The sequence below is a fragment of the Balaenoptera acutorostrata genome, chromosome 9, assembly GCF_949987535.1.
Source record: "Balaenoptera acutorostrata chromosome 9, mBalAcu1.1, whole genome shotgun sequence".
Taxonomy (NCBI): Eukaryota; Metazoa; Chordata; class Mammalia; order Artiodactyla; family Balaenopteridae; genus Balaenoptera; species Balaenoptera acutorostrata.
The window spans coordinates 22,847,913-22,992,091 of NC_080072.1; the positions used below are offsets into that span (position 1 = coordinate 22,847,913).

Below are 144,179 nucleotides of genomic sequence, written 5' to 3' on the forward strand. Positions count from 1 at the left end.
GAAAATAAAAAGTAATAATCAAAGCTTAGAGAAACTCTTTTTTTGGAAGAAAGTCAAAATGCAACAGGCTTCATTTACTTAAAAAAAAAAGGCACAGGGGTCTTGGGAACCACTTCCCAAGGAGCAAAAACCAGGTCTAATCAAGAAACAAAAACTTACCCCTCTACCAAACCTGGGGAAGTGGGAATTTGTAATATTGTTCCATCTTGATCCCACTATCTTTAGGAAGCAGTGACTGCTATGTGTCTCCCATCCTTCCACTTTCTAAGTGAAATGACCTATTGCAGTTATCTTGTCCTTATTTCATCATGTTACGAGCATGCAGGGAATCAAGAGGGTAGATAACTTGTCTTTTTAGTTCACAGATCTCTGCATCATGAGAAACTAAACTATATCTGGATTCATGTAAATCATGAGTTCCTGGACTCTTGAGTCCAATATAATGATCAATGATTGCATGGATCACTGAAGGGGAATGGATATGCATAAAAGGTATGTGTATGTAGAAAAAACATAATTAACTGGTCAGAGGAAGACTATGAGAAAGTAATTTTGTCTACGGCTCCAGGTCTTCATGTCTTTCTCTACTCTGCTCTTTTTGGTACCCTCCTACATAGACTCTGGGTTTGGCCACATGCGTTGCTTTGGCCATCAGGCCATTAGCAAACCTGTCATAAACAGAGGCTTTAAAAGTACTTTATATTTCTGCTCTTCTCCCCTTGATTTTCTATTAGTATATGTTCAGACTTGCCAGATAGAGGTTGAGATATAAGTATCAGAGGCATTAAACCAAGGGTAGAATTTCTTTAATTAGACCAAAAATTTCTGAACATCAGGTTAAGTGTCCCTAAGTAATATCATCATTCCTTGTCGCTAAAAAATGCCTAGCCAAAGGATAGTCAATCAGTAAACTTCTGAGCACTGACAAATGGGTGTTTTAAGCCATTGAGTTGCCTACTGATTGTTATGCAGCATTATTTTAATAGCTAACAGATATGTTCTCTCAAACTGGGTTTCCCTCCTGCCTCCACATTATCATCACCTATGAATTATCTAGCTAGTAATCCACTAAACATCTTCATGATTATACTCTTTCTCCTCCTCACCAACACACACACACACACACACACACACACACACACACACACACACACACACACACACACCCCAATCAGCCACAATAGTGTCAATTCCACTTTCAGAGTATTTTTTAACTATTTTACTCTATTCCTACTGTGACTATTCTAAGTTATGATTTCATAATATTAAAATTGTTTCTTTGTCCCATATCTACTCCCTGCCCCCTACCTTGTATCATTCTTTCATATGCCAAGAACATTATCCTAAAAGAGATTTCATCATGTAACACTGTCAGGCTTCAACATCTCTGGCCAAACTTAAAACTTGGCTTGCTATTGGAAAGTCTATTATCCAGCCTCATCTTCAGACCCATTACAGCCTTCATCTATGCTCTAGAATTTATAAATTACTATCTGATTTCCAAATACGTGACTCTTTTCCTCTGTGCCTACTGTCCACACTACCTAGAACTGCACTGCCCAATAGGGTAGCCATTAACCACATGTGGCTGCTTAAATGTAAATAAACTGAAATGAAATATAATTTAAAATTCAGTTCTTCATTCACACCAGCCACATTTCAGGTGCTCAACAGCTACATGTGGCCAGCGGTTACCATACTGGGTAATGTAGATTATAGAACATTTCCATTATTACAGAACATTTTACAGTTATCTAAAATGTTTTCTCTCTTATAATAAATGCCTGATTACCTGATATTCATGCCATTATTCCCATTGACAAAATATAGAGGAAAAAGGGAAAATTCAAGGATAATCAGGCTTGGATTTATCCCTTTACCAGGTTTCAAAAGGACTAATGAAGGAACTAGTTACACAGAATTACACAGAAGATAACTAATGAGTTTTATAATATGTGACAAATTTTAGAATTGGGATTCAGAGCAATTCAATGGAATCCTAGTACTACTGATTTGATCTCTTATCTGATTAGCTTTCAGGGAATCCCCAGTAAACTCTGGCTCCTGTTGTGATCATTTTTCAAGGCCCAAATTCAAATTTCACCTTCTCTCTTTAATATTCCATGTCATTTCTTCCTTCCGAAATTGCCATATCCCACCCCATCTGGAATTAATTCTCATTTTACAGCCGTGGTTCTATTTTGCTTTATATATCACATTATATTGAGATCACGTATTGGTTGAAGTCAATAGAATTTAATGGAATTGAAAAATTATTTACTAATCATTATGAGATTCTACAGAATAAAAGTAGATTAAGAGGGTGACAGGAATCATGCTGTATATTATACATGTAATTATTATCATAATTATGTAATAAATTGTTATATATTATATCGATAATGCATTATCTATATATTATTTGATGACATATATGATCTATATTTTCTCTATCTCTTCCTGCCTCACAGTGTTCACTAGAATATTAAAGAGATTGGTGAATCTGAATCAGATGAATCTCAGTTTAGAGGCTTCTCAGAAAATCCCACATTTTAAAAGAGGTTATATTCAAAGGCAATGCTTATTAATTCATGTGGGTGAATGTTGTTGAAGGATTTCAGCAACTGTAAGAGCCTGGGGATATTATGGGGTAGAAATGTCTTCTAGTAACCTTCCAATCACACTGTATGGAGGGAGTCCAGTTCCAGCTATAGGAAGAAAACTGGACGCCAACTTTGATGTGACCTTACTCTTTCAGTCAACTAACACAGGTCACTAAACATGCAAATCAAGAATTCCACTTAAGAGAATTCTAAAACTACATTTCAGTTCACGGGGAACCATTCCTGATAGAGTTTGTTTACCCATACAATGAACATTTCTATTGTGGCTTCATTTCGAGAAGAAATCAAAGCAAAGCAATGGGATTTATTGCATCTCATTAGGTGCTATAGAAGCATTCATCCATCACTTGCTAACGGAAAGACATCCATAGTCGGCTTCCCTTTAACACATGTAATCAATACAATTGGTAATGAGAGTAGCAATCAGGTGGCAATACCCTGGGAGGAAAACCAAGTGTTTTGTTTAACAGTAACAACAAAATGTCAGAAAAATTTCATCAATGAAAGACACTTACATTACTAAAAAACAAAAGCAAAAAAATCCAAGCCCAGGTGCTTTACACTACACACTGCTTCTGGATTTTCCTTTTTTATTACAGCTTTTACATGGACTTATGACTAAGAGTACTGGCTCTCACTTCTGAAATCTCACTGTGCTTTTGCTGTATCTTACACTTGGCATTCAGGACTGTAGTTATAGTTGGACTTGTGTTATCTCTTGTCTGTGCTCTTTAAAGGATAGGCAATTCTTTAAACCATTGTACTCTTTGTTGTACCTATGCCTGGCACAACTGAGATACTGAATGAATGTCAGTTGCATTAAACAACTATTTATGTATATATAATGTTAGCTTTTTCGTATTATTTTAGCTAGTTAGACTCTTTAGAAAAGGCAGGATAGTGTAATGATTAAGAACAAACACTAGTCTCAGTGTTTAAATATCCACTCTTTCAGTTTTTAAGTTGGGCAAGGCATTCAACTTCCCTAAACTTCAATTTCATTTTTAAAGTGAAATTAATAATCATTTTAGGGTTGTGAAGAATAAATGAAATAATACTAAAGGATTATTTAAACTAAGGAATTTTAAACTATTATTATCATTGATTTGGTCAAACTCACACTTACCTTGAACAACTTCCCTAATGCTAAAATAATATTGTAGGGACTAAAATGATTAAGGATACTAATCGTAATTGGCAATTTGGGGGTTCATTTGTTAAAAATTTGGGGATATGAAAGAAGGTGATGTCGTCTACATCTTGTATTAAAACACACTGAAAGGAGTAAAAAATGCCCAATATGTGACAATAATAACTTGTTAACTTAAAGACAGTGCTTTGGATTTCAAAGCAGTTCCTCTTCACAGCAACCAGTTAAATAACCCAACACTTGGCTAAGATGAGTTATTAATTCCATTTCAATTATGAGAGATTATCTATAACTGGCAAAAAGTATCTTCTGTAGTTGCAGAGTCAGCTTCACCAGCCTGATGCTCATGCCAGAAAAGCCAAATGAGTAACAGATTTGCTGTGAGCAACTTTCCAAATTTCTTGCAATAAGCCCTGTAATTTGCTTAAAGGTGTAATGTGCCACCAGTAATCGGACTGGTTTGAATTCTGTTAGCGCAATGCAGCATCTGCTGATACCATCCCTTCCTCCTAATTACAATTAATAGAGCCCCTTTGACTTTTTCAATTTCCAATTCCAGTGCATTCGTTGTTCAAAGCTGTTTGAGTCATTATGATTGTTGCTCTCCAATCACGGATTAATTCTCTCAAGAATGAACTGGGAGATAACTGGGTGAGGTGACAGCTTCGCCATAAAAACTGATATTTAAGACAGAAAGTTAAGTGTGGATATGTGTGTATGTGTATACATACCCACACACCTATAACACAGATTTAATTTTTAAAAGTATATGGATAGGGGACTTACCTGGTGGTCCAGTGGTTAAGACTCCATGCTTCCAATGCAGGGGATATGGATTCAATCCGTGGTTGGGGAACTAAGATTTCACATGCCACACGGTACGGCCTAAAAATAAAACAAAATAAAATTTTAAAAAGTAGTTAAGATGGTAAATTAAAAAAAATTTTTAAAGTATGTAGGTAGATACACATGCACATACACCCATATAAACATATATTTAACTTCATTGAAAACCCTGATTTATAATGTTTATGTACTGTATCAGCTTTTTCCTATTAAATGGGGACAATATTAACCCAAACACTATATTTAAATTTGTCTCCCAAAACATTCTAGTAATTTAATTTGTTGCTTACACTTAATTCTGACGGTATCTTGTCCCTTTGTTCATGCTGTTATATGTTTGTTTTAGGGGGTGGTTGTCTGTTTTCTGTCGATTTTAAGTTAACTGAGCAGTTATTAAAGCAAAAGACAATTATTTTGGGGTAAGTTCAGTCACTTGCTTGTTGTACAGCCACAATCTGGCTTCACACACACGAGCTAAACTCCTGCAGTGTGCCTTGAAGAACTCATATCAATTATAATGACACTAATTTTTGCTAATGAAAATGTGATAGGAGAGTCAATACGCTGAACTTTAAATAAACTTGCTATGCTTCAAAATGATTTTCTCATAATGATCATATGTGTACCAGTTGTATTAATGAGTGACTACCTGAGCAGAACTGTCTCATTGGAAGACCTCTGGTTTAAAATTTGGTGTAGTTGAATGCAAGGTTTTAAGCCAAAGCCAAATCAATCCAAAGTCCTTTTCTAACTATGCATTACTTTCACAGCTCTGAAACTCAGTTCCCTCATCTGTAATGTGGAGGTTAATAGAACCTCTCTTATAAAGTTGTTATGAGGAAGAGAGCTGGCACGTATTGGGTGCCTAGCAGAGAAGAGATGCTGAAGGAATAATAATGTTCAGATGCTGAGTTGAGACCTAGAAAACAGTACAGAACTTTTACTAACTAAATGTTACATATTGCAGAGAAAAAAGGCCTTTGACAAGATTAGTTACATGAAGACTCAGAAGTTAGGTTCACTGGCTTCATTTATAAAATATCCTAAAAGCTGAATACATAAATAAATTGATTGAATAAAGTATGCTTCACAATATACATTTGCAGTTATCTACCTTTTGGTTTTGTAATCAATTGCATTACAGAAATTTCAGTCTAGCCCTTAGACTCAATTGATTCAGTAGTAAAAAATCACACTTATAAATCATTAATGAATGCTTAATGTGCTAAGTATATTACATGCATCAGTTACCACTTATGACAAATCTATGTGACAGTTATTGTTACTATTGCCATTTTTAAAATAGTTTAGATAGAAGTTCAGACAAGCTAAAATATTAGCATACATTCATAGATTAGCAGAGCTATGATTAGAACCCCCCGAACCAACCCTAACATCCAAAGATAGCAGAGAACCAACAGAGATTACAACAGAGACACCATTTCCCTGATAATGAGATGGACCCAACAGAGGAAGAGTCCCACAAAAGGGCCTGATTTGGACTCTACTTGAGACTAGCCTATAGAAAGGTCCTGGAAATAAATAAATAAATAAATAAATAAATAAATAAATAAATAAATAATAAGGCAGGTGCTGGATGCAGCCAATTCAATTTGTTAAGTCCCGAGGATATGCGTGATAGGTGAATCTGATATGGATGAAAATAGGGTTTTTCTCAGTGTAGACAAAACAATTATCTCAGAATTCTCAAGTTGGTGCTATAACTAATGTACCCATGGATATATATGGATTAAACACAGTCAGATAAAAGATCAGAGAGGCTAGAAACTGTGACCAAGTCAATGCACCAAAGAAGAGAAGCAAGCACACACTAAGCAAAGGGAACAAGTCTGCTAAAGCAAGTAGAAGATAGTGCTGACTGAGCAAATTCAAGGTCATGATACTGCCACCCCTACCCCTTCCATTTCCACGATGGACATCACTTACTAATCATGACACTTATTTTCCCCCATAGAGCTTGAAGAGACTTCAATTCCTCTGAAACCCAGTGAAACAGGCAGCCACTACTAACTGACATGGGTCGATTTGAATGAAATCCAGTGGCTATCTTGAGTATACACTATTAAATAAATGTTTCCTGAGCACTACTGAAGTAATACCAGTCCCTTTAGGGACTCCAACTCACTCAACAAAGTATGATCCTTTCAAAAAGCAAAACAAAATAAAATGTTATTGTTAATAATTCATCATAGGAAAGGACAATGTGAAAACTTAAGATTTTTTTCAAAACCAAATTTTATATTAGATTTATATAGAACATGTAAACCATTCCTGCAGTTAGAGATAATCTTTAAAATCTCTAAGATAAAAAATAGAAGGAAAATTTATAAGCAGAAGTCCAGACACTTAATACTCAATCTCAAACAGTGAAGGGTGTATGAAGATTTTTCCCCAAATTCTGCTCACCCCCTTAGTTTATTGCATTGGTTATACAAACAAGAAATCTCTATAACCTTATGAACACTGGCAAGGTCAGACAACTGGAAATTCTGCAATGTCATAGAATGCTATGGCTGACAGTAAGTAGTAATCTAGGTATCCAGGTTAATTATTGAAATTGGGGATGTCGAGCAAGAGATAACCTGGTGCTGGTGTCCTGGCAATAGAGGACTTACAACTGACCACTGTTAAGAGATCTATGCCAGCAGGAAGGCAGACAGATAGCTCATCTTCTAGTAAGTGCATGAAGAAGGAAAATTCTAGAAGCAAGGGCAGGCATTATAAAATCTGAGTATGTTACTGAGACATGTGTTCAAGCACTTACCTGGTCGGAAATAAGGTGAAATATGGTGACTTTCTCTACCTATGAGGCAGAAACTCAAATTATAGAACTAGGCCCCAAAGTCAGAGCTAGACCTGCAGCCATGCTGCCTTGATTCCAAGTCCTCTGAGTGTTGCCTTTGGGAAGTAAAAGACCTGAAAACCCAAGTCCAAATTCTGGTTCTGCCACTTATTATTTGTGTAACTTTGGGAAAACTGCTTTGCCTTCCTGAACGTCAGTTTTCTCATCTGTAAAATACTGTTAGCACATTTACTCTGTAAGGATATGTTAAAAATTAAATAAAACATATTTGAAATGCCTCATACAGCACCTAGCACATAAATGGACCTTAAAAAGCGCTTGGATCTACTATAGAATTATACCTCCTCATCCGCAAATGCTAACAGGATATTTGGCCTAAAATTTGATGTGGAATGGGGAGAAAACTGAACTTCAAGTGGTTCCTCCACTGTGGACATATTGTGTCAAAGGAAAGTGGCAAACTATGGACAATGGGTTCAGAAGTCATTGAGGGCTTATTACTCAAATCAACATTGGATTGATTTTCGGAGCAGCTCAGTCCAACAAAAGAAAGGATAAAAACAAATAGGATCATTAATAACTTTATCAGAAGGATGGACATACTGACAACTTGGGTTTGTTTTTTCCCTGTGAGGAAATGCCCCAAATAAAAATAAAGGTGACTGTTTTCATTTCTGCAATGACAAATTCAGCTTTAGTGCAACTTCCTGAACTAAGTCCCCCTCAACCGTATGCACGGAATGAAGCCCACTGATCCCTACTTTTGTCTATATTAAGTCTTATCTATATGGTGCGAGGAAAGGCTCCTACATGTGGCTCAGCCTCAGTACAGTCAGAACTTCCTGCAATCATTTCCACAAGATTGGGGCTGGGAAGGTTTGGTGTGGGGAAGATGTAAATAAGGGAGACTGGAGCTCAGCTGTGGAAAAGTAGAGGCAATATGTGAAATTGGCTTGTAGCATGTCATTTCATATGCATTTAATGTTTTGATACACTATTGAGAAGAACTACCAATGAAGTACTTCCTTGCTGCCATAGACAAGAACATACAAAAATTCCTCAATTTGTTGGATTAGGTTATACTGTGTTTGTCTCCCTTTTTGTAAAGCTGTATAGGAAGATTTTAAATACACGGTCTCTTTCTGTAGATACACAGATCTAGATAGATAGATAGCTCATATATACATCATACACACACACACACACACACACACAAACATATCACATATCTATCAGGGACGGTTACGAAACTCAGAGATACATGAGATATGTGATATGTATTATATGTATTATATATTATATGTGTTACATATGTATTATGCAATATATATATGTATATAGCTTTCTAAATATTATATGATATTTGGGGAACTTTTTCTTGTATGAGTATTAGTGAAAGTCACATAAGACTAAGAAATAACTTAGTCTTCAACAACATAGTTCATGATTGCAATAACTGTTAAGTGCCCACAAGATAGTACAGATATCAAACAGTACAAAGCATTGCATTTGAACCTTTGGACACCACTACCCTCATCTTAAATCTACATAATTATTGCAATACATTTATTCCAGGTCATAACTCTTTCTGTTTTCAAAATATATTACATAGAAAGAAGCAGAGAGAAGCAAATGCTGTCTTTTAGATGGATAAGAAACTCAGAAAAAATGATTATTTCTTTTCACTGCAATAACCATTCACATAACTCTTAAGAGTGATAATTTCTCTCCAATTAGGAACTATAAAACTAATAAATATGAGTGAGCTCCTGGATTACTCGTAAACCTCTGTACAATGTATGCTAAATTTTCTATATGTATGTAATGTGTAATGTATATTTTTTTAGGGAGAAGATCCATAGCTTATAAAGGTTCTTGGACATGTGATTCCCACCAAATATAGAAATAAACAGCTACTGCATTTGAGTATGTTTGTCTTTAGTTGTATCTCAAACCTACAATTGCAGCTCTATAAAAAATGAATTATTGGAGGCACAGTGAAATATGGTAAGGGATGCAACCCCTTAATTTTCTACTTCTGATTTCACTAAGGGTGGTGACAAAAAAATTGTCCTCAAATGTACAGATATGTTTGTGGGATTTACTTTGAATAAACTGCCAGGGAATACTAATTTAGGCAAGGGTTTTTAAAGAGTTGTTGCACACATATACTTCATGCTAATTAAGAATGCAAGAGTATTACCTTTTATGGCTCAAAAATCAATACAGCTATCTCAAACATCAGTACCCAATATTATGGATTTTACTTTTAGACAGGGATAGCATACCTTCATTTTAAATTAGGTAATCTCAAACTCATGCTTACTTTTATCTACATTAAGTTCTATACCAAGTCTTATTCATCAATATATGTAAATAGAAAGATTCACCACAGCAAAGAAATTCCCCTGAAAAATTCAGGATATTTCCTCTTATCTCCTATAGTGTGATAGTCTTTAGGCTGAAAAATCTTGGTCTTCTGATTTGCCCTTTTTTCTGACATTTTCTGACGTTTCCTCATTGGAGGAAGAATGGCTAATCCAAAAGGCCCATATTCCCAGTGGACAGAGTCCTATCAGGGTCAGTCTTGATGTGCAACGTTTCTCTGGCCTCCCAGACATGTGTGTACCTGGGCACACAGCGGGTTTTCACAGCCAGTCTCCAGGCCATGTTAAACATGGTCTGTCTCTATAACCCTAAGCCTGTCTATATTCTAGCTCTTCCAGAGCTCCTCCCTGCAACTAAGTCAACAAAGTCACATACCCCAAGGTGTGGGTTTGAGAGGAGTTACAAATCCTTCACATGCTGTCTAATCCAGGACAACAGTAATCAAGTTCATACTTTGCACCATTAGGCTCACTATTTTGTAACATACTCTTGACAGCTAGCACTATGAAGCAGAAAAAGAATGATGAGCACCTAAAGCCAAACTTCCAGCAAAAAGCATGGACTTAGTATTTGTAGAATACTCTGAGAATCTAAAGAAAAAGAGAAAAAATTAAATAAAAGCAGAAACAGGACCTGCTACGCATGATCTTGATAACCTAGGTATTAGATTCCAGGTACAAAGAATGTGGGGATAACTACAAATATCTTTGCCGAGGTCTCTAGAAAATTTAGATTTGGAGCTACCACTGACCAGAATCCAACCGCATCATGAATGTAAGGTCAGGGCATAGGAGCACGCTCAGTACACTGGTGAGACAACAGGCCTACCAACTTTACACAGTTAATTAGTATTTAAAACAGTTAACAAACTCATCTGCAGCCTACAACCTTCATGTTAAAACTGGCCAGGCAGAGCTTTCTCTCAAGGGACCACAGAATCTAGGTTACGCTGTTACAACCCTCAGGGTAAGGATTTGAGCCAAAGGTTACTCAAATTTTACACTACCTATTCTGTGTCAGAGAAAAACGTTTAACTCAGACTTCCCCCTGTTTTACGAGGGGAAAAATAGAAAGAATTTTAGGCTGTTATTTTGTTCTGTTTTCTGAAAAAAATTAATGAGAGACTTTTTTAAATCCTGCAAACCAGGAGAAAGTTCTGCCTCCTGAGTGGCATATAACTATAAAAACCATCTATTTTGGAAAAATTGATTCATTCCCTAGAAGTTTATTAACTAACTGATGCATGCAAATGTTTTAGAGCCTAATCACCAGCATCTATTAGGTGGTACTTAACATGAAACATAAAGGAATATGGCTAACAAGAGCCCCACAAACTAATGTTTTGAAACAGTTGAGTTGATTTCAATAGATGAAACATTTCTACCAGTGTAGGTCACAGTATACCCTCAAAACTCTTTACGACAATTATTTTTGCCCAGATTATGTTCATTTTTGTTTGCCACCAGGAAAAACTAACAAGCTCTAAATTTTACAAAGGAAGAATATTTAAGTATTGCTGAATTAAAATTGACTAGATATTATAGGTGATTCATATGCTTGACGGTTCCTGACGTTGGTTAAAGTGACATGGTGAACCAGAATGAAAAGGAAGCAATTTCTCAAATGGGCTCTTTCTTTGGCGGCTGGGAAACAGGGGTTGTGGAAAGAGGTCCCAAGAATGATCAATCAGTTAATAGGTATCAAATGGTAATGTTGATGACTGTGGCTGGGACCTTGGATGTGGCCTTAGCTGACATCCAAAGACAATCAACTGAATCAAATCCATCAAGAAAATGACGTATTTATTGGGAGTTCAGGGAGCTGAAAAGCAAAAAAAAAAAAATTATTTGAACTGAGGTTATGTGATAGAGATGGCTACCTAAATACTGCCTCAGACCAATGGATAGAGGGGAAGTCTATGTCTGATTCAGCTGCCTCTCAACAGGTCCTGAATTGCAGCCTCTAAAAGATGAATCAGAATGAGTCAGAGCAATTACATGAGAATCTACTCAAGATTGACCTTCCAATTGCTTCTCTTCTGTGGATTCCTGGCTTCCCTGATTTCACCTTGAATTTTATCATGGCTACTTCTATCTCTAGATCTTGATCTGAATAGATATTCTTGTTCAAGCTATGGCTGTTGAGAGACCCCTGCTGTTTGCCTCTTGCTCAATTTTCACATTATCCTCAGGAGGAGTTTAACTCCCTGTGGCTACTATAAACAACGGCATCCACCTGGTATATTACCCATATCCCCGTTCCTCGGACTAGGTTAGAACTGCCTCTTCTACAACAGATCTATTAGCCATGACACACCACTTACTTCCACACTTGTTAATGTAGGTCTTTCTGCTGATCTGCAAGTATTTAAGACTTAATACAAAATAGATTTCATATGAAGGTCCAAAATCAATTTGTAGAGATGTGTGGAAGTCTACACAGAAATGGATTCAAAGGCCATATCAAAGCTCAATAAGATAGATTCCAGGGCCACATCTAGCTTCAGTGAGAAATAGCATATTTACTGATTAATATTAGTCAACCATGATACAGGATGCAGAATCCCCCTTTGTCTCCAAGTTGAACCCATAGTGCACATGCAGCATGTTTTCTTCCCAGCTTCCTTTCACTTAAGAGAACTACCTCTCCCATGTTCATTTGGCCGCAGCTTCAATCTTCATACTACTAAACACACCTATTCTCCTGGCTCCGCCAACCTCATTGATGCGAATGTTTTTCAGGCCTTCCAATCATGTTACCTGTCCTCCCACCTAAGTAATTCTTACAAAGTGTGAGCAAATGTTTGTGACCCCAAAACATATTCCTTTCTAAGGAGAGATGTAAGATATCCAGGAGGAAGAGGCATTCTCTTTCCCTGTGAAGTTGCTATGGGATGATGTATTTCTGAAGCTGCCAATGGCCATCTTTCCCAGCTGCATGGAGGAAGACCACCTATATAGGAGCAAATAAGGCCAACACGTGCACATAAACACATACATACACACACAACCAAGAAGCAGGGATAGGCAGTGTTGAAAAATGGACAAAGAGAGGGTATTCTAGAGGCATTAATAATTTTCCTATTCTTCCCACTGAGGAATTTATTTCTTTGTAATTATTTCTTTGATTAGGTGAACTCCATCCTTTTTAGCTAAACATGTAAGTAATAATTTCCTTTTTGCTCAAGCCATTTATTCTTTTTTCCCCATAATATTTATTCAGTGCTTATGATTTGCAAGGCCACTTTTTAGATAATGGCAATACAATTACAAACAAAAGAGACCAAGCCCTGACTTAGTGGAACTCATACTCTAATGCAGAGAGAAACAGTGAACAAGATATGTAAGTAATTATTTATTTAAATTGTGTTAGGTACTGATATACGCTAAGGAAAAGAAAACAAAGCAGAGTAGCAATATGAGTGCTGTTGAAGGTAAAGAGAAGTTCAAATTTCATATTGTGTAGTTAGGAAAAGTATTGTGAATTAGGCTTCTGTCACATATCACCAAAAACATTTTATTACAAAGCCCAATATAATGTGAGTTCATCATCCTGTTAATTTTATTTATCTTTTTAATTTTAATCTTCCACATTACCATCATATTGCACTGAAAGAGTCTATCCCATAAGATTATATCATTACCTTATTTTCCAGCATTTACTCCACCTTTTAAATGTTTTCATTTTATTTGGTTTTTAATCCTATAGGTACACGTGAATATTTACAGTATTAGGTTGCTTCAAAAACTCAAATTCATATTCTTCATCTGAAGCAACAATAACCAGTTTGTTGTAGTTTTTAACAATGAGCATGGTTGCTTTATTAGCTTTTGCTGCAATATTGCTGCTTAAAAAACAACCCCAAAATCTCAATGGCTCATAACAACATTTTATTTCACACTTATGGTATGGCAGATTTTTTGACCTCATGATGGATCAGAAAAGCTTGAGAGAGGTAAGTGGCAACCTGCTTAAGGACATGGCTCAGAAACGGTACCCTATCATTTCCTTCCAAATCCCATTGGTCAGTTCAAGCCACAGGTCAAGCCCAACATATGGGATGGAGGAGTATATTCCACTCATAGTGAACCACTGCAAGGGCAGAGAGGAAAGGAAGAGTTTTTAATAAAAAATACAATCTACCATAGTCACTAAGTTTAATTCTACAAACTGAGCACTATAATACTAGGGAGTGATCTAAATACGGCTACACAATAGAAATTCTAGGAACCTGGCCCTATTCAGGTTACACAGGAAGATCTGCCAGAAGGGAGGCAGGACTTAAAAAAAAAAAACTATGTAAAGGTGATACACCCATAAAAGGAATATCTCCATGTAGTTGCCTGAACATGCCATGCTACCAGACGCCCCCCTGCCTTCTACCTGAAATTCTCCGTCCTTCACAATTGATACTATCCTTAGCAGAGCCCAGTTCGCCATTCATTCCTAATTTAACTTTGCTACGTATATTGGCCCTTTAAAACAGAATGTGTATATGACTGTAACACATTTATTGTAATTATCAGAAATGTGCTATAATCCAATCATTTATCAGCATTAGGGGTTCTCTGAAGGTAAGCACAGTATATTCACCACTGTACATCAAGGTTAGTTTAGTTCCTGGCTATAGGGATATTCAAATATCAGACAATCCATTTAATCTAAATGATCTTAAAATTTCTCCCTACTCTAATATTAAACACAAAGCACTGTGTTGTCACAAGAGTTTGGAATGTTGTTCTGATAAAGTAGCAATGATTCTCCAGTCTTAGTGCTAAAAATCCTAACAATAATCGAAAAAGTTACTCTGCTTGCTGCATTTAACCAGCATTTGCTCCAACCTTTAGCTCCCTACCTTGGATTTCTTATCCTCAGGGTCCTCTTTTCATTCAGTGTTCAGTTGTGCTCAGTCTTTAGATTGCTGTTCATTCTGCCGATCATTTCACAGCAATGATTTTGGCAGACAAAGCAACTCCTATGCACAGCCAGGTGTTCGCTTTGGCACCCTCACCAGTGGTAGGGGTTGACTCAGATGTTTCCCACACCTGTGAATTGGCCGCCCAATCTCAGCCAGCTCCCATGAACTTAATTATCATGCTCAATTTCAAAATTTAAAAAAAGTTAAGAGAACATGCATAAAATTTCAGATGCTGCTGCTTCTTGCCATCCCCTGCCATGTCCTCCTCAACAGAGCGCTACTGTAAACAGATTAGTGTTTCTTCATCATCATTTTACCTTGATTTGTGGGATGTGGAAATGGAATACAATTCATTATGTCTGAAGAGCTGATTCATTCCAGGGGTGAAAGCATCTCTGTGCTTGCCCATCAGATTGTAACGAAGGTGCTCAACCTATAATCCATGAGTAAGTGAAAGGTCCAGGAATGACTTTGACATTTAACATGTCTTTTTTTGAAGCATGTTACAATTTTAGACATCAAAAGTTGGAATTTTATATTAAAATAAAATTGTAAACAGAATTAGACCTCAAATACTCTCATATCTTTCCCTTTTCTCTCAGCCAATGATGTGCTGTATTTCCTTAATGAAGAATGTTTTTGTAGACTCTGAATTGCCATTCATTTGTTTAATACCTTTCCTGCTGCTCCATTTGTTTTATCTACTGTACCAACCTATTGGTCAAAATCCCATGTTTATTCTCCATAACCAAAACTAGGGTACTCTCAAAAGAATAGGCATACAGATCAATGGAATAGAATTGAGATTCCAGAAATAACCCCATACATTTATAGTTAAATTATTTTTCACAAGGGCACCATGACAAATTAATGGGGAAAGAATAGTCTTTTCAACAAATGATGCTAGGACAACTGGATATCCACTTGCAAATGAATTAAGTTGGACATCTTCCTCCCAACATAGTCAAAATGAATTTGAAATTAATCAAAAAGCTAAATGTGAGAGATAAAACTTTAAAACTCTTGAAAGAAAACAGATATAAATGTTTGTGACCAGGAATTAGGCAATGGTTTCTTAGAAATGGCACCTAAAGCACAAGCAACCAAGGAAAAAAATAAATAAATTGGATTTCATCAAATTTAAAAACTTTTTTGTTTCAAAGGCCACTATCAAAAGTGAAAGTACAAAAGAATGGGAGAAAATATTTTCAAATCATATATATGATTTGTATACAAAATATATAAAGAACTCCAAAATAAAAAATTATAATAACTCAATTAAAAATGGACAAAGGATTTGAATATACATTTTTGCAAAGAATACATAAATGGCCAATAAGCGCATGGAAAAATGCTTAACATCATTAGTCATAAGGGAAATGCAAGTAGAATCAACAAGATACCACTTCACATCCACTAAGATGGCTATAATCAAAAAGACAGACAATAACAAGTTTTGGCAAGGATGTGGAGAAATTCAAACTCTTACGCATCACTGATGGGAATGTGAAATGCTGCAGCCACCTGGAAAATAGCTTGGCAGTTCCTCAAAAGTTAAACACAGAGTTACCTTATGACCCAGCAATTCCACCCCTAGGTATATACCCAGGAAAACTGAAAACATATTTTCACACAAAATGTTCATAGCAGCACTATTCATAAGAGCCCCAAAGTGAAAATAACCCTAGTGCCCATCAAGTGAAGAGTGGATAAACAAAATGTAATATATCCATACAGTGGGATTCAGCCATGAAAAAGAAACACTGATACATGCTACAAGGAGGAAGCTTGAAAACATTATGCTAAGTGAAGGAAGCCACAGAGGACCCCATATTACATGATCTATTTATGTGAAATGTCCAGAATAAGCAAATTCATAGAAACAAAAAGCATATTAGTGGTTCCCGGGATTTGGGGGAAGAGGAAATGGGACTGACTGCTAACGGGTATGGGATTTCTTTTGGGGGAGATGAAATTGTTCTGGAATTAAACAGTTGTGTTGATCTTTTGAATATACTAAAAATCACTGAATTATATACTTTAAAGGGGTGAATTTTATAGTATGTGAATTATATTTCAGTAATAAAAAATAAACAATCTATTGATACATTAGACAACATTGAGGTATCTCAAAATAATTATGTTGAGTGAAAGAAGCTACACCAAAAAAAGAGTAATACTCTAAGAGTCTATTAATATATTCTAGGAAATGCAAACTAATCTGTACTGACAGGAAACAGATCAGTAGTTGCTTGATGGGAGATATGAGAGGAGGAAGAGGTTACAAAGGGGCAGCAGTAAACTTGACGGATGATGAATATATTCATTATCTTGATTGTGGTGATGGTTCCACAGTTGTATACATATGATAAAACTTATCAAACTGTACATTTTCTATACGTGCAATTTATTATATGTCAATTATTTCTTAAAAATTATTAAGGAAAAATACATACTGAACCTATTGGTGGTGAGAAAACCATCAACTGGGAGGAGACACTCAGACTTAGAAAACTGAGATTATGTGGACATATTAGCATGTTCCTGGCAGTGGGCAATTACAAGAATGTTTGGCCCAAAAAGCAGTGACAGCAGAAAACAAGGTCACAGGCGTTTGTAAAGCCACCTAAAAATTATGCCCTAGACAGAGCTCCATGAGAACCAGGTCTTTTCTGTGTTCAACCTCAGTATGTAGAGCAGTACCTAACACAAAGCAGCCTTCAATAAATGACTGAATAAAGTATTCTGAGCTTCCAATGACAAAATGATCTGTTTTCGTTGAAGTCCATCATTATTTAAAAGGACAGGATGTGTGTGTTTTGTGTATGTATATTACAAGTTGACAGAAGAGTCATACATTTAATTAGAGTCTCAAATGGGCTTATGGCCTAAATATGGTGACAAATCAGTTCTTTTGACCTAGGAATTAGGATTTTAAAGCTTCTTATTTGAAACTTAGGAAAGAGAGTACTTTTTGGCTCACAACTGATCCCAGTTTGGAGGAGGGATGTAAGAGTTGAGACTACCTGATATTGTTCCCCAGGTTTAAAATTCTTTCTCTGCTTAAGTTCTTTTTACCTGGAACACTCTTTCTCTGATCCCTTGCATGGCAGGGTCTATCTTCCAACACAGAGGAATTCCTAATCATGCTATCTTAGTGCCTCTCATGAAACAAATTACATTGTATTGTCTCCATGCATTTTCCTCATAACACTAATGCATGCCACTAACATTTTTTTTTATTTGCTTTTTTTTTAATCTGACTCCTCCAACTAGAATTCTAAGCTCCATGAAGGAAGGAATCTTATTTATCTTTTTTTCTGCTAAATATCCAGTACTCAAACACAAAGACTGGCACATTTTAAACATTTAATAAACATCTGTGAATGAATAAATGAATGAATGTATGGGTGTAACTATAATAACTTTAAAGGGAAAGCCACTTGTATTCTTTGAATACTATAAAAGTCGGGTTGGTCTCGCCCGCAAAAATAAGTAAGGCTCACATCCAGTTTCCAGTTCAGGAATAGCAAAGATCCTTTCCTTCCATTCCATTCTAACAGTTCAATATTTTTTGAACATCCACTATGATCCAAATTTTTTATTAGGCCCTGAAGATAGAAAGATGAAATAAGGCTTTCTGTTGTTTCCCCTGTTTGGAGGACAAGGAACATGGAAAGAGATGAAACCTGAATCAAAAGATATCATCTCCAGGTAGCGCTTCTCGTGTGCTTCGTGCAAGAGGAGCAGGATGTAAGTGATTAAACTTAAGTTTGAAGACAGTCTGTGAATTTTAATTATCTCTACTATCCCTGTCTCCCATTGCCATGGATAATTGAAAGTTGGCCATATTGCTAGGTAACGCTTCATTCCCTGCATAACTTGGCACTTAGATAACGTTCTGCAAGAGAAGCAATTATAGCAATTGTCTCATCGGGAGCGGGTAGAGGATGGATATAAACTGACTCTTGATGACATTTTTGCTTTCAACATATTTATTAGATTTATCAACTTAGTTTTGAAAACCTTCAAATACATATGCTCAGTTGTTGTACCTACCAACCTGGTTGGGGGGGGGGGGTGGAGATTGCAAGAAATGGGTATCATTCCAGGTGTAGCTACTTATGTAAGGGCACTGAGCAGTGACCACTATGGTCCCTCATTTCCCCCAACACATGTCTATCCAGGAAGTTATGAGAAAGCTATGATTAAACAAAGATTGAAAATGAAAACAAACAAAGTAAAATGTAGCTTCGGGAACATGTGTGCGAAGGTGCTGGAGTAATTCTCTTTGCCCTGTAGATTTATTGGTGCTTTGGTGGAAAGGACTCCTAGGTTTTTCAAACTGTTGAAGCAGCTCTTTTGTTCATTTCACTACCTTTCCCCAACTGCCTCACTTCCTTAGTCAATGCTTTGTGACTTTGCAACAGTCAGTTCAGACTTTCTAAAGCATGGTGCTTGAGACAATCATCCCAAAGCTTGAATGCTGTGTTTGCTGTGTCCATCTTACAGCCATTGCCCGACAGTCTTCAAGGAAGGTAGCTGCACCACCTCTCAAATACTATTCTGACCCTCTGTAGAATATGCAGAGTGAAGATATTTTTTCCAGCAAGAAGAACCAGCAGGCATTTTAGCACTGGGCTGATCTGAACAGGATCCATTTAGTGTTATCAATACAACTGTCAGTATCTCCTAATGTCAGCTGTTGGGAAGCTGTCTGTAATATTTAAGGCATGGTTATGAAAATATATCAAAGGCAGGTGTCTGAGTCAGAACAATTAAAACTCACTGATACCTGAAAAGCCATCAGGATTTGTATTTGAAAATGCCAGTATCTTTTGCTGTGTGTGGTGGTGTTTGGTTGCTTTGGGATTTTTTTTTTTTTTGGTAATCCTTTTCCTTTGAGTAGTGAACTGCACTTTTCAGGGTATATCTCAGTTTTCTTTCAACTTCCTTTACTTCCTGTTAAAAATTTTGAAAAGAAAGGAGAAAAACACTTTTAAGCTTAAAGTTATCATAAGTTACGATATGGGTAAGACTCCTTGACCTCTCATTACCTAATGAGCTACTCTCAGGCAAGTGATTCCTACAGACTTACATGACATCTCCCGAATTTTTTAAAATAATAACAGAAAACCGATTTCTAATTATTGAAATTATTTTTCCTCACCATCATCAGGATCTCACAGAGGTCTCCTACAACTCTAGATACTCTGTGGAAATGCTGGTGCGGATGGATGATTCAGTGTACGAGAAACATCGCTGATCCCCCTGATAGTCTGGACCTTCTGCCATGTGCTCCCACCTTGTCCAGTACATCTCCTCTGCAGAACTTAGGACAATGGCAATTGATTATTTGTGTGCCTTTTGCTGATTAAACTCTACATGTGTGTCATTATGCTAAGTGCTTTGCAAATGTTTTACAATGTAATCTTTACAACAACTCTGCGAGCTTCATATGTTCATTAAGTCAGTATTTTAGAAATGAAAAATGTGTCTTGAGAGATGCTAGGTAGCTTGCTCAAGGTCACGTACTTTGTAACTGGCAGTGCCCCGACTAATGGTTACGTGACCTCAATGGACATCATCTTAACCACTATGCAGAACTGACTTTCTAGTTGATAAGCCAATGCTAGATTTTTTTTAAAAGGCATTTTCAATTGCTCTTTAGGGGTAGTTAATTAAAGAACACAATGTAAGATAGTTGTCCACATCTTGGGATGAACTACACAAGACCGATGAAGGAATAACTGCAAAACGCAGCTACAACCAGCAGAGTTCAAGAGTATAGCCACACAAGATAGAAGCAGATTGCAAAAAGTGTAGTGGGGTATGTGGGTGATGGATAGGATTTAGTTAGATATGTGTACATACAGAAGTTTATTTAATTTTATTGTCATTTCTAGATTTATAAATAAATGTTCTTAGTTTTAAAAAAATAATAAAGGGATAAAGAAGAAGGTATAAAATCACCCCAAATCCTGCCACTGAGAAATAATAATTATCAACATTCAGTGCACTTCATTCAGGATATTGAGACAATATACATAGCTTGTGATCTTGTCAGTCATTCTATCAGTACAGATAAGATAGGATGAATCACAAGATTGTTATTTATAAAGACATTATTAAACATGGATTCATATTCCTTATATTTTAAAAATAAAATATGGAGATTATTCAATGAAAATTAATATATTTAACAAAAATGTTGGCTTATAGCTAAACTAAAATAGGTACTAAATTTAAAGAATTATTTCTTAACAGTAAAGGTATTGCTAAAATAATTCAATACAAAATTTAATTAAAAACCATGAGAAATATTGAGGTTGAAATAATTCATTTTTAACTACACTGTACAGGTTTAATTAAGCTTAAACTGTATCAAGTGACTCTGCTATGAAAGGTGAGAAAGAACTTCATTCCCCTTCCAATCTTCTTAATTATATTGGAGTTTTAAACTGTCAGTATTCTTAACATATATATTATCTTCTGTAATCATTATTTTAAATTTATTTAAAATTGACTATATACTCACTACTAGTCCTTTGCACATACATTCATTCCTAAGGTTTTTTATCACGAATTCATCCCTCAGTGGGCTAGATTTCATTATCAAGATTTTTTACTCTCCAGGAAAAATGGATGGGTGCTATAATTGCTAAATTCTTGCCTTTTGAGAATATCTGTCTCTTGGCTTTATTTAAATAATATGGACAATTTGACTGGGTTTAAGTTATTTGTGATACTTTGTTTCATTCAAAAGATGATGTATATTGCAACACAGTTTTCTGATACATACTGTTGTGGAAGAAAACTTGGCTTAAATTTTCCTCTTCATTGGTAACTTGCTTTTTCTATCTAGACATTGACTTTTTTCTTTGTCCTTGAAGATCAGCATCCCCAAAATATATCTTGATTTTGATTTTCAGTTTTATTTCCACACCACTCACCAATATACCCTTTTTAAATGGAGAAACAACTTTTATTTCAAGAATATAATTCTGGCATTATTAAACAAATGTTATGGTCACCCTTGCTTTTAAGCAATTGTTTAGGAACTTTTTTAAAAAGCTGAAATAATTTCAATATCTCTAATATTTCTGATGTCTTAAAATGGCACCCCACTTTTAACATTTTTTTTTTAATTTTATTTATTTATTTAGTTATGGCTGTGCTGGGTCTTCGTTTCTGTGCGAGGGCTTTCTCCAGTTGCGGCAAGCGGGGGCCACTCTTCATCGCCATGTGCGGGCCTCTCACTATCGCGGCCTCTCTTGTTGCGGAGCACAGGCTCTAGAGCACAGGCTCAGTAATTATGGCTCACGGGCCTAGTTGCTCCGCGGCATGTGGGATCTTCCCAGACCAGGGCTCGAACCCGTGTCCCCTGCATTGGCAGGCAGACTCTCAACCACTGCGCCACCAGGGAAGCCCCCCACTTTTAACTTTTTTCTAGATTTTCTCTGCAAGATCCCAAGTGATCTGATCAAATCAACGGCACCATCAACTAAAAGACGCACCACCATCTTAAGTACAACTAAGAATGAAAACGTGCTGTCACTTATAAGATGCTATTTGTTGTTATATGTGTTCCAATTTAAAAGAGGATAAAACTGGAAACTGAAAAGTAGGTCTTAGAATTGATGAAATATGAAACTATTCTCATTTTCAGGTAAAGAAACCCAACCGGGTATAGTAAAAAGATTCGACTCAGCTACTTCACTGAACTTGACTAAGCTAGTCAACAGTCAATAAAGAAACCCCTGCTTCCATATCTTCTAACTCCTATCATTTTTCATCCACCAAAACAGCTCCCTCCATTCTTCTTTTTTTTTTTACTTTTAGTTTTATTGATCTTTGCTATTGTTTTCTTTGTTTCTATTTCATTTATTTCTGCTCTGATCTTTATGATTTCTTTCCTTCTGCTAACTTTGGGTTTTGTTTGTTCTTCTTTCTCTAGTTTCTTTAGGTGTAAGGTTAGATTGTTTACTTGAGATTTTTCTTGTTTCTTTAGGTAGGCTTGTATAGCTATAAACTTCCCTCTTAGAACCGCTTTTGCTGCATCCCATAGGTTTTGGGTCGTCGTGTTTTCATTGTCATTTGTCTCTAGGTATTTTTTTTTATTTCCTGTTTGATTTCTTCAGTGATCTCTTGGTTATTTAGTTACGTATTGTTTAGCCTCCATGTGTTTGTCTTTTTTACGTTTTTTCCCCTGTAATTCATTTCTAATCTCATAGCGTTGTGGTCAGAAAAGATGCTTGATATGATTTCAATTTTCTTAAATTTACTGAGGCTTGATTTGTGACCCAAGATGTGATCTATCCTGGAGAATGTTCCGTGCGCACTTGAGAAGAACGTGTAATCTGCTGTTTTTGGATGGAATGTCCTATATATATCAATTAAATCTATCTGGTCTATTGTGTCATTTAAAGCTTCTGTTTCTTTATTTATTTTCATTTTGGATGATCTGTCCATTGGTGTAAGTGAGGTGTTAAAGTCCCCCACTATTATTGTGTTACTGTCGATTTCCTCTTTTATAGCGGTTAGCAGTTGCCTTATGTATTGAGGTGCTCCTATGTTGGGTGCATATATATTTATAATTGTTATATCTTCTTCTTGGATTGATCCCTGGATCATTATGTAGTGTCCTTCCTTGTCTCTTGTAACATTCTTTATTTTAAAGTCTATTTTATCTGATATGAGTATAGCTACTCCAGCTTTCTTTTGATTTCCATTTGCATGGAATATCTTTTTCCATCCCCTCACTTTCAGTCTGTATGTGTCCCTAGGTCTGAAGTGGGTCTCTTGTAGACAGCATATATATGGGTCTTGTTTTTGTATCCATTCAGCCAGTCTATGTCTTTTGGTTGGGGCATTTAATCCATTCACGTTTAAGGTAATTATCGATATGTATGTTCCTATGACCATTTTCTTAATTGTTTTGGGTTTGTTTTTGTAGGTCCTTTTCTTCTCTTGTGTTTCCCACTTAGAGAAGTTCCTTTAGCATTTGTTGTAGAGCTGGTTTGGTGGTGCTGAATTCTCTTAGCTTTTGCTTGTCTGTACAGCTTTTGATTTCTCCATCAAATCTAAATGAGATCCTTGCTGGGTAGAGTAATCTTGGTTGTAGGTTCTTCCCTTTCATCACTTTAAGTATATCATGCCACTCCCTTCTGGCTTGCAGAGTTTCTGCCGAGAAATCAGCTGTTAACCTTATGGGAGTTCCCTTGTATGTTATTTGTCGTTTTTCCCTTGCTGCTTTCAGTAATTTTTCTTTGTCTTTAATTTTTGCCACTTTGATTACTATGTGTCTCGGCGTGTTTCTCCTTGGGTTTATTCTGTATGGGACTCTCTGTGCTTCCTGGACTTGGGTGGCTATTTCCTTTCCCATGTTAGGGACATTTTCGACTATAATCTCTTCAAATATTTTCTCTGGTCCTTTCTCTCTCTCTTCTCCTTCTGGGACCCCTATAATGCGAATGTTGTTGCGTTTAATGTTGTCCCAGAGGTCTCTTAGGCTGTCTTCATTTCTTTTCATTTTTTTTTCTTTAGTCTGTTCCACAGCAGTGAATTCCACCATTCTGTCTTCCAGGTCACTTATCCGTTCTTCTGCCTCAGTTATTCTGCTATTGATTCCTTCTAGTGTAGTTTTCATTTCAGTTATTGTATTGGTCATCTCTGTTTGTTTGTTCTTTAATTCTTCTAGGTCTTTGTTAATCATTTCTTGCATCTTCTCAATCTTTGCCTCCATTCTTATTCCGAGGTCCTGGATCATCTTCACTATCATTATTCTGAATTCTTTTTCTGGAAGGTTGCCTATCTCCACTTCATTTAGTTGTTTTTCTGGGGTTTTTTCTTGTTCCTTCATCTGGTACATAGCCCTCTGCCTTTTCATCTTCTCTGTCTTTCTGTAACTGTGGTTTTTGGTCCACAGGCTGCAGGATTGTAGTTTTTCTTGCTTCTGTTGTCTGCCTTCTGGTGGTTGAGGCTATCTAAGAGGCTTGATGGGAGGCTCTGGTGGTGGGTAGAGCTCCAGCTCCCTCCATTCTAAAGTATGGGGAGGTAGAGGACAGAGCTAGAAACCTAAATCACAATAACAAAAATAATAAAATGGCTAAATTACTTTCAAATAAAAATGTCTGCTTTCATATGGATCCCTGATATTGGATCATTTTAAATGGGCCACATGCAACCTAAAGTCAACATCTTCTCTGCTTCAGAGGTTGACCGGAAGATTATGATCTCTTAATTTTCTTCCTTTCATTTGTGGATAAAACTGAACTAATGGTCTGTTGATTCTATTGCACGCACAGCATTTAGAATGACTTATTATACTGCAGTTGCATCTTCATTGTCTGGTATTTTATCTTATGATTGATGGAAATTCTATTACCATTTGAATAGTGAGTCCTCTTTGACCATTTTTAGTTCATTATTATTACATTATCTAAACATGATTAGGTTTAATCATGTGAATGAATGAATATGAATAAACTCTCTCCACTGAGAGTAGTTTTTATTTTGTTCCTAAAGATTAAAAAAGAAAAAATATTAACGTGAATAATATAACTGGTGGCTGTTAAGAAGAATGAAAGCCACAGGAGAAGGAAACTTTGGCTAATTTTGAGTTAACATATCCCCAAAGTTTAGATTATTTTAGCATCAAAAGTTTTTATTAGAGTTGAATATATGGTTTCATGTCCCAGTTCCACAAGAAACTACTTTGTGACATTTGGCATGTCAATTAACCTCTCTGAGGCTGAGTTTCATGACCACTCCTATATGCAATGTAGATAGGAAAATGTAGCCTATAATTGAGCAGGTATAAACCCAGGTAAAATTGAGGTAATACTATTATTAAAAGGAGGGTGATAAAAATTGATATTGGGGTATAAGTATCAGTTTCTGTCATAGAAAGCTACAAAAATTGACTTTTCTATTTAAATAAAAATGAAACATAAATGCAAATACTTTAAGGATATAATTACTTACTGTAAATATTTTTTCTTTAGTTCTCTTATAAATTTTCAGACAGAAATAACTTGTTTTTTCTTACTGCTTCATAATCATAATACTCTAGTTGAAAGAGGAAGCCTTGCCAAGTTTAGTGAAATACCTGAGTCAACCAGAATTGTAGTAATTGTTTCTTTTAAGCAACTTATGGTACAATTAGTGACTCGGGTGAGGGCATTTAAAATGCATGTTCGTTTTTATCCTGCCCCATTAAAATAAAGAGGCTTTTGTTGAAGCAAGATGATTATCTCTAAGATGTTGTTCCTTCATCAAATTTCCCAATTTAGCCCACTTCTGAGTTCTCACAGGGTTTGAGTAAACTAAAGAGCATGATAATTGAATTGCTTTAGCAAATGATATCCCCTGATGGGGTAGCAGGAAAGCACAGGAAAGTTTTAAACAGCTGAAGGTACGATGCAGCCTAGCATGAACCTCCTTTCTTGCAAGAGATGGAAAGGAAAACAAAACAAAACAAAAAACAGTAAATAACTTTTTGAACTAATGTACTTTAAAGATAAATTTTAAAATCTCCTTAATGGCAAATTTTCTCACAATATATGCCTCCACAGTCTGTGGGGCAAGCTTTGACTTTTTTGATATTTTAAAAAAGCTTTGCATTGTATTTGAACAAAGAATTGAGGGAGAAATCAACTTTTCATCTCAAAGTGTCCTAATTAATAGTCCCTCCGCGGGCTTCCCTGGTGGCGCAGTGGATGAGAATCTGCCTGCCAATGCAGGGGACACGGGTTCGAGCCCTGGTCTGGGAAGATCCCACATACCGCAGAGCAACTGGGCCCGTGAGCCACAATTGCTGAGCCTGCGCATCTGGAGCCTGTGCTCCGCAAAAAGAGAGGCCACGATAATGAGAGGCCCGCGCACCGCGATGAAGAGTGGCCCCCACTTGCCGCAACTAGAGAAAGCCCTCGCACAGAAATGAAGACCAACACAGACATAAATAAATAAATAATAAATAAATTAAAAAAAGAAATAGTCCCTCCGCATCAGAAAGCAGTGTGTCATGCAGTTTGGCGGGAAATTGTTTCAATCTACAGGCCCAAACTCTAACCCAATTCATTCATCAGTCAAAACAAAGTTGTTGTTTAAGAGTGGCAGGAATTATGGCTACAGCTGATTGAAAAGAATGGCAAATCCTCTCCTCAAAAACAACTGAAAAGCCAAACAAATAGACCAAAAACACAACAAAACAGAAACCAAGAAAACAATTTCACTGCTCTAAAAATCACCCAAAGGCAGAATCAATCTGAAAAGTATTTATGGTTCCAAAACTGCTGGACATTGAGTAAGAAAAGTGGAGATCTATGCATTCTGGCCTGGCCTCCAATCTTTTCCCCACCCCCACCCCAGCTCAGCATGGCAGTTCTGCCAGGATGGATCAAGTCACAAGGACTGTAAGATTCTCTGCAGTGGGCGAAATGGGCTAACTTTATTTGGAGTGACAGGTATTGCCCATGCCCAGCAACACAGCAGTACATGCAACTTCTCAGAGGCAGGTCAATGGGGGAGGTCAACATATGTCTACTAGCTTGATATACTGTGGTTAGAAGACAGGCATATTCCTAACTGAGACTGATTACTGTTAACAGGAATAAAAAGAAGGAACTGACAAAATATTTGATAAAATAATAACTAAAAACTTCCAAATTTGATGAAAACAAAAATCTACACAACCAAGAAACTCAACAAACCTAAGTAGGATAACAAAAAGTTCTATACATTGCAAAATAATTATACAAAAATAAACGTTACATAAAAAATGAGAAAATTTATTGCTAGCAGAAGTGCCTAACCAGAGATAGTAATGGAATTTCTCCAGGCTGACAAAAAATGACACTAGATTGAAAATGAAATTCACAGGATCATGGGAAGTTGCAAATATATGAGTTAATACAAACAATATAAATCCAAATCCATTTTCTATAGATTTATATAAATATATTTTCCCTTCTTTCTCAAATTTATATAAAGCAAAAGGCTATATAAAGTGATAATTATAACAATCTATTGTTTGGGTTCCTGATACATATCAATATAACATACATAACCATAACAGCAAAAGGAAAGGGAGAAGGGATAAAAGTATACTAGAACAAAATTTGATACTTTAACCAAAATTGAGTTAGTATTAATATGAAGCATCTTGTGACAAATTAATAAGCATATTATAATTCTTAAAACAACCATTTAGAAAACAACCAAAAACGCAAAAATGCATTTAAAAATCAACAGAGGAGTGAAAATGGTACATTAAAAAATACTAATTCATCACCAAAAACTGCAGTCAGGGAGAAACAGTAAGATACAATACGTGATCAAACATCTAGAAAACAAATTACAAATGACAAAGATAAATCCAACCATACCAATAATTACTTTGAGTGCAAATGGTCTAAATATCCCAATCAACAGGCCAAGACTCTCAGGCTGTATACAAATAAAAAACCAAAACCAACTACAAGCTGTTATATATATCCACCTTAGACTAAGAGACAAAATTAGACTGGATATGAAAAGATTTATCATGCAAACAGTAAGCGTTAAGACAGCTAGAATGCTATATCAGTATAAGACAAAATACACTTTAAGGCAAAAAATATTATTAGAGACAAACAACGAATTTGATAATGATAAAAGGGTCAATGCATCAGGAAGATAATAATTATAAACATATATGTAACTTACAGGCCCAAAATATATGAAACAAAAAATGAACAAAATTGAACAGAGAAATGAGTGAGAAAGTTTGATACACTGCTCTCAATAAGTGGTAGAACTAATCAAAAAAGTCCTGAACTATATACAAGACTTGAACAACAGTATCAACCTAACACAGAGCTATAATAATTTCTACCCAACAGCAGCGGAATCCACATTCTTCACATGCATCATTCTCCAGAATAGATCAGATCATATGCTAGGCAATAAAACAAGTCATAATACATTTAAAAGTAAGGAACTCATACATAGTATGTGATCTGACCACAATGGAAATACATTAGAGATCAACAACAAAAAATATGAAAAATCCCCTGATATTATTAGTTTTTAAAAAACCATTCCAAATAACGCATTGATCAAAAAAGACATCACAGGCAAACTAGAAAATATTCTGAAATGAATGAAAAGGAAAAAACAACATACGATTTATGCAATGTACCTGAAACAGCACTTAGAGGGAAATTTATACCCATATGACCAATATCAGAAAAAGAGATCTCAAAATAATAACCTGAGCTTCCACCTTAAGAAACTAGATACCCATGAGCAAACTAAACAAATAAAACAACCAGAAGCAAGGAAATAAAATATATTAGTAGAGACATCAATGAAATAAAAAGCATATAAACAATTGAGAAAATCAATGAAACTCATAGCTTTTTGTTTGAAAAATTCAAGAAATGCAAATTACCAAAAACAAGAAGGAAAAATTATATATGCATATATATATCACAAAATTATATATATATATACCACAAAAAATTATATTATATACCACAACTGTCTTAGTTGGTTCAGGGTGCTCTAACAAGATATCATAGACTAGGCGGCTTAAAAAATAGAAATTTATTACAGTTCTGTAGGCTGGGAAGTCCAAAATCAAGGTGCTGGTTGATTTGGTTCCTAGTGAGAGCCCTTTTCCAGGTTTGTAGATGGCATCCTTCTCATTGTATTCTGACATGATGGAAAACAGAGAGAAACAAGCTTTCTCATGTTTCTTCTTATAGGGGCACTAATCTCATCATGAGGGCTACACCCTTATGAAATATCCACACCTAACATAACCCTTAATGGTGAAAATGAATGCTTTCCTCCAAAGATGAGGAATGACTCAACTATGTGCATTCTTGCCACATCTGTTCAACCTTGTACTGGATATTCTTTCCATGGCTATATAACAAGATACAGAAAAATTATCTTATTTGCAGATGACATGATTTTCTATATAGAAAATCCTATGGAAGTCACTAAAGTACTGTTAGAATTAATTAAGGAGTTCATCAAGATTGCAAGATACAAGACAACCATTTAAACCAACTGTATTTCCATATACTAGCAGTGAACAATACAAAAATGAAATTAAGAAAACAATTTCATTTACAATAAGATCAAAGAATAAAATACCCAGGAATACACTTAATATTCAAAGAAGTGCATCTTATACTTAAAACTAAGAAGCATTGTTGAAAGAAATTTAGGAAGTTCTAAATAAATGGGAAAATAACCATGTTAATGGATCAAGTAATCTCATAGACCTAAATGCAAGAATTAAACTACAAAACTTATAGAAAATAAGAGAATATCATTATGATCTTGAGTTTGGCAAAATATTCTTAGACTTTAAACGTGATCCATAAAATAATTAATTGATAAACTGAACCTCATCAAAATTATTTTTTGTGTTTCAAAAAATATCATTATGAAAATGAAAAGTCAAGCCACAAACTAGGAGAAAAATATTTGAAAATCATATATCTAATAAAGACTTGTATGCAGAATATATAATCCTTACAACTCAATAAGACAAACAACCCAACTTAAAAATCAGCAAAACATTTGCACATTTAACAAAAAAAGATATATGAACGGCTAATAAGCACTTGAAATATGCTCACATTACTAATCATTAGGAAAATGCTAAATTCATAAAGAGACACAACTACACACCCATTAGAATGGCTCTAATCAAAATGTCAGACAATACTGTCAGAGAGGATACTGAAAAACTAGAACCATGATGCACTGCTAGTGGGAAGATAAAAGTGGTACAGACACTTTGGAAAATGTTTCTTAAAAAATTAAACAGTTATTTACCTCAGCAATTTCACTTGTAGGAATCTATCCAAGAAAAATGAAAAAACAGGTCCACATAAAAACACGTGTATGAATGGTCACACGTCATTAGTCCTAACTGTCCAAAATTGGAAACAACCCAATTGTCCATCAACTGACAAATGAGTAATGTGGTACACCCATATTATGGAATATTATTCGCCATAAAAAGGAATGAACTACCAACTCACACTACAACTTGTATAACTATAACCTCAAAAACAGTAGGCTAAGAGATAGGAGCCAAATGTAAAAAAATTACAATGCATGATTTTATTTATATGAATATTTTAGAAAAGGTAGATTTATAGGGAATGAAAGAAAACTAGTGGCTTCCTAGAGTTGAGTGTGGGAGTGTGGATTAACTCTGAGAAACGGTGGAATGCTCTAAGTCTGCATTATGGTGAAGGTTGTACAACTGTACATTTGTTTAAATTATAAAATATTTTAAAAGTTTGTTGGCAGAAACCATTGTTAAATTTGGTTCATTTACCTTACAAATTGATCATTAATTGACATAATTTACCGAGAAAATAAATTATTCAGCCTAAAAAAGAATAAATAAAACATAATTTGTCCTGTTCTCATGGTGGATTGTCGGGGGCAGGAAGGATGTGACATTCCTTTTCCTCCTCTACCTACAGGCCTACTGTCTGCAATTCCTAGAATCTTTCCTTTTCCAGTTCTGGGATTAAAGGTTTTATTCAAAGGTGGTGCAGGGAATCCATCTCTGACAGCAACAAAGTAAACAATACAACAAATGAGTTCCATTTCACTGCAACTATGCCTGACATTTGAGGCCATTTTTCTATTGTCGTCCTGTCATGGTCTACTTTATGGATTAGGTTTAAAAAAAAAAAAAAAAAAGGCAATGTAATGTTATGGGCAAAATCTCAAGTAATGGAGATAGCCAAATCCAGGTTTAATCATGTTTAATTCTATCATTTACCAATGCAAGGACATTGAGAAAGTTACTTGATATCTTTCACCCACAGACTCCTCTTCTAGAAATGGAGGTGATGACAATATCTGTTTTCCTTATACAGTTATTTTGAAGATTAAATTAGATATTATATATAAGAACTTATCAAAAGTTTTTGACACTTCAGAATATATCTGAAATATGACCACTTTTCACCTCTTCCCAGGCAATGTCCCTAGCCCATGGGAACAACATTCTCTCCCGTACAACTAAAATAGTTATTGAATTCGTCTCTCCACTTCCGCCTTTTTCCTATTAACTATTGTTCATATAGAAGATATTTCTAAAATGTAAATCAGATTATGTCACTCTCCTGCTCTAAAATCCTTCAGTGGTCTCCTACAAATCCCTATATTATCTGGCTCCCCTCTACCTCTCTGGCCTCATTCCTACCAATATTCTCCTTGATCACTGATCAATCTGATCTTACAATTTCTCAAACTCAATGGATATATGGCAACTTAAAGTATGTGCCCCTCCTGTCTTCCTTTTTGAAATATTCTTCACATAGATAGTCAAATAACTTATTCCCTCACTTCACTCAAGACAAATGACACACCCTCAAGGATGCCTTTCCTGAGCCCTCTAACATAGCAAACTCTGTCACTCTATGTCCCTTTAACTAACTTTATTCTTACTACTGAATAATATGCATTCATTTTCTAGCTGCTTGTAGTTTTTGTCCCTTCTAGAATATAAGCATCATGAAGGGAGGTCCTCTGAATATTTACTGTATGGCTGTATTTTTAGGACCTACAACACTGCCAGGCACATAGTAGGCTCTCAATAAATATTTGTCTAATAAATGGGTGAATGAATGATAAACAGTAACTCCTCAATATATTTAAACACTGTAACTGAACAAGACTTTAGGTGATTAGACTCAACATCAGCTAAAACACATAGCATCGCAATCAATTTCCTAATTGTAATTAAGTGACTACATCAAAATCCTCACATCTCTTAATGCTCATTAAAAAAATCAAAACAAAACAAAAAAAGGCACTTTCCATTTCAAATGGATAACATGTTCACAGATCACACAAGTAGTTGCATGAAAATTAAATGGAAAATAAATTCAATACCTTTCTATGTAAATTCATTACTGATTTACTACTATTTTTCTGTTTCACCATTAAACTTAATATAATCTCTCTCCCTTAGGGAGTCTCACAGATATTTTAAGACCTCTACACATAATACTACTCTCTTAAGAGAAAAGGAATTTATCCCTACTAACAGTTAATCATGGCGTCCTAGAAATGTTTTACAGACCCAGTCTTCCCATAGCTATTTATCTCCTTCCCTATAAATTGCCTTATTACACAGTTTAACTGTTTGCAACCTGAGTTTTCTATTATATTTCATATTTACTTTGTAACAACAGTAAAACCCTTCCATAAAATACTACATATGATCCAAAAACTCAATGCCATTAAATGCTATGGGAACAAGAAACAAGCTGCTGTTTGACATAGATCCTCGTTTGGGCTACAAGAGTTAAAACTTTTTCAATCCAGTTGCCTTCAGGAGCCATTTAGTGAGGGTTGATAACTTAAATACCCACAGTGTTATTCCATGGTTAGACAGAATCTCCTAGGAAGTTGTCTTTTTTATTTGGCCCAGGAGAATTTACTGGGAAAAGAGTGGGCCATTAGGACCCAGGATTGACCTCTGTGTGCCTCCAAACGGGTTACACCTGGCCGTGGCGTCCTTTCCACCTTTCTCCTCCCACTGTCCTCCACCCATCCTTAAGAACCTTGTTTAAAGAGGAGAATGGGAGACAACAGCCAACCGAACAATGTCTAAGTGTATAATAAGGTTTTTCTGAAATCATTTTGAAACTAATCAAACTTTTGGAGCCGTGGGATTAGAGTTTGTAGAAAAGTTAACTTTGCCTATATATCTGTCATTTTACCTCCCACTGGAAAGTACATCATCACCAAACTGAGATAAAAAGACACCAATTTAAAAAAAAAAACAACTCACAAAAGTGTAAACATGCTCTTAGTAGCGGTCTTTGGAAGCCTCCAGTCACCACGTAGGCCCCTGCCTCGGTCTGCCCTCAGCTCCTTCACGATTACTTATAGCCTGAGAGCCTGGCGGGCTGTCTGTGCACCTTCGGGACCGGTGTCAGGCTCCTTGCCCACCACCTGACGGGAATACTGGGTTTCACCTTCCCCCTCCTCCTGCTGGCTGGCTCCCTCCGCTTCCAGGGGTTCCCCCGGGGTCCTCAGCATCACAGTCTCCACTAGCCTCTGCCTGTGCCCTCTTCATGCCCCCCAGGATCTTCTTCTAACGGGTCTCTCACTGCTCCTACTTGTTCTGTAAGTTCTGGGCCTGCCTGTCCTCCCTCTGGGCCTTGAGCTGCAGCTTCTCCTTCTTGGCTACGAGGGTGGCCTGCAGTTCCTCCAAAGTCTTGTGCAGGAAACTGTAGGACAGCATGTTCCCCTCCCCAACACCCTCCTGGGTCCTGATGAGCTGCAGGTTATGCGAGGCCCAGTACTGGTAGCGCCGGGCAACCGCCTGGGGCAGCTCTGTAACACTGTGCCACAATCCCGCTCTGCCTCAAAGGCGCGAGCCCACGGCCAGAACTCACCCATGTCCTGCAGGGAGCTCATCTCCTGGAGAAGCTTCATCATTCCACAACATGCCTCCACAACAACTTTCATGCTATAATAGCGGGATTCCAGCTCCTGGGAGTAGGGACCGTAGTTCATGAGAATACGGCGCTTGGTGGCGTTCACGTTCGCCTTGTGCACATTGATGGGAAAACAGGTTCTGGAACACGGTGGCCATGAGCTTCACGTGCACATCATGGGGGCCAAGGCTGCTCAGCACCAGAAGGGAAGGATGGGCAAACTGCCACTCAAGCACACGGGTACCAGCACAGCGAGGAAACCACGGCATGCACCAGCGTGTACGTGTTTGTCTGGAAGATCAAGGCGGGGCCTCCAGGGAGGTGCATCAGCTTAATGTAAATACTGGTCTCCATTTTGCTCAAGACCAGTAAATATGTGACCCGGCAGGACCCAGCCAGTACCACAGAATCCTGCAAAGAGTTTTTCTTTCGTCCCCGCAGGCAGGCGGTGGCTGTGAACGGCTCCACGAGTCCGTGCAGACAGCCGGAGCAGCTGTAGGCTGGCGCCTTCCCGAGGCTCTGCTAAATACGAAGAAGTGCGGCTGCGCAGCGTAGGCCTCGCGAGGCCGAGCTGCGCGCCCCCAGGCGCATGCGCGTGCTCTTCGGGTCCAGCGACCGCCTTGACCGCCGCGTCCCGTGGTCTCTTCCACGACGTTGCCTCTGCCTGCCGCTTCCGGCACGCTCTGCTCACCTCCTGCACCGCTGTGAAGAGTAACCGGTAATCCACTGTGCTATATACACATAGGGCTTTCAAAATACGAGAAAACTGAGGTTTCTGGTTCCCGACAGAGGTACAAGATGGGCTATGTTGGGGAGAACGGATAAGAGTAAAATATAGTTCTTGTTAAATTAGGCATTGCTGTCGGGAGGCTTGAAATCCGTTTACCCTGACAGATGTTCAGAGCACATGTTTTCCTCTCTGATCACCTTTGCATGTTATTCAGGATCCACCCATCCCCATTATGCTCTACACAGCTGGGGGCGGGGGGGTTCCATTACTCCTCCAGCTGTTTTGTTTTGTTTTGTTTTTTAGGGGTTCTTTTGATCAGTGTTTAAAATGGCTTTGTTACTGAACTAAACTCGGTTCTGCTCACCTGCCCGGAGTAAAGCCAATGTACTGACACCAGGTTGTGAGGAAAGAAAGTTGCGGTGTTTATTGCAGAGCATCAAGCAAAGAGTCCAGGCAGCTAGTGCTTAAAAGGCCCAAATTCCCTGATGGTCTTCAGGGAAAGGTTCTTAAAGACAGGGTGAGGGAGGGGTTGGGGGTTGGGGGTTGTGTGATCAGCCCCTGGACATTCTTCTTACTGGTTGGTGATGAGGTAACTGGGAGTCAACATTGTCAATGTGCTGGTTCTAACCGGTTTGGGATCTACCTGCTTGTGGGCAGCATACAGGTAACTTCTTTCACCTGGTGGGGATTTCAGTATCAGCAAAACGGCTTAAAGCATGTGGCTCAGAATATTATCTATGGTCTTTGAGAAGGAACTAAAGGTCCTTGACTTTGTTTTATGACTAAACTATTATTATTTTGCCTTCCTTGACTGTTTTCCTTTGTTTCTGCATTTTCTTCCTTCTCATTAAATTCATGCTTTGGAACTTCGGGAAGGCCTAGGAGGCTAAGTTTTTCTACAAAGAAGAGGCGGGCAGAGGCCAAGGGGGTGGGGAGTCTGTCCGGCGAAGGCCCTGCAGGGTCCTGCTTGGTTACAACTTCAGACTGGCTCTTTGTTCAAATCACAGACACCTGGTACTGGTGAACCATTTCCACCTCCTTGTTCTGGCATCACTAAGTGTTTCTGTGGCTCAACATACAAGTGGCTATGTCTCTACCCGCCCCCCACTCTCTCCTTTTGCCCCCTCCCTCCTTCCTGTCCCCACTTTGTTGGCTCAAGCTGATATGAGAGCTATAGCCTTTATATTCCTCAAAAGAGTTCGTGTTACTCCCCTACAATTATAGAAAACACCGGGCCCTACACGGGATCCCATGGAAGCCCTTCTCATTAGAACTGAGGTTGGCCACAGGCACCCTCAGGCCTCTCTTTCAATGTTTTTATGTCCTTGGGGGGCTTTCTAGGATCATGCACTTGTTTTCAAATATTTCCTTTGCAAACTTCATATTGCTCTGGCCTATCAACTTGGAATTTTATGTTTGGTTTGATCTTGGTTTGATCTTGCTATTATATTCACATCACTGAAAAGTAATGGGTTTGATCTTGGTTTGATCTTGCTATTATATTCACATCACTGAAAAGTAATGGGTCCAGGATTTAAACCTAGGTCAACCTGACTCCAAAGCGCCTACTCGGTAAGATGTCCCCAGACACAAGTCCACTGTCTCTCACCCCTCCCCATCTCTAGCAATATCATCTTGCCTCTTTGACCTCTTTAAATGCCCTAAGAAAGTGGCGTTCTTGTCACACTCTCTTGGAAAACTTTAGTTTGATTTCTGAAGGAGAATGTATTCCAGCTCTTATACACTAACTTTAAAGAACCCACTAACATAATATCTCTTCTCTTGCCTTTCATATTCTTTATCCAGGAAGTTTCTTTGTGGGAACACCTATATGACCACTGATCTTCCCACCCAACATCTTAGAATATGAAAAGAGTTATTTTCCTTCTCTGATAGACCTTGTATAAGCAGCAACTGTGTTAATATCAGAAATGTTCACCTGAGCATTCAATATAACCCATTTTTTCAATAAACAGATTTGGCTGCTGAGTAGCATAATTTGTTCAGTTTTCCCTTTGAAATATATTTAATCACAAATTAGAGGTTCACATGGGCCTATATTTACAGACTGATAACTCCAATAATTTCAAATTTATTTGGTTATATTTTCAAAAAGCAAAAGAATGGCAGTGTAATGTATGCAAGAAATTTTAACTGGAGTCAGAAGAGTAATAATACCCACCCAGACACCCACATAAGATTATTGATAAATGTATATAATAGAACTTTGTAAAACGTAAAGGGATTTTAATACTATTACCCACCCCCACTCTTTGCTTCATAATGCACAGAAAAGTATTGGTTACATTCATCAAGAAAATGCACATAATCCAAAGATATATAGTTGAAACAACACTTTATTATTAAAAGTTCTATATTTATCAGCATTGAAATTTTCCCTTATGAAGCAGCAAGAGTACTTTGGAGGGGAACATTTCTTTAATTCTGACTCACTAAATTATTTGTAAACTACTGAATACTTTGAACACATTCTTGAATACTTTTGTAATATATCAGGATCATGATGCAAAGGAAAAATATGCAGACAGCATCTTTGTATTTTACCTTTATGTTTGCCAGTTATTTATCTTGCACTTCCCCATATTTCACTTGATGCGTTCTATTCAAATAATACACAGTGAGATCAAACCACAAGAACTCCAAATGCTCAGTCTATGATTGCCAGCCAGTAAATAGGTTCTCTTTCAACTTCGTTTAAATAACAGCTCCTGGAACTTAATATAATGAAAGGAGCCTGAAATAAAAAGATTGCTCTGCTTTACATGAAACACTCCTCCACACACATTTCAGTAAAGCCAGCATCTCTGAATCATCCCTTTGAGAATTATTGAATAAAACACAATTTCCAATTACACAAGAGAAATTATATAACACAAGTGCAAGTTGAGTCAATAATAGATTTAATTAAAACGGGCACAGGTGGAAATCGCCTTGGGGGAGGGGCAGAGTGGTCATTTCTTAAAATGAAATTAAAGGGAAAAAGGTAAGCACAGTAATAAAAAGAAAACCTAAGTAACCTATAAATAAATACCTAAGTCAATTTAAAGGTTAAATATTTTTTTCCTGCAATCTCATTACCATAGCCAAATTTTCCAAAGAATAATTCTGTATCCTTTGAATGCATGAACACCATAGTCCTTGTTAGAATTTATACTGATAAAATGATAGGGGAACACTTAGCACTAACCTTAAGCTATACAAGTTAGGTACTTGATGTGAACTATGTAACCTCCATATTTATGTTAATTTCTACCATAACAGCATGGCAGAAGTTTGTCTTATGATCTGTAGCTCTTTCAGAAAGTACTTAAAACTTCCCTTTGGTTGTGATCCATAGTACCTACAAATATGAACCTATTGCTATCCTCATATATACTGTGTATGATAGATATACATCCATACATTAATTTTGCTTTGGTTTTTTACTCCCATTTCCCCTATTTGACTGTAAACTTTGAGGACCAAGAGAGTGAGTTATCAAGTTATCAACTCGTATATACTGAGTGATATGTATAGATAGATAGACAGATAGATAGATTGATATAGAGAGAGAGGTGTCCTTTTTTTTAATTCAAAAAATGTTGTTTTAGGATCTATCCATGTTGTGATTTATAAATCTAACTGATTGCTTCTTGCTACTATAAGGAATCCATAATATGTGTCCAATATATGCATCTATTATTTATAGGTATATTTATGTATACTATGTGCATATATATAATTTAGAGAGATCAGCGTGTATAGAGAGATATCAATATATATGCCTCTTGAGATGGCGGTTCTGTTGCTCTCTGTACATTCCCTGCCCAACCAGTCCCTGCTTCACTCACATGACTCCTCTTAATTATGGGGCTTAATTAGTAACCACCTACCTGCTTGGCCCAGCTGCTTGTTTCCCTGGTAACTGATGAGCCAACCTGAAATCAATTCCCCCTATAAATGATAGCCTCCTTCTCCCCCAAGTAGCAAAGATTGCTACTGTGTCCTGCCTGTCCTCTGCTGCCCACGGTGGGCTGTCGCTCCAGGACCTTGGGTTTGCATATGTAATATCCCATGTCCAATAAGCTGTTGATGTCTCTGTCGCTGTCTCTCGGCTCTTTCTTCTGTCTTGAGGCTGGGCAGCTACAGGGCTTGCAGGCCTGCAGGGTGTAGCCCAGCACAGATAGTCAAGGGGATGAGGAAGGTAGAAAAACTAACAAAAGATACTTTGAAGTTTAAGGGAGTGCAAAGTTTTTCTAAATAGAGGATTAATTAAAATATCTTCATCTTAGATAATTGGGTACTTATGGCTTGTCATAAAAAGTGTTGCATCTAAAACAACTTCTGGGAAAACAAAATTACCCTGCCCTAAAAACTGTTGGAGGGAACAAAAAGGGGCTTCTGTGTTGCCAATGACCTGATGTTGTAGAGAGTTAGAATAAAATTGTTTCATAAATTACGAGACTGGAGGTCATAGAGGTTTTCCTACATTTTTCTATTGTCATGGAGTTGTAACTTTTGCACTTAGGCCTTTAAATATAACTGGATTCTATTTTTGTAAGTACTATAAGATGGTAAGGCAGTTTTTCCAACATCACTTTAAAGGAGCCATTTTTATAACACCATATGTGTAATACACTTTATATGGATATTATATACCATATATGCTTATATATACTATGTGTATAAAAAGAAGAAGCAAATTCTAAAATTAAATACAATTGTTTAATATGTTTACTTGGTTAAATTAATTCAAGGTTCGATTGTTTCACTTGAATCTGAAGCAGGCTTGAACAACAGAGGTATTATGAAATATTTCTGAGATGATACCATATTAAAATATATTTTGTCTGCCATTGCTTCACCACATCTATTAGGAAGCAGAAACTGAGAAAATAATTAAAAGTTTATGGTAATAGTCTCAGGCTTGAGATGAAATAAGCCTTATAGAAGGAAGTGACTGTTGGTACTTCTGATTTACAGATAAGAAAACAAAGGCTCATTAGTGCTAAGTAACTTTCTCTGAGATTTCATTTAGTGAAAAGATTATCTAAGATTTATATGTAGCTCTGTCCGTCTACTCTTAAACTCAGGCTTCATGCATTAAACCAGGAGTCTGCAGACTTTTTCTCAAAAGGGCCAGATATAAATAAGCTTTGCAGCCCATATTGTGTCTGTTGCAACTACTGTCATTATAGGACAGAAGGAGCTATAGACAACATGTAAACAAATAAGCATGGATGTATTCCACTAAAGTGCTGTTTATAGACAATTTTAATTTCATAAAATTTTCACGTCATGAAATATTCTCCCCTCAGTTTTTTCAACTGTTTGAAGTATAACAAATTGTTTGCTTACATGCTGTATACAAACAGGTGGCAGGCTGGATTTGGCCCTTGGTTTTTTAATTTTTCAACATCTGCACAAAACTGTGTTAAACTTAGGCAGTCAGAAAAGGGCTGAAGTTTGTTTTCTGCTGTGAGATGCTGCAGTGAGATCATTTTGCCTTAAGGATGTAGGTGAGGTGATTTTTATGGCATCAAAAATAGATAGCCAGCAACCAGACAAAAGTGCAAGCCAAAGTTTAAAAGTTAGTAATGGTAAGTATTTAAAAGTCATTCCCATGAGGTTATAACTCAAGCTGAAATAGTATTTGAAAATGTGACTTTGGAAATAGCCAGAGCTATGCAGTGGGAGGGGAGAAAGTAACAAGAGGATGTGACGTGTGTGGAGGTATCGGTGAAAAGGATAGAAGGAAGATAAACAAATTCATGGGAAGTAGGGAAGGAGATAGTTTCATGAAAGAGGAGCAGGGCTAATAACAAATCCAAGTGGACAAAAAAGTGGAAAAATTCATGGCTTCATTTAACATCTGAGGAGGTTGACAATGATCTCTGATAGAAGAGCCACTATAGACAGGTTAGTGTAGAAGCAGGTTAAGTAGGTGGCAGAAGTAGGAGACCTGGATTTCCATAGAAATGAACTTTTTGAAAGGAGACTAACCTGTATTAGTTTTATGCTGAGGACTGAAGGGGCAAGTGGACAGAATAGTTTCCAGAATTCAGTGAGACCTGAGGCTAAGAAGGAGGGTCAGGGTCCCCAAGCTCCAAATGTGGAGGGCACAGCTACTGCTAGAGGTCTGGCCTTCCAGAAAAAGTGTTCTAATCGGAGAGGACCTAACAGTTCTTAGGCATTTAACAAAATGGCTGTAGACAAGATCTTTGCCTGTAAGATATTGGCCGATGTTGCATTTCAGATATCTGAAAGTATTTTAACCGAGCGATTTACTTCACTTGATTAGAGTACATCTGAACATATTGTGATAAATACACATTGTATGCTGTTTTTGGAATTGAAATACATACTGGATTTGTTATTACATAAAATACGAATTTCTCCTTCTACAGTCTTTAGTAACCAAAATTCTCTGCCACCTGTTTCACATATTTATAATCAACTTTAATACCTTAATTCAATTTAAAAATATTAACCCAAAATATTTTTGACATATTGTTTAGATAGAATAAAACTGTACTCTAATAAACCAATTTACATTTATTTTTCTTTTTTTATATATTATCTCTGTTTACCTACCTTGGATAAGATTAATTCATTGAGTCACTAAATGTCTCATGTATGGTATTTTCCTAGGCACTGTGGAGGATACTAATTAGAAAACAACATTCCTAGCATATGATGCCTGCAATCAGTTTGTAGGGAATAAGGTCATCTACAAATAAATATTTTGGAATTCAGAAGAGAAAATGACTGGAGGAAAAGAGATAAAGCGACAGCTTCATGAAGGATATGATCTCTGAGTTCAGAATTTAAGAATGGGATATGTCAAGTGACAGGTTATTTTCCAATTACAGGGAGCAGAGAAGATGTCTCCCTCCAACAGCAATAATTGAAAATAAGCAGGCCCTGGGTACAACCAACACCATCTTAAACGGAAATAAATCAGCAGTGATGCAGTCCTTGGGATAGATTGCTCTCTGGGGAATTACCATTCCATCTACCAGATTCTATAACAATGGGCAAAGTGACAATATCAAACTTTTAATAATGCTCAGTAAGCACTTTGCCCTAATATGTTGTGACCACAGAATTTGTAGCAAATCATAAAACACACTATGTGATCATCTCCTCAATAAATTCCTTCTAAACCTTTGAACTTGACACATTTTAATCCAGTTTGGAACGGTAACAGTATGTTTTATTCTCTTGGAATTTGAGAAAATAAAATGACATAAGTTTTTTACATTGAAAATCAAGATGCAAGTTCTTATAAACAGCTGCAAACTTAATTGTCTCTAGTCAATTCTTAAATTACTAAAAGGAGAATTGATGTCTGAAAAAAAAAAAAAGCAGAAGAAATAGAGGCTTGAGAAAGATATGCTTCACAAACCTGGTTAAATAATGCTTATTCCTTCACAGTCAGCTAGCTTATTGTCTTACCAATGTGGAAGCTAGTGTTTTAAAAATATTTGTAGTTACAAATATCTGCTCAGTATTAACTTTAATTTGTTTTATATTTTCTTTTGTATTTATTTTTTCTGACAACTTCATCAGTGTCTGTTTGGCAACAATGTGGACTTAGTATGATGTGGTGACTATCACAAGCAAATTCTAAATATATGGTCCCGTTCCAGAGCTCTCAAAGCAATTGACTGTGGCCTCTGTAGGAGATGTATCATGGGTCAACCTATTCTGTTGCCCAGACCTGCATCTCTGCCCCTGAAGAATTGTTCTCAAGAGGACTCACCAATAAATCTCATAGGTGTAAATCAGTGTGTCAGAACCCATATCACACAGAAACCAAGCTAAGTTGGATGTCCATTTTCTCCAAGTTCATCCGTAGATTCAATGCAATTCTAGTAAAATCCAAATAGATTTCTCATGAAAATGACAAGTTGATTCTAAAAATGTGCATAAAAATGCATAGGATCTAGAATAGCCTTTTTTCTTTGGGAAGAAAAAGTTACAACTTACACTACTTGATTTCAAGTTTTACTGTATAAGCCACAGTTATCAGGATATGATGGTATTGGTGGAAGGATAAACACATGGTCAACTGAATGGAGTTGAGAGACTAGAAATAGAACCATACATAGAGTGAATTGATTTTTTGACCAGAGCAATTCAGAGGAAAAAGTCATTGCAACAAAGAGAGTCTGGGCCCATAGAGGCTAGATTCATGGAAACATGAAGTACAGATTCCCTGAACAGGTCACTGAGAATGATGACAAGTAGGGCTACTACTACTATACTTTGGCTACTGAACCCAGGTATTCTACTTGTTTGGGAAAACAGCATCATATAAGGCCATTGCATCCTGGTTGGATGGAACATGATTCTTGTAGCATAACATCTCAAAGTGGGAACCTCATCTTTGCCTTCAAAAGACCATTCCATCACTCTATCAGTGTGGATCTGTACTTCTGTGGAGTACTGTAAGTGATAAGACCAGTGAATCCCATGACCACATGCTGTAATTTATGCAATAGCTTTTCTTTTTTTTTAGTTTTAGAAAAGGAAGCACCTACTTTACTATATTACTGTAAAATTTTCCTAATCCAAACTTGGAATTTCACTAGTCTATCTCACATTTTATGATTCTAAATTGTCTTAGAATCATAAAATTGTCTTAAGTTTGTATATACAGTATGGTCTTGTCCTTTCATTTAATATGGAAAATGTATTAAAATTCTCCGCCCTCCCCCCCAAAGAAAAGTAGAGTCATGTACCCACTGCCTCACCATTCCTGGTTCTTATGAAGACCAACCTCCAAGATGGTACCCGTTGATTTTTACTTCCATGTATTCATCCTCTTCTGTAGTCTTCTGTCACACTGAATGGAGTTAACCAATATAATCAATAGGATATTGTGGAAATGATACTATGTGATTTCCAGAGCTATTCCACATAGCATGCTCCTTCCACCCTGCTCCCTAATAGATCATTTGCTCAGGCAGAAGCACTTATCAGCTTCCAAAGAAGTCCAGACAACCTTAAACAGGTTCCATGTCACAAGGAATTGGGACCCCTACAAAAACCAGTACTTACTGACCAGGTACATGAGTGAGACATCGTGGAAATAGATCTCCACATGCAGTTAATCCTTCAGATGACTAAAGCCTCAGATGACATGTTGAGTACAACCTTAGCTGCTATAACCATCTAGCTAAGCAACTCCCAGACTCCTGACTCAAAAAAACTGTGTAATAAATACATGTTTATTTTTTTAAGCCACTAAATTTGGGTGCATTTTTATGTCACCATAGATAACTAATGTAGCTATAAAAGGTATCCCTTAGTATAATGCAGTTTTACGTGTAATCCCATATGTGAACCAAACAGTAAATCCTTGGGAATGGTACTGGGTAAAACCCCGTAAGGAGGAAAGAAAAACTCCATCCCAGAATATGTGTTGATTCCATTCAAGGTGAATTACTGTCCTTTCTGAAGCAATTAAATGACCATCCCTAAAAGATGGTGCTATATTGGGAACCCAGTGTAGGTTTTGGTCGATGGCACTTGGACATATGGCAGCAGCAATAGCCAACTCAGCCTTGGAGCCCATGTTACTGAGCCTATGTATAGTGTCCATTCTTGCCATCATGGCTCCTCCTCCCATGTGCCCACTATCCCAGCACCGAGGTGACCAATGAATAAACTAGTTAATGTCAACTGGCCAGGTCATTTTGCTTACTTGTGAATTTAGACCCTACTCTGTAGGCAGGTGAAAGGTGCCCCTTTACTTTGGAAGAGATATCCTAGCATGCTCCGTACCACTGGGCATTTAGAAGAATTCACTGATGTGGTAAGCTCTTGAATCTTCATAGAGTTTATCTTCTTTCCTAAAGATTGTACATGCCTTACCAAGACATCCAGCACACTTGCCACTTTTTGCTCATTCAGTCTGATTAACCTGATATATTTATATAGTGGCCTAATGTGGTGTGCATGGAATTGTCCAGGCAGACCAGATACCTCTGCACTATATTTTAACTCATGTTATGGCCCAGTATATGGTCCATCTTGGTATACACTGCATGTACACTTGAAAAGAGCATGCATTTTACAATTATTAGGTTTAATGTTTTATAAATTAAATGTAATCAAGTTATGTAATTGCATGTTCAGTTCTCCTATGTCACTGTATATCCCATCACTACTTCTGTATCTATATATCACTATTGATATTTTTGTCTCAGTTGTCTACCCAATACTGAAAATAGGGTGTTAACTATGCAACTATGAATGTGCATTTGTCTATTTTTCTATCTAGTTCTGTTTTCTTAATGTGTCTTATAGTTCTGTGATTAGATTCATAGACATTTAGGATTTATATATCTTCTTGATGAATTAGCTATTTTATGATTCTGAGTGGTTCCTATTTATCTTTTTTATTTTAAGTCAACTTTGTCTGATATTAATATAATCGTACCATATTTCTTATGCTTAGTGTTTTCCTAGTGTGTAGTTCCATCCTTTTACATTCAGCCTAGTTCTATCTTTGTATGTAAAATACTTGCTCTTGATACCACAGAATAGTTGGGTCTTTTTTATCCAGCCTGACCATCTCTGCTTTTTAATTACAATGCTTAGTGCATTTATATTTAATATCATTAATTATATAGTTTGGTTTAATTCAGTTATTTGCAATGTGTTCTTTAGTGATTCTATCTGCTTTTGGCTTTCTTCTTCTCCTTTCCTGACAGCTTTGGAGTTGATCAAATACGTGTTATTATTCTATCTTCTTTATAGACTTTTTAGCCATATTTCTTTAAATTATAATTTTATTAGTTTTCCTAGGGGTAATGATATGCATCTTAACCAAGTTTACCTAGATTCAGTATTATAAAATTGCAAGTAAAATGTCAAAACAGTAGTAAAATTCCATTTATCTCCCATCCTTAGTGTTATTGTTTTTGTATATTTTACATCTGCTTATGAAATCTGGCAATATAATGTTATATGTTTTGCTTTAGTCATCTTTAGAAAAATTAAAAGGAAAAATGTATTTTATATTTATCTACATATTTACCATTTCCTCTGTTTTTCATTCCTTCTGGAAGATCTCAGTTTCCATCTGCTGTAATTTCTCTTCAATCTCAGAAGTTCCTCATTTCCTGAAATTCAGGTGTGCTGCTGACAGTTTTTCTCAGCTGTCATTATCTGAAATACCTTTATTTCTGTCTTCTTAAGGGATATTTTCATTACTTGCAGAATTTTAGGTTGACCATTCAGCACTGTTTTACATCCAGAACTTGAAAGATGTCGATCCGTTTTCCTTTGCCTCCCTTGTTTCCAATGAGAAGTCATCAATCCTTCATAATCTTGTTGTTCTATATCTAATGTTTCCTTTTCTCTGCCTGCTTTTAAGATTTTCTCTTTATTTTCAGTTTTCAACATACTTAGGTATGGTGTACCATGTCATTTTTTTTTTATATTTAACCTTCTTGGGATTGGAAATCAACAAGTCTTGGTATATAAATTGATGTTTCTTATAAATTTAGGAAAGTTTTGGCAATTACATTTCAAATATTCTCATTGACCATCCCCTCTCTCATCTCCTACCGGAACTTAAATTACATTAGGTTACATTGTTTGAGATTAACTACAAGTCACTGAGTTAATGTTTTGTTAGTTCATTTTTCCAACATTTTCCCCTGTATTCTTCAGATTGCATAATTTCTACTGAATGTCTCAAGTCTAATGTCCCTTTCATTTCCTGACTCTGGTTCTAATAAGTTTATCCTGTAATTTATTTTCCGATATTGTATTTTGCAATTCTAGAATTTCTGTTTGGTTCTTTATATAGCTTCTATTACTATTCTGAGATTTGCCATTTGTTTACTCTTTATCACCAATTACTTTTTTCCTTTGTTTTAAAATGTATTAATAATAACTGCTTTTAAACTCTTTGTATGCTAATACCAACATTTGTGTTTATCACCTTTTTTAAAAAAATTGGAAGTGGGTCATGTTTTCATAATTTTTGGCTATCCATGAATTTTTAAAAAAACATAATCTTTACATTGTGTCATATATTGCAGGGAGCCTAACTTATGCCACCTTTTAAAAAGTATTTTGACTTTTAGCAGGCAGTTAAATTGCTGACAGGTCTTTCTGGTCCTTCCAGGCTTAGTTATATTCTTTGTTAGGGTAGATGTATTGCCATTCAGAACTTGGCCTTAGACAAGTTCCTCACTGTAGTAAGGCATCCTCACCACTGCGGTGTGACCTTTCTGGGACTTAACATTGTATACACAAGGTGCTCAGCACAGTCTTTCCATTATGGTTGGACTGGAAGGCCAGTGTCTCTCAGAACTACACAACCTACAATCCCAGCACTGCACAACTTCTGGTATCATTCAGCTTTCAGCCTCACAGCAGGGAATTTCTGCTGGGCCTCAGGGAATCTCACCTTGCACGTGTGCAGCCTAGCTCTTGGCCAAGGACCCACAATGAATGACCACACAGACTTCTGAAGTGTTCCCTCTGCACAGCTCTCTCTTTTACAATGTATGCCCTGCAAATTCCAGCTGCGTAAGCACCCCACAACTCTCATTTTTTATCCTCAACTTGGAAAACAGGGTTGCTCAGCCTCCACCTCACTGTTCTATGGCAGGAAAATGTTAGTAATTGATCCTCCACTTTTAAGGAATTAAAATATCCTTCAAGGCTTATTTTAAATGCTACTAAACTTTTCCTCATCCCTACTACCAAGAATCACCAGTAGTTACCCAGATATTCTCTTTGTACAGATCTCAATAACCTTTAGTTAGTGGCTGGCCTTGAGGATAAATATGTTCTTGCTTAATATCCCTTGTTTAGAGCAAGTTCCTTAAGGGCAGGTGTATTTGTGATGGTGAAAGGGAGTGAGCGTGGGATTCAGTTTTAGGAGCTCATGAGATTTAGAATTAGAAATGGCTCTACTGTTTTCTGGTTCTAATTTACATGGTCTTAGAAATTTATCTAACTTCTCTGAATGTCGAATCTCAAGTTTATGGTATCTATGACCAACTAGTTATAGATCAAATTGTCATGAGGATAAAGTGACATAATATACACAAGTGAAATTTTAACCAATAAAGGGCTCATAAAAGTATCAGCTAAAGTGCTATGAGCAAGTCAACGTCATCTTCATATTCATAATCATCCTAATACCTCATAAGGTAAAATTTTATGTTTATGTTAAATTTTTTAATGGTAGTGATAAAAATCTCACCTTGGAATATTTAAGTGCACACAGAATTCATGGCCCTGAAGGGTAATGTTTACTACTGAAATAAATTCTATGTAGCTTTTTACATTTAAAAAATTAAACCTTGAAGAATATAGAACACCACAGTGTTGAATAACTGGGTTTCCTTGAATCAATGAAGAGTCAGATATATCAACTAACAAATGGCTATATTTCTTTAGCACTACTCATATACAAGAGCAATAAACAGTAGTAAATGACATTTTTTGGATCTTTGTCATGAAACAGTCTTTGTTAATATAACCCCTTTCTACACAACCTTTTATGCATAATAAAACTACCCAAAGGTGTGCTTGTAACATCTGGTGGTGCACAGCAATATAATTCCAGTGAGATGACAAAATTTGCACCAGCCAGGGTGAGGGAATGGATTAAAACTTGGTGTCATCAGCAAATTTAATTATTTCTTAATGTAATTCTTCAGTGCCTTTGTGGAGGGCTTTTTAGAGGATTTGTTTCACCTAGTGAATAAAACACTCTAAAAGTTCATGTATTTTACTTCAAATAGTAGCTCTTATATGGCTGTATTAAAATAATGACTTTTCATCATAGCAGGCTAACAATAGAACATAGCTTCACTGGAGAAGAAAATTGGACACAATTGAATGCTATGTGGCAAAACATTTAATAAAAGTAAATAAGGATGTCTGACAGGTTTAATAAACACACTAAACTTGGTAGGATACGGTCAGAAAATAATTTTGTTTTTCTACCACCAGGGCCTTCAAATATCCTCTGTGAGATCTCCATTCCCTCTCCCTGGATATCTTTAACAGATGGATTGCTTTTCTGATAACATCTAGGTTTTAGAAGAGTGTCATTTTCAGGATAAAAATATCTAGTATAATCTAAATCAAAACCCACCTCTCACACAATTCAAGCATTTTCTCCCTACCCCAGTTCAAGACTGACCAAATGTTGGGGAACCAGCAAGGGGCAAGAAGGATTTTGGCATGGTTCCTCTCCACTCCACAGACTTTGTGAGGTAAGGGAGAGGAGAGAAAGAATGAGAAAGAAATTAACAAAGTCTTTTTACTTGGTTGATGCTGGTTGTACTCCTCTGGTGATTGCTGAGTCAGAGATCCAAATGTTGGCTCTTTTACGGTTGTGCATTGAAGGATTTTAGGAGACTAGTCACAGGAGCCTTCACTCTGCACCATTCTGACATGGTGATGCGCTATATGGCTGACGTCATTCAAACTTCTTGGTCTCTTCCCCCATGTTACTCTCACCTCGACACCCAGAGTCCTTTCCATACGACAGTCTCAGCTACTGAGCCTGCAGGAGAATCTCTCTTTCTCTCTCTCACTCCCGTCTTATCTCTATGAATGTTTTCCATTTGCCCCAGTCACTTGGCTTGAGACAAGGTAAAACACAGCTCTTTGCTTACTGGAAGGGGAGGGAAGTGCACAGAAACCCTGTCTTTCACATATTCTCTTCAAGGAAGTCTCTGTGGAATACTCTTCTGTTTTACTCGTGTATATGTAGAAGATGGATATTTTCTGTAAAGTGAATTTGGTCTCCTCTTCAATTAGCAAAACATCAACAGAGATGTCTGTAGCCACACTTGTTAAAATGTAGGAACACTCTCCATAATTTACTCAAACTTGGGGGCAGTCGTCAGATCCCCAGGATGACTATAAAGGTCCCACCTCTCACTCTATTGCACATATTTGTGCAAATTACTATTTTTGTTTCTAGTTTACTAGAATCTATTTTTGTTTCTGGTTTACCAGATCTACCATGAAGTTAATGATGCTTAAGTTTCAGGTCTCTTTACTTGCATGTGCCCCTTCTACAGCTCTATACCTAACTGTGAATGTGTAATTTTTTGTTCTTTTTCTTGGAGATGTCCCCCAAATTATGTAAGATTGAAGTTCCCAAAGTCTTGTTTTGCCTTTTTCTAGAGGGATATATTTGCAAAATGTTCAGAGCAAAGGCAAAAATGATTTCACTTGCTCAACTATTGACACCAGTCTTTGTCTTTCTCTTACCAACTCCCCCCTCCAAACTTCTACCCATATGTGCATGTTTAACTCTTTCTAGACTCTAGACAATGATTTAATGTAATAATCAATTGTGAGAGTTGATTTAAACACACAGTAATTTACTCTGGTACAAATTTCCATAGATGTACCAACAAATTAAGATCTCAGCATCTTGAGAAGTTTAGTATGGCATCCCAAACAGGAAACTACTGCCATGAATCATTTAATGCAGAAATAAACTTAATTTGTAGGTTTTGAAGGGGAGTTTGGCACAGCAGGTGTTTGATTGACATACCTAATATTATGGGCACTCAATAAAGTTGTTAAGTAAATTAGGTGACACAGGAGAACCATTGGGAAATTGATCACAATATGACAGAATGAGGAGATATGGATATTATCTCACTGGATTTTAAAAGTCTGTATACTATTTTGACACTGAAGAAATTTCAAGTGTGGTCAGACTCTTGCTGTCTGACCTCAGCCAGAGCTGCAGGCTCCTGCACTCCTCCACAGCCTCCGACTTTGTGGGTCAGTTATAGCAAAGAAGTTTTACTCTGCCAACAACATTTGGCAGGGACTGCCTGGGCACTGTGTTAAGATGGCATTTTTCTACCTCTGGATTCAGCGGAAAGTATTTCATGGTCAGTTAGTGATGCTGCCATAGGTACTGCAATGAAAAGTGACGACGTTTAATGCTACGTGTCTTCCATTCATGTATGAGGATAAGCAGATGTGCTGCCTAATAACTATTCTCATCATTATATCCATGTGTCAAGAGACACCCTACAGTCTGTCTTGGCATTTTTGTGATTACATTTTGTACAATAATCTGAAAGAAATACAAAATTCCTACATTTTGTATATTCATTTTAAAACGTGTGACAGCAGCACATCATAGCAAGCAATGATTGGAATAACTGAATAGAGCTTTTTCTTTCCCTATTTCTAATTCCTCTTCCTCAATGTATAAAATGTAATACCATGTATTATTCATCAACAGCAATGCAGTGCTGCCGAGCAAATGTCACTCAGTGAGATTACCATATATATATGGCTGTACATCAAAATGTTTTTATGTGGTTTGCGATTATCCAACATTATGTAACGAGTTAAGGCAAATAAGAAACCTTTAGTCAAGTGGTGGAAAGGGAGAATTTTTCTCCATAGCAAATGTGTTGAAAGAACTCAGGTGAGAAGAAAAGGCTTCTTTTAGCTGCCACGCCAGGGCTGACAGAGACCTTGGCAATCCAAGTTGGCAGACATGTATCACAGCCAAGCACCACAGACACCACTGTATCTTATTCTGACACGAGCCATGCAGACTCGCAGCGCTGCTTCATGGTATCGAGTCAGGGACATGAAGATAGACTCCTGAGACCAGAGAGAGATTGGTATTCTCCCTCTTTCAGTTAATGAGATTTTTCTTTGCCTACATTTAATATTTCAGTGTCTAATGCCTTTGAGAGGGATGAAAGAAACTAGTGTATTTAAAACCTCCTATGTTTCAGGCAATAGGCTCAGTACTTTATACATATTAATTCATTTAACCGTATATCTACTCTCTGATATACCTAAATCCACATTTTATATGTACTTAAATCCACAGTTTGCAGGTGAAGAAGCTGCAGATCAGAAAGCTGAGGTAGTTTGAGTTAGGTTACCCAAAATTTTGAACCTGAGCTATCTCTCTTCAATTTGTTTTTTCTACTACATCACCCCACCTCATGATGAAAAATTATATTTTTCCCAGTTATTTGTTGTTCTTTGTTTTATCTGCCTGAATCTCCTCGATTATCTATTTCCCACTACCTCATAGAAGCTGAGATAATTTTCTCACCATGTTTTGGAAATTTGACCAACTTTTAAAAGAAATGTAAACTAAGTAATTTTCTATAATTTGGCTGTATTTCACATTCAATATTTTCCAAGTAGTTTCCTCTTTTTGCTTTTAAGGTAAGTAGAGGTGATGATATTTAGAGATAAGTTGATCTGTCTGCTCACCTAAAACTTGATTCTTGATGTCCTAGAAGGGCAGCAGGGCATCAGGGCTGGGGTCATTCTTGTGATTATCTGAGGAATACCATCGCTAGAGATTCCACATACCCTTGCAGAAGTTAACATCAACAACAGCTTTTAATATACTTAGCATCTCCTTCTACTCAAAGATCTTCTTCCTCTGCTTGTTGCTTTCCGTTTGCAAGGGCTGACCTATGCATTCTCTTAGTTCTACCACAGTCTTGATCCTTTGAAATCCCTCCCCTCTCTTCACTCCGCTACTCCTGCTAAGTGAGTCACTGTGTCACATAGAAGTCCATCCTATCTGTAGGCTCCAGTATGGTACCAGATATGTGTCTAAGTTCACTTGCAATAAAGATTACAAATACACTGTTCTAATAAAAATAGCCTTTATCTATCGAGTACTTACTATGTGCTAGGCATTATTTTAAATGCCCTTCATGGATGTAATCAGTTAATCTTCCAAACAACACTGAATGTTGGTTTTAAGATTACCTGCATTTCAGGAGGTCAAGGTTATATAGCCAGCAAGGTTACATAGCTTGCTCAAGGTCTCCCATTTTAGTCAGTAGCAGGGCTAGGATTTGAATCCAGTCATTCCGGCTGCAAGCCCTGGATGCTTAGCCATTACGTCATCTAGCAGGCATTGCATAGCAGCTACTTTATCTGAATAATCTATTAGGCGATTCATACATCCAGTGATGTAAGAACAATTCCTGGTTGTATTTCTTCTGTATTGTACAGATAAAAGCTGAACCTCAGGTTCTTTGTCTAAATTCAGTTATTGAGTAGTAGAATGAAGATTGAGACTAGACTCTGTTTTACTTTTGATCTTGTGTTCTCTCCTGATCATGCTAACACCCTAGCAGTGTGTGGTATGCATTATATTTAAACCTCTCTTCTAGAGGATGAGCAATATGTTCTCACAGGAAAATGTTCATTACTACTACATGGCAGTAAATATTTTGAATCAACCTACAATTCCAGAGTGCAAAACAGCTTGTTTTAAAGAAATATCTTCTAACTTAAACACACACACACACACACACACACACACACACACACACCCCAAAACAAAAACAAAAACTAGATAGCGTTTTGTAATTATTTATCTTTTAAAAAGAAAAGAAGGGCCTCTCTGGTGGCGCAGTGGTTGAGAATCCACCTGCCAGTGCAAGGGACGTGGGTTCGATCCCTGGTCGGGGAAGATCTCACATGCAGCAGAGCAACTAAGCCCATGCGCCACAACTACTGAGCCTGTGCTCTAGAGCCCGTGAGCCACAACTACTGAGCCCACGTGCTGCAACTACTGAAGCCCGCGTGCCTACAGCCCATGCTCCACAATGAGAGAAGCCACTGCAATGAGAAGCCCGCGCACCGCAACAAAGAGTAGCCCCCGCTCACTGCAACTAGAGAAAGACTGCACACAGAAATGAAGACCCAACACAGCCAAAAATAAATAAATAAATTAAATAAATTTTAAAAAAAGAAAGAAAAGAAAATGTAAAGGACTTTTAAGTTGCCAAAATATATAGTTAAATCTTCAAGTTTTAATATTCCTCACAGGAAAAGTAAGCAAAGCAAAATTTGCTGGGAACAACGTGGAGACGAGGAACTTTTCATTCTAAATTTCTAGACTATCTTCATATACTTGTTAAGTGAGTTTATTTGTATTTTTAGAATTTTTCTTTAATTAGAAACCTCATATTATAAAATATTCTTTATTGTATAATAATATCCTTATTAGACCATTTCTACATACAGTGAGCTTTGCCCACTCTCAGTTCCCCCAGATGACCTTGAATTATTCATTTTAGCACATCATTATGTGGTATAAGGATATTTTCTGTATAGTAAGGTAGTGATGAAAATGGAATATGGTGTCAAAAGACTTATGTTTCTATCATATATAAAAATTTGATCTTAAGCAAGTTCCATGTTCTCAATCTCAGTTTCTTTGCCACTAAAATGTGGATAATAATGCCTATATTTCATGGTTGTTTTAGGGTTAAATGAAGTGTTTAACAGGTATTAGTTTCTTCCTCTTCTTCCTACCTCAGTATCTTAGTCAAGGTTATTTTGTGTCAAAGTATAGAAACTCATTTAAACTAGTTTCCGTATAAAATGAAAGTTGTTGAAAAGACATTCTGCAAACTCAGACAATCCAAATAAAAGATAATCAACTAGGTCTCAAGGCAGGTGGGAAGAGCAAACAGTAAGCTGTCAGGAACCTAAACAGTTATTTTAAAATTGTCTCTCTCTACTGACAAATGGCTTCTCAACCTGCTTCTTTCTGTCTACCTCATTTTTTTTAATTCAAATGTAGTGGATTTACAATGTTGTGTTAGTTTCAGGTGTGCAGCAAAGTGATTCAGTTATATTTTTCAGATTATTTTCCATTATAGGTTATTACAAGATATTGAATATTGTTCCCTGCGTTATACAGTAAATCCTCTTTGCTTATCTATTTTATGTGTAGTAGTGTGTATCTGTTAATCCATATTCCTAATTTATTCCCCCCTCCCTTTCCCCTTTGGTAACCATAATTTTACTTTCTATGTGTGTGAGTCTATTTCTGTTTTGTAAATAGATTCATTTGTATTATTTTTTAGAGTCCACATATAAGTGATATATAATATTTGTCTCTCTGAGTTATTTCACTTAGTATAATATTCTCTAGGTCCATCCATGTTGCTGCAAATGACAATATTTCACTCTTTTTTATGGCGGAGTAATAGTTCATCATGTATATGCACCACATCTTTTTTATCCAGTCATCTGTCAGTGGACACTTAGGTTGTTCTATGTCTTGGCTGTTGTAAATAGTGATGCTATGAACATTGGAGTACATGTATCATTTTAAATTAGAGTTTTCATCTTTTCCAGATTTATGCCCAGGAGTGGGATTGCTGGATCATATGGTAACTCTATATTTAGATTTTTAAGGAACCTCCATACTGTTTTCCATAGTGGTTGCACCAATTTACATTCCCACCAACAATGTAGGAGGGTTCCTTTTTCTTCACAACTTCTCCAGCATATATTATTTGTACTTTTTGATGACAGCCATTTTGACCAGTGTGAGGTAATACCTCACTGTAGTTTTAATATGTATTTCTCTAACAATTAGCAGTGTTAAGTATCTTTTCTTGTGCCTGTTGGCCATCTGTATATTTTCTATGGAGAAATGTCTATTTAGGTCTTCTTGTTTTTTTTAAGTGTTTTGGCTGCATCAGGTCTTAGTTGTGGCATGCTGGATCTTTCATTGAGGCACATGGGCTCTTAGTTGCGGTGCGTGGGCTTCTCTCTAGTTGTGGCATGCAGGCTCTCTAATTGTGACCCATGGGCTCCAGAGCATGTGGGCTCTGTAGTTGTGGCATGTGGGCTCAGTAGTTGCAGTGCACAGGCTTAGTTGCCCCATGGTATGTGGGATCTTAGTTCCCTGACCAGGGATTGAACCGGCATCCTCTGCATTGCAAGATGGATTCTTAACCACTGGACCACCAGGGAAGTCCCCTTCTGCCCATTTTTGATTGGGTTTTTTGTTTTTTGATATTGAGTTGTATGAGCTGTTTGTATATTTTGAAAATTAATCCATTGTCAGTCACATTGTTGGCAAATATTTTCTCCAGTCTTTAGGTTATCTTTCAATTTTGTTGACAGTCTCCTTTGCTGTGCTAAATCTTTTAAATTTGAGTAGGTACCATTTGTTTATTTTTGCTTTTATTTCTTTTGCCTTTGGAGACTGATCTAAGAAAATATTGCTGCAATTTATGTCAGAGATCATTTTGCCTATGTTCTTTCTAGGAGTTTTATGGTATCAGGTCTTATATTTAAGTCTCTGAACCATTTTGAGTTTATTTTTGTGTATGGTGTGAGGAAATGTTCTAACTTCATCGATTTGTATGTGTCTCTCCAGCTTTCCCAGTACCACTTGCTGAAGAGACTGTCTTTTTTCCATTCTGTGTTCTTGCCTCCTTTGGCAAAGATTAATTGACCATAGGTGTGTGGGTTTCTTTCTAGGCTCTCTATTCTGTTCCATTGATCCATATGTCTATTTTTGTACCAATACCACACTGTTTTGATGACTCTAGCTTTGTAGTATTGTCTGAATCTGGGAGGATTATGCTTCCTGCTTTGTTCTTTTTCTTCAGAATTACTTTGGCAATTCCAGGTCTTTTATGGTTCCATATGAATTTTAGGATTATTTGTTCTGGTTCTGTGAAAAATGTCATTGGTAATTTGACAGGGATCCCATTAAATCTGTAGATTGCTTTGGGTAGTATGGCCATTTTAACAATAGTAATTCTTTTAATTGAAGAGTATGACATATCTCTCTGTTTCTTTGAATCTTCTTCAATTTCCTTTATCAATGTTTTATACTTCTCAGTGTATAGGTCTTTCACCTCCTTGGTTATTTTTTTAATGTGATTTTAAATGGGATTTTTTTTTTTTTACTTTCTGGTATTTCATTGTTGGTATAAAGAAATGCAACAGATTTCTGTATGTTAATCTTGTATTCTACTGCCTTGCTGAATTCATTTATTAGTTTGGATAGTTTTTGTGTGGAGTCTAGGGTTTTCTATATAGAGTATCATGTCATCTGCATATAATGACAATGTTACATGTTCCCTTCCAATTTGGATACCTTTTTTTTCTTCTTGTCTGATTGCTGTCACTAGGACTTCCAATACTATGTAGAATAGAAGTGGTGAGAGTGGGCATCCTTGTCTTGTTCCAGAATTTGGCAGGAAGGCTTTAACCTTTTTACCATTGAGTATTATGTTGGCTGTGGGTTTGTCATAAATGGCTTTTATTATGTTGAGATATGTTCCCTCTATACCCACTTTGGTGAGAGTTTTTATTGTGAGTGGATGTTGAATTTTATCAAATGCTTTTTCTGCATCTGTTGAGATGATCATGTGAGTTTTGGTCTTTTCTTTCATTAATGTGATGCATCCCATTGATTTTGCGTATGTTGAACCATCCTTGAGACCTAGGAATGAATCCATCTTGATCATGGTGTGCGATCCTTTTTATGTATTGTTGGATTCGGTTGGTTAAATTTTTGTTGAGGATTTTTCATTTATATTCACTAAAGATATTGGCCTGTAATTTCCTTTTTTGTAGTACCTTTGTCTGGTTTTGGTATCAATGTGATGGTGGCTTCTTGTAAAGATTCTGGGAGTGTGCCTGCCTCTTCAATCTTTTGGAACAGTTTGGGAAAGATAGGTATAAGTTCTTTGTATGTTTGGTAGAATTCCCCAGTGAAGACTTCCAGTCCTGGACTTTCGTTTGCAGGGTGTTTTTGTTTTTTTGTTTTTTTTAAATTACAGATTCTATTTCACTTCTAGTGATTGGTGTGTTCAAATTATCTGCTTCTTCTTGACTCAATTTTGGCGGGTTGTGTGTTTCTGGAAACTTGTCCATTTCCTCTACGTTGCCCAGTTTGTTGGCATGTAACTGTTCATAGTATTTTCTTATGATTTTTTTGTATTTCTGCAGGATCAGTTGTTATTTATCCTCTTTCATTTCTTATTTTGTTTATTTGGGTCCTCTCTCTTTTGTTGGTGAACCTGCTTAGAGGTTTGTCAATTTTGTTTATCCTTTCAAAAAACTACCTCTTGGTTTTATTGATCTTTTATGTTGTTATTTTGATCTCTATTTTATTTATTTCCTCTCTGATCTTTATTATTTCCTTCCTTCTGAATTTAGGTTTTGTTTGTTCTTCTTTTTCTAATTCTTTTAGGTGGTAGGTTAGGTTGTTTATTTGAGATTTTTCTTATTACTTGAGGAAGGCCTGTATCACTATGAACTTCCCTGTTAGAACTGCTTTTGCTGCATCCCATAGATAATTTTTAAGGTTGTGCTTTTCATTGTCATTTGTCTTGAGGTATTTTCTGTATTTCTCTTTGATTTCATCATTGACCCATTGTTTTTTTTTTCAGTAGCATGTTGTTTAGTCTCTGTGTAATCGTTTTTTCCCCCATTTTTCTTTCTGTGATTGATTTCTAGTTTCATAATAGGGTGGTCAGAAAGGATGCTTGAGATAATTCTGTCCTTTTAAATTTGCTGAGGCTTGTTTTGTGTCCTAGTATGTGGCCTATCCTAAAGAATGTTCCATGCATGCTTGAAAAGACTGTGTATTCTGGAGTTTTTTTTGGATGTTTTGTCCTGCAGATATCAATTAAGTTCAAGTATTCCATTGTGTCATTTAGGATCTGTTGCCTTATTAATTTTCTGTCTGGAATATCTGTCCACTGACATTAGTGGGGTGTTAAAGTCTCCTACTATTAATATGTTACTGTCAACTTTTTCCTTTATGTATGTTAGTATGTTTTCATATATTTAGGTGCTCCTATATTGGGTACATATATGTTAATGAGTGTAATGTCCTCTTCTTGTATTGATCCCTTTATCATTATATGGTTTCCTTCTTTATCTTTCTTTATGAACTTTGTTTTAACACCTCTTCTGTCTGATATGAGTATTGCTACCCCTGCTTTCTTGTCATTTCCATTTGCATGAAATATCTTTTTCCATTCCCTCACTTTCAATCTGTGTGTGTCTTTTGCACTACAGCGAGTCTCTTGTAGGCAGCATATTATAGGTTCTTGCTTTTTTATCCAACCTGTCACTCTGTTTCTTTTGATCAGAACATTTAGTCCATTAACTTTTAAAGTAATTATTGATAAGTATGTATTTATTGCCATTTTAAGCCTTGTTTTCCAGTTGATTTTCTAGTTCTTCTTTGTTCCTTCTTTTTGTTTTTCCTTTTGTAGTTTGATAGTTTTCTTTTGTATTATGCTTGAGTCCCTTTATTTTTGCTTTTTGTGAATCTATGGTGTTTTTGATTTGTGGTTACCCTGGTTTTCAAGTATGTTTACCCATAACTATACCTAATTGCTTTAGACTAATAGTTGTATAAGTTCAAACACACTCTAAACGATCTATATTATTTTACTTTCCTCCCCCACATTTTGTGGTTTTGATGTCCTATTTTACATCTTTATGTTTATCCTTTTGTTGTTAATTGTAGTTATAATTGCTTGTACAAAAAATTTGTTTTTAATCTGTATACTAGCTTATTTAAGTGATCTTCAATCCTTTTATATATTTGCCTCTCCTATTGTGTTTTCCCCTTTCCTATAGATTCTTGCTTCTTTTCTATTTAGAGAAGATCTTTCAATATTTCTTTTAGGTTAGCTTTAGTATCACTGTATTCTTTTAGTTTTTGCTTGTCTGAGATTATTATTTTCTCCTATTCTAAATTATAATCTTGCTGGATAGAGTATTCTAGGTTGCAGGTTTTTCCCTTTCGGGATTTTGAATATATCATGCCACTCCCTTCTGGCCTGCAAAGTTTCTGTAGAAAAATCAGCTGATAGCCTTATGGGGGGATTCCCTTGTAACTGACTCCTTGTTTTATCTTCTCGCCTTTAGAATCCTCTCTTTATCTTTACCTTTTGTCATTTTAATTATTATATGTCTTGGTGTGAGTCTGTTTGGGTTCATCTTGTTTGAGACCCTCTGTGCTTCCTGTACCTGGATATATGTTTCCTTCTTTAGGTTTGGGAAGTTTTCAGCCATAATTTCCTCGAATACATTTTCGATTCCCTTTTTTCTTTCTTCTCCTTCTGGAACTTCTATTATGCATAGGCTAATTTTATATTATCCTGTACATCTCATATGTTGCTTTCATTTTTTTCTTTTGTCTTTCTGTCTGCTGTTTTGATTGGGTGACTTCCATTATTCTATCTTCCAGATTACTTATTCATTCTTCTGCATTGTTTTGTCTGCTATTCACTGCTTTTAGCACAGTTTTTATCTCAGCAATTGAGTTACCTAATTTTGATTGGTTCCTCTTTATAGTTTCTAGATCTTTGTTAAAATGATATATCCGTAAACTTTCATAATGGTTTTAACATTTTTATTACCTCTTTTTTGAACTTGGCATCTAGTAGACTGAAGAGGTCTATTTCATTGTTTGTTCTTTCAGGGGATTTCCCTTTTTCTTTTAATTGGGAGTAGTTCCTCTACTTTTTCATTTTAAATTTCTCTGTCTCTTTGAATTTAGGAGAATCAGTTATCTACTGTGGTCTTGAAGGGCTGTTTTTATGTGGGAACATCACTGTGAGAGCCCAGTATTTTTGGTGAGAGGGCTGTTTCTGGTATGGATGCCTACCACGTCTTTCCTCAAAGTGTGCTGGCCATTATCCCCTTGATAAGGAGGTGTGGTTTATGTTGTGGTGACCAGAGCCTGCACTGGATGTTGGGTGGGGTCTCCTCTTTGTTCTGTGGCTGTCACAGCCTTGTCAGGGGCAGGGTCTGCTCCTCAGTTCTTGAAGTAAAAATTCTGAGGTTCCAGTTCAGTAAGGCTCTGTTGCCCTTAAGTGTGTTCTCTATCCCCAAGGAAGTGAGTGCTGAAGCAAGCGAGGCCCGTGTGGTCGCAGTGAACCTATGTGCCGTCCATGCGGCAACCTCCATTTTGTTCAGAAGTAGCCCAAGTTTGCATCCCGTTCTTTGTTGTGTTCCTCCCGGACCTACTGTTAGCTTGGCACTTGGGGAGGTGATGTTATGGATTCAGGAATCAAGGAGGTTATGCCGCCACCTAAAACTTGGGCTGCCTCTATGGTAGGACTCTCCCAGGGCCTGTCCACCCCACGTCTGGCTTTAGGCTCTGGTGTGAAGTATGTGGGACTGGAGCATTCCCACTGGGAGATAAGCCCGCTGTGTACTCCTCCCCAGAGGCTATCTGCTGGGAATGTGCCATTGTGTGATGCCACCTGCCACCGGTGTGTGCACTGGTGGGTCCACTGCTGCTGGACCCGCCCCCACTCTGAGAGCATTGATAACGGGCTTCAGTGATGTCAGCCCTGCCCTCTGCCATGTGCTCGCTCACAAAGTTCCCCACCAGCAGAGCCACACACTGTCACGTGCAGCTGTCAATGTGGCTCCTACTGTGGACCCACACCCCACCCTGCCTGCGCTGATACTGGGGATCCTATGGAAGACCTATGCCTTTCCCTGAATATGCTAACAGTGATGGCCTGGACCACACTCTAAGCCCTTCGTGCTATCCCTGCGCAGCTAGACTGAGTCCTTTCCCAGGATCTGTCCGCTGAAGTCCAAGTTTCAGCGTCTAGCCTCTACATGTACCAGCAGCCCCTGCCAGCATGTTTTGGGCTGTGAAATGCAGCAGCCTGGCAGCCATCAGCACTGGTATCTCTCCACTCTGATTGCCACCAAACCATCAGATTCACACAAGGGAGACCAGGCCTCTTCAGCTACCTATCTGCACCGCAGGTCTCCCAGCTGGCAAAGGGAGTTCCCAGGGCACAGGTGGAAACATTTCCTCTTTCTCAGCTTCCTCCCAGGGGCACTAGTCCTGTCCCGATGACTTTTTTTTTATTGTTGTTGTTCTTACCCAGTTACACAGAGATCTTTCTTACAGCTTTGGTTGTATAAGAGACCTTCTAACAGTTTTCAGTTGGTTTTCTGTGAGAATTGTTCCACATGTAGATATATTTTTGATGTGTTTGTCGGGGGAGATGAGCTCTGTGTCCTTCTACTCCACCATCTTGATCTCTTCTACCTCATTTTGCTTTTATCGGTCGATCTGATTTGTAAGCTTTTCTGTGTATGTGGCTAGCCCAAATTTTATAATTAATATAGTCTCAAAATCCATACCTTTAATCTGACTCCAAATTCTAGGGTAGAGAATCTGATTGGCTCCAATTGTGTCAGTAGCCTGGCACTGATCCAGTTGTCCATTTTGGGGACATAGTTTCACATGAAGTATTAGAGGTACCAGGAGTCTACCCATGTGCTTATCAATGCAAAATGATGAGCTTAAAGCAGGAACTGTGTTTGATATTATATTTTATAAGTGTGTTCATCATCTTTTATTTTTATATTATCTACTTCACCTAGTGTAGAACTATGTACATAATGAACAATTTTTTTCTAATCCTGCCAATCAGAATCAGAAGTCAATCAATATTTATTTAGTACCTACTAGGAAATTCACACATTGCCATTTAATCCACAGAAAATACTCATGGAGCAAATATTAGTATCCTGATAATGTTGGTTATTTAAATACTGAGTCACAAAAATACTAAGTGACTTGCCCACAATCACACTACAAGTAGATACTAGAGGAGCCTCCTCAGTCTTACGGCAAAACCACATGTAGTCACCTTCTACTGTCAACCATTACCCACACTGCCACTAACCCATCGAAGGACCTTGAGAAAAATGTGGGGTTGATTTAAGAAACCTTATAATTCTCTTCAGCTCTACATTAGTGTAGTAGCTAAGTGTATGGAACTCATATTGTGATTTTGGATTGGTGATCTAATCTCTGTGTTTCAGTTTCCTCATCTGTGAAAGGGAGATGAGGAAATAGAAATGTACTTTCTACATTTTTTTCTTTTTTTTATTAAAGTATAGTTGATGTACAATATAGTGATTTGCAATTTTTAAAGGTTATATTCATACATTTATAATGATTATGAAACATTGGCTATATTTCTTGTGTTGTACAGTATAGCTTTGTAGCTTATTTTATGCATAATAGTTTGTACCTCCCACTCCCCCACCCCTATATTGCCCCCTCACTGGTAACCACTAGTTTGTTCTCTATATCTGTGGGTCTGCTTCTTTTTCTGTTATATTCACTAGTTTGTTGTATTTTTTAGATTCCACATGTAAGTGATATCATACAGTATTTGTCTTTGACTTATTTCACTGAGCACAATACCCTCCAAGTCCATCCATGTTGTTGCAAATGGCAAAATTTCATTCTTTCTTATGGTTGAGTAGTATACCATTGTACATATATACCACATCTTCTTTGTCCATTCATCTGTTGATAGACACTTAGGTGGCTTCCATGTCTTCGCAATTGTAAATAATGCTGCTATGAATATTGGGGTGTCTGTATCTTTTTTAATTAGTGGGGTTTTTTCAGGTATATATCCAGGAGTGAAATTGCTGGGTCATATGATATTTCTGTTTTTAGTTTTTTGAGAAACTGCCATACTGTTTTCCACAGTGGCTTCACCAATTTACATTCCCACCAACAGTGTATGAGAGTTCCTTTTTCTCCACATCCTTGCCAGCATTTGTTATTTGTGTTCATTTTGATGACAGACATTCTGACAGGTGTGAGGTGATATTTCATTGTGGTCTTGATTTCCATTTCCTTGATGACAGCGATGTTGAGCATCTCTTCATGTGCATGTTGGCCAGCTGTATGTCATCTTTGAAAAAATGTCTATTCAAGTGTCTGCCCATTTTTAATTGGGTTGTTTGTTTTTTTGATGTTGAGTTGTGTGAGCTGTTTATATACTTTGGATATTAGTCCCTTATCATTTATGTCATTTGCAAGTATTTTCTCCTATTCAGTAGGTTGCCTTTTCATTTAGTGAATGGTTTCCTTTGCTATGCAAAAGATTTTAAGTTTAATTACATCCCATTTGTTTATTTTAGCTTTTATTTCCTTTGCTTTAGGAGACAGATCCAAAGAGAGATTGCTACAATTTATGTCAGAGTGTTCTGCCTATGGTTTCCTCTAGGAGTTTTATGGTTTCCAGTCTTACTTTTATGTCTTTAATCCATTTTGAGTTTATTTTTGTATATGGTGTTGGAGACTGTTTTCCTTTCATTCTTTTACATGTAGCTGTCCAGTTTTCCCATCACCACTTACTGAAGAGACTGTCTTTTCTCCATTGTATATTCTTGCCTCTTTCGCTGTAGATTGATTGACCATAAGTGTGTGGGTTTATTTCTGGGCTCCCTATTCTGCTCAGTTTATTTATGTGTCTGCTTTGGGCCCACTACCGTACTGTTTTTATTACTGTAGCTCTTTAGTATAGTCTGAAGTCAGGGAGTCTGATTCCTTCATCTCTGTTCTTCTTTCTTAAGATTGTTTTGGCTATTTGTGTTCATTTGCATTTCCATACAAATTTTCAAATTATTTGTTCCAGTTCTGTGAAAAATGCTATTGGTATTTTGATAGGGATTGCATTGAATCTGTAGTTTGCCTTGGGTAGTATGGTCATTTTAACAATATTAATTCCTCTGATCCAAGAACATGGTATATCTTTCCATCTGTGTCATCTTCAGTTTCTTTCATCAGTGTCTTATTATTTTCTGAGTACAGGTATTTTTCCTCCTTAGTTAGGTTTATTCCTAGGTCTTTCACTATTTTTGATGCGATGGTAAATGGGATTGTTTCCTAATTTCTCTGCATGATACTTCATATTTAGTGTTTAGAAATGCAAAAGATTTCTGTATATTAATTTTATATCCTACAACTATGCCAAATTCATTGAGCTCCAGTAGTTTTCTGGTGGCGTCCTTAGGATTTTCTATGTATAGCATCATGTCATCTGCAGACAGTGACAGTTTTACTTCTTCCTTCCCAATTTGGATTCCTTTTAATTCTTTTTCTTCTCTGAAGGCTTTGGCTAGGGCTTCAAATACTGTGTCAAACAAAAGTGGTGAGAGTGGGCATCCTTGTATTTTTCCTGATCGTAGAGGAAACGCTTTCAGCTTCTGACCATTGAATAGGCTGTAAGCTGTGGGTTTGTCACATATGGCCTTTATTATGTTAAGGTATGTTCCCTCTATGCTCACTCCTGGAGAGTTTTTATCATGAATGGATGCTGAATTTTATCAAAAGCTTTTTCTGCATCTACTGAGATAATCATATGGTTTTTTTTTTTTAACATCTTTATTGGAGTATAATTGCCTTACAGTGGTGGGTTAGTTTCTGCTTTATAACACAGTGAATCAGCTATGCATACACATATATCCCCATATCTCCTCCCTCTTGTGTCTCCCTCCCACCCTCCCTATCCCACCCCTCTACATCTTTATTGGAGTATAATTGCTTTACAATGTTGTGTTAGTTTCTGCTATATAACAAAGTGAATTAGCTATATGTATGCATATATCCCCATATCCCCTCCCTCTTGCACCTCCCTCCCACCTTCCCTATCCCACCCCTCTAGGTGGTCACAAAGCACCAAGCTGATCTCCCTGTGCTACGCAGCTGCTTCCCACTAGCTATCTATTTTACATTTGGTATTGTATATATGTCAATGCTACTCTCTCACTTCGTCCCAGCTTACCCTTCCCCCTCCCCATATCCTCAAGTGCATTCTCTATGTCTGCATCTTTATTCCTGTCCTGCCCCTAGGTTCATCAGAACAATTTTTTTTTTTAGATTCCATATATATGTGTTAGCATACGGTATTTGTTTTTCTCTTTCTGACTTACTTCACTCTGTGTGATAGACTCTAGGTCTGTCCACCTCACTACAAATAACTCGATTTTGTTTCTTTTTATGGCTGAGTAATATTTCATTGTATATAAATTGATACAGCCACTATGGAGAACAGTATGGAGGTTCCTTAAAAAACTAAAAATAGAACTACCATATGACCCAGCAGTCCCACTACTGGGCATGTCTCTTTTTGAATTATGAAAACCATGATTCAAAAAGAGACATGTACCACAATGTTCATTGCAGCACTATTTACAATAGCCAGGACATGGAAGCAGCCTAAGTGTCCATTGACAAATGAATCAGATGGTTTTTACTCTTCAATTTGTTAAGGTGGTCTATCACATTGATTGCTTAGCAGATATTGAAAAATCCTTTACACCTGGGGTAAATCCCACTTGATCATGGTGTATGATCCTTTTAAACGTATTGTTGGATTTGTTTGCTAATCTTTTGTTGAGGATTTTTGCATCTATATTCATGAGTGATATAGGTCTGTAATTGTCTTTTTTTGTAGTATCTTTGTCTGGTTTTGGTATCAGGGTGATGCTGGCCTCATAGAAAGAGTTCAGAAGTGTTCCTTCCTCAGCAGTTTTTTCGGATAGTTTGAGAAGGATATGTTTTTTATTCTTGTCTAAATGTTTGGTAGAATTCACCTGTGAAGCCATCTGCTCCTGGACCTTTGTTTGTTGAGAGTTATTTAATTATTGTTCCAATTTCATTACTGGTAATTGGTCTGTTCATATTTTCTATTTCTTCCTAATTTTGTCTTGGGAGATTGTACATTACTAAGAATTTGTCCATTGTTTCTAGGTTGTCCATTTTATTGGCATATAGTTGTTAATAGTAGTCTATTATGATCTTTTGTGTTTCTTTGGTGTGGGTTGTAATTTCTCCTTTTTCATTTCTGATTTTATGGATATGAACCCTCTTCCGTTTTTTCTTGATAAGTCTGGCTAAAGGTTTATAAGTTTTGTTTATCTTTTCACTTTCATTGATCTTTTCTATTTTTTTAGTCTCTATTTCTGCTCTGATATTTATGATTTATTTCCTTCTAACTTTGTGTTTTGTTTCTTTCTCTAGTTCCTTTAGGTGTAAGGTTAGGTTGTTTTGAGATTTTTCTTGTTTCCTGAGGTTAGCTTGCATCTCTATAAACTCCCCTCTTAGAACTACTTTTGCTGCATCCCATAGATTTTGTATTGTCATGTTTTTGTTTTCATTTGTCTCTTGGTATTTTCTTATTTTCTCTTTAATTTCTTAGTGACCCCTTGTTTGTTTAGTAGAATATTTTTAGCATCCATGTGTTTGTGTTTTTTGCAGTTTTTTCATGTAGTTGATTTCCAGTCTTATAGCATTGTGTTTGGAAAAGGTGCTTGATATGATTTCAACTTTCATAAATTTACTGAGGCTTCCTTTGTGGCCTAGCATGTGGTCTATCCTGGAGAATGTTCCATGTACACTTGAAAAGAATGTGTATTCTGCTGTTTTCAGATGGAATGCTCTATATATGTCAATTAAGTCTTTTTGATTTAATGTGTCATGTAAGGCCTGTGTTTCCATATTGATTTTCTGTCTGAATTATCTGTCCATTGATGTAAACGGGGTGTTAAGGGTCTGCAACTGTTATTCTGTTACTGTCAATTTCTCCTTTTATGGCTGTTAGTATTTGCCTTATATATTGAGGTGCTTCTGTGTTAGGTGTACATTTACAATTATTATACCTTCTTCTTCGATTGATCCCTTGATCATTACATAGGGTCCTTCTTTGTCTCTTATAACAGTATTTATTTTTAAGTCTATTTTGTGTGATATAAGTATTGCTACTCCAGCTTTCTTTTGATTTCCATTTGCATGAAATACCTTTTTCCATTCTCTCACTTCCAGTCTTTGTGTGTCTTTAGATCTGAAATGAATCTCTTGTAGGCAGCATATATATTGGTCTTGTTTTGGTATCTATTCAGCCACTCTGTCTTTTGATTGTAGCACTTAGTCCATCTCCATTTAAGGTAATTATAGATATGTATGTTCCTATTGCCATTTTGTTAATTGTTTTGGGGTTGTTTTTGTAGGTCTTTCTTTTCCATTCTTATTTTATTCTCTTATTTAGTGTTTTGATGAGTATCTTTAGTTTTATATTTGGATTCCTTTTCCTTTTTTGTGGGTATATCATAGATTTTTGGTTTGTCATTACCATGAGGTTTTACATAGCACTTTGTATATAAATGTGGTAGTTTTAAGTTGCTGATCTCTTAATTCCAAATGCATTTTAAAAACCCTCCATTCATACTCTCCTCTCCTCTCCTCATGATTACTGTTTTTGCTCTCATATTTTACACTGAATTGCTTTTTGTATCCCTTAGCTGCTGATTGTGGATATAGATGATTTCACTACTTTTATTTTTTAACCTTCCTACTAGCTTTGTGTGTGGATGTTTTCCTATGTTTACTATATGTTTGCTTTTACTGATGAGCTTTTTCATTTCATAATTTTATTTCTATTTGTGGCCTTTTCTTTTTTACTTAGAGAAGTTCCTTTAACACTTGTTATAAAACTGGTTTGTGGTGCTGAGCTCTTTTATCTTTTGCTTATCTGTAAAGCTTTTGATTTCTCTATAAAATCTGAATGAGAGCCTTGATGGGTAGAGTATTCTTGGTTGTAGGTTTTTCCCTATTATGACTTTAAACATATTGTGCCATCCCTTCTGGCCTGCAGAATTTCTGTTGAAAAATCAGCTAATAGCCTTATGGGAGTTCCTTTGTATGTTACTTGTTGCTTTTCACTTGCTGCATTTAATACTCTCTCTTTATCTTTAATTTTCATCATTTTAATTTCAGTGTATCTTGTTGTGCTCCTCCTTGGGTTAATCCTGTATGGGACTCTGTGCTTCTTGGACTTGGGTGAAAGTTTCCTTTCCCATGTTAGGGAAGTTTTCAGCTATTATCTCTTCTAATATGTTTTCAGTCCCTTTCTCTCTATTCTCCTTCTGAGACCATGTAATGCAAATATTAGTGCACTTGATCAATTTAAGACATCTCTTAAATTGTCCTCATTTCTTTTTATTCTTTTTTCTTTTTTTTTCAGTGTCAGTGATTTCCACTACTCTGTCTTCCAGCTCACTGATCCATTTCTCTGTATCTTTTCGTATACTGTTGATTCCTTCTAATATATTTTTTATTTCAGTTATTGTATTCTTCATCTCTGTTTGGCTGTTCTTTATATTTTCTAACTCTGTGTTAAAAAAATTCTGACTTCTTGATCTGTGCATCTATTCTGAGTTTTTTGTTTTTGTTTTTTTAAGGGGTCACTTCTTAAGAGTTTATTTTTAGACTTTAATAAATATGTCTTCTCTAGTTTTTCATAGCAGTGATGCATTTCCCAGGGTTAATAATGCCAAAGGGGACCAGTATTAGGCTTGACGGAGTGATGCTGCTATCTGTTTAGCTATCCTTTCTTTCTTTTATTTAAAAAAAAATTTTTTTTTAATATCTTTATTGGAGTATAATTGCTTTACAGTAGTGTGTTATTTCCTGCTTTATAACAAAGTGAATCAGCTATACATATACATATATCCCCATATCTCCTCCCTCTTGCTTCTCCCTCCCCCCCTCCCTATCCCACCCCTCTAGGTGGTCACGAGTTCTTTGATCATCTTTATGATCATTACCCTGAGCTCTTTCTTGGCTAGAATGTCTGTCTCCATTTCACTTAGTTGTTCTTCTGGGGTTTTATTTCATTCCTCATCTGAAACATGTTCCTCTTTCACCTCATTTTGCCTAAGTTGCTATTTTTATTTTTATGTATGTGATAGGTTAGTTATGTTTCTCCACTTGGAGAAGTGCTTTTTATAAGAGATGTCCTATGTGTCCCAGCAGTGTACTGCCCTCTTCTAACCCAAGCTATATGCTGTAGGTGTTACCCCTGTGAGGGCTGAATGCGTCCTTCTGTTGTGGTAGGCTGACTATGCACAGTCTGGTAGGCTTGGTTGGACCCTGGTCTGGTTGGTTGCCAGACCCTGCCTTGTGCAGAGGCTGCCAGCTGTTGGTTGTTAGGGCCTAGTCAGGGGGCAGATTACTGCAGAACCCCTGGAGGCTCTGGGACTAGTGCTGGCTCATTGTTGGGCAGAGTTGGGTCCAGAAGACTCTGGGGCTGTTGCCTGCCCACTGTTGGGTGAATCCAGGCCCTGGGGTGGTTAGTGCCAGACTACTGCAGGCAGAGCTGGCACCTGGAGTCTGGCTGCAGGACTCAGGCATCCCAGAGCTGTCAGAATGCTGGGGGGGGGCGGGGCGCGGTTCTTGACACAGGTGGTACAGAGGTCCAGGGTGTCCTAAAGCTTGTGCTGGCCTGTAAGTGGGCAAGGCTGTGAGCCAGTTGGTCCCAGGGCATTGTCTGGCCTGCTGTGCACAGGCTGGGTCCTCAAGCTGTGGGAGTGTGGTTTTCTTGCATCTGGCATCTGCTCCCTGGGGGGTGAAGCTGGTCCAGAGGCTAGAGGAGGTTTTGTGGAGGGCAGAGCCAGTTCCTCTCCACTGGTGGATGGAGCTGGGTCCTGGCCCTCTGGTGGGCAGGGCTGTGTCTAAAGGAAGCTGTGGGCTCAGGAGGTCTTAGCAGCCTGTCTGCTGATGGTGGGGCTATGTCCCCGCCCAGTTAGTTGCTTGGCTTGAAGCATCCCCAAACTGGTGCCTACAGGTTGTTGGGTAGGACCAGGTCTAGGCAGTAATGAGCTAGAAGGAGAATTCCACAATGGCAGCCTCCAGCACCAGTGTCCACGTGGTTGAATAAGCTCCCCAAAATGACTGCTGCCAGTGTCTGTGTTCCCAGGGTGAGCCGCAGCGCCCCCCACCCCCCGCCCACCTCTCTAGGAGACTCTCCAAGATGTAGGTTTGGCCCAGTCTCCTATCAAGTTATTTCTTTTGTCCTGGGTCCTGGAGAGTGTGAGATTTTGTGTGTGCCCTTTAAGAGTACAGTCTCTATTTCCCTTAGAAATTAAGCCCCACTGGCCTTGAAAGCCAAATGCTCTGGGTGCTTGTCTTCCTGGTGCAGGACCCCCAAGCTGGGGAGCCCAATGTAGGGCTCAGAACTCTCATTCCTGGGTGAGAACCTCTGCAATATAATTATTCTGCAGCTTGCAGGTGGCCCACCTGAAACTTGATTATATCGTGAGTCCACCCCTCCTATCCATCTCTTTGTGGTCCCTTCTTTGTCTTTATTTGTAGAAGATCTTTTCTGGTAGGTTTTGGTCTTTTTAATCAATGGTGGTTCTGCAAATCGTTGTGATTTTGGTGTGCTCATGAGAGGAGGTGAGCTCAGGGTCTTTCTACTCCACCATCTTGGCTGATCTCCAGTTTCTACATTATTAAATTGTTAAGAATTCATTGACACAATCAAGTGTCTGTCACATAGTAGTATAAACAGCTAAGAATTATTGAACATCTGCTCTGTGATAGGTGTATTCTAATTATTTTTCTTGGTTGACACTCTTAATACAATGACCCTGTGTTATCCACGTTATACATAAGGAAAATAAAGCAGAAGTTTCCTGCTCAGTTTCACATATCTAGAAAATAATTGGGCCAGCATTCAAACCCGGGCAATCTGTTTCCCTAAAACTAGGGCTCTTAATTATGATACTACACTGCAAACCAAGAAATAGTTAAATAGCAGAGCTTCAGTAATACTAGCTGGTCTTCTGATTTGTTCTATGATGATTCATATCACATAACCCATGATCTTTCATGAATTATATAACTTGGTTCTGTAATATGGATTGTTAATTTATAACCATCCCTTATAAAGTATGCATCAGAATCATCTTTGCATTTTTTTTAAACACAAATGCCTATGGCCACTTGTGACCTTGTGACCTTCTAAGGGTGGAGCAAAAACAAGAGTAATTTTAGTTAGCTTCACAGTTGATTTCCTGCTGAAGAACCAATAAATCTGTTTGGGGGGCCTTGTTCACCACAGAAGAGCTCACTTACTTTCTACATGAGACTCAACTTCAGTGCCAGTGAATTGGAATGTCCAAGGATAGGGCCTGGGAAATTTAATAAATTCCCCAGACTAATGTTTTGCACAACAAAATTTGAGATTCATTGTCCTAGGTTAAGACTTAAATGGTCAGAAAAGTTTCTTTCCCAGTGAGGCAACAGGAAAGTCACAGACAAAAGTACTGGCGATGTCTCCCTGTTCACTAACCCATCATGATGTGGAGCTGCCTGGCCTTCATCTTACCCACAGAGCAGAGCAGTTGCTTTGGTATCTTCCAGGTTAGGTGTGCTCCCCTAGCACAATCTATTGTTATGCATTTGGATTTTCTTTGGACAACCCAGCCCCTTCAGTGTTTCCTCAATCAACTAACAGTGAGAAAACTTAGGCTAGGGCATGTTAAAGAAGCTTCTAAGTCAGCCACAAGGTTTGCAGTTTTAATTTGATGTAATTCATAAATTACTGCTGTTACTGATTCTGTTGTAGTTGGCGAACCCTGCTGCTATATGAGGCAGCTGCCTTCTGTAGTTGAGGTGTGCCTGAATCCATTAATGGATGTCTTGGTCACAGATACAATTTTATAACAGGTGTCATTTACTTAGACTGACACTGCATGTGGAAATCCCTGCTGTTTCCCTTTTGCACACCAGTGAGAGGAAGCTGTTTCTTTGCTGCACTCAAAGTTGTATTGCTGTCAGCTGATGATTCAGAACGCAATAGCTACCTTTTAAAAAAATTCCACTGGGAGACATTTCTCAGTATGGTAAAAAAAATAACCATTTTTGCATCACATTTCTTGTGAAGCAGACAGAGAAACTTGGTATAATAACAAGAAGGGAAAGAATGATTGAATGCAAATTGTTACACATCTGAAGTCCAAATCCTGCATGGGCTTATTTCATAAGGAGCATTGTAGTGAAAGCTACTTCATTTCTTTTGACATTAACTCATTTTTTCAACTCTATTTTTTCTTAGTTCAAGAACAACAAAAATTTTAAGATACACCAATCATTTATTAGCAGGTTTTCAGGAACAAAAATTTTTAAATGGAAAAGGTGTATTGTATTTACATTCTGTTGATTATAAAATACAACACAGACTAAGAAATATTAAAATGTTAAGAAGTAAAAAGTACCTTAAACCTAGCAAATATGGTACATTTATTATGATATTCTTTAGGCCTTTAAAAAACTTTGTCCTCAGTAGCCAAGAGTCAATTTATAATTGTGTTAAAAGGCCTAGGGATAATACTTCCAATCACAAATTAAATTTGATCGGCCTGAGTGCCAATTTGACATGCTGTGTATAATGTGTTGTATTATATTTTTCCTCTTTAGGGAAAAAAAAAAAACTTGTGAGAAAATAGGTCTGCTTATTACTGTCATTAATAGCTAACACTTGCTATGTGACTGGTACTTTCTAAGCATGATCTCATTAAATACACACAGAAATCCTAGGGACTAGATACTATCATTAACTCCTGGAGTAGTAATTAGTGCTATTCACCAAATGTTTCTTGCCATCCACCTCCTGGGCAATTGATATGATTCCACTCCCCCAAATTCCCTGCCCCCTTTGATATTAGGCCTTTCTGTTGGCCTGAATCCTGAGTGACCATAATGAGTAGAATACCCTGTCCACCCACTTTGGACAGGAGAGAGAAATAAACTTTATTAGGATACCGAGATATGGGGGTTGTTTGCTACTAGCATATAACCTATAATGTCCTGACTGGTATATCCTCATTTTCTATTAAGAATTTAGGGTCCTTTCTCCACTCTCATTACAGTCTCCGTTCTTCATTTCCCCCTGAAAATACAGTTCCTTACTGCTCTATTTGTACAGCTTGTTTCAATTCCTGCTCACCTCTCTAATTTCATGGCATAATTTTCTCAGCTCTTCTGAATACCTCCTTAGCAGTTCTCTCCATAGTCTTTGATGTTCAATGGAAATCATCGCCCAAAAGTGGGGATGGGGTAGGAAGAGGTTTAAAGTTCCAAAGAAGATCTATTCTGTCACCCATCTACTGAAAGGTAAATGGCAGTGACCAGTTTCTGGGCCAGTCTTCAAAGAGAAACATCTTCATTTTACTCCCTGGCTTGGGAAATAGGCTCATGGCCCCTCAAATATCATGGTCACTTTTTATTGTATATTAAGTTTTTTAACTATGAGTCACTTCTTTAAATGTTATTACAGGACTCTTTAACAATTCTGTCATTATAGTCATTGAGGGTCAAAGTAGAATTAAGCAAGTTGACCCTAGTGTTTGTTTAGATTTAAAAATCTAAACTGTGCCATTTTCTTACGTCTCAAACTTAAGCAATTTAGATAATCACAGTGCCTCAATATAACATGGGGATTATACTGGAACATACATTTTGAGGTCACTGGAAATATTAAGTAAGTTAATATATTAAAAATTTTGTACAATAAATTAGTTATTATCACTAATTCCCCCAATGTGGCGGACTGCAGAAGCTCCTAAGGTGAATAGAGCATGTCTTTGCTTTCAGGATCCTCACAGGGGAGGAAGGGACACACACAGATTATTGCAGTGCAGTGTGTTGATTTTTATGATGGCTATAGGTAGAAAGGTATGTGAGCATGGAGGAAGGAAAATTTAATCTTGGCCGAGGGAACCAGAGGAAGCAAGATTTGGGCAGAAATCTAAAATTTAAGTCTTAGTAGGTGGACAAGGAAATTCCTGGCAAGAGGAATAGCAAAATCATGGCGTTCTAAGAGCGTAGGCTTAAAGTATAAGGAGAAGGGGTCATGAACAGAATCTGGAAAATTAACCAATGGTAGTTTGACACGTACTTGTGTGTGTGTGTGTGTGTGTGTGTGGTCTTTAGCTGTTTCTGTCTTGTATTTTCGGTTTTTATCTTAAGCTACTCTAAATCCTTTTTGCAAGAATGTGAGGTATAAAAACAGATGCTTTTAGACAGCAGTGCTTAGCCCTTAGCACCTGTGTGGGAGTTGTTTGACAGCCAGCTGAGAGTTAGGACAAGAGATGCCTAAAGGTAAGTGGTCCTTGTCATGAAGGAGGAAGACAAGCACAGAGGAAGAGCACCACTGGAATAAGCATGGGACCAAAGGTTAAGTTAGGCCTTTTCTACTCTTTAATCATTTCTTGTAACACCTACACTTATTTTGCAATGTCTCTGCACCATTGGTACAAATATTACTTAAGCATTTTTCTTTGTTTACGTTTAATACTATGATGTCTCATCTTCGGTAATAGTGTCAATGAATTCAAAAGGTATCTATGTGCCGGTTATAAGTTTCTAATACACATTAAGATAAATATGAAACTAAATTTTAAAATGACTCCATTGCCACTAAAATCATGTCATTTATCCCACCTGGTACATTGATCACATTTTAGAGAAAAGTGTTCTTAACCAGTCACGAGAGAAGATCCTGGCTTGAAGAGAATAACATGTGTACCAGCCCAGCTGTTTCTAGTCATAATGCTTTTCAGAACCAGCAGATTTCTGAAAAGGAGTTAAGTATACTGAGGGAGCAATAAGAAAGGGAGGAAAGAAAGAATTAAAAAGAGTGAGAATAAAAGGGAAAACCCATCAGATCACTATACACCTTGAGGCACTACAGCGTAGAGGTTCCGACACTAAAATCTAGCAGCCACTGCGGGCACTCAAATTCTCTCTCTGCTACTTGCGAACTATGTGATCTGAGCAAAATTTCTTCCATTCTTTGTATCTCAGTTTTCCCATCTTTAAAACAAGGCTAATCATATCCCAAAAAGGTTTTTGTGAGGAGTAAAAGTTGACGATTGCAGGGTGCCTGAAGTGACGCCAAATAAGTGCAAAATAAATGTTAGGTAACATTATTCGTATTAGGTACACTAGTACCATAATGAATTCTTTAATTTAGGGCTTTTTGAAGCCTGCAAGGGATTTTTAAAAACTGCTCAACTGACTCAATAAAAGAAACTAATTCTACAGTTAGTTCTATATTTGAACGTGCCACAAACACAATTCAATACGGCCCAGGTAATAGTCTCGCATTCAGGATGGTGAAAGGAAAACTTCTGGTCTCCATTGAGATCCTCTTCTTCCAAGTGTGATCCTCTGCCGTATCCCACACCAGAATGGACAGTGGCCCTATTCCATACTTGTCTCAAGGTATCCGTGCTCGGATTGGTCACTTCCTTATTGCACAGTATACTCTGTTTGCAGAAAAAATTTAATCTTTACACTTGCCCTTACTCAAAGTTAACTTTAAGTGCTACTCTAATCAATTTCTTTCAGATCTGAGATGTTCTGTCTCCTTCACTTTGTAACTTAAGAATGATTACGTTTAATTTGTTTGGACTTAAAGTTCTCAGCAATATTTACACTTCGCCTTAGGCTCCTCTTCTCCACCTCAATCAGCATTCTTTGATACTTGCCAGATTTTAATCCACACCATTTCTTGTGTCACGTTTATTTCACTTTGGGGGCTCAACACCCCTGTTCAAAAAAAGGATATAAACATTGCACAAAATCAAGGAAGCCATTACAGTGCCTAAGTCATACAGCTCAACGTCCTCTATAGCTGCTACTGATGGCATTTCCATTTATCCTTATCATTTATGAGGCTATGCTATGAGAACTCTCTCTCTAAGCTTTGTTTCCTTTAATCCTATGAAATGTCGCTAAACATGGTCAAAGATTCTCATCTTTGACAAGTTTATGACAGCGCATCACTTATGATGACCATGAAAGTATTTGCAAGGCAAATAGTATTTTAGAGAACAGAGTTTCACGGGGTATTTCTTCCCCTGGGTACCCCATAAACTCTTATGCACCTTGAAGATGGAGTGTGGTCCTTTGTAGATGCAAGAATAGAATTTTACGAAGTGATTGGGGAGTGTGGCGAATGTTAAAGAAACCAGGTCTATTCAAAGGTAAGGGAAACGACTTGCTGGTCAATAGAGATCACTTCTAGAATTACAAGAGCAACCTTGCTGAACTTGGAAAAATTATACAGTAAAATATACCAAGAGTCCTTATTCCAGGAATTATAAAACTGCTAATTATCCACTTCAAGCCTTTTGCTACACTTTGCTCTGGGTCAGCTGCCAGGCTGATTTTGGGCATTCACGTCTGTGCCTTCAGCTTTTGATAGACAAATAGGATAAACTTTCCACCAAGTAGGAGAAATATTTTTCCCCGAATTCAGTAAGAATAAATTACTCATTGAGGGGAAAACAAATTACAAATCACTTCTTAAGGAAAGACCTGGAAAAATATTACCATAGCTTTTCAAAATGAATGTGTTTCTCTACTATGGTTTTTTGTTAAGGAGAAACTCCACATGGTACTTCTAACAGTTGACACACCCTTGTCAATTTTTTCAACCATGTTTCTGTCATTTTCTAGGGTCCATATCAAAACAGCTCTATTTTTATTTCTGCTCTTCATCTATTCTCTCATTCACTCTGCCACCGACTCAGTGACTGACAATTTTGGTGAGGTTTCTACCGCCCAGAAATGTCTTTGCACCATTGTTTTCAGTGGCTGTTATAACTCATTCCATCTGCTCTTTGTTCCCCCTTTTCCTGTTGTGCGAAACATTTCTGAAATACAGTGTGGGAAAGAAATGCGATCCTGCACTGCTGTCCTGTGTTGTGCCGCGCTTTCCTTTTCAAGCTGCTTTTTGCTCTGCAGTATCCATTTCTCCAGGAAAATGGCAAAGTGTTGATGCCTTGAGGGGCCGACTTGGCTTTTTTTGTTAATCATAAGTAATTAGAGAAACTGCCACATGTTGTTTTGGATAGTGGTTAAATTCAGAAATGCTGTGAAAGGGGGAATATATACAGCCGGATTAAAGATATCCGAAGGCAAATTAGTATTTTCAAAAGCTCAAATGGGTTGATTTGTTACTTCAACCCTCTCGAAAACACCTGGCTCTGCGTAAAATTGAAGACTCAGCCTAAGAGAAAAATATGTAACGAGGCACCGCACCGAAAAGAAATCATGGCTCAGTGTCATTCTCCGCTGTACAATTAACCTTCTAGACAGGAAAATGGCTACATGCGGGATGAGGCATGCCATGAAGTCCCCTCAAAACCCCTGCCTCCCTCTTCCGCAGTACCCAAAGTGCCCTTTAGGAATTATTCCTTCGGGTCTTAAAACGGTCTTAATTACTAAAACTCTACTTTCAAATTGTCAGTATCTTCCTTAGAGGATACTTTTGCAGGGGTAGGTTTCATTTAATTGTCTAAACACGTCTGCTAGCCAGGAGGGAAACTTATGTTGAAAAGTCGACTTAAGTAGGTTTCTGGGTTGGGGGAGCAGGCATAGCAGGGTAAAGGACAGGAGAGTTGAAGAGCTAATAGTGACTCACTAAAAGCCCAAGGTAGACTCTTAGGATCTCCGTGAGGGATGTAAATTAAGGATGGTCTAATAACCACTTGCGTCCCTTAGCCATGCACCAAGTGGATACCTAGTTTACAGTTTTTCCTAATGCATTTAATTACAGTGAACCTACTGAGACTTTTTTCCTATCCAGCTATTAACCACTGTTAAATTCAATCCATCCAGTAAGCCCTTTAATATGTCCATGGCATAAAGAATACTTCCACTGCCTTCCCAATTAAGCACCAGAACACTCCCTAAGAGTTATAGCAATAGTCCCATCTGGGCAACACAGAGGGAGGAGACTCAAAGAATGAAGAGGCAGTTGGGGCTCAGGACATACAACCCCAAAATAGGGCAGCTTGGCATATTGAATGTCTTAAGCTGAAGGAGTTTGGGGAAATGGTAGAAGCAGAAAGGTCTCTTTGATCTCCTATCCCCCCCCTTACCCTATTTCTCTGAAATGGATCATAAAATCCTCATGTGAGAGGGACCCTCCCTATACCCAGAGGAAGGGAGTAGGGACATAAAAGAAGAATCCTAACAAATAGGTCTTTCTAAGGTTCCCCCAGTTTATTACAATGACCTTATACTCCTTAACCTATCATATTCTTCCATGACTATCCACTCCTCATCAAACCTAGCACAAAAATACAAAGTCTGTTTCTTTGGTTCTTCATTTCCTTATGAAGGATCCTTGTCACATAAAACTTATTTAAATAAACATGTATGCTTTTCTCCTGGTAGTCTGTCAGTTTATTTTCATACCCAGCCATGGACCCTAGCAGGATCAAGGAAAAACCTTTTTCTCCCCTCCGAGGCTAAAGTAATAGCAAAATCAGAGTTCTTTTCAATTGTATCAGCTTCTCCCATACATTTCTGACCTAAATCAGGACAGGATCCTGTAACTTCATTGCCAGGGACTATAGAAGTTGCTGTTTCATGGATTATCTCTCAGGTAGGTGTGTGCAGTGCCCATCTGATCTTTAAGAGAATGCAGCACACTTACAAAGCTACATCATAGTGTAATTTTGCACTTACCTTGGGTATAGATAGGATATTACCAAATACTTCATTCTAAAAGGAGTTGTTAAAATCCTCCTCAACTATACACTTCCAACCTCTGGATCTTAAAAAGAATTAGATGTCAAAGACCCTTTATCATTCTGAAAACACACACACAGCCTGCATCCCTACAAATAATAACAATGACAATGAATATAATAATGGTCAAGAATGTATAGATACTGCAATAACCAGTAGTCTGCCAGTCTCCTTGTCTATGAACTCTGACCTACAGGACTGGTATTTTCATGGAAAACTGAGACCATTTCCAGGAAAATCAGATCGTGAAGGGATGAAGTGAACCAGGAGGAAAATGTCTTGAAGCAGTTTTCAGCTATCCGAAATCTATAGCTGAGGATTGGGGAGCCAAATGCCCGGCAGCTGATGATTATATGATCTTATGCAAATCATTCACGAACTCCAATCCTCAGTTTATTTAGTTGTAAAAAAGCGGGAGAGACACTCATTAAAAGGTTTTCAGTCCTGTCTGTGGAGGCTTTTAGTTTTTGTGGTCACCTCAAGGGTCACTGCAGGGTTGTGGGGAGAGAGCAGTTGGGTGAGGCGCCAGTCACACGCTGTCCCTTCCGCTACTCCCCCGCCCTTACCAGGGGAAGGGCATCTTCAGATGCTGGGACAGCTGCCTCAAAGCGCAGCTTTCATTATCAATATCCTTCTCAAAATGGACCCACACTGCCCGGAAAATAAAGTCAGACTTCAGGTCTGTAATGTTGCACCCCAAATAATTTCCCACAGTTTCTCATATTTTAAGCCAGTGCCTTTGCTCATCTATCCTTATGCCGTGAATGACTCATTTAACAATTTCTGCCTTGGAAAATTTTCCCCTTTCCTCAAACCCCAGGTCAAGAAATATTTGTTCCCATGAAACCTTCTCTTCTCCTGTTTTCCCACTTGTTCCCCATTCTTTCCCACCCTTGCCCCTCTGCCCATTATATCACTCCTTCATATTTGTAAATATGTGGGGTGTGCATGTGTAAAAGAGGAGAGAGAGATTCCTCTAGCAAACAGAAACATTTCTGAGATAAGCACCATCTTATCCATGTTTATATTTACACACCTATGTGTGCTCAGTAAATGTATGTTGAACAGAAAAGCATTTTTGATAAGAAGTTCCACAGCTCAAATATATGTGAAAATCACCTGGATTGAATTACCTGAAGGCTCTTTCTAGTTCTCAAGCTGTGGAGTTCCTGTGAAATGTTAGTTCCATGTGAACCTGTACGTTTATGCAGATGTGCCTGTAGTGATATATCAGAATTCAGTGTTCTTGTAGGGACTGCCTAACATGACACTCGTTGGTAATGCTTTTTTTAGTGATGGCCTTTGGGTAAAGCAAGTAACAGAAATTTAGTCCTTGTCACTGAAGTTTTTCCATGGGGTTGTATAGCTAGAAGGGCAACGCAAATTGCTCTAGTTCAGCTCTGGACCTGATCTTCTCACCCGAAGTGCCAGGCTCTGCAATAACTGTGCTCTCAAATATTCCCTGTAGTCCCCAAGGGATATTGCACATGTGATCAGGATATATCTATGCCATCTGGGTATTATGTTGTCCCGCCAGGTCTCCATTGGAGATCTGCCGTACCCATCGGGCATTTCAGTGCTCCTTGAGTAGCTGCAGTTTCCTGCCAGGGTTCTGTTGAGTCAGCTACCCTAGCTAATTGCCTAGAACAGCAGTGCTCTGCCTGGGGTGGTGACTCCTGGTGCTTCCCAGGGTGCTAAACCAGCACTGTTTTTCTTTCAGTTCTCACAAAGTCCTTCATGAGACTGATTTGTTTAGTTTCTGACTTTTTTCTTCTTTTTGGAGGTACTGAACAATTACTCCTGGGTCCAGGTAAGGGGAACAAGGTATGTATTTCCACCCTCCTACTCTCTTCTGTCTTGTGTATAATTCTCTGTCCTCCCCCCCATATATATAAATATACACACACATACACATTATTATTGTTTATACATACATTTATTTATATCTGCTCTTGGTCAGGAAAAAAAAAAAAAAACTACAAAATAACCACAACCACAACAAAGCCAGAATAAGAAAAACAAACAAAATGCATGCTTATCCACACTAATAGATATGCAGATACCCCAAAAGGTCAACATTTAGCAGGAAACCCAAATTCTGAATTCCAGGTTTGACTTAGCAGGGATTCATGTCTACAGAATCTACCTCTGTCACCAAAGAACTCTTCATTATACAAACATCTTCAAGCTTCATGGTTGGGTTTTTTGTTTTACTGTCATTTGTTGAACAGTCCGTTTTGTTCTATACATCTTACATTTAACACCCAAAATAACCCTATGAGGTTGAGGTACTTATTCTTATACATTTCTCTTTCAAAGTTAACTCAGAGTGACTTCAGTTTGATTTTTTCATATTTTAGTTGCCGACAAGAAGTAGATCCCCAAAGTTCATATTGCAGGAGTCAGATACTTCCACATAAATAAATCTTCATGTACTTTTACAGCCTCTCTGCAGTAAACCTCTAAATCCAAAATAGGAAGGAAGACGTACATTTTGAGTTTTTCCACACCTGTTCATATCGCACAACTTGACCTGATTTTGACTTTGGCAAGAGGGGAAAAAAGGCTTTATTTGTGCGTGGGATGAATAATGTGAATAACATGACCTCCACAGCTTAAACTAACACGTCAGACGGTTTAAACCGCAAAAACCACATTCAGATAATTAGGTAGAGAATCTGATCTATACCCAGAGGAACACAAAAATACAAAGTGCCAGAAGCCATGGCAGTAGCCTACACAGGGAAGGTTACCCAATCTGATCAAATTCTCCCAGGTGTTAGCTGAAGAATGAGGGTACAAACAAGGCCAAGTGTATTCATATTATGAGAATGTCCTTTTTTGAATTAATTCCTGAGTTTGTATAAGTGTGTTTTATTAGAAAAAACTATGGGGATAGAAGAGTTCTATTAAAACAACCCCAGAAACTAGTCACCAAATCTGGCTCAGAGAAGAGATGATAAAAAAGTTGATTCCATCCCAGGGAGCAATAATAAAGTATCTGCTGAGAACAGAAGTAGTAGTTGGAATGAAAATTGAAACAGTCTTAACTGTGGAATCGGGTAGAGCTTGAAAAGCAAAAGAGGATTACGGGAGGAGAGAAGATATGAATAGATACAACTGACTAGTGTATGTGACTGCCAAGTTAGGAATTTTTCTCTGTACACTTAGAAGGAGAAAACCCCAGTTCTTTACACTCATTGTCCCCCATATTATTTGCTGCCCAGTTCTTGTTCCAGTTTCCCCTGAATTTATCACACTGTTAGTTCATTTCTTTAAAAAAGCACCTTTTCCCTTTTCCCCCATTTCTACTCCATTACATACCCCAACTAACCCTAACCTTCTGTCTTCATCTCTCCTGTGATTTCTCTGTTGGTAAATTCCCTTTTCAAAGTTAAACATCAAGCCAAAAAGCTTTTGAGCTCTCTTAGCCTTTCCTGGTTCTAACTAGTAAATACAAAAGACTCCCTCCAACAGCCTGCAACCACCATTTGGATATCTCCCCTCTCAGGCATGCATCATGTTAAAGATAAATCCATATCTTACTCCTTATTTATCAACAAAGCATTTTTCTTTCAGTTGGCTGATATAAATTCATCTCAATCTCTGTAGTTTAAAAGTACATACAGTAAAAGCACAGCCAGAAGCTCTGATTTCTCCTCCATTCTTGAAAATTTCTGCTGTTATTCCAATTTATGACAAAAAAAGATGCAATAATATAATGTATCAACTTTCCTTGGAAATGCTCACTCCTTACGGTATATCTTAAAGTCTTCCAAATAGTCCCATCTTCTTACATTTAAATGCAAACAATGAATTCCAATGCAAATATTGCATACCCAAATACTTCATATTTTTATAATAGTTTTATTCCTTCATTCAACACACATTCATTGAGCATCTACTAAGTGTCAAGTACTATTCTGCTGTTGGTGATGCTTCAGTGTCCAAAACAAAGACCCTGACCTAAAGGAACTGAAATTTTTCTGCTACCAACGATCGTGATGATTAAAGTATGAGGTCCAGAGAAGTGGGTGACCCTTCCAAAATTTGATAATAAATAGCAAAACAACTTTGGATACTCCATAAGCATTAACGCAATGTCTTTGGTAACAAACATTGGGAGAAGAAGTTTATAGCATCAATTTAAGCTTTCTCCTGATTATTTTCTGCCACAAATTCTCTTTTAAGAAAGAATTGGGTAATATATGAAAGTATTTAATTCAAAGGTGCTGCATGCCTAAAACAACCCAGTTATCCAAGGCAGACTACACTGATGGTGGTTATCATGATTCCAGCCATGTAGAGAAACTTATTTACTGGATAATGAGGTTGAATTGAATGAGGTTAAATTAGTAAAAGTGTTTGTCATCCTGCATTGTGTTTTGAGGCACAGCCTAGTGTGAAAAAGTAATTTTCAGTTGCTAACAATATGAACAAGGAATGGTAGACCTATGAATTGGACTCAGTTATACACTGCCACTCGGCCAACACATTCCCTCCATCTGCCATCAAATAGCCTCATCTAAAGAAGAAATTCACATTTCACTCTACCCTGCCCTACCCCCATGCTTCCTCTTTAATAGTGTAGTAGAAATATTTTCTTACATTTGTAAAGATGGATACAACCTTTTAGAGTTCTTCAACATACATAATCACCTTCCTTCTCCTCTATTTCTTTTCCCTACTTGTTCCTCTTGGTTCTAATAGCTCATTAAGTCTTATTGTTCCGCCACCTAAATGCCACTACAATTTATCTTTCATCTCCATCACTACTGTCATGATACAAGTTTTCCTAATATTGAATTGATATGTGTTTCCCAAATAGTCTCTCACTAAATCCCAATCCATTACCTATCCTGGGGCTAGCACGATCTTTTTCTAAATGACAAAACCATTTTCACTACCCTCACTGCTAAAAATTCTTAAGGTCTATATGATAAAGTCTGAAGACAACATAATATATAAAATTGACCATGATATATAATCCTGGCCCATTTTTCAAAGCTGTTTTGTGTGTGTGTGTCAACTTCAGACATGCCAAAGTATTTGCAGTTCCTCAGAATCACCACTGTGTTTCTGCCTCCAGACATTTGCAACTCTGCACTCTGTACCTGGCATTCCAGTTCTTCTTTCATCTACTCTAGGCCTACGTGGTGAACACCTTACACATCAAATCTCATCTAAAATGTAAATCTGTCTCAAAATTTTCTTGTATTGGTCAGCTTAGGCTATGTATTCCACAGGTAGAAAATGACCCCAAATCGTAGAGGCTTATAACAAAACGTTTATATATATATATTTTTTTTTAATTGAAGTATAGTTGATTTACAGTGTGTGAATTTTTGTACAGCAAAGTGATTCAGTTATACATATATATACATTCTTTTTTTTATAATTTTCCATTATGGTTTATCATAGGTTACTGAATATAGTTAACCTGTGCTATACAGTAGGACCTCGTTGTTTATCCATTCCATATATAAAAGCTTACATCTGCTAACCCTGACCTCCCACTCCATCCCTCCCTCAGCCCCCTCTCCCTTGGCAATCACAAGTCTGTTCTCTATGTCTGTGAGTCTGTTTCTGTTTAGTAGATGGGTTCATTCGTGTCATATTTTAGATTCCACATAAAAGTGATATCATATGGTATGTCTTCCTATTTCTGGCTTACTTCACTTAGTATGATAATCTCTAGTTGCATCCATGTTGCTGCAAATGGCATTATTTTGTTCTTTTTTATGGCCGAGTAATATCCATTGTATATATGTACCACATCTTCTTTATCCATTCATTTGTCGATGGACATTTAGGTTGTTTCCATGTCTTGGCTGTTGTGAATAGTGCTGCTGTGAACATAGGGGTACATATATCTTTTTCAATTAGAATTTTGTCTGGATATATGCCCAGGAGTGGGATTGCTGGGGCATATGGTAATTCTATTTTTAGTTTTCTGAGGAACCTCCATTATGTTTACCATAAGTAGCTGTACCAACTTACACTCCCACCAACAATGTAGGAGGGTTCCCTTTTCTCCACATCCTATCCAGCATTTGTTATTTGTAGAGTTTTTAGTGATGGCCATGCTGACAGGTGTGAGGTGGTACCTCATTGTAGTTTTGACTTGCATTTCTCTAATAATTAGCAATGTTGAGCATCTTTTCATGTGCCTGTTGGACATTTGTATTTCTTCTTTGGAGAAGTGTCTATTTAGGTTTTCTGCCCTTTCTTCGATTGGGTTGTTTGTTTTTTTGTTGTTGAATTGTATGAGCTATTTGTATATTTTGGAAATTAAGCCCTTGTTGGTCACATCATTTGCAAATATTTTCTCCCATTCCATAGGTTGTCTTTTTGTTTGTTTATTTATGGTTTCCTTTGCTGTACAAAAGCTTGTCAGTTTGATTAGGTCCCATTTGTTTATTTTTGTTTTTATTTCTATTGCCTTAGGAGACTGAGCTAAGAAGACATTGGTACAATTTATGTCAGAGGATGTTTTGCCTGTGATCTCTTCTAGGAGTTTTTTGGTGTCATGTCTTAGGTTTAAGCCTTTAAGCCATTTTGAGTTTATTTTTGTGTATGGTGAGAGGGTGTGTTCTAACTTCATCGATTTACATGCAGCTGTCCATCTTTCCTAATACCATTTGTTGAAGAGACTGTCTTTCCCATTGTATATCCTTGCCTCCTTTGGCAAAGATTAATTGACCGTAGGTGTGTGAGTTTACTTCTGGGCTCTCTATTCTGTTCCATTGATCCATATGTCTATTTTTGTGCCAATACCATGCTGTTTAGATTACTGTAGCTTTGTAATATTGTCTGAAGCCTGGGAGGGTTATGCCTCCTGCTTTGTTCTTTTTCTTCAGAATTGCTTTGGCAATTCTGGGTCTTCTGTGGTTCCATATAAATTTTAGGACTCTTCTAGTTCTGTGAAAAAAGCCATAAGTAATTTGATAGGGATTACATTAAATCTGTAGATTGCTTTGGGTAGTATGGCCATTTTAACAATATTAATTCTTCCAATCCAAGAACATGAGCTATCTTTCCATTTCTTTGAACCATTAGTAAATTTCCTTTATTAATGTTTTATAGTTCTTAGTGTACAAGTCTTTCACCTCCTTGGAATAAAATATTCCTAAGTATTTTATTTTGGGGGGTGTGATTTTGAAAGGTTTTTTTTTTTTTTACATATCCCTTTCTGATATTTCATTGTTAGTGTAAAGAAATGCAAAAGATTTCTGTATGTTAATCTTGTATCCTTCTACCTTGCTGAATTCATTGATCAGTTCTAGTAGTTTTTGTGTGGAGTCTTTAGGGCTTTCTATATAGAGTATCATGTTATCTGCATATAATGACAGTGTTACATCTTCCCTTCCAATTTGGATACCTTTTACTTTTTTCTTCTTGTCTGATTGCTGTCACTAGGACTTCCAATAGTATGTTGAATAGAAGTGGTGAGAGTGGGCATCCTTGTCTTGTTCCAGATTTTAGCAGGCACGCTTTTAAGCTTTTCACTGTTGAGTATTATGTTGGCTGTGGATTTGTCATAAATGGCTTTTATTATGTTGAGATATGTTCCCTCTATACTCACTTTGGTAAGAGTTTTTATCATGAGTGGATGTTGAATTTTGTCAAATGCTTTTCTCTGTGTCTATTGAGATGATCATGTGGTTTTTGTCTTTTGTTTATGTGGTATATCACGTTGATTGATTTGTGTATGTTGAACCATCCTTGTGAACTTGGGATGAATCCCACATGGTTATGGCGTATGATCTTTTTTATATGTTGTTGGATTTGGTTTGCTAATGTTTTGTTGAGAATTTTTGTATCTATATTCATCAAAGATATTGGCTTGTAATTTTCTTTTTTGGTGGTGTCTTTTCCTAGTTTTAGTATCAGGGAGATGGTGGCTTCATAGAATGTCTTTGGGAGTGTTCCCTCCTCTTCAACTTTTGGAAAAGTTTGAGAAGGATTGGTATAAGTTCTTCTTTGTATGTTTGGTAGAATTTGCCTGTGAAGCCATCTGGTCCTGGACTTTTGTTGGTAGGTCATTTTAAATTACAGATTCTATTTCACCTCTAGTGATCAGTCTGTTCAAATTATCTATTTCTTCTCGATTCAATTTTGGTGGGCTGTATGTTTCTAGAAAATTATCCATTTCTTCTATGTTGCCAAATTTGTTGGCATATAATTGTGCATAGTATTCCCTTATGGCTTTTTGTATTTCTGTGGTATCAGTTTTTATGTCTCATTTTTCATTTCTTATTTTGTTTATTTGGGTTCTTTCTTCTTCTTGGTGAGCCTGGCCAGAGGTTTGTCAATCTTGTTTACCCTGTCAAAGAACCAGCTCTTGATTTTATTGATTTTTTTCGATTTTTTAAGTCTCTGTTTTATTTATTTCCTCTCTGATCTTTATTATTTCCTTCCTTCTGCTGACTTTAGGTATTGTTTGTTCATCTTTTTATAATTTTTTTAAGTGGTAGGTTAGGTTGGTTGAGATTTTTCTCTTTTTTTGAGGAAGGCCTGTATCATTATGAACTTCCCTCTAAGAGCTGCTTTTGCTGCATCCCATAGATTTTTGTATGGTTTTGTTTTCATTGTCATTTCTCTCAAGATATTTTTTAATTTCCTCTTTGATTTCTTTGTTGACCCTTTGTTTTTTAGAAGCATGTTGTTTAGTCTCCATGTAATCATTTCTTTCTCATTTCTTTTTCTGTGGTTGATTTCTAGTTTCACACTGTGTGGTCAGAAAAGATGCTTGAGATAATTTCTGTACTCTTAAATTTGTTGAGGCTTGTTTTGTGCCCCCCTCGTATGTGATCAACCCTAGATAATGTTCCATGTGCACTTGAAAACAATGTGTATTCTGGTTTTGGTTTTTTTCTTCCTTTTTGGATGTAATGTTCTGAAAAAAATAGCAATTAAGTCTAACTGTTCTATTAGGATCTCTATTGTCTTACTGATTTTCTGTCCAGAAGATCTGTCCATTGATGTGAGTGGGGTGTTAAAGTCTCCTACTATTATTGTATTCCTGTCAATTTCTCCCTTTTTGTCTGTTAGTATTGGTTTTATGTATTTGGGAGCTCCTATATTAGGTGCATATATGTTGATGAGTGTAAAATCCTCCTCTTATATTGATCCTTTTATCATTATATAGTGTCCTTCTTTATCTTTATGGCCTTTGTTTTAAAGTCTATTTTGTCTGACATGACTATTGCAGCCCTTGCTTTCTTGTCATTTTCATTTGCACGAAATATCTTTTTCCATCCCCTCACTTTCAACCTATGTGTGTCCTTTGCCCTAAAGTGGGCCTCTTGTAGGCAGCATATTGTAGGCTCTTGTTTTTTAATCCAGTCTGTCACTCTGTGCCTTTTGATTGGAGCATTTAGTCCACTGACATTTAAGGTAATTTTTTTTTTTTTTTGATAGGTAAGAAGTAGATTATTTAGGGAGAAACACACTCCACAGACAGAGTGTGGGCCATCTCAGAAGGCAAGAGCGGCACCAGGGTATGGGGTTGTTAGTTTTTATAGGGGTGGGTAATTTCATAGGCTAATGAGTGGGAAGAGTATTCCAGCTATTTTGGAGAAGGGGTGGGGATTTCCAGGAACTGGGCCACTGCCCATTTTTTGACCTTTATGGTCAGACTTGGAACAGTCATGGCACCTGTGGGTGTGTCCTTTAGCTTGCTGAGGTGTTACAGTGAGCGTATACTGAGGCTCAAGGTCTAGTGGAAGTTGACTCGTCTGCCATCTTGGACCTATTTGGTTCTAAACAGTTTATGTCTTGTCCTATGTCATTCGTTTAAAGGTTGTGCCCTGCCCCCCTTCCCTCCTGTTTCATGAAAGATATGTATTTATTGCCATTTTAACCTTGTTTTCCCATTGATTTTATAGTTCTTCTTTGTCCCTTTCTTTTTCTTTTTTCCTTTTGTGGTTTGATGATTTTCTCTTGTATTACAGTTATGTCCTCTTCTTTTTGGTTTTTGTCAATCTATTGTATGTTTTTGATATGTAGTTATCCTGTTTTTCAAGTATGTTAACCCCATCCTATATCTACTTGCCTTAGACTGGTAGTCATACAGGCTCATACACATTCTAGGAAATGAAAAAAAATCTACATTTTGTTATTCTCCTCCCCCAGTTTTTATGATTTTGGTGTCCTTTTTACATCTTCATGTTCATTCTTTTGCTGTTCATTGTGGTTATCACTTTCACAGAAATTTGATTTGTACTGCCTTATTTAGGTGATTTGCTTTACCATTGTGATTTTCTCTTTCCTATATATTCTTCTTTTCTATTTAGAGAAGACCCTTCACTATTGCCTTTAGGACAGGTTTTGTATTGCTGTATTCTTTTAGTTTTTGCTTGTCTGAGAAATTCTTCCTCTCTCCTTATATTATTGTAAATGATAATCTTGCTGGGTAGAGTATCCTAGGCTGAAGATTTTTCCCTTTCAGGACTTGAATATATCTTACCACTCCATTCTGGCCTGCAACGTTTCTGTAGAGAAATCAGCTGATAGCCATATGGGGGTCCCCTTGTAATTAACTCTTTCTCTTTTTTCTCTTGCTGCCTTTAGAATCCTCTCTTTAACGTCTGCTATTTTTATTATAATATTTCTTGGTGTAGGTCTGTTTGGGTTTACATTGTCTGGGACCCTCTGTGCTTCCTGTACCTTGATATGTTTCCTTTTTTAGGTTTGGGAAGTTTTAAGCCATAATTTCTTCAAATGCATTTTTGATACCCTTTTCTCTTTCTTCCCCTTTGGGAATCCCTATTATGTGTAGATTGGCATGCTTTTTATTACCCCATAGGTCTCTCATATTGCTTTCATTTTTTTTTTTTTTTAATTTGCCTTTCTGTCTGCTGTCCTGATTGAGTGAAGTCCATCATTCTATCTTCCAGGTCACTTGTTCGTTCTGTGATATTTATTCTGCTAGTCATTGCCTTTAGTTCAGTTTTCATCTTGGCAAATGAGTTTTCTAATTTTTCTTGGTTCCTCTTTACAGTTTCTAGTTCCTTTTTACAGTACTCTGCAGTTCTGCTGACAGCCTTTCATAATTCATTCAATATTTTCATTATCTCCTTTTTGAAATTGGTGTCTGTTAGACTGCAGAGGTCTGTTTCATTGTTTGTTCTTCAAGGGGAATTCTGTTGGTCTTTTAACTGGGAATGGTTCTTCTGCTTTTTCATTTTACTTATATTTCTCTTATTCCATGAGCTTAGGAGAAACAGTTATCTACTGTAGTCTTGGAGGTCTATTTATATGTGGGAGCATCCCTGTGTAGCTTATGTGGGCCTAATAGTTTTGGTGTGAAGGATCTTTTTAGTATGGATGCCTGTTGCCTCTTACCTCAGCATGTGCTGGCTGTTATCCCCTTGATAGAGGGTGTGCAGATGCAGTGGCTGGTCCTGGGGTTCTCGGCGGTGGTGGCAGCTCACATGTACCCCCAGAGCATGTGATGGGAGTCGTGGTGGCTCGAGACTGCTTCTGTAGTCTGGGGGGGTGGGGGGCAGAGACAGCAGCTTGCAACGGCTCCTGGGTGGCTCACAGTGGCTCCTGAAGCCCAGGGGGCAGGGGCGGTAGCTCGGGACCACTCCTGGAGCTTGTGTCAGTGGTATTCTGCAGGCTGAGAGCTCGCTGAGGGAAAAAGGCTGTAAAAGCGGGTCCCGCCCCTCCCCTCTCCTCGTGCACTGCTCACACAATGGAGCCTGGCCTCTAAGGTGGCCCAGGCTTCCTCTGCGTACACCCTCAGGCACAGCTGCACCAGATTCCAGCCCCTTCAGACTGTTTCCACGCAGCCCACACCAGTCTTCTCCCCGGGTCTGATCTCCAAAGCCTGAGCTTCTGCACCCAGCTCCCGCCTGCACCAGCAGACGTGTGTCTCAGGCTGGGGAGTGCAGAGCAGTGGCAATGACCTTCTGTGCAGGTCCTTCTCCATTCTAGCTGCTGCAAACCAGTTGCTGTATTCTCCACCGAGGCTCCCAAGCTCCCCCTCTGTCCCAGCTGTTCTCTCTGCTGGTGAGGGGACTTCCCAAGATGCAGGAACTTTTCCTCTTTCACAGCTTCCTCCCAGGGATGCAGGTCCTATCCTAATTCCTTTGTCCTGTTTCTTTTGTTTTTCTTTCTTTTTCCTTTTGTCCTACCCAGTTGCATGGAGATTTTCTTGCCCTTTCGGAGGTCTGAGGTCTTCTGCCAGCATTCAGTAGATATTCTATGAGAATTGTTCCACATGTAGATGTATTTTTGATGTATTTGTGGGAGGAGGTAAGCATCATGTCCTACTACTCTACCGTCTTGATCACTCCCCCCAAAACTTTAAAATTTTGTGTTCATGTTTGTGTCCATCATGGGTCAGTTGTATGTGAGCTATGGCTCAGCTTGAACATCTAAGACCAACACTGAAGGAATACCTCTTTCTTGTCTGGTTCATGCCAGTCTCATGGAATAGTTAAAATAGAGATGGCTGAACCATAGGATGGCTCCTAAGGCTTCTGCTGAGAGGTGGAACACACGACTTCCACTCATATTTCTCTGTACAAAGCAAGTCATGTGGCCAAATGTAACATCAGTGGGGAAGGAAATATAATTCTCCTTTTCAGGGAGGGGCTGGTAGGGAAGGACCTGGTAAGAAGAAAAAGTAAATATTTTTACTTTGAAGAAAATGACCTGCCATACCTCCCTGTGGAATGCTATCTTTTTTTAAAACTCATGCCCTTCCATAGCATATATATAATATATATTTATATATTTTCCATAGCATATATATGTATATATAATCACAGTAACTATCACATGGTTATAGATATTTACCTATCAGTTTTTCTCAAGGCTGTGTACTGTAGAATCCCTCTCATAGTTAACGCCTGGTAGAAGTTCCTATAATATTTTAAAATGGAATACTTTTGAGGAAACACTGCTGCTGGCCCAAAACTAGTTTGTAAAAAGATTTCTTTTCTCTTGAAAATTCATTCGAAATTTTTTCTTTTGAAATTTCATTGAAAATTCAAAATTTTATTTCATTTCTGTGCTGTTAAAGCACAGCTCCACAAAACTGTGTTTTTGTGTCGAGGCACTCATTTCACTCTCTAGGTAACATTACCGAGAGAGAGAGAACATTTCTCTTCTCTCAGTGTCTTTCTACTCTCACCTCTCATCTGTACTGTTGTTGGTAGTCCCAGAAAGGAATTTTGAACTGACTGGTACCATCATGTTTACTAAATGAATACTTACTAAACTTCTTCTATGTATCAGGCATTGTTTTAGGTACTGGGAATATAACATTTAACAAAAGAAAGATACTTGATTCATGAATTATAAATTCTAATAGAAGAATAGAGACCAACAATTTTTAAAAAGATAAAAATACAAGGTTTGTCAAATAGTGAACTGGTGAAGTGCAACAAATAAAGCAGATAGAGAGTGATATGGCAAGAGGATTGCAATTTTAAATAAGATGTTGAGGAAATGCTTCACTGATGTGAAGATATTTGAGCAAATACCTGAAGGAGGTGAGAGATAAAGCCCTGAGATTATACGGGGGAAAAAATCATTTCAAGCCAAGAGAACAGCAGGTACAAAGACCCTAAGGTATGAACCTACGTGCCCATTTGAAGAGTATGGGGGATTTCAGTGTGACTGACATGGAGTGATCAAGGAGAAATGTGGAACAAGAAGAAGTCAAGAGGTAGCACAGGGCCAGGTCATGTTGGGCTCAGTAAGCCATGTAAGGACTTTAGTTTATTCAGTGAATGATATAAGAAACCAAGAGGTGGGGGGTGGTTTGAGCTTAGAGATGAAATGAGCTGACTTACATTTTGCAAATATCATCCTGGTTGCTGGGTTGACTAGAGAAGAGAAACAGCAGAATCAGGACAGCCAGTTGGAGCTACTGTATTAATTCAGCTGAGAGATGGCGGTGGCTGAGACAAAAATGTTAGTGGTGAAGAAAGGAAGGGAGATACTCTGATTGTGGTTACTGATGGTAGACCCATGGGACTTGCTTTTAAAGTAAATATAGCGTATTTAGTTATTTCAAATGCTACTTCAAAGATTTTGGCCTGAGTAACTGGACAGCTGGCAGTGCCATTTCCTGGGATTGGTGGGGGAATTAGAAGAGTAGTTTCGAACATGTTAAGTATGAGAGGGCAATTAGATGGAGCCATCGACTCGGAATTTAATTATTCAAATCTAGAGTTGAGTTTAGGTGCTCAAACTGAAAACACTGATTTCAGAAATGAAAGCCAACAGATGTTATTTAAAGCCATAGGACCGTAGATGGAGCAATTCAACATTGAGAGCACAGAATTACGATGAGGATCTGGCGGTGGAGATCGAAAGCAGGGTCAATGAGGTAGAAGGAAAGAAGGGGATTAGAGCAGCCCTGAAGAAGGTGTGTGAAGGTTTGTCAAGGAGAAGAAGGGAGTGATCAACTGTGTCCAGTGCTGCCAATAGATCTGGGAATTGATCAGATAATTCGCTGGTTATATTGACAAGAGCCATTTCATTGGAATAGTAGTAGCAAAAGCCAAATTGAAGTAGGTTCAAGAGAGAGGAGGAGAGGATAGGACTTGGAAACAGTTATTATGTTCAACTCTGTGTTGTTTTGTTCTCAGCGAGCACAGGGAAGTGGAGTGGTAGCTCGAATACAGTATGTAGGCAAGGTACTTTGGGTTTTTATTTTTGTTTCAGTATTTATAAAAAATATATATTTTGGTAGCAGAAACTACAGCTTGTGTAGAAACTATACTTCTGTTTTCCAGTTGAAAGAGAAAATTGATCACACAAGGAACAGATTTATTATTGGATCTATGGCCTTGCATAGTTGAAAAAGGAAAGAAAAAAGTGTTCAAGTAAAGAGGCTGCCTTAGGAACACAGTCCACTTCTGGGAATGAGGGAAAGGTAAGAATTTTGGCTACAGATGCAGCATGGTACATAGATGTGATAGTGGGAGCAGAAAAATGGCTTTTTAATTTTTTTTTTTTTTTTTTAGTGAAGTACAAAGGCAAATCATAAGTTTAGAAGGAGGAGAATGTAGGAAAATTTGGAGGTTTGAGGACAGAGGAGAAAGAATAAAATAGTTATCTAGAATAATGGAGGAGTGAATGAAGCAGGGAAATACAACAGAATTACATGGCTACACTAAGGGAAAATTTGTGGTTAGTGTCATAAATTTACAATGAAACCTGTCAGTACGTGTGTGGGTTTTTCCTCTGCAATGATCAGCCGCTTGATTGATATAACAATCAGCCACTTGATTGATGCAACAATCAGGTACATGTAAGTAGGGATTTTCATTAGCGTTGGAATCTTTCAGGTTAAATGGGATGAAAGGTGAAAGGGACAAGGGTGTGATGATGATGTTGGAGGATGGATGTAAACCGGTTTAAAAATAAGAGTGTTATGGAAGGAAAAGTGAAAAGTAGAGAGCAGTAATAGATTGTAAGTCCTGATTCAGTTAAAGAAATGTTGGAATTAAGGTTCTTGAAGGAGTGAAGTGGGAGAGACAGGATGTGGTGGTCTGAGATGAGGTGGTTGAAATTGAGATTGAAATTAAGATTGTAGAGGAACTGAGGTTGTCAATGATAAGCCTAGTTTATAGCCACAGAAATGAATAGCGAAGGTGGGGGGTGGCACAAGATAATCAGGAGAAAGAAAATTAAAGATCTGGTAAGCTGTGGTATTGGAAGGGTCATCTACATGGATATTGAAGTCACCCGAATTAATACTGGAATAGTACTGGAGAGAGTGACCGTTAGCCTGGAATGAAAATCCGTAAAGAATGAAGTTGAGTAATCCAAAGGTCTAAAGGTGACTGTAGTGAGTAAGGTGGTTGTTAGAAACCTCTGAGAACATAAGATTATGAGATTAAAAACTAGAGGGTTTGGGGAGGAGGGAGAGTCTGAAAACAGCAATGAAGATCCAAAGGACACTTACCCTGATTCCAGGAGTAAGGAGTTTTGCAGACCAATAGTCACATCTTAAGAGAGCTGCAAGGGAAACAGTATCCTTAGGAGAGAGAGTCCCATGAGAGGAAGAAGGTGCAGGAAACAGACAAGAGCTTGATGATACAAAGGATTTTGCTATGGGTGATAACAGGAAATGTATGGAACAATATGAAAATCTGGGGGTGTGGGATGACATGGGCATCTTAGACTGCTGTAGACCGGGATGAAGGGCAGGCTGGTAGTCGTTCTCACATCATCAGGGCAGATGGTGGTGATGAGGCTGTAAGTGCCAGAGAGGACAGAAGGGTGAGCACATCTGGGAATACGCAGAGCTCTGGAGCTCTTAAATTCACAAGACATGAACTTTACATACTAGTACTTGTATGTGATGAACTTATATCTCCAGGTTATTTGTAGAGAAACAGTCAGTTGCATTTTTAGTATTTTCTTCCTTCTGTCTTTCAAAAAATATATTTCCGCTTGACAATCTGGCACTAAGATTTTTATATCTGACTCTAGAACATTTTTCCTCTCATACTCATGTTTCCACTTTCTTATAAAAATGTATTTCATCATTTCACACCATGACCAATTTTTGGAATACAAAGAACAGCAATAACTGGTTAGACAGTAGCTACAAAAATTTTTCCTTTGTAAAAATTTTTCAGTTTTATTGTTTTTTTTTTCTTAAATCAGTGGAGTGTGGTGGCTCAAAGTGTATGCTTGGGGTAAAGACAGGCCTGATTTGAATCCAGGCTGGGACATGTACCATCTCTGTGACCTTGAATGAGCTTGCTTTGGTTCTCTAATCTGTATAATGGGGACATTGGGAATGCTGAATGAGGCAATGATTATAAAGCACTGAGACAGTGCTTGGTACATATTAAGCATAATAACTATCTTACACATACATACAGCTAAAATTTAGCATTATTTTTACCATGACTACTAATTGTATAGTACTTTGAACAGTGATGAACTAGTAAAAGCAAATTTTCCTTGAAAATTAAGAGTTGTCAGAATTGCTGTTAATTTAGTACACCTGTAATGAAGTGTATATTTTCCAAAATTTCAAGAGTGTAGGTCACCACAGGATAGAGGATCTTGTTCTATTTCTGCACCAAGTAAGTGGCACAATTTTGGGAACAAAATTAAAATTTAGTCCTTCCCTTAGTAGGCATGTAAAATATATTTTAAAACTTTATTGAAATGTATTTTCCTTTCAGTATCATAAACTTTAAAAATATCTAGAAAGCAGCATTTTTGTTGAATTTCTGAAAGCACAAATATAGTAAAATAGAATGTCTTGGGAAATAAATGTAAAGGAAGAAGAATTGTTCTACTAGTCAAATGCAAAAACTGCCTAGTATTTATAGGCACATTTTCTATAAAATACATTAAAAATAACAAAAAATAGTTTTAGCTTGCACATTTCTTCTTTTACTTAGAGCTTTAAAGCTCTCTTAAATACTTTCATTCTTTTTTTAACTTCCAGCCACATTGCCAATTTGGCTGCCACCCCTCCACTATTGTTCCTTTAGACATGCCGCTGTCATTAGACATATTTTATTAAATGACACAAAGGTTTGGTCTTTTGTGAAATGATGATAATTAGCTGGGCTTCAAAGACAGGTAGAAACCTTCCACATGAAAATGATCCTCACCTCACTGAATAATATGCTTTTTAATTAATGTTCTATTAACTGGCTGACCATACCTCCTAAGCTAATGAACAGAGCTGAATGTAATTCAACATTTATTAAGTAGCCTGCATCCCTGTTAAACCTCTGGCCCGTCTCCCCTTCACATAGGCCAGGGTAGGAATGGGAGAGGGAAGAACAGAAAGCCAGTTACCTCCGTCATCCACCTCTCATTTCCCTCAAATGGCACTTATTTTAGTTAACAGAGTTAAGATAGATAGTGCAGTAAAAAGTCAGCTTATTGAATTTTTAAAACACAACATCCAGAGACTGATTGTTCATTATAATGGCACTTATTAAATTCTCTTAACTACTTCACTTTTGGTAGCAAAGGCTCAGCAGAAGACAATCAGGTGCAGCCCCAGTGAACCAAGGAGCAGCTCTTCATATCAGAGATGGAAAGTCAGGTCAGGAAATCAACCTGATAAGACTTTGCCCGTTAAGTTTCCTATTAAGATACTTTTGGGTTTTTTTCATGACGTTGTTTTAAAACAGAAAGTCTCCTTATTTTTCACTTTTCTGATTCAGATTTATTCGGAAATAGTTATTGTACCTTGTAGTATAGATAACAGAGGAGACGTGTTTGAAGCACTACACTGTTATGAATAAAAGATTTTATTCATCTATTTGGAACCAGATGCATCTTTTCCTCAAATACTAGTGTTTCTATTCTGGTACAAACCTTCATTTTCTGTTTCTTCGTTCTCTCTTTTCTGTTTTAGGGGAGGGCTGCTGAAAGTGTCAAATACATTGGGTTGGCCAAAAGGTTTATTCGAGTTTTTCCATGACATATTATGGAAAATCCCAAACGAACTTTTTGGCCAACCCAATACTTACAGGTAACTACAGAGTTCCACATCATTTTGCCTATCACACATTGATAATATGATTGCACTAGTAACGATGGAATTCAAAATCATACATTCTGAAATTTCTCTTTTTCTAGAGTTCTGAGTATAACTCTATGTCTTAAATATTGCTATGAAAACTGACCTACCATTTGATTAGATGAATTTTGCCAGTTTTCACTGATGAGGATCTGAATATAAGGAGGGGCTTCCCTGGTGGCGCAGTGGTTGAGAATCTGCCTGCCAATGTAGGGGACACGGGTTCGAGCCCTGGTCTGGGAAAATCCCACATGCTGCGGAGCAGCTGGGCCCATGAGCCACAACTACTGAGCCTGCACGTCTGGAGCCTGTGCTCCGCAACAAGAGAGGCCGTGATAGTGAAAGGCCTGCGCACCGCGATGAAGAGTGGCCCCCGCTTGCCGCAACTAGAGAAAGCCCTCACACAGAAACGAAGACCCAACACAGCCATAAATGAATATAAGGAGACACAGAATAGTATATCTTATTTTAAGCCTCTTCAGAATCAATAAATTAAGTTTTAGTTGATTCATTTTCACAAATTAAGTCATTGCATTCTTGAGAATATGGCTTTATATTTATGACGGATCTGATTTCTGAAAAAGCTTTAAATTATGAAAGAAGGTTTTACATAAACTTTGTCTGTTTAAAAGAAGAATATGCATGTGAAATGACAGCTCAAGTGCTGTTGGAAGACATAACGAATCAGACAAAAGTTCCAACCTAATATTTATCTGGATAACCCCCTCTGTTCTGTCCTATACCCATTTCTTCATAAGTCAACCAGTGTTCACTGGATTTAGTTATAAGCCATTCTTAAGTCCTTTCCCTTTAAATGTTAAGAATTAGCTGAGTAAAAGAAAGCTCAGGAACCGTGTGAAATGGAGGAGGTGGCTGTAAGACCTGTGTGCAGAAGGTGGGAAGCTCAGTTAACAGGGTCAGAATTAGTACATACATTTGACTGACTCTGCAAACTCAATCAAATGGACTGGAGCCAAAAATACCAACTGGAGAGAATGGTTTTGGGTACCATTTATATGCTGACAACTCCCAACTTTGTCTCTAGACTAGGTTTTTCTACTGAGCCTCTCATGTTTCCAATACCTGCTGGATATGTCCACTTCTGTGTCCCACAGATATTTTATCTCAACATATCCAGAAGTAAAATATGAACTGTAGCCCCCTTAAAGCAAAGTCTTTCTTCCAATTTCTCCTACTTCAGTAACGATACTAAATCTATTCAGTTGCTCAAAAAGACAGATATTTTTACAACTCCTAAGTACCTCACCAATCACAAACTTTTATAAAATTTGATACAAAATAGATATCTCAAATCAAGACGGTTCTGTCCACTGCCGCCACTTTAGTCTAAGCCATCATCATCTCTAGTCTGGACTGCTGCTCCAAATCCAGACAGTAGAAACTGAGTGAGAAATGCCAGTTAGATAAGAATTGCAATTGTATGTTGTAAGCCACCCTCTTCTCCAAATGCAAAGATAGAGAAATGATTAATAAATATGAAAGAATGTAAAAGATGGGGACAAAAACATCATAAACATTTATATGCATCAAAAGGCAAAAGAAACCAAGTGTGAGCAAAGCTTACACCGTGTACATACTGGCCTCTACGTTCAGAATCAGGTGGAGGACACTGGGAGTTTGGTCCATGGGGCAGCAGAAACTAAGTAATCCACGTGAGATAGCCAGAGGTAAGCTCAGTGTTTGAAACCAGGGACTGTAACAGGACTCTCACTCACGTGAAAGAAGAGCCACAGAAGCCAATGCAGACCACTTCCCAGGGCTATAGACGGCTTAGGTAGCGTGCTGGGATTTCTGTAGCCACTAGAAATATGAATCCAAAATAAAGCTAGAAATAAGAAAAAAAAACAGGATAAATAAAAATCATGAACTAATATGTCAGATATGTCAAATTACATGAAATGAAAATGGACTTAATGCTATAGTTAAAAGATAAAGTATGTAAGAATGGATTTTTAAAGATAAATATGTGAACCACTTTCTGTCAATATGAGTTATAGCTAGGAATACAAGTGAACTTCCCAATGTGAACCTGATGAAGATATTTACAAACAACTATAGCAGACATCACATTTAATGGTAAAGTATTACCTTCCTCCAGATGTCAATAACACACAAGGGTGTTTGCCATCCACATTTCAACATTAACTTTAGCTACAGCAGTGATTCACGAAAGCACAAAACAACAAAATAAAAGCCATAAGGATTGGAAAGGAAGACCTAAAACTTCTACCATTACAGATGACATGAACATGTACATAGAAAAATAAAACAAAAACAAAATATCTAGAGAAAACCTATTGGAACCAACAAATTTAGCAAGCTTATTGAATATAAGGTCAATAGGCAAATATCCATTTTGTTTCCATATACTAGCTATAAGTAATTAGATAATTTAAACTGCTCTATGAGACAATTGAGATATCACAGGTAATATCAAATTCCTAGGGAAAAATTAATTAAAAGCAAGGCATCATCACAAAACAACAAAACATTATAAAACCAATTTTTAAAGATGGAAATAAATGAAGCAATGTACAATATTCATGAATTAAAAGACTAAATACATTATATTTAATGTATTTATATGAAAATGCAAAGGCCCATAAATAGTCAAGATAATACTGAAGTAGAAGAACAAACGGGAGAACATGCATTACCAGGTAACAGTACGTATTATTATAAATTAAAAGAATTAAAACGGTGTGATATTGATGCAAGAAGAGACAAAACAGGCCAACAAAACAAATTATAGAGATCCCAGAAACAGACCTATTTATCTGTAAGTAAAAATAAGAAGAAATTATATATCTGTGGTGGAATACCCTTGATCAATGGAAATATATGGAAAACTATATATACACACACACACACACACACACACATATATATATATATATATATATATATATATTCCCCCCCCACAGGAGAAAGACGACTTTTATTCTTTCAAGAAAATGTACCAACAGGTTTTAGGAAGGAGCATGCTGGCCACATCCCTGTCCTGAGCAGGGGTCTGAGATGAGACCAGGCCTGACCAGGGCTTGGGAGAAGCTAATGGGGCTCCCTGTGGCACTGGGGGGAGGGCCGGGCCAGCTCAGAGGTGGCACTTTGTTCTGTTAGCATCAGGAACTGCCCGCAGCTGCAGCCGGACTCGGAGACAGGACAGCGGGAGGCCCTGCTCTGTCTCCACCTGAGCAGTCTGGGGAGGGGCTGGCGGCAGAAGGGTCCCTGCACGCGGTCATCTTTGTGTGATTCTCAAATTCACAGCCTAGACTCGGTCCCCCAGCCCCCTGTCAACATGAAAATGGGCTCGTGACTGCCAAGACCCTAAGACAAGATGAGGGTCCGAGATGTGTGGCTGGGCTTCAGGCGGCCCAGGAGCTGCCGGGCTTTCTCCTGCATGAAGAGCTGGTCCCTGGTCCCCCTGCAGGCCACCGTCTTCTAGGCGCTGGTCATGGGGGCAGGAGTTGATCAATGGAAATATATGGACAACTATACATAAAATATTGATCAAAAGAAGCAATACATAAAAAAGAATATATCAAGTATGACACTTTACATAATATACAACACAAGTTTTAAAAATTATGTAGGGGTACATACAGATATTTTAAGTATATATACATTTTTTTTCAAAAGCAGGGATATAATTACCACAACAGCCAGTGGTACCTCTATAAAGGATGGAGAGCATTGTGATCAAAGAGAGGTATATTGTCTTGAAAAGGACACAAAAATTATTGAACATAAAGGGAAAGATAAACATTTGCTTTAAAACTAATTTTTCTATTAATAGTAAAAAGGCAGTGGGACAAGGTATTGAGACACTTATAACTGAAAACAATTTATTTATAAAGTACTCTCACAAATCAATTACAAAAGTACAGACAACCCAATTTAAAAAGGTCAAAAGACTTGAACAGGAATTTGATAAAACAGAATTTGCAAATGGCTTTAAAATATAGGAAAAGATGCTCAGCTTCATTAGTCATCAGTGAAAGGAAATTAAATCCAAAATGAGATTAATATATACACGAAACAATTTGACTAAAAATAAAAACTCTGCTCATACTAAGTGTTGGTGAGAATGTAGGTCAACTGGAATTTTCATACATTCCAGATGGGCAAATAGCTGAAACTATTACTTTGGAAAACTATCATTTTCCACTAGTGTTGAACATAAACAAACCTTATGATCAAGCAATTCCACTGCTAGGTGTATAAACTTCAGACGTGTGACACATATACACCAAGAGTCATGTAGAATAATCATACTACTATTAATTGTAATAGCACCAAACTATAAACAATATAAATGTCCTGTAATTATTAATAGAAAAGTAAATTGTAGGTATAGAACATGATACAGCAAGAACAATGAATGATCTATAGCTACATGCAGCATCAAAGATGGATCTTATAAAAATAATGAACAAAAGAAAACATGAAAGAATACATATCAATACGCAGTAAGATAAAATTTTAAAGGGTAAAATCTATCATATTTAAAGATAAACGCTTAGGTAGCAACAAATAAAAATAATGCAATAAAACGATAAATGAAGATAGCATTTAGCTTTGGAGAAAATGGAGGAGACATTGGTTGTGCAGGGATGGGAGGACTTCTAAGGGACCTCTGCTCAATACTCTAATAACCTAAATGGGAAAAGAATTTGAAAAAGAATAGATAACGTGTATATGTATAACTGAATCACTTTGCTGTACACCTGAAACTAACACATTTTTAATCAATTATACTCCAGTATAAAATTAAAATTTTTTAAAAATCTCCATGTTACTGTTTCTTATCCTTGGTATTGTTTGTACAGGTATTACCACGATAAATCATTAAGTTCTTCATTTCACACAATTCTATAAATATATACTATATTTCAAATTTAACAATATAAAGGTTCAATATCCCCTTCTTGGAAAGATCTAATTGGAACAGACCAAGCCCCATATTCACACTCTAGTGGCCAAAATGAAGGGTGAGAATTTTCTAACCCTTGCTGACACGATGGCAATTTGTTATCATTACAAAGGGTCTTTTGAGATGCTAGGTCACTGGTAATGATATGGGTCACAAACATCATTTTTTAAAATGTAATAGACAAAAATAGGATACAATATATATTATAAAGGTGAGTTTGTTTCATGAACATGTTTAATTTTTTATATGTATGTGTGTATATAGATTTATCTGCTTAGTAACAAGGGAATATATATTTCTCAACATAGTATGGGTAAAATTTTTGATCAACATTGCTCATATTGGGTGAGGAGCAAACTACCAATTGAGCTACCAACTGGGCTCACTTTCCTTTTGGGAACTAACTTTTAATTCATTTCCTTGAGATGTAGAAACTAAACCATTTGTTTTCCTGGCAATAAATTTTATAAGAAATACATATCATATTATTTTAATTTGAAACTCTTTAGGAATATTCTAAGATGGGAAAAATAAATAGTACTGGGTGGAAGAACGTGAAATTTGGAGGATGTTTTCTTATTAATAAGTATCCTTTCTATAACTCTCCAAGCTTGAAATTTTTCAAAAGCCGTATGGATGGGAGTGAACAGTTTTAACATGTAAAAGTGGGCAAGAATCTCAAGGATGATGTAGATATAGCTTATAGCAGTATTTCTGGCAATTAATATAAAATCAGCAAAAGCATGGAAGTTTGAAAATAATGAGTACACAAGTTATCAGAAATTATCACTTCCAACATGAATTCTGGGCTAAAGGTTCACTGAGTTTTGAAACATTCTACATGACATTGAATTCTGGAGCTGGGTTGTGGAGAAAAAAAAAAGAATCAAAGGTAACTTGTTTCACTGGTAATGATTTTTGGATGGCTCATAAAATTACAGAGCATGTAAGATCTTTTTAGTGCTTTTTTTTTTAAATTTTATTTATTTATTTTTATTTATGGTTGTGTTGGGTCTTCGTTTCTGTGCGAGGGCATTCTCTAGTTCTGGCGAGCGGGGGCCACTCTTCATCGCGGTGCGCGGGCCTTTCACTATCGCGGCCCCTCCCGTTGCGGAGCACCGGCTCCAGACGCGCAGGCTCAGTAGTTGTGGCTCACGGGCCCAGCCGCTCCGCGGCATGTGGGATCTTCCCAGACCAGGGCTCGAACCCGTGTGCCCTGCATTGGCAGGCAGATTCTCAACCACTGCGCCACCAGGGAAGCCCTATTTAGTGCTTTTTGATGGCTGGAAATCATGACAGTAACTGGAAGGAAACATAGTCTGAAGGCTGGAAACTTTTCCTAACCTGTCAGCTACTCAAATAAAAGAGAACTGAGTAAAAGGTACTCTTTTACTGATTCTCATTTAAGTAGTGAATTCTTTTCCTTAGAGGCTAAACTACCTTCACTTTTAAACAGAGGGGACTCCCCACTTCTTATATTTATAGGGAGAGTTACCTCCTATGCCAGGTCCACATGAGAATGTTGCCAAAAATGGCACAGTCATATTCAAGAGACCATCAGGAAGCAGAAGGGAGTGGAGTCTTTCCAGAATTTTCATTATGGCAGTCAGTCACTCACAAGTGAATGCCCAAAGTGGTTGTGTTTAATAGCATGGATTAAAGACCAGACTGCACAGTTTGTGAGCTCTGTGCAGTTGCACAAAACACCACCCAAACTCACTGAGCCTAAGCCTCACAAATTTGATACCTACCAATGAAAGATAATACAAATGACAATTTCTTGTCAAACTCAGTAGAGGATCATGCTTTGTTTATTTTTCCTTCCTTTTAAAAAATGTGCTAAACAGGAGCATTGTGCCCAAATATTTACTCAGTTGTTCACAATTACAAACACTTTCATATACACTGTATCTTTAGATTTAGTCTCAAAAAATGCTGGCTAGAAAGTAAGGCAAATATTTTTGTATACATTGTATGAAAGAAGAGATAAGGAATTTTTAAAATGCAAAAAGACCTCAAAAAAAACCCCCAAAAAAACCTTGGGCATGTACAAGAGAGAGTAGATTGCGAATATGTGTTTATGTCTACCCTTGTTAAATCCTTATAAAATGAAAAGAAAGATAAAAAATAATAAATCAGTCAATCTACAGTGGTATTAAAAATGAGAGGGGTTCCCTGGTGGCGCAGTGGTTGAGAGTTTGCCTGCCAATGCAGGGGACACGGGTTCGAGCCCTGGTCTGGGAAGATCCCACATGCCGCGGAGCAACTAGGCCCGTGAGCCACAACTACTGAGCCTGCGCGTCTGGAGCCTGTGCCCCGCAACGAGAGAGGCCGCGACAGTGAAAGGCCCGCGCACCGCGATGAAGAGTGGCCCCCGCTTGCTGCAACTGGAGAAAGCCCTCGCACAGAAACGAAGACCCAACACAGCCAAAAAATAATTAATTAATTAATTAATTTTTTTAAAAAAAGAGAGCAGACTTCAGCAATCAAAAGATTTCAGATTACTCCTAGAGGAAATAAAGTATATAGTGAAGGAATTATACAGCCTACAACACAAAGGAGAACTTTTCAATGGACTTGGGAGCCATTTATCCTGGTGATAGCAAATGAGTCTCTAACCTCAAAGCTATCAAGCTTCCAGAGTAGGAATGGAGATTGGGTAGAAATCAAAAGGAATAATTGAATAATAATTATTAAATAATATATTTACAAAATTATTTTTATTAATTATTATTTAATGTTTAATTAGTATTAAATAATATATTTAAATAATATAATAATAATAATTATTATTCCTTTACTCAATTATTCCAATTATTATTATTATTATCGTCTTACAGGATCACTGCTTAAATAACCCTCCTACTACTTCTGAAATTTTGAGTAGGCAGCAGAGTGTTTATCCTCAGGCCAAAACATGAGAAATACTCCCTAAAGAAATGGAGAAAAGCTGCCTTGGAAGAACTAAACTGCTGATGTGGATCTTGTCACAGAATAATGCTCTCCTTAATTATACTGTGAGTGTCATTTAGAAGTAGTCTTATTGCCAAATTCTCAGATACCATCAAGGAATTGCAGCCATCACACTCAAGAGACCCATTGGACAAACAGGTATGAACCAGCAGTAAGCCCCAACAAACACATTAAGTATGCTGTTGTTTTCAATGTGAGCCTGACTTTTAAAAATAAAAATGAAACAAAAAAGGATAAAGATGAAAAAAAAGAGCCACTGAGCATAAAAGATCTAATAATTTGGAGATTGTAAAGGAACATAAAATTTGTATTTTAAGGAAGTTTAAAAGAGGTGGAATACATCTTATGTAAGTAAGTAGCTTATGGAATTCTACTTCTGGAAACAAAGGAATAATTGGTGGGGATTTGCTCTCTCACCATGAATAACTAGGACACTGAATAAAATATACAAAATGACAATGTTCAGTCTTTGGACATAAGGCAGAGCAGAACCGTGATCCCTGTAAGAACAAATCCAATGGAGAGTTCAGATTGCCTGAGCTTTCTACCTGAAGACAGTTTCTTGACGAAGGCACAGGCAGGCTGTACCAAGCAAAGGATGGTGGTCTCACTAAGTTGAGGAGAAACAGCCCAAAGTTCAGGATGGATAGATGGCTAGAATTTGAAGAACAGGGTAGCAGAGGAAATGGAGATACATAAATAACTCAAAAAATCTGTACAAGAGTCACACTGAATCTTTATCTGAATACTTACTGTACATTTGCAGGGAGAAACTCTACAAGGCAAGACCAGAAAGCACAGACAGAAGTTGTAATCCAGTGTGGCTGGCATTAAGATACATAATATACATCTGTATCTATAGATAGATATAGCTATACATTCAAAATCTATATTCAGTATCATTGTTCAATATCTATATATAATGTTGCCCTATGCTAGCTGCTTTATATATGGGTGTGTGCATATATGTAGAGTTCTCTAAGCAATCCTGTTACACATTTAGAATTCCAGGTTTGAATTTACTTTTCAGGACTTGATTCAGTGTTGCCAATTTAACTTAATGAAGAATACAAAAAATGCAATAGATACCATCAAATACTCAGATACCTGACGCTACAGAGAGAAAACATTCCTATGGTTTATGGCATATTTCATTTTTCTCCCAGTTGGTTTTAGACTGTGTAACTAGAGTCGTGACTATAGATTTGGTAATCACTGAAACAGATAAATTCCAGGGGAGCTTGTTTTGTGTCAGTGCTTTTAGGGTTTTTTTTTTTTTTTTCCTTCCTATTTTATAGTTGGGCATTTTCCCTTGAGCCATATTACAGCCATTGATGGTATCCATGGGGCTCTTAGTGTTACAGTCACATAAGAATGAGAAATCAAGCAGAAGAGTGGGAAGTAGGAACACATAAGCTGTTATTTAACTCTTCCATTGTTCAATTTCAAGAGAGCATTTTCTGAGTAAATAACATGTTGTCTTTTGCTTCCATTACTATACATTTGAGAATGACTGATGACTTAACAAGTCGGTTTGTGTTCAGCAGCCCACAGAGTGAAATGCACTGTGTTCTGCAGTGAATGGTCTAGGGGTGTAGAATTCATCTAGCTTGACAATAGGTTGTCCTATAAGTTTTCTCCATGGCACTTCTTGTCTAACTTCTTATCTCTAAACCCCTTTATATCTTGTTTGCCCCATGCATGGTCAGCCATTCTGCATGTTTCCTAAGGCGGCTGTAACAAAGAACCACTAACTGGGAAAGCTAAAAACAACAAAAGTTAATATCTCACAGTTCTGGAGGCTAGAAATTGAGAACAAGGTGTCATCAGGGCTGTGTTTCCTCTGAAAGTTCTAGGGTGGCCGCTGTTCTATGCTTTTCTCTTAGGTTCTGGTATTACCAGCAATCCATGACACTCCTTGACTTCTGGATGCCTCGCTCCAGTCTCTGTCTCCATCATCACATGGTCATCTTCTCCCTGTGTTCTCTGTCTTTGTATCTCACCTCCTCCAAGAGCACCAGTCATACTGGGTGGAAGGCCTACCATACACCTATATGACATCATATTAACTACATTAGCAATAACCCTACTTCCAAATAAGCTCACTTTCTGAGGTAGTGGGGGTTAGAACTCTTAACACGTCTTTTGGGGATATACAGTTTAGCCCATAACACATGCCCAGGAGGAACACATCTGAGAATTTCCTACCAAGACGCCTGAATTATTGAAATATTTCCTATCATGGAATAAACTAAGAGGCTCTCAATTGTAGCAAACCTAGTATATTCAGGTTCAGTATTTCCCATAGCATCAGCCTCAAACTTGTCAAATGGATAGATGCTAAATAAATACATTAATAAAGATGTGGGCTTAAAGTGGGGAAAAAAAGAACTCTTTGCTTTTTTGTCATGTGAACACTTTATTTGGGGCATAATTAACATTTAAATAACGCAGTTTACTCTGCTATTTTAATCAGTGGTGGTTTTCATATCCAGCATAAATATCTCTTTTGGGATGCAACTCCTCATTTCAGAAAGACATTGCAAAGGTAGATTTATCATAAAAGCTTTACTATATCAGTGCTCATCCTTTTCAAGTTTTTATTGCTAAGCAACTTCTTTTCTTGACATGCCTACAGAAGAAGCTATAATATATCTCCCAGGCAACCAGCCATTTACATAGCTGAGATTATTAAAATAAACCTAGGATTTATCCCATATCTTAAAAAGTGGGTTTAAATTACCCTGAAGATTGATAAAATCTCATGGATAGTAGATAGGTCTTTATTCCTATAATGATTTTACCTACCTGCCTATTCTGGCTTGAAATTCTTGGGGCTGAGCATCCATTTATTTGGCAAATGGAAATGAGGCTAAAATGCTTTAGCTACTCAACTTTCTGACATTATCAAATGAACCCAGAATTTATCCTATGTAAAAAAAAAAAAAAAAGGTCTAGATTATCATTTGATCTATATAATATCGTGTATAACAGATAGGTTACTATCCCTGCAGTGATCTGGCCTGCCTGCTTACTCTTGCTTGAAATCTCTTTAAGTGGGGACAGGGGTGGAGACTTCTATTACACAGTCAGAAATGAGGCTGACTTCATAATGATGCTTCATGGACTCAAATACACATTATGGTATAAGTGATTTGTTTTAGATATCAATACTTCCTTGCAGCAGACTTGAGAGAGGAAGGCACCTTGGGTGACAAGAAGAAATCTAGTTCCTATAGTGGGGTAAGGAACTCTAGTCCTTACCCCCTCTAGTAATTATTCATACTTTCATTAAGAACCCTAGAGATCAGCAACGTAAATATCTTCTTCATTATAAGTGTTGTGAGATGAATCTAGGGATTTGAATTATTCAGGCAATCGCTCCTCAGACAGAAAGGTTGGGTCTGGATGCATATAGTTAAACATTCAAAACTGAATTCATGATATTTTCCTTAAAATCAGTTTCCCTTCTATTCCTTCTTTTCAGAGCATAGTACCATCATTAATCCAGTTGCACAAGCCAGAAATCTAGGTGGTATCCTTAACATTGAATTCCTCGCCACCTACATTTAACTGACCAAGAAATGCTGTCTGTTATTCTATAAATACCCCTTGAGAGCATCTGCTGCCCTCCCTCCACTATACCACCACCACCCTCGTCCAAGCTACCATCATACATCAACAATTTCCCATCCCAAGTTGTAAACACACTGGAATCTCTCCAGTCCAATCCATTTTTTCATACTGCATTTGTTTATTCATCCATCCATCCATTTACTCATTCAACAAGTTATGTGGTGAATACCAACCCAGGGCCAGGCACTGTTCTAAACACCAGGAGATATCAGTGAATAAAACAAAGTACCTGCTCTCACGAAGCTAAATGTTTTAGTGGCAGGAGACAAGCAATAAACAAAGATATAGAGTTATATAAACAAAGAGTTATACAGACAAAGGAGAGGAGCGGTAAGTGGTATGAAATAAATCGGGGAAGGAAACAACATATCGAGAAAAGGTTTTTTGGTACAATAGTCAGGAAAAGCTTCTCTAATAAGGTGATTTTGAGCAGATACCTAATGAAATTGATGGAACAAGACACCGGAGGGAAGAGCATTCCAGGGAGAGGAAAGAATATGTACAAAAGCACTGAATGTGCTTATTACATTGAAGATCAGCAAGAAAGTAATGTGCTGGAACATCATGAATGATAGAGAGTTACTGGTAAGACACTAAATCAGAGTAGGAACGGTGGCAAAGGGACAGAAGATGCAGGGCTTTCTAGACCACATTACAATCATAGGAACTTATTTTGAGTGAGATGGGAATCCTTCGAAGGAATTTGATCAGAAAATTTACTTAACCTCGTTAAATTTTTGGAAGGTTATTCCGGCTGCTGTGTGGCACAGACTCTGTAGGGGATATTAAGGGTGAAAGAAAAGAGCCAGTTATGGATCTACTGAAGTAGTCCAGAAAAAATGATACTTGCGACTAGAATGGTCATGATGGAGAAGTCAAGGGAGACAGATGTTTAATTTATCTTGAAGATGAAGCAGACAAGTTGTGCTGGATATATGACATGTACAGTGTTAGGGAAATAGAGGGCTCAGAAATAACCATCAGGTATTTGGTCTCAACTACTGGGAAGATGACACTACCAGTTATTAAGGTGCTACTGCTGCTTGTTTTGGGGGGTGGTGGTAGGGGAAAAGGAAAAATCAAGAGATCTGTTTTGGTATGTGCTAAGTTTTAAATACCAGTTAGTCTGTCTTGAGAACTGTTCAAGTAGCTGATTAGATGTAGCAGTCTGGAATTTGGAGGTGGGTTTGGAACCGAAGATAACACATGGTCAGTCTACAGATTTATATCATGAGATTAGAGAGGATACCCTTGAGAATAAATGTATAAAAAGAAGAATATAGATCTGAGGTCTGAGCCTTGCACACTACAATAATTGGAGATCAGGATGATGAGAAGAAACTAGCAAAGAGAACTAAGGAGAAACAGCTAATGAAGTAGGAATGAGGCAGGAGATAGATGGGCCCCAGGCTGAGCAGCTGGAGTTTGTCTCCTGGTGATAAATACTCCAAGATGAAGATAATAGTGGGAGAATAATAGGAGAGGCTGAGCCCTGCCCAGATAAAAGAGATCACGTACTCTCATTTCCGAGGTCAAGGAGTCCTTCCCGACTATACACGCGCAGAGAGGCTCCTTGGAGGTCAAAAAGGGAGTGATGTCAACCTACCCATAGGTCTATTCACTAGAATCCATCTTGGCTAAGAGATGCGCGCGCATACATTGGGAGGACCCTGAGATAAACCAAATACGGACTCAGAACCAGGCAAAGCAAGGCGATTGGCCAAAGGAAATCCGGAAGAAATGCCCCATATAAGTGATTCAAACTACCATGAGGGCGCAGCTCTTTCTCTGAGCCCATCCATGTGTCTATCCACATTTCCTCCTAATAAACACTCTACTTGTTTCACTACTTTCCGTCTCTTTGTGAAAATTTATTACTACAAAGCCGACAGGCCAGGGCCTCGTCACTGGCCACTGGTCCCTGGTGGTCTAGTGGCTGGGATTCGGTGCTCTAACTGCTGCAGCCTGACTTCAGTCTCTGCCCAGGGAACCGAAATCCTGCTTCAAGCCGCCGCAGGCCGAGGCCACCCAAGATCAGCAGGAAAATTGAGAGAGTGCTGATCTCCATTAAGTCGAAATGGGATCACAGTACCTTTGTGCCCAGAAGTGCCCACCAGCTTTCAGTTTCCCGTTCTCTCTCTATACGCTTTTGCATCACCAGGGCTAAACACCTACAAACTGCATACCAGACTCCCCCAGCCATCCAGGTTTTTGTTGGATTCATCTAATGAGATGCACTGAAAGGAGAACAGAAGGCGATAAAAAAGGAGGGGCCATTTTATTCTAATTATGGGGGCAATTAAGACAGCAGCTACAGTATCAGCAGGGAAATTGTGTACAATGGCACATAACAGCCTCCAGCTGTATCAGTGGAAGTTTCAGGAAATTCCGTAGTAGGACAGACTTCTGTATTCCTACTCAGCAGCAATAGTATATTTCCAAGTAGCATCATTGGTGGTAATTTTGCTAAAAATGCCCCCTCATGGTTTCCTTTAAAGGGCAGTTGCAGCTTCTTGGTCTTTGGTCAACAATATTCTCCCATTTGTTACTCCAGGTCTTCCCACACCTCTCTGATCATTTCCTGCATTTACTCCCTTTCTGCTTAAACTATATAGAGTGGTTTACCCCTTCCTGACAGAACCATGACCAATACAGTACTTGGTATGATGAGAGGTCCCTCTAAGGTGGAAATCTGGGGTTAAATGTCAAACGTGACTGTGCTTAAACACAGTGGTCACTTCACTGCCAGTGTAAATGGAATGCTGGTAGTCCATGGGTAAAGTTTTATGGTATGACTGCAAGGTTAGGCATTTGAAAAGGACAAGATTGGAAAATTGGAGGTCTAGGGAATAGGTATGTAATGAACCTCCTATAATGAGCACCATGTGAGGGTATTCACATCCAATATGAGTATTCTTCTGAGGGCACACACTGTAGAGAAAGATTTCAGTAATTGGAGGAAAAGGTATCAAATCAGTTTTGTGGATATCTTTTCTGTCACCTGGGGCTTGTTCAGTGAGCTTATATGCAAATTGTCCGGAGCATCAGGTATAGAGGTAATGCATAAACTTGACCTTACCAAGGATGAGTTGGCTAACAATATGGCAGTGATAATATTAATTACCCTATCTAAAATTATTTGTTTTCCATTGCTCTTAGGATAAAGATAAAAGCAATTCATATTGATTAAAAATTTCTACATAATGTAGCCCTGTATCAGCCAGGATAATCTAGGTAATCCTGCAGTAATAAACATCCTACCAATCTCTCAGGCTTAAATTATTTTTTAAAACTGGTTTCTTTCTCCCTCCTACTATATATCCACTGTGGGCTGGCTGAGGTTTCACATAATCCTTTCTGAAGGAAACATCTGAAACTGTGCTGGTTATTTCAAAGGAGGGTATGGTGAATGACTCCCATTTCATTAACCAGTGTACATCAAATACACGGTCAGACTTAACTTCATGAAGTGAAGAAATATAATCACACCATGTGATCAGGAGAAGTGGAAATATTTGATGGACAGGACTAACAGTTTCTGCAGTCCACTCTGAATCATCAGATATTCAGTTCATTCTCTTTCCTACGTCTGTATCATCCTTCTTCCCCAGAGAAGACAACCCAAGTCCCATACAGTCACTGCATCCAGCTCAGACTCCAATATCTCTGACTCTCGTCCAGTAGTCTCTCATTGTGTTTGGACATGGGTCCTTTTGGTACAAAGACCTATGAACTGAAATATGTGATTTGACCCACACATACCCAAAAATGCAGTGGCAAGACTGGGACAGCATAATCACAGCAAACAATTCCATTCAGAAGGCAGAGACCATGAGCCATGCACAAATCACTGCTTTGTAGCAATTCTGAAATCTGCTGGTCAGATATTGCAAGGACATTTACCCTGTGATAGAAATGATCCTTGATTAAACACAAATGTTGTTAATTGAGAAAAGCTGCCCAGGCTACAATTCTTTGTTGTCCTTGACTCTGCCTCTGGGAACTTCTAGTTTTTCATTAAGTTTCACATCTGAAGGAATTAGAATATAAGCTCACCCTGGCCACTGAGCTATTTTCCAGCCTGCTTCCTTTCCATAAAAGGTAGGACCAAGAGTAACAGGCTCTTTGCTTTTGTTTTTTGTAGTTGTTGCAGTTGTTGTTGTTCAGACTGTTTGGTAGTGCAACTCAAAACTTTTACCTCTTTGATTCCAGTAAATTCCATAGTTCCTTTTTTTTTTTAATTCTTGAATTTTTTTAATTTATTTTTTCATACAGCAGGTTCTTATTACTCATCAATTTTATCCACATCAGTGTATACACGTCAATCCCAATCGCCCAATTCATCACACTACCCTCCCACGCCCCCCGCCGCTTTCCCCCCTTGGTGTCCGTACATTTGTTCTCTACATCTGTGTCTCTATTTCTGCCCTGCAAACCGGTTCACCTGTACCATCTTTCTAGGTTCCACATATATGCGTTAATATATGATATTTGTTTTTCTCTTTCTGACTGACTTCACTCTGTATGAGTCTCTAGATCCATCCATGTCTCAACAAATGACCCAATTTCGTTCCTTTTTATGGCTGAGTAATATTCCATTGTATATATGTACCATGTCTTCTTTATCCATTCGTCTGTTGATGGGCATTTAGGTTGCTTCCGTGACCTGGCTACTGTAAATAGAGCTGCTCAATAAACCTCTTGGGTTTTAATTTTTTTTTTTTTTCCATCTCTCTCCCCTCTCCTCTCTCTTCCTCCTCCACCTACTCTTCCCCTTCCCTCACCTCATCTTCCTCTTCCTCTCACTGCCTCTTGTTCCCTCTTTCTCTCACACACAGTCTTTTAATTGAAATTATTTTGCAACTATCGAGCTTTAATTTAGCTGGAAGAACAACACCCTTGGTTCCTTTTCTCTGAGCCACTTTTCTAGAATTGGAAGGATCTTCTAGAGGTTACACTCTCAGCTGAACCTCTGCTCAGAGGAATTTTAATCCATTTGAAAGTTTTCACCATGGGTGTAATGGCTTGATTTGATTCTTGTTGTTGTTCAGACTGTTTGGTAGTACAACTCAAAACTTTTACCTCTTTGATTCCAGTAAATTCCATAGTTCTTTTTTTTTAATTCTTGAATTTTATTTTATTTATAAAATAAAACACTGAATTTTAATCTCACTGTCTTCCAAAGCATTTCTCAATATTATCTTGTACTGTTTTGATTTATGAAGTAGTTTCCCTATCTCATTTCAGGAGAGCAGGAAAATGCAAAATTATACATGTTAAGTTGGATAACTGGGATATATTTGAGTATTAATGACTGCCACCAGCCTCTACCTATTTCTTAAACCTAATTTCTTTCCACCCATGCCTATATTCTTCTGTCATTTTCTACACTGGCCTCTCAGTTCCTCATCTACGTCATCCTCTCTCCTGATACTGGGACTTCTCCCAGCCTAAAACAATCTTCTTCCCGTTATTCACTAGTTAACCCCTGTCTCATATTTAAGACCTCAGCTCGTATATTACTTACTTACTGAAGCAAGCCTTCCTTTATTTGCATGACTCAGTCAAATGTCTCCATCATGGACTTAGTCCAGGGTACTCTGTGTATCTCTACCTAGATAACCATCATCATGTGAGCAAGGGTTTTATATTTTCATCATTCTATACTCAGCACTACCCTGTGCCTGAGACTTAATAGGTCCTAAATACCTACTTCTTAAATAAGTGAATGTATGCAGCAGAAAATGACCAACTCTTTTTTCTCCACTGCCTCTTATATTCAATTAAGTGTAGTCAAGTCCTGTCAATGTGTGATATTACTTCTCTCCCGTCTGTCTCCCCCTCTCTCATTACCACTGTTATCACCTGGGTTCTTATAGTCCACATGATTACAACGACCTCAGTGTTCACTGCCACATGTAAAGCATTGTGCACCTAAAGCCATACTAACATGGCTCCTGCTCAAAGACCTCCAAAAGTAGTTAATAATTAACTAAAAATAATGTTTTATTTCTGAAAATCACCCCCTATTGTGTCTTTTAACTTACTGGTGTAAGTGCCCAAAATTCTGATGTCAGGAACACCCAGGAGCTATCCTTCACTAGAGTAGATGATCTGAAGCCTATGAAATTAGAATCCCAAACAAAATTATCTGCAGAGCCCATCAGGCCTTACCTGACATTCATAAAACATTTGCATTTTCAGTTCCCTGCTCAGGATGCAATTGTCTCGCTCATGCAACAGGAATGAAGGACTGCTCAACATTTCCCTGTGGTGGATTAGCCTAAACCAATCCAGAACAAACTTTTTCTTTGTGAAGGCTTACATTACTTTGTAATCGCTTGATTCCACTGAGAGGCTGCTGATTTTCCTCTCGCAAATAAATAGCTCTCTTTAGTTGGCCTCTGTGGTATGGAAGGCAGGCTTGAATGCCAAACACAAAACAGACGGAAACAGTCTGAGACTGCGCATGCAGATCACCTCCCCAGAATTCCCTAATGCAGAGAAACGATTTCACTACTTTGTTAGTTATGCTAGCAGAGTGCATTTCTAATGCCTCTTCTCTTCATTCATGAGTGTTTAAACATTTTCATGAATATGTTATTTACTGTAATAAAGTCAGAGTCTGCTATTAAATTAATAGAGCAGTGTAACCAAGAATTCCATAACAGCAATTTATCCCTGCTCAGTATTCCTGAATTCTAAATACAAGATTTCTGGCCATTTGAATCCTCTGCTAGTCTATAGATGTTGCATAAATACTCTTTACTGCAAATGATAATCAAATTCAAGTTAGTGTGTGTATGCATATTTGTGTATATTATGCTTCAACACGGTGGTTAAAATATGTGACTTCTGGAGATAAACAGCCTAGCTTCAAATCGGCCTCTACCAGCTGGTTATCCTTAGGCAAGTTACATTCTCTGTAAGCCACGGTTTTCTCATCTACAAAACAGGGACAGTAGAGTGTCTCCCTCATTGGGTCGTTCAGATAAAACAGATGAGGGATTATGCATGAAGCATGTTGCCTGTCACATGTTAAGGCTATAAATATTAGCCATCAGTATTATCAAACGTGAGAGCTGATCATGGTCACCACTAACCTTTCAGAACTTTTTGAAGATTAGAAAAAGGCACCCTTTCTTGCAAGGGAAGCAAACGTGGGTCAAAGTGTAGCACTCCATTAGTGGAGCATGAACTGGATTTCAGCCCACAGTCACCCTATTAGTTGAGCATGCTTCTACAGAGTAAAACTTGTCTAACCAAGAGCATTGACCCTGGAGTTGATCTTGCCTCCCTCCTCCCTGCTTCAGTCACACATATTTTCTTTCTTTTTTCCTTCATTCATCATTTTAAAAATTTTGGAATGCATTGGGTGTCACACTATCAATGGAAAACGATCTCTAGAAGAAAAGAATTTCTATTTCTTCCTTGGAGTAGGCCTCCTAAAGTAAAGGACTTTGTCTTTTTATCTCTATTCCTGATCACCTAGCCCTGAACTTATCCAATAATGGAAATTCAATAAATGACTGTTGAATGAGTGAATGAATGAATTAATAACAAAGAATGTTTGCCACTTATTGACTTAAAATTCAAGCTGGGCTTAAATGGATAAATCCTATCAGCGAGAATTTCACTTCAAATATCTCTAATACCATGACTACACAAATATTTAAAATAGATCCAAGAAATCATTTCTATATTGTAAAATTCATAATAAGCACATGAAATTGGGAAGGAGGAACCAAATAATATGGAAAATTAAGTTCTTAACCAGACACTGACCTCAAGATAGGAATTGATCCAAATTTAGGAACTATTTCTAGCTTAAAGTTTCTTCAGAGCAGTCTTGCTGTTTCTTAATCAAGCTTGAATTCATTACTACACAGCCAATCTAGAGTAATAAAAGATACTGAAATGTCCAAACAACTGACTTCCCCCGTTGCTGCTATTTCCCTGAATTAGCCAATTTTTTGAGACCTAGTCTATAAAAACAAAACTTTTTTCCTACAAAGATACTGAAAGCATATATTTCAAATTCTTGTCACATTCAAATGGTGTGGCAAGAACCAAACACAAATACAGAACCATAACACTGGCTCGGTCAATGGAACACAGCAGTGCAAAATCCAACAGGATGCTGAGTGTCTATAAAGCAATGGTCCCAGTTACATACAATCACATTTACATAAAATCTTGATAAAAAGGCAGAGTTTGTGTAGTGTCAAGGACAGCAAAATGTATTTCCATTAGTTCAGTGTCACAGCCTAAAAAAAAAAAATCCAAATAGCTGAAGGAAAGTAATCTTTTAAAATCATAACCTAATCAACAAAGCATGCCCTGACTGTTCTATTTAAAATTGTAGGTTATTTCCACATCTCCCTGCCCCTGGCATCTTGACCTTCCTTATTTGGCTCTGAAATTTACTTTATCCATAGAATTCAGTCTTTCTGATGCATCATACAATTTAATGATTTACTATGCCTGCTATTGTCTGTCTCCACCCCCTGTACACAAACTAGGATATAAGCTCATGTCTAACCTAAGTTAGAATGTGTGTGTGTGTTACCTCACTAGTGTATGCCAAGGACCTAGAACCCATCCATCCAGGTGTAGATCAAGGCTCTCAATAAATATCTGCTGAATGAATGAATGAATGTCACTTCTTTGACTGGAATATTTTATTGTCTTCTACTATATATTCATTAAAATCCATATCCTTGATCAAGGCTATGCAGGCTTCCTCTCTCTCCACTTCATTATATCTCTCTCTCTTCTTGCCTACATCACTACAAACCTATGGACTCCTGTTAAGTGACTCATATGCCACGCTCTTTCCTATATCAGGACCTTCTCACATGTTGTTCCCTCTACCTGGAATACTCTCCTCTCTACTCCCTCCTTCTACCAGACCCTGTTCTTGTATTTGCCAAGTTCTTAACCTTTAAGTATCTTTCTAAAGGTTATTTTTCTAAAGGGTCTTCCCTCATTATCCTAAGTAAGTAAGCATCTCCCTGCCCCCCACATGCACACACATCTTTCTTTTTCTCCATCTTAGTACTAAACACAGTTTACACAAGATTTGTTTTTTCCTCTCTGTTCCTCCATTAGACTCTGTGTCATGAGAATAAGAACTTCATATTTCCCTAGTGGTTTCCTAGGCCTAGCACATAACAGACACTCTATAAATGGTTGATGAATAAATGAGTAGACAACTCAATTCTCTTAGAACAAAGCTCTTAGTTTCTTTTTCAAGGGTTTTTTTTAAAGGGATATACAAGAAACATTCTCAGTCTGCTTGACCCTTTATTTCCAGGATTTAGACTTCTGGTTCTAATTTTAAGTAAAAACTAATATGTTCATTCTTCATTACATTAAGCATGGCCATGCAGTGCTTTACCTGCAGCTCTTCGGAAGTTCCCAGATGTCTAGTTTCATGACTGAAACTAATAAGATGTTTGGTCATCTTTTCCCTATATTTTTTGTATGTGTTTGAGAGAGAAGACTTATGGGAAAGGATTTACACTAGTTAATTACTGATGTGTCCATACGCGTACATTTTACTATCCTCTGACTCAATATGCAATTCAGACTGGCCCTAAATCCCCTCCACTTTTATTTCCCGTAAATTTATTACTCCTCACTCAGTGCTGTAAAGTTTAATTAAAGTCACTGACTGTATCTTGATTACTCTAATTACTTGACACATAGCTTGTGAGCACTTACAATGCTAAGTGCTAAGCAGGGATCAGTTCCTCCTATTTTATTTTATTACAGTTTTTTTTTTTTTTTTCTGACAACCATCTATGGAAAAGACATTTTGCTGGTCACTGGAGAGTGAGTGACCTACAGTCTGTCTTCAATGAGTGATGGAATTGGACATGCTGAAACTCATAATTTAGTTGTTGTGTTTGTTGTTTTGTTTGTTTATCTGTTTTTTTCAGGAAACTTAGAATATCCCCACCAACATTTGTTATTAAATGTGCACCATAAAACTGTGCATATGTTTTTTAAAAGTCACTTTTCCACTGGCCCCTCTTACTCACTTCCATCCTTGTATCTAGCTCTCATTACCTGCTGATCTGGACTTTCCTCCCAGGCCACTGACTCTTAAAGGCATCTCTTCAATCTCATATCTCCCTGGAGATGGCCCCGATTATCACAAATTCCTTACATCTCAACTCTTTGACTTCTATAATACTTACATCTGCTACTGCCTCATTTTCATTCATTCACATATTACCTAACTTTATTTTTCAGAAGTTTCATGGATGAATATCTTGTTTTCATGGCATGTAATCGCCATGACAAAACTACAATCATTGTCCTCAAAGGGATTGCTATAGTGCTAGGAAAAACAGATTTCTTCTATATTTGAAAAATAATGTAACTAACAAATAACTATATTTACTTTAAAGTGTATTTAAAATTAAAAATTGAAGTTACTTGCCCTAATCCTAAACTTCTCCTCATCCTCATCCCCACTGTCACCTTTATCCCCCAACGTGGCTATTATAAAGCATTTGGTGCCAGAATTTATTTTTTCCTTCTCTGAAAGTTTTTAAGTCCTTCATCACTGAGTGAGTAAACTCTATACTCAATCCTTCTCAAAGTAAGAAACAAAGGCTCATATCAGGAAATACACTCATTGTGGTCCTTTCACTGTTTTCAGAAGGACCACCCCCCCTTTCCTCAACTTAGGTTCTATTATAGCAGCCATTTGTCTCAGCGTCATATTCGTCAATCACAAAGGATCTCAGGTACAGACTTTTGAGTTTGTTCCGAATTAAGACCTCTCTCTCTTTCTCCTCCTCCTCTCTCTCTCTCTCTCTCTCTGTCTGTATGAACATGCAGTCCTAGAAATACATGGACCCAAAGACACAGACAGAAGAGAAGAGGTGAACCTACAGAACAGAGGAGAAATCTTGAGATTTCTGGATCACTGGAAGGACTCAAAAAGAGGAGGCTTCCTTAACTTCATTATCTTTACAAGTTTGCCTTTCAAATCCCTAACTCTAAGGAAATATTAAAGGATTGCATGGCAATAAAATCCTGACCTGAAGTTCATGCTTATAATGTTTACCCATCTGGTACATTAAATATTTTACAGTTTTTACAGTTCTATTTGTATGTCCTTATTTTTCCATTTCCCTTGGAAGAACTCCTTCATACAAAGGTTTGGGTTTCTTTTAACTGGATAAATTTGACATGTAATATTGTGGAAGTTTAAGTGTATGTCTTCTTAGTTTGATGTGTTTATATATTGTAATATGGTTGCCATTGTAATGATATTTAGCACATTACATACTTAAAGTACAAGGCTATTGTTTATGTTCAATAAACTGTACATTAAATCTCTATGGCTACTTAAGCACTTGTTACAAGTTTGTACCCTTAAACACCATCAATTTTTATCCCTCCACCCCCCATCCCTTGGTAACCACCATTTTACTCTTTTTTTTTTTTTTTAAGATTCTACATATAAGTGATATCATAGAGTACTTGTCTTTCTCTGTCTGGCTTATCTCACTTAGCATAATGTGCTCGAGGTCCATCCATGTTGTTGCAAGTGGCAGGATTTCCTCCTTTCTCATGGCTGAATAATATTCCATTGCATATATATGCATCTTTTTACTCCATCCATTCACTGATGGGCATCTGAGAACTATAAAAAATTTTAGTTGATGGTTTACAAAGATGATTCAAGGAACCACCCTTGAAAATTTTCTTAAGAAGATTTTTATTATTATATTTCACCAAGAGAAGAGGGCCTGATGGGCAATTTAGTAAATCTCTCCCAAACACAAGGGACAAGCCTGTGGAGAGAACTGTGAGCAACTGTTCTGTCTTCACTGACAACAGACTCGAGGAATTCTTCCAAGGGATCTCAAGGAATCAGTTAAAATGGCAGATTGCGTATACCCATTTAACTTGCTTCTTCCTGAACCTTTATTAAATTTACACTGAAGAGAATTTTTAAAGACACAGGACTGAGAGAAAAAGAAAGAAGACACTACCCATAAAACATGGAAGCTGGAAAGTAGATGGATGTGTGGTGACTGATTTTGTAGGCTGAGAGCCAAATCCTAGATCTTTGGTGGGGAAAGCTGACAAGCAAATCAATTTTTATCAAAGAACCCTCAAGAGGCTCAGGCATGTCAGCACATAAGATACCCTTGAAATGGAAGTGAGAACAGGGAGGGGGCTAACTTAAAGAGCACTGAATGGAAGCTGTCTTGGAAACAGTCATTAGATCCCTTCCCCCACTCCACATCTTTGGGAAAGTGCCCCTCCCTCAGTTTTCTACTCTGACACGTAAGGACACTTGGCAGTTGCTATTATGTCCTAACGATAAAGAAAAAGCTGAACAAAATGATAACAACAATTCTTAGGTATATCAGAAATGAGGTCACAGGGCAAAGAGCTGCGCCCCCAAATTGGAGAGAGAGAAATGTGAATAGAGAATCACATAAGCAAACCCCATAAGCAAAATCCTCCTGAGGACTAGTGGTGCGGTAGGAAACAACTGTAACTGACACTCCTAGAAGCTTAGTATGGACAAGTCTGAGTTAAAAACAACAAGGGGACCCAGTCACAGGGGACCCTCACACTTGCGTGACTTTTACCTCCTGGACAGTGACCAGGTTCTCATAGTGAATACTGGAGAAAAATCTTGTCATGCTTCCAGCAGAGGAGGGAAAAACACCAAATTAAATACACCAAAGCATTCCCCTCTTCTTAACAAGGTCTCCTTCAAGAGAAATTATTTTATCAGAGCCTAAACTGTTGGGGCTTTTTCAGAGCCTAACCTACCTAAGGGAAGGAAAACACTCCACTCTAGCCCACTCTAGGCTTACACATGGGGAAAGGGAAATACTCAACTCCATGCCACTGTAGCCATCCTGTCCTAACTGGGGGGAAGGAGAAGGAGATAGGGAAGCCCTCTGAAGTTCACAGTCAAGAGGCACAGGCTTACTAAAAGACACACTCTCTCTCTTTATTTATTTATATTGCCCTGTTGAAACCACAAAACTAAAAAGTAATGGAAGATAAAAATAGGAACAAAGAATAAGGGGAATGAATAAAAAGTACTAACAAATTTGGTAGATATTAACCTCATTGTATCAATAGTCTTTTAAAACTCTAATGGTCTAAATACACAAATTAAAAAACAGAAATTGTCAGAGTTGATCAAAAAACAAGACCCAGGGCTTCCCTGGTGGCGCAGTGGTTGAGAACCTGCCTGCTAATGCAGGAGACGCAGGTTCGGGCCCTGGCCTGGGAAGATCCCACGTGCCGCGGAGCGGCTGGGCCCGTGAGCCACAGTTGCTGAGCCTGCGCGTCTGGAGCCTGTGCTCCGCAGCGGGAGAGGCCGCGATGGTGAGAGGCCTGCGCAGCGCAATGAAGAGTGGCCCCCACTTGCCACAACTAGAGAAAGCCCTCGCACAGAAACGAAGACCCAGCACAGCCAAAAATAAAAAAAAAAATAAATTAATTAATTAATTAATTAAAAAAAAAAAAAAAGTAACTGAAGTGAAAAACCAATTGAGGACACAAAACAAGGCAAAAATATAAAAAAAAAAAAAAAAAAAAAAAACAAGACCCAACTATATATTATGCATAAGAAACTCAAAGAGATACATATAAGATCAAAAGTAAGAAGATGGAAAAATATATACCATTCTAACACTAATCAAAAGAAAGTAGGAGGAGCTATATTAATTTCAGTCGGAGCAGACTTAAAAGCAAAGAAGCAAACAAACAAAAAAAAGATCAGGGATAAAGAGGAGCTTTCTATAATGATGAAGGGGTAAATTCTCCAAGAAAACATAACAATACAATCCCTAATGTGTATGTGCCTAAAACAGAGCTCCTAAACACAGGCAAAAACTGATAAAACTGCTGGGAGAAACAGATGAATCCACGATTATAGTTGGAGATATCAGAGGGAAAACTTTTTAACTCATTCTATGAGGCCAGCACTACTCTAATACCAAAACCAGACAAAACATTTCAAAAAAAAAAACTATAGACCAGTATCTCTCATGAACATACATGCAAAATGCCTCAACAAAATATAAGCAAATCAATTTTCTGTATAAAAAAAATTATACCTTGACCAAAGTGGTATTCATCCCAGGTGTGCAAGCCTGACTTCATATTCAAAAATCAGTTAATGTACTCCATCACATGAGCAGGCTAAAGAAGAAAAATCTCATGATCATATCAATAGATGGAGAGAAAGCATTTGACAAAATTCAACACTCATTCATAATAAAAACTCTCAGCAAATTATATATAGAAAGGGAGCTTCTTAAAGCTTTTCAATTAAGATCAGGAATAAAGCAAGGATGTTCACTCTCACACATCTTTTCAACATCATACCAGAAGTCTTAATTATTACAACATGACAAGAAAAGGAAATAAAATACATACAAATTGATAGGGAAGAAATATAATTATCTGTTCACAAGTGACAAGATTATCTATGTAGAAAATGCAAAGGAATAAACAAAACATTTTCTCAGACTAATTAGTAATTATAGAAAGGTTGCAGGAAACAGGTTAATATACAAAACCCAATCACTTTCCTATATATCAGCAATGAACAAGTGGAGTTTGACATTAAACAAATACCACAAATTTAGTGGCTTAGAGCAACCTACATTTATTGTCTCACATTTTCTGTAGGTCAGGAATTCAGGAATGGCTTAACCAAGTCCTCTGATTCAGTCTGTAGCGAGGCGGAAATCAAGGCATAAGCTAGGACTAGGGTCTCATCTGAAAGGATAATCGGGGAAGGATTTACTTCCAAGGCCATGTGGTTGTTGTCAGAATTCAGGTCAATCAGGACTGTTGGATTGAGGGCCTAAATTCTTTGTGGGCCAACAGCCAGAGGCTACCCTCAGCTCTTTGCCATGTGGACCTCTCCACAGAGCATCTCACCATATGACAGTTTGCTTCATCAGACTGAGCAGCTGAGAGAGATAGAGTCTGCTAGTGGGACAGAAGTTACAATCTTGCATAATGTAATCCCAGAAGTGCAGTCTCATCACTTCTGCCATATTCTATGGCTTAGAATCAAGTCACAGATCCCACCTCCACTCAAGGGGAGGGGATTCCATGGGTCAGGAATAACAGGATGTGAAGGAAATTGGGGCCATCTTACAGCCTGTTGACAATTATTAAACATATACTTTCACCATGAGAAAAATGTTTTACTTTTTAATTTTAGGAAAAAATATTATGAGGTTCATCTTCTTGATAAATCTAATCAGGTGTTTTACATACCCTCACCATATCTCCCATCCACACATACCTGTGCCTCCTTTCCCATATAAATATCTCCCTATACAACCCTTACTGGCTGACTATTTACTGTCAAGGTCAGGAATGTTTTTCTTAAAGAGAAGAAAAACTGATTGTGGGACTAGATCACATCGGTACAAATCAGTGAAGAAATACACAAACCTCTTCATTAGGAGCTCTCAGGGTCAGACTGCTGCCTACCTGGCAGAAACAGAGGCTCTGCAATGAGAAACATCCTTTAAGGAGATTTGTGTCTTAGGGGAAGAGAAATCAGAGAATAGTTTGAATCCACCCAGAGTTTGAAGAGTTTGTATCAGTAGTGCAGATGACACTTACTGATACAGGCTAAGTACAGGTAGCATTCCTCTGGTCCCCCAGATTTTCTTTGGAAAAGACTCATATGATTTCGGAGAATATTGCAGAATCATGATAAATAGCTAAAGTAAAGCCAGTATAACATAGCTTCAGGCTTCCGGTAACATGGTATTGACCAGTTATATATATATAGTTATATATAGATTCTGCTCTCCAAAGACAAAAGTCTTGGCATTTCTGAAGAACCTGGATTCCTTTCCAGTAATTCATATCTGTTTCCTAAAATGGGGTGGGAGTAGAATTAGGGAAAGAGAAAACCAGAGGGACATGAAGCAAAGAAGGAAAAGAATGGAAAGGGAAGAGCAGGGAAGGTTTTTAGGGATAGATGAGACATGTAGCAACTAGTATTTCTACTACTATAATCGTATTTACATTAATTACAAGGTCGATCATGAATTAATAACATTGATTAAGGTCTTTAATGAATCTACTCTGTCATTGCTTACGGAACTTGGTTTGAAGTTTTGTTTCTACTGATCTAGTAAAAGCCTGCTACAAAAATTGCCTTGGGGCTTCCCTGGTGGCGCAGTGGTTGAGAATCTGCCTGCAAATGCAGGGGACACGGGTTCGAGCCCTGGTCTGGGAAGATCCCATATGCCGCGGAGCAACTGGGCCCGTGAGCCACAATTGCTGAGCCTGCGCGTCTGGTGCCTGTGCTCCGCAACAAGAGAGGCCGCGATAGTGAGAGGCCCGCGCACCGCGATGAAGAGTGGCCCCCGCTTGCCGCAACTAGAGAAAGCCCTCGCACAGAAACGAAGACCCAACACAGCCATAAATAAATAAATAAAATTTTTTAAAAATTGCCTTGTCTGGCTCTTTTAATTCTTCCCTCACATTTAGTATTCTGGGAGGAAATGGTTTAAAAGGATGAGGAAATCAGCCAACATTTTTTTGTGGAGCTTAGTTTTTAAAAGTTGAATCAGCAAGAAGGTCTTTCAAATATACTTGAATTAAAATAGAGCTAACATGCCAAAAGTATAGAATAGGTAGAAGGGACCTCTCTCACACATATTTACTACACATGTTTTGTAGTCTGAAACTGCCTATTTATGTTACCTGCAGAACACTTGAAAATCTCACTTTACCTTTCATTTTGAGAATAGAGTCAAAAGAAAAAAAAGATGAATAAATTTTGAGGATCTTTGACTCCAGTGTCAGAGCTCAAAAAGAGTAATTCTTTGTCAGAGAGGATGAAGAGAAATTAAAGGAAAGCTGATAGTCCTCATGAAAATGAAATTATCTTTTAGAGCTGGAAATATCTTTATGAACTCTTTTAAGGAACACGGCCAAACTTGTAACGATGCTGAAAGGTAAGCATAAAATATCTTGTTTGTCTGTTACAACTGGGAGCATTTTCTTCAGTCACTGTCATATGTCTAAAGGAAAGAAGGTTCATGCTGAGGTACAAAGCATGAGACAGGATATTAATAATGCAGCAAACCCTGGCTTCCCATTCAATAAACAAACTGATTACATCAGAAATTTATGAGAAGAAAGAGAAACCCTAATAGCCCCCCTGCTTGTCTAATTACTGCTTGGTTTTAGAGTCTGGAAATTAGCATGGATATAGGTCATACCTCAAGGCATAAATATTCTACTCCATCCAATATTCTTCATACAGATATAAATATCGAAGTAGATTCATCACGCTGGGCTCTCTTTAAACACTGGAAATTATACAAAGAAACTAACTTAGATATTATGTATGCCACAAAGTATGGCTTATTTCATAAATTGATTATTTTTACTTCTTTGACATGGGTCAAAGACACTTGTCTCAATTTATTCATTAATGAAACATACTGAAAAGTACATGAAAAGCACTACACTTAGTACTGTCAGGAATGTGAAGATGAATAAAATTTCATTCTGCATTTATTTGTAGTTCAGTGACTTATGTAAATGAAATGTACTTATGTAAATGAAAATGTATTAAACTGAACTCCTAAGTTTTCATATATGGGGGAACATCTCCTGGGTTGTCACAGGAGGAGGATTGGGATAGGATGAGGAGGGGAGGAAGTTGAAGGAGCTCATGTTTTCTCAAATTATCTGCCTTTTATCCACATTGATAGTCCCCTTTCTAACCTATTTTAAAGTTTCTGAGGAAGTTTTCTGTCCAATCAAATGAGTTTTTTTACTTAAAAGAAAAAGTTTAAAAGTCAGTGGTTGAGTTGGAAAAGAGTTGGGTAAATTTCTATGGTTTATTCGTTTATTCAAATTTCAACAAATATTTATTGTCTACTGATCCTACAGACATTAAAAGAATATAAGAGAATAATGTGAACAACTTCACGTCAATTAATTTGACAACATACATGGAAATGTACAAATTCTCTGAAAAACCAAGTTACCAAAACTGACACAAGAAGAAATAGAAAATCCAAGGGTCCCTATATTTCTTAAAGAATTTAAATTTGTTATTAAAATTTTTCACACACAAAGAAATCTTCAGGCTTAAATATCTTTAGCAGTGAATTTTGTTGACTATTTAAGGAAGACCAAATATCCATAACACAAAAAGCCTCAGAAAATGGAGGCTAGTTTTCTCCTAAATCTCTGGTATCAAAACTTGGCAAATACATAAATATGTTATATGAATAGAAAATTACAAACCAATATTCCTCATAAACATACATACAAAATCCTTAACAAACTATAGCAAGTGAATCCAGAAATTCGTACAAAGAGTAATACATAATAACCATGTAGAGCTTATTCCAGCAATACAAGGTTTATCTATAGATTGAAAACCAATATCATTTCCATATTAATAGAATAAGGCAGAAAAACCATATAATCATTTCAACAGATAGAGTAAAAGCATTTGAAACCATTAAACACCTATTCAGGAAGACAGTTCTCAATGAAGTAGTAATAGAAGGAAATGTCCTTAAATTGATGAAGGATATCTATGAAAAACCTAAAGCTAACTTACACTTAAAGGCAAATCATTGAAAGCCTTTATTCAAAGACTAAAAACAAGGCAAAATTTCTACTCTTTCCACTATTCAAAATTGTACTAGGCATTGGGAAAACAGTAGTAAGGGGCACTAAGCAAAATGAGCAAACACCTATCTCTCAAAAAGTTTATGCGCTTTGATATAATAATACAATATTACTTTTAATAAAAGTACTTATTAGAACTTACATAGTTATCTTAGTTAAGGCACCAGCTGGACAGATTATTAGCATTTGACTTAAAGGCAAATATGCCACAAACTAATACAACATGCTAATTTCCTGGCCATATCATTACAATCGGGAACTGAAAAATATTCAATAGTTAGGATCTGCGCTATGATCACAAGCCTTCTAGATCACCAACTTGTCGTCCCCATGCAATTGAGGTTTTTTTTTTTAAAGCCTCTCTTTCTCTGAACCTACTACTTTTTGAAACCACATATTTCATATCTGAGAATAATAAAGTACATGTCCATGCCAACTCTAAAAAGAATGGGGAGGTCTATTCAAAATGCAAGCTTTTAGAAAATATGCACATCCATGATGAGGCCTGTGTGAGGTGCAAAGCTCCAATTACCATACAGTACAATAAGCCTGCACTTAGTTTGTTTATACCTCTCCCAGGCTGCACACAAAGCATCTTTGGAATCTAATTGGTATGGAATGCAGGATAAACTATGCACTAAATTGAGTGTGAAACAATATTCATTTAGATCATCCCCATTCCACAAAAGGGCTGTTTGGGAAATTTTTGAAAGTACCTAGGGATTTCAAGGATTTCTTTAATTGACTCTTGGTGCAGTCTCTTCCCTGACTTCTCTGGAAGTTGTTTGGTTATAATTTGATGCTTTTACTTAAAATGCTACTCTGTGGAATATGCCTTTTCATATCCTGAGAGCATGGCATTATCGTCAGGGCTGCACAGGAAGATGATAAATTAGTCTTTTGCAAACTAAGGTCATTCAAATCACATTATCTCATTAAGTTTGGATACAAATTACAATGGGAGATCAGCAGATGCTTTGAAGCAAAACCCATATTAGCTATGTTCCATTTATCCAGAAACACTGCAGAAAGAAATCTGGTTTGATAGATGATCAATAGTAATTCCCATCTAGTGTTAAATATTATTGTTTAAAAAGTAATGTCCTCTAGGAAGAAATTCTATAGTCCTTGTACTCTGAATGGACTTGTTTTTCATCCTCTGACTTTCAGACCACAAATCACTCATTTCAGTTGTTTCCTTGATTCTTGTTCTTAAAGAACTTCAAACTCCTTAAAGAAATGGCATAGTTGTTCTTTTATGCAGTAGTCCTTACTAAAGGTCCTGCCTCATCGTATGCACTGAATATAATATTACTTCTGTAAGAAGCAAGAGACAGGGGAGGGAGGGAGCAAGGCAGGCAGGATGGAAAAGGAGGAAATTAAGGTTTACGTAACTTGATAATAAAAATATTTAGTTCAAAAAAGAGTCTAATAAAATTTTCTAAACTTGCCTCTTATGCCAATTATTTTGCAGCATATATTAAAATGAACAATAACTTTCACCTTCATGAGATCATTTCCATCATCGTATAAGCATGTTGTTATATAACTCATATTTTAAAAAGAAGAAAACTCTCTTCCTCCCTCTCCCTTTCCTCTTCTCTATGTATGTTATAGCATCAAAGAAGTTGTATGACTTCCCCAAAGGCCACATAAGAATCGAGGTGAAGACTAAAAACACTAGAACTGGCTCTCCTTGTCCTCAAGCTCTTTTATTACTCTAAAAGTAGATGGAAGAACACAGCGGGATATGACTACACAATAAGATCGCCCCTTTTCCACTCACCCTCACTTCTTTTTTGCAAGGCTTATTCTGATCTCTCATCCTGGCCAGACTGTAGATGCCAAAGTACTCCATTTTGAAATTCGCAATTCTCTTCCTTCACTCCTGGCTTCCACGTGGTGAGCTTTTACTGATTCGTCTACTATACTTCACTAAAGGGAGAGGCCAGCCTTTCCCTCAGCCAGGTGTGCCCAGTGTGCAGATCTGGGCATCAAGGGTCTTGGCTCTCCATGATGACACAACAGAGCACCTGCCCCTAAGCTTGGCAATGGAGACACCTCTCAGTTAGGTACCAAGCTACAGCTCTTCTTCAGCCCCCAAACCAATGCCTTGTACCTACCCTTTCTTACAGAGACAACTGCCTCATTGACTCATCTGTTGGCCCACTCTCCCATCACCAGGCCTCCATCCTCAGTGTCCCGACGCTGGCATGTATCCATAATGGTCTCTTCCAGCCTCTAGAGGAATCTCCAAGGTGCTCATGCCTCCATTCCCAGTACCTTTCTACCCCTCATCTCCTCTGAGCTCTGAGAGACTGTACACTCAAGGATCCCTCAAAGGTCATTGACACACCTCCAACTTTAACTTCACTGTGCCAAGGGAGGAGGTGTCTCAGGAGGAATGAGGGTCCACATGGCTTCTTTGTATTCCTGAAAGCACAGGGGTCTTTACTTAATTCATCACTTATTCTAATATATATTCACCAAACATTACTGAGTGTAGCCAGGCACTATAAATGCCTTCCTATAATCCTATAATCCTACCACCTACTGCCTCATTTCTTTTCTCTTCACTGTGATCAACACCCTCAAATGAGTTGGCCAGTCTCCCTCTCCCCACTCCTTTCTCCCAATCTTTTTAAAAACTTATTTGGTATGACTTCAACCACCACGTGACATTGCTTTGTGAAGGTCTCTAATGACTTTCATGTTACAAAATCCAATGTAAAATCCCAGTCTTTTTTCCATCTTTTGACCTGTCAGCATTATGGGATGCAGCTAATAACTCTCTCTCAATATATTTCATTCATTTTGCTTCCAAGACACCATAATATTCTCTTGGTTTCCTTCCTGTCTCACTGATCATTCCTGTCTGGATTCATGTGATGTCCTTTCTCTTCCACCTGGTCCCTTAATGTTGAGATACCTCCTATACCAGTCCTTGTCTTTATCTCAATTTTTACACCTTATTTCGTGGATCTAACCCAGTCTCATGGCATTTAATGCTTCCTAGTTGCTGACAGCTCTCAGATTTATTCCCTCTCTGAACAAGATGATGTCTCCACTGCAACCATATCCACTCAGGCCTTACTATTTTAAGATATTCCAAGAGCTTCAACTGCCTAAATCTGTATCTGTCCACCAAAGAAAGAAATTTCTCTAGCCTCTGACCCTGTTCTGTTTGCACATATAGCAGGTCAGAATTGCCTCAACCAATTACAGACAGGTGTTGGCATATAAAGGTCCAGCTTTCTCATCTTTAGGTTGGGTATTCTGAAATACATGCTTTATACTTTATTGGCCCTCTTCCCTTCCCACTCTCACTTCCTCACTTCCATTCTAGTGTTTCCTGGGTTCATCTCCCAAAATAAAAGTGCACTTGAATTCTTGTCTCAGGGTTTGTTTCTGGGATAAAATTAGAAAGACAATCTCATCTACAATCTCATAAAACCAACTGGTGACTTCACATCTCCATTTAGATGTCTGTTAGGCACTTCAAGTTTTACATGTCCAAAACTGAAATTTTGATCTTCTCTTTCCTGAAAAAGGTATTGTATTTGTACCTTTCATCATCTCAGTTGATAAAAATTCCATCTTTGCAGTTGTGCTGCTTCCAGTCTCTAAACTACTGTTGATCCATTTCTATTTCTCACAGCTCAAAAGCTTCCTACCTCATCTTGTTCTACCTTTTATTTTTTCTGTAGTACCTATCATCTTATATATTATATAATCTGCTCATATATTATGTAATTTTGTAATTTTCAGTTCCACTCTGCTAGAATCAACTCAATGAAAGACTGGATCTTTCTTGTATTCATTGGAAATGACCTTACCTTTTATACGCCCTTAAATTCAGCTTTTATCCACTTGTTCTTATTTGAGGAATCTCAGATTTTTAGGAAGCATGCGTTTATGTAATTATTTCTATAAAGAAAATTGTGAACTTAGATTGAAAGTGGAAACAAATAAAACGAATAACCTTGTTGGCCAGGATCTGTAGTAGTCACATAAAAGAAAATATCATTTTTATGGTAGTCGAGTGTGTATATAAATATATACACACATATATATTTAATTTGATACTCTTAAAATATATATCTTCCCTTTATTAAATTGGAATCATGAATAGTGGGTACTCTTTGTAAAGAGTATCTTTACAAAGATACTCTTTGTAAAAAGCTTAAGGCCCAATTTGAAATATTAACTAAAAAAGTCATTTTCTAAATTTTCAAGAGAAAAATTCTGGAAAAGTATCACCATTAGTTCAAAGAAAGAGGAAAAGCAGATCTCCCTTTTACTTTTTATTAACAAGAAAAGCCAAAGAAAAGTATTAGGCATAAATCTCTGAAATTTTGTCTATTTCTTATAGGCACATAGGTCCATTTCCCTGTTTAAATACTGGAAATATTTGAAATGCTAAATTGGTATCTATTGTTTGCTTTTGTTTCCTTGTTGGTGATTTTGTGTTCAGGGCAAACACTTATTGGTAGAAAAACAGATTCTATAATGAATTGGCATGTTGGCTTAGTAAAAGCTTAAATATAGAGATCAGTTAAGGTATTGCCATTGTGTGTTAGAAAAACAAAAATGATATAATCAATTCAATAAGACCTAGTTTTAAGATAAATAAGCTGACAAATTAGGTAGCTTATTATGTTCTGTTTTGAGTGGCACTCAGTGGCCCATTTACCCTCATAGGTCTCTCCAGTTGAGGTTTTTTTTTTTCCCTTAATCAATGCTTCATCTGTAGAAGTCTCTTGTAATCATCTTTTCCAACTTCTCATTCAATCTCTGATCCTTCTCTACAAGATTCCCAAGTTGCCACTCCAGCCCTATGAGAACACAACTAGTGACTCAAGGATACCCTTTTTTTTTGAAAGCAGGAAGTGCAAGTAGGTGTGATGAAAGCAACTTGGGCTTTGTTTTCACCCTACTTGTGTTTAATTACCCACAAGGATCACTGCAAACTTTGGTGACCATGGAAAAAACAAAAACAAACTTCACTAGCCATAAAATCAACTTCTGTGAATTTCACCTTTCTCAACAGTAATGTAAAGGGAAAATTGTTCCATGTACGATATTAGGAAAAATGCAATATATGTAATGTATGCTTCATCCGTGGAAGTTAACCAATAAGTGGTAGATATCATTACTCAGTTCCGCATCTCTCATAGCTCTACTTGTTGCACAGCTGAGAACATTTTCCTTTTATTACTTAATAAGCCCTAGACCACGGGGCTGCTTGTTGGCAATCTACTTCCTACTTCAGAAAACTGCTCAACTATTGTGTTTCTGCTTCCCAATTACTATGTAATTCATCACAGTTTCTGAATTTCCTTAATTTACCAAAAACTATAAAGGTTTTAAGGTCGACCAGTAGCAATTATATGGCTCCTATGGTCACTACATTTGTTTCTCTGTACTTAAACTGCAATGCTAGCAAAAACTCCCTTTGCTGTTGTTTTTAGTCAACCATTTCAAACCTTGAGATTCAAAAGGATAATTTAGGACTGCTTTAGGTGAGGTTTATCTTGCATTCTTCTTAATAAAGGCTTTTACTGAGCAGAATAAGAGGGCAAACGTGATCATGAGATAGGATACTTATCTTACTAGCTTTCTCGTCCTTTATAAGCATTTCATACACTAACTACAAATGTTTCATTTGATTAAAACAGGATCTCTAAAAAGACACATACTTGATAATATTTTGTTAGTCTATTTTGCGGTATAGTAGTAGTAGAATAATACAAGATTGTTGTCTTAAAATCCCATACCAAGCAGTTTTATTTTCACAAATTCATTGCTTCCTTGGTGCAAATTAATGAGATATTAGGTCAGATCCAACGATTAAATTAAGAGGATTTCTTTTTCTATAATATGTCTCCAGGAAAATGTTGGCTCTTTTATGTATACCAAATATTATTTTCCTAGTTCTATCTAACTGAAGTTTAGTTTGTGTAGCACTTATTAACAGCCTGAAGATTTGCTCCTGGTGTCAGGTAAAAACTAAATTCGCTTCATCCATCATTAAAGATGGTTTATCAAGGTGCTTCAGATGAATTAGTGTAAGCCTTATCATCCAATGTAGCCTAGCTGGATACCTTAGCTGGAATGAGTTCTTGAAATTAAGAAGTTTAGTGATGATAAGGAAAGAAGTGTTCATTCTTTCTTCCCTTAGATACGAGAAAAGAAAATCCAACAACCACCAACAGTCCAGAGAAACAAACATCCAAGAAGGAAATTCTTATACTGCGATTGGTTCAGCAATTGTCAATCATGGGAGCAGTGACTATCACATGACCCTGATGAATCATATACCTCAATTTTTTATGGCTTGGTGCGCACTAGGATGGGACATATTCATTTCTTCAATTCTTTTGGAATGAGTGACATTTGGTAGTGTTTCTTTGAGTATCAGTAGTCCTTCTGAAACACCATGACAAAGAAATCTCTTTAGGTAGGTGTTCCTTCAATATTAAGTATTATAAAATGTTCAAAGCAACTTAATTTCCCAGGGGTCTCGCACTGGAACGTATTTTGTTTACAAAGATAAAGGAATAAACATTGCATGATGCTAATATGACCTCAAAAGGCATTGACTGTCTTTTGACAAGTCTATTTCCCACCTATGTGCGCACTAGGAGATAATGCCTAACTTTGTCCAGGCTAGGATGCAGAACTCGGAAGAGGAGAGAAAGAATTTCAGAGCACAAATAGATGTCTGTAAATCATTTCTTTTTGGGTACAGAACAAGGAGTTAATCAGATGTTTTTCATCTTAATTCAGTGAAAAGAGCTAAAAATTTTGCACATTCGCTTTGTTATTCTTCTCTTTACCTGAAAAATTAATAAATCACATTTGATGTTCTAATTTTGCCCTTTTGATACTAAAATACACTTGCTAGCTGAAATGAATTGTAGAACCCTGATAAGAATATCAATTCTATCTCATACCTATTTTCAGAAGAAAAAGAAAAAATCCAGAATGTAGGAAGCTGTGGAACTGTAGAACATTTGATTATAATTATTTGTTTATAATTACACTCCACTCTAAATTGAATGTAAGAAGGAAGACACATATTAAGAAATATTTTTTAAACACTTCCTTTAAAAAGTCCCTAAGAAATATATCTTCCCTGGAATAAGTCAGTTACTATTTCATGCAGCATTACATTCAGAACTTCTTGGCAAATGAGGGGAAGTAAGAAGTTACTTAGGTGCTCCAGTTCTCTCTGTCCAATGAAATGACTTCTGTACATTATTCTGGCACCAAAATTTAAGTAAATGTATTTATTCCCTACATGAGACTTTCAGTAACACAGTGGACAATGTATTTATTAAGTCAAAACAGTTATATCAAAGAATTTACGTTCTGGGTTTTTTTTCCTGCTTGATTCACGCACTTCATTTTTTTTTTAATTTCCAGCTTAACTGAGGTATAATTAACAAACAAAAATTGTATATATTTTAGGTATACGATGTGATGATTTATGATATGCAGATGTTCTGAAGTGACTATCACAATCAAGTTAATTAACAAATCACCTCAGGTAACCTTGTGAATATGTGTGTGTGTGGTGAGAATACTTAAGATCTACTCTCTAAGCAAATTTCAAGTACACAATACAGTATTATTAATTATAGTCACCATATTGTATATTACATCCCCAAAACTTATTCATCTTATAAATGAAAGTTTGTATCCTTTGACTAACACCTCTTCACTTCCTACCTCCTCCAGCCCCTGGCAACAGCCATTCTACTCTCTGGTTCTAAGTTCTGCTTTTTTAGATTCAATAAAAAAGACAAATCACACAATGTTTGTTTCTCTATGTCTAACTTATTTCACTTAGCATAATGTCATCTGGGTTCATTCATGTTTAAGGTCTGTTCTGATCATTAAAGTATGAAATACACATGACCCTTGCTCTCAGGGAATTAGGAATCTAAGAAGGAAGACAAAGATACCATGTTACTACAAGAAGAGCACAATGGTAGAGACATGCACAGGGCATCCCTGCGATAGAGGATGGGGTGGGGGTGAGAGAAGTTCGGGAAGCTGTCCCTGAGATGATCAAAAAGATATAATAGTTAGCGAGACAGAGTGAGAATTGCTTGTAGGTGTTGGAGCAAGGGAGGGGTAAAAGCAGGGAGATGGACAGGCTTGCCCAGGGAAGAGACTACACAAGTAAACACTAGAGAGAAAGCACATTGTCTTAACCATCTGTATTTCCCTGTGAACGGATATTTCATCTTTCTTGCCCATTTCTCTTCTGTTTGCCTTAATTTGTATTAAACTGTTGGAAGTCTTTTCCTGGAAATGAACATACTCTATCTGTTACACCTGTTACAGAATTTCTCTTTCATACAGAAGTTTTGATTTTGAATAAATTTATCAACATTTTTCAGAATGGCTTTTTTTCTTATTCAAAAGAATCTTCCTTTCCCCCAAATAATAAACATGTACTGTCGTCTTTATGTTTTATATTTTTATTTTTAGTCATTTAATCAATTCTTGATAAAGGATGAGAAAAAATCTTGAAGGATATTGTTATGGGTTGAGTTGTGTCCACCATGAAAGGATATGTTGCTTGAAGTCTTAAAGTCCCACACCACAGAATGTGACTTTATTTAGAAATAGGGGTCTCTGCAGATGTAATTAGTTAAGGTCTTACGTGGGTGGAGTGGGCCCCTAATCCAATATGACTGGTGTCATAAAAAGAATGCCATGCAAAGAGATACAGACACAGAGAGAACATGATTTGAAGACAGGATTGGAGCAATACATCTACAAGCCAAGGAGTGCCGAAGATTGCCAGCAAACACCAGAAGTTGGGTAGAGGCAAGGAAGGATTCTCCCCTATAAATTTCAGAGGGAGCATGGCTCTGTTGACACCTTGATTTTGGACTTCCAGCCTCCGGAATTGTGAGGCAATAGATTTTTCCTGTTTTAAGTCACCTAGTTTTGGGTGCTTTGTATGGCAGCCTTAGAAAATAAAGATTTATACCAAACTGATAATAGTGGTTAGAGGTAAAAGGGGGGAAAGAGAGACTAGAATTGGGGGCAGATGGGCAGAGGAAATTGTAGGATTGGGGGTAATTGTGAACTATGGTATGTGGTGGGGAGTATGAAGAGAAATCACATATAGTCCAGTATTGCATAAAGTGTGAGTCATGGATTGTTAAACGTTGAGCTGGAAAAGGAGAAAGAGCACACAGAACAGGCAAATCTTATAACCAATTCAAAGCATCTGTTTTTGCCATTTTAAAGTATTTTCATTTATTTATCAAAGTACACAGAGACACACACACACACCACACAACAGAGACACACTGTAATTCAATGGCAAAAGGATACCTGTCCAATAAATGATACTGTGTCAGATGGATAACTATGGATAAAATAAAAGGCAACAGGAGAGTTAATAAGCAAGACACAAATTGGTTGTATATAGTAGTTGCAATGCATCTAAAGTGTGGGTGTGGGTGTGGGGGTGTGTGTGTGAGAGAGAGAGAGAGAGAGGGAGAGAGAGAAACCAAAAAATTAAAAGCTTGTCTGCTCAACACAGAAATGGGCAAAAGACCTTGAATTTAGAGAATTCAAAGAGAACATCCAAATGGTCAATAAACATATAAAAGGTTCCCAACAATAGTACTTATCCGAGAAGTGCAAATTAAAACCCCCATGAAATATCACTAAACTGCCACTCAGTTGACTAACATTGGATATTAACAATACCGGGCTTCCCTGGTGGCGCAGTGGTTGAGAATCCGCCTGCCATTGCAGGGGACATGGGTTTGAGCCCTGGTCTGGGAAGATCCCACATGCCGCGGAGCAACTAAGCCCACGTGCCACAACTACTGAGCCTGCACACCACACCTACTGAAGCCTACGCGCCTAGAGCCCGTGCTCCACTACAAGAGAAACTACCACAATGAGAAGCCCGCGCACTGCAACGAAGACCCATCACAGTCAAAAATTTTTTAAAACTTTAAAAATATATATATATTTAAAAATAAAAAATAATAAAAAAAAATTAACACTACCTAGTGTTGGTAAAGATGGGTAAAATCTGGACTCATACATGCTGAGATGCTAGGTCCTAGTAGGGACTGTGGTTGAGTACTAAAATGGCCACAAACTCTTCCCGTCCAGTATGTGTGCCCTTTTGCAATATCACCTTGAAGCTCTTCCAATTAAAAAAGTGGAGTCTATTTCTCCATTCCTTGACTTGTTTTGTCATATGGAACATTTTTTAAAAAGTGACTCAATCAGAGGCTTGAAAAAACTTACACACTGGGGCTAGCCCTGTTTTGCTGCTCCTAAGGAACTCTAACATTCACCATGTGATGAAGCACAGATCAGGCAAAGACAAAGTTCAGCCATTAACGTCACTAGGGCCAAACTAGCATCAGTACCTGCACAGGTGAGTGAGGTCATCCTAGATCCACCAACCTCTCATCAATCTGCCAGATGCCTGCAGCTACATGGGTAGGCACAGCAGGACAGACTGGCAAAAGAGTTACCCTGAGCAGATTGCTGAGTCAAAGAATCATTAGCAATTAAATAGTTGTTATATTTAAGTCTTATTTTTGACACAGTTTATTTATACAGAAGAATTTAATTTATGCAGGATATTTGAATCAGTCTCTTTTATTTTACCAATAACAGTGCAGTTATCACAAAACCTTCTAAAATAAGCCAAGACTATTAAATAATGTACACAAACATCTCTCTCCATTCTCCATCCAGCCCTCAAAGCTCATTTATATTACAAGGGTCTTGTCATGTGCTATAAAATAGTCAGTTTGGGCTTGCACTTACTGATTGAAAGAACCTAATATTTAAAAGGAACACACTGAATATGTTAATTTGTGAGCTACTCTTTTCATCATAAAGTGAACAAAAAAATGCATTCGACTCATGCAAATTTTACTTACTGTCATGAAAGAAGAATAAAAATTCCACCTTGAGTTTGAAAACCAACCAGGACCTATCCATCCAACTAAGGCAGATTTTAGAGTCACGATGAATTTAATTTCAATATAGCCATCAACACAAATGTTTCTTTACAAAATGTAGTACTTTTACCATCGAAACTAAACATACTGAGAAGGTCAAGAAGATTAAAGGGCAAATTATTTGAGATGCTGTGTTCTCAGCGAATGCCACAGCAGCTGCTGGAGAATTCTGGAACTGCGAGACCTTGATTCTGACAATGTTTCACTTCTGCACTTTTCCATGGATCCAAGATGGACTTGGATTAATACATTAATGTGTAAAGACGTTCCTTAAGTAAAATGAACAGAAGCCAATGGAATAGATAACTCCTACAAAAGTTACCAAATATATCTTTTGAGCATATTTAAATGTCTAGTTAGATTAGATCACTAAATAACGATACATTTCTTCTCTCTTCCTCCACTGTGGCTGCCTCTTTTTGACCCAAGATGTATTTGGTCTTGTGTACAGTATACAACACTACCGTATTACCACCTCCATAATATAAGATTCACATTTTATTATGACAATGACTATTAAGGAAGCTTAAAGTATTCTCATTTGCTTGTTTTATTGTATTTATTATGGCATTGTTCCTAGGTTTCTCTGTTTAAGCAAAAGATAATATGATTTTCCTACAAAATTTCTATGATTGACCTTTAAATATCACTGTAATACTGTAATATTAACAGCCTATTGTAATATTTGTTCAGAATTTTTTTTTTTTTACATAAGAGACATCAAGTATCAAGCTCATTTAAATAACTAAAATAATAAAACATTTTACATTAGCAAAGCGGAAGAGCTTGTGGTTCTTAGATAAATTGTTTTACTTTCTACCAGATCAGTTATAGGGAGGTCATGTTATTATCACCACCTTAATGAGTTCTTTTTAGGAAATCTAAAAGACAACATCACCCTGAAACAACACTTATCAGTTTAAGGTATTTCTGAATACCAATACTCAGAAAGATCTCAATAAGCTATACTCAGAACTTATGTGTTTTTACTGGTTGTGGATTTATTATGATTGCTGATTTGTTTTTCTAAACAGAGATACAATTTTTACATTTAATATTTTTAAAATATTAAATGAGAATTGAAATTTTCACTAAAAATGCAAAACAACTAAGAACAAGAAATTCTTTTAATTGGGAATAGGTATGATTTAGAACCATCCTGAAGATTACCAAATCATATGGTGTTGCCAAACCTTCCTCACTGAGCTTCTGGACATTTGGCTATCAGAAGCACCTCCAGCTCCATTTGTTCAAAACTAAGCTTATTATATTTACCCATCCTTCCTCATATCCCCATATACTCCCATTGCCCTCATATGGGTAAGCTGCATTACCATTTACCTAGCTGCCCATGTTAGGACCCTGGGAGCCATTCTTAAATTCTGCTTTTCTTTCCCTCTACCCCTGCAGAAAATCAATCACCAAGTCCAGCTCATTCTGTCTCCTGAAGGTCTCCTTGTAACCTCTACTCCAGTGCAGGGTAATCATTCTTCTCCTGCACTAATGTGTTTCAACTGATCTCCTTTCCTTCACTCTTCTCTTCTCCAATCCACTGTACCCAGAATGTTTCCAAAACACGAATCTGATTACATAACCCTACTCCTTCAAACACTTTTCCAGTGACTTTCAGAGCCACTGCCTTTTGGATTTAGGTTCAAATGTCTTTTAAAAGCCTTTGTGATCTTGCCTCTGTTTCTGTGTTCCCGTCTTGCAATCCTCCCTTCACATTCTACAAGCTTCACTGAATTTCTCTCAGTTTTTGACCACGTCCTACTCTGTCATGCATCAAGGTCTCCCCACGTGTTGTTTTTTCTTGTGGACACCTTCCTCTTTCCCTGCATTAATTTGGCTGAGTTATATGCATTCCATGACCATCTCTTACACATATGCACACACATAAGTATACACACCCACATCCTGTTCTCCATGAAGAAGTTTCCCTGTTCTGAGCTTCTGCAGCCGCCTCTACTACCTCTAGCATAGAACTTTCTATGTTATGTTATAAATTTTTATTTCCTCCAATAGACAGAAAGTTCAAAAAAGTTAGGAATTGTATTTCGAATTGCCTATTGAATGCCTATAAAAGTGCCTGCTCCAGGGTAGCTATTACAAAGATACACAATAAAAGAACAAACAGAGAGGAAGTGCATTAATACATCCCATAGACAGCCTATTTCAAGTTACAGATGGCTTAGGTAAATAAGATTTCAAACAATAATAAACTGAATAATGCAAAGATGTGTTTGCACGCAAATCCCTGAACAGCTTGTATTCCATATTTCTGATTTCCTAAAGAGATAGGATTCTATATTGCTAATCAAAAAGCACCTCATGTGCTTTAGATACCACATTTAGTATTGGCAGAATTATATCTAGTTGTGAAATTTTGCCCTGATATAAAACTATCCTACTTGTTCTTGGCTCTGGGTTGCAGAGTTGCTTATGAATAATGCTAATAGTTTATTTTCTCATTCAAGATCTCTGAATTAGCTCTAATATCTTGGCAAATATTCATCTGAGATGATATATTCATATACTGTAAAGTGTGGAAAGTATAATTTGTGCCTAACTAAAAATTTTAAGACATGCTATCAAAAAGCCAATTTGTGTATGGCTGCAACTGAATATGATTCCTTTAGGATGTGTGATTTTGAGAAGTATGTTTATTTATGGGCCTAACTGATGTTCAAAGATTATTGTAAGCTCCTTGAAGAACAGGATAATGCTTCAATTATGGTCTCTTGGCAAACAGTAGGAAATCAATCAACATTGAGATAATGAAGGAGGAATAATGGCAATACAAAAATAGAAAAACATACACATATAATGACAACTAAATTAGACACCATGATCTTAAACCAAAGACACCAAATTAAGAGTTGGCAGTACTGATGAGTGTGTTCTTGTCCATCTCAACTACTGGAATCCATCTTGGTTAAAATACTTTGGTCTAAACTTACTTCTAAAAAAACAAAACAGACTTTTCTTTGATAAACGGCCTCTTATTGTATGGAAGTGTTATAGAGATTTAAGGTTTACTACTTCTTCTGAACACATAGAAGATTACATTTCTCCGAACCCAGGCATTCAGACTGGACTGTACATCTATTTCTAGTCAATGGCTTGTAAGCAAATATAATGTGTGTTGCTTTCAGGTCAAATAATTTCAGCAAGAGACCCTCAAGTGCTTTTTCTCTCTGCTATATCAAGGAATTCCCATCATCTAGATGGTACAGCTACATCGTGGGTAGAGATTCTGTTAGTCTGTACTGCTGAGCGATGTCATGGAGGACATTTGTCCATACCTACAGGGGACTTTATTTTTTTATTGGAGTATAGTTGCTTTACAGTGTTGTGTTAGTTTCTGCTGTAGAGCAAAGTGAATCAGCCACATGTATACGTATATCCCCTCTTCCTTGGATTTCCTTCCCATTTAGGTCACCACAGAGCATCTACAGGGGACTTTAAAGGAAATAAACCTTTTGTTCTTTCAAGTCTGAGATTTGGGGATTCTTTGTTATCACAGCATAAACTATCGAGGTTAACAGAAAATGTATATCGTATTAAAATTGTCCAAATGCATTAATAAACTTAACAAGGAAGAAAGTTTTCAGAAATCAAAGTGTTTTAGTTACACCTTTCTGAAACTATACTGTCTGAAAGTTCTTGGTCTAAAAAAAATGTCTTCTTGAGAATAAAGTGACTCAATGTCTCTATAAGTCTTTAATTACCTTGATATTTAACAGATGCAGTAGAGAAGTAATATAGACAATGGATGTAGTCTTAAGCAGCTACCCTAGGGAAGTACAAAAATTGGTTGCTAGTAGAGGTGACCTTTAACTAACAGAAGAATGGAATAGCACTGGTCACCTTAGGGATTTAATGTGGTTGTTTAAGAAAAGAGATTGCGTGTGGAAGGTGGCCTTTCGTAGCTATTGCTGTACTTATGCTGTCAGTGATTCAGCCAACATTGTGACTTTATGTTCCAAAAAAGTAGACCAAGATAAAATGAACTACTGTATTTTTTAACAAAATTAGAAAATGCTATTGTCAGTAGTTTAAAGCCTCAGACTGATAGGAAACTTAAATATTTCTTTTTTCCCAGATTAGAAAGCTATGATCCAAAGAATACCTTGTCAGAGGCAGATTCAAGACAAGAACCCAGGTCTCCAAATTCCTAGCGCAGGGTCCTCCCATAAATATCTAAGAATGACTAAGGATTATTTATAAATTTTGATTTTTAAAAATTATGAGTCATAAAATTCTGGCCTTAATTTTTGCTTTTTGATTCATATGGGAGATGAAAGTAACCTGGCAAGAGGTAACTGTATCCCTCGTCCACCAACATCCTAACCAAGACTGAAAGAGTTGCATCATTCCTTGATATAAACACAAGAGGCTGATGGCTCTTGAGGAAATCATACATTAGGCCCCAAAGGGAACAGCAGATGAAAACGCAAGTCTGAAATTGTCTACTTAACATACACTCATCCTTCACATCTCCAGTAAAATAAACACCGCCTCAAGAAATCCTTCCTTGGTCCTCCATAGTATGCAGAGCTGGTTTCATGGGCATGCAAGCTGTGTAGCTGCCAAGAGTCCTATGCTTGGTCTGTCACTATCCTCAAATTCTTATTGGTTTTTGAACAAGTTGCCCTGCATTTTTGCATAGGTCTCTGCAAGTTCTATAGCCAGTCCTGATAGTACACAAATTCCCTTTGGTGTTTGTACTCATAACATCCTGTATTTCTCCCTCATGGCAAATACTTACATAATTAAATACAGTCAAGGGGCTTCCCTGGTGGCGCAGTGGTTAAGAATCTGCCTGCCAATGCAGGGGACACAGGTTCGAGCCCTGGTCTGGGAAGATCCCACATGCCGCGGAGCAACTAAGCCCGTGAGCCACAACTACTGAGCCTGCGCGTCTGGAGCCTGTGCTCCGCAACAAGAGAGGCCGCGATAGTGAGAGGCCCGCGCACCGCGATGAAGAGGGGCCCCCACTCGCCGCAACTAGAGAAAGCCCTCGCACAGAAACGAAGACCCAACAAAGCCAAGAATAAGTAAATAAATAAATAAATATTTGAAATAAATAAATACAGTCAAGCTATCTCTTTTCATTCTTCGTAGTGTAAGTTCCATAAAAACAGGAATTGGTTTTATCTTTTTCACTCTTTTTATCCATACTGCTTAGTGGAGTTGCTGGATTAAAACAGATGCTTTGATGACCAGATGGATGAATAAGTCAATGAATTAATTAGTAATTTTGAGTAAATGAATGAATAAAAGAAACCTGGGAAAAACTTTGGGTTTGAACAGAATGGTAGACAGCTGGAGTTTTTTTGGGTATGGAAAAAAAAGGTAGATACGTAGAGTGAGAGTAACG

General features: G+C 37.4%; 1 pseudogene; it reads right to left on the reverse strand.

Annotated features, from left to right (window-relative positions):
* Window positions 1–33,671: 33,671 nt before the first annotated feature.
* On the reverse strand, window positions 33,672–93,146 carry LOC130708873 (suppressor of SWI4 1 homolog; annotated as a pseudogene).
* Between the last annotated feature and the right edge of the window lie 51,033 nt (window positions 93,147–144,179).